We start from the raw sequence: 144,179 nt of genomic DNA on the forward strand, positions 1-144,179 counted from the left end.
TTAACGAATTGTCCTTCGAAAGAGGCCTGCTGAGAATCATCAAGCCTGTTGTTGCATTTGAGAAGTAGTTTGTTGCAAATGTCTATACTTATCGTCGCGTACGAGTAATTAAATTAAATTAATTAGGAAGAGGAAAGGATATTGCAACAAGAGGAGACAGATCACCACCGAGATACCGGCGGCGCCATATTAGGCGCTTTTAATAAATCGGTCCCTCTCGGAGCGGTGCGATCCCTCGGCAATCCGCACATTGAAATTGCAGTGCCATGTACGGCGCGGCGCGGTAATCAAGGCACACCGTGTATGTAAGGAAAACAGCGCGCACCGCGCGTGGAAGACCGCGGCATTAAGGTAAAACCCCACGCGAGCCGCCTCGGTCATGGTTGGTTAAGGTCCTTCGAAAATGGGTGAACAGGACACGAGCCGTAGCGCCTCGTTGTTATGTGAGAAAAAATAGGAGGATGGATAAATCGCGCACCGCCTCTCGTTACGTGTCTTTGCGCGAGCGAGCGAGGATAATTTCGTTCTGGCAAATACGCGCGCAATTAAAAATGGATATTTCAGAAATAAATGGAAATTTATTTCTTAAATGACTTAAATATATATATATATATATATATATATATATATATATATATATATACGTTACACGTAGGAACACAATATGATAGAAATGTACAGGCATGAAAGATAATTTTTCACGATAATTTTCCACGCTTCGAGAAACCTTTGTCGACAAACAGCACCAAGCTCTTCTTTCTTCAGCTCGTCTCTCAATTAGCGACACTACACGAAACAATGCGGGCCCGGCATCTTGGCGCGCCACTCCCAAGGCGTGTCGAGCTAATCCCATTAGTCGTACTTCAAATTTCAGTGATTTCATTTCGAAGGTTTCCATTCTTCGGGGAAACGGGGAAACGCCACTTTCGCTCGAACATTTATTTTCCCGCGCAGCCGGAAGCGCGGAAGGACGGCGTTCATTGACTGCGACACGATACGAGGGATACCGAGAGCCTATTCGTAGGCTTGCTTGTCATTTACGGTGAGCTTTTCGCCGTGGCAGCGCTTAGCGGTCGCCGTCGCGCCGCGCCACGCCGATGCATAAAGACGCAACGGTGCGCCGCGGTAAACGCTCGTAAATGCATGCGCCGACATTTTTGTTCTCGTTCATCGTTACATGCCTGCATAAACGCGAGCGAGGCATCTCGACGGGTTTTAATGAGTTTCGCGGCGCGGCGAGGAACGGGAACGACGGCGGGGCGTTACGAGGCAACGCATGAGGTCTCCGTGATCTTTTTTCTTTTCTTCTAAGTCCGCGGCTTTATTGTTGCGCTCCATTGTGCCGATCGAAGGCGTGGCCGGGGTCGGGGAAGACGTCGCTCCTGCCTTGCACTTTCGTTCCCCGATGCATCGGCCCCGGTGTATCTCATCCCCGTAACCACGTCGCCCCATGACGATCCCCGCCACGCATCACGGCGTGTTAAAAAGACCGACCGATTTGCGATAATTCACCGCCACGATCGTGAACGCTATTGTTCGATGCGCGTGCATTGCTGTGCGTCCAATTAAACGTTTGACCGATGATGATAACTTCGGGATTCTTCCATCCGAGCGTCCAGACGATCTCTTCGGCGTCACCCCTTTCGTTTTCTTTTAGCAGTTCTGCCGTTCCTTCACGGATGTCTGTTCGTTAACAAATTCGTTTATTACGTATTTATCGATTATAAATAATTTGGAACAGTTTCATAAATTGTGAACGTTGCAATTTTGTAGTCTGCCCAAAAAGATCATTAAAAATAGAGAAACGATTGGAAAACAATCAGCAGACAGTTGAATAACAGAAAGATAGGAAAAGATAAATAAAAGAAATTAATGCATTTCAAAAGACACGCTTATTTGTATTAGAAAAGAAAAGCGAAAAATATTTCAATATCCACAATGATTATCGTGGTGAAATAGTTATTTAAACAATTCGTATTCTGCCATGCAAAACTCTATTGACATTTTTTGAAAGTTTCCGAGAATTGGAGATGAGAAAACATGAAGCTGTTGTTCCCAAAATTTTGTAGTCTGCTCAAAAGGATAAAAGAAACGGTAAAGAAAAGAAATTCAAAGAACAAATACATAAATCATGACAGAAGCTTTTGTCATATATCACCGACAAATAATTTAAAATAACATTTTAAAATAACATAAAATAATTTGTAATATTACAGCACAGAAAAGCATCCCAAAAGTAAAAACATACATTTCCAAAGATGTCATATCGATTTAATTCAGTTACCATTAACGCATCAGTATATTATATTGTATATACACTCGCTTATAATGCCACTTAATTAATTTTAATATATGTATATAAGAGAAACCGAAAAAATATATTTTATTATAAATGAATTCTCCGAGTGCTGTTGCAAACAATTCGGGATTCTTGGAAGTCCCTGCCAGTGGCTCTCAACTGGCGTCTTAACCGTGCGTCTTGGATCTCGGTGTCACGTAAACGGTAGCGGACTCTACGAAAACAGGACGATACGTTGAAATCGGCCAAACCGATTCACACGAAGCGTACCGTATTAAGTTTCAGTAACTGACGTGCGCGTAAGGGGAGCCGGATACGATAAGGAGTTATCGTTCGGGGGCACGGACGGAGGGCCCACACACGCGAGGCCTCGGCGTACACAGACCCCCTTTATCGCTCGCACACCCGATATATCTCGCTCGCCGCGGATATACTTTCGAAACTCGGCGCGGTGCGAGTCTCTTAGACTTCGACGCTTGCTGTTCTTGCGAGCACCACTCCGGGAGACCTTCAGAGTGCTCTAATTGCACCACGTGCGATATGAATTGCAGAGTAACGTTCAGTTAATTCAGGGATTTGCGGTTTTGCAAGGTAGAACCGGAAAAATGAAACAGACATGATTCTGCGAAGTTTGCGCGCGCGTATTACAGAATCGAGAGAAAGACAATTCTTCGGCAAAATGTAACTTATGTAGATCTGTGTGCGATATTTATCGGAAGAAGAAATTTTGAAAATTTAAGTGATGACATCTTGAAGACAAGTAAATATAATTTAAAAAATTATTATATTCATCAATTATGTAAACATATATTATATAAATTACATCTACAGATTTCTTCTTGGTCCCGTAATAAGAAATAAAGTGTATAAAATAAAGTGTATTCAGCAAAAATGGATATTTTGTATGAGTACTTTTCATTAAGTGAAATTTTGGCGGGAACTTGCTACCGTGGAAACGTTTTCCGCGCGCTCTGCTTTGTTACTCTGAGCGTTAAAATATCTTTCCACGTTGGAAAGTGTTTGCGAACCGAAGATATTTTCGGACGTGAAAACGTTTCCACGGTACGAGGAGGTCGGCAGAATCGCGTCGTAAAAGAGAGGGGGCGATAGGCAGTGAGAGAGATTCGTGAAAATGCAAATCTCCTGTCGCAATAACCAAATGTTTTCTTTTTGTTTGCATCACGTCACGTATACCAAGAATAATCTATGACTGCCATGTATCTTGCAGTGTATTTTATTTAAACGAAACTTACGATTAAAAGATAATAAACGAGGAAGAAACTTTCGCGAAAATTCTTAACACAAATCTTAAATCAATTAAAATATATTTTAGAATTTTTTCAATATAATAAACTCAAAAAATGTTAATTAAAGCAAATCTATTTATTAATTATTTCAGTTTTCGATATAATATCAACATAAAAGATAACTTTATAAGGCATTAAAAATATAATTTTACGTTAAAATATCATCTTAAAATATACACAATATTGGTAAGATAAAATAATTTAGTTTAGCATGACGTTCATATGACATTCTTGACAAGTTTGTTCAGATGTATCATACCAGATCCTATAGACACGTATATCCGATTTGTCTTCTTTTCTACAAATATAAAATTTCGGCGTAAGAGAGAGATATGCGCTATCTGTTGCCGCAAATGGAATTTCAGAAGGTGAAAAGCATTATCAAAAAAGTCCTTTTATCTTCGCTTAAGTGTTTACCGTGAAAGATAGAAAATGTCTCGTAAAAAGTACTTGTCTGATTATAAATAATTTTTATAAGTCCTCAATTCGTTATTAATAATTTGCGTGCTTCGTTTTAATCGACAGAAATATCTTGATCTATTTTTAATTAATTCAACAATTGCCTGAATGAGAAGCATCGGAAATATAATGATTAGTAAATCGTTTGTGAAGCGTGTGATGAATAAGACTTGATTGATCGCGTATTGGAGGCACGTGTATCAATGTCAGAGAGCTCACCCGGTAGATCCACATGAGATACGCCTACGAACGATAAGATTTACAAATCCGGTGTTCAATTTTCACAAACGATCGCCGATTACTTGAGCATCGCGAGACACGGATTAATTCGGGTGCACGCGTCATTAAGAAGTTAATTAATGGAAGATCTTCGGCATGGAACTGGCAACAGGTCTGTAGGCTTGGCAACGTCGCCATCGGTTAAAATGTAAACAACTGAGTATGGTACAGTTTCTGCTAAAAGTTTCGGAATTACTGGCCGTACAACTCGCTACAAAAGTGTCGTTTTCCTTCTTGCTATATGCTGGGAATTTTCCATGAGTAAATTAAGATAAAATATGTAGATTTAATTTTTTGATTGCTTAAAACTATTCATGTATATTAAGCATCATAAATGCATTAACAATCTTATCTTTAGATCTTATCTTTTAGATATTTTTCATTGTAATACATCGCTATGAAATAATTATGATATTAATTTTATTAAGCAATATTGCATTCTTGCATTTAGGATCACGGTAATTAATTCCATATAGCAGAAACGAAACCGGAATATTTTTATATTCGTTTAATAATTACTAGAATATTATTATTAAGAGCAATTTTTATTTAAATGTATTATATGAGGCAAGCACGTGTTTTCCACCTATCAATTATTGGATGGCTATAATGGATAAAGGAAAAATACGTTTCGGACATTTTTCCCTGAGGGGAAAAGAGAGGAGAGACCCATAATACTAGAAAGACGAGAAGAAAGATGGGGCGAGATTGTTGGAAAGGAAAGATGGAGGAAGGACGAGGGTGGTAGTGGTGGAAAGGGAGAGAGTGGACGAGCAGGTCCTTAAGATCCCTTGAAAAATGAATCCCCCCAGAGGTTCAGGGCCGTCGGGGCCTGGTTTTTGGTCCATCAAAAAGAAAGAGAGGGAGAGACAAGGACCGAAAAGCGCATCCCTAACCTGCGTCAAAACTCCACAGGACCGAATTTTTGTCCCGGTATATGGATACTCCAGCTCGATACCAATCTCGAGATTTACGGAAATATGATGTTTTCTCTGTCGGAGCACTTTCTCGTTACGTAGATTGTTCACAATCCTGAAACCCCCGTCGAGAATAGATTAGAAACCTAAGTAGAAGCTCTCCTCCGTTAAGACTCAGCAAGAATTTGTCGAAATCGGAATCTTATTATGTTCCAAATTAACTCCGAATCTTTATGTAGTTGATGTAATCGAGCAAAAGAATTTTTACGTTGAAAAAAGAAACACGATCTCGTAGAAAGTTTACGATTGAGATTACACGCTTTAGAGACATACTTGTATCTCTGCTATTTGTATAGAACATTTAATGCGAAAAACGATTAAGACGATTATGATTCTTCAATTTATCATCAGTTATAAATGGTTAATTTTAAAATCCCTCTATATTTTTCTAACGAGAAAATTATTTTTGAAATAATTATGAATTTCTAGTATAATCTTACTTGACACCAAAGTTTGAAATAATTTTTGATGCAATTTCGATTCTGTGATACAGAGCACACAAAAAAGTAAACAATTATTTTTAATATTTATTTTAGATTTATTATTTATATCTTAGATTGTTATCTTCTCGTAATGTATGCAGTCCATAAATCATGAAAAAATCTCTAACCGCATTTTATAAAGTCGGTTATTTAAACAACGAAATTTTAAATTCTCTTTATATTTACATCGTGCAGCACAAACAGGTTTGTTTTTCAAGCAAAAGTTGTACTTTTCGGATGTGACGGTGCGCGATGTGATGTTAAAGATAGCATAAAGATGGCGTCAATTATCGTCGAAACGTGATATTTAAATCAAGCGTAAATCGAACAATATGCAACTTTGCGAGTGATTCCAAGTTCAGTCTGAAGTGCAATTTTAATCTGTGAATATCTAAAAGCGAATATCTAGTTTTACGACAAAACTGAATCTAAATCAAGGTTATATGTATCAAACATGCATAATATATGCATGTCACAACCAATTAAAGCTCAACCAATTAAAGAAATTTAAATATCAAATTGTAAAATTGTATTTATTAAATATTTGTATATTTCTCAGTTATATTAATAATATCATGAAACTGAACATTTTAAACATATGTTAAATATGAGTAAATATTTTATAAGGAATTACAATTTGTTTTCTAAAATTCCATTAATTTATTTCGGTACTCTTGACTATTTATTCATGCAACCTTTTTAAACAACTACATAATACATATCTACACCTTGATTAATATTAACGACAAACAATTTGCGACGCTCAGAAATAAACCGTTGCGTCAAGTCAGATTAATTTGCAACGCGTTTAATAATAAAATGGAATTCTCTGGTGATATATAATTTATCTGGTGATATGTTACGTAACGATTAACATTTCTCGCAACATCGCTGCCAAGCACAAGCCAAGGATTTGCGAGTACGTGATTTTCTTAACTTACAAAGTGACTTGCACGATGGATAACATTCGTGCAGGTAGTGCTATTATTGTAACACAAAGGAATCCGACACGAGAGAAGGGACAAACTTATTCATATCCTTCTCTCTCCGTGCACCACTACGGCTGTGTATACCCTGTGGAGGTGTACAAAACGTACACGATAATGGATTTCTCTGGTCAGAGCCGCCACTTGCGTTTTACAAGTCCCATCGAACACGACGACCCGAGGAAACTGGACATTAGTTCGTTCATATCGCAAAAATGTCGGCATGTCGCCGAGAGGAGCAAATACTGACCTAGTTATTAAATTGTTACAACATTTCTTGAACATAAAATATGCGGATATGTAAAATCGAGCTCACAACAATAATTTTCAAAATGTGCAAAATAGTTTTCTTTGCTTGTAATTACGCACAGCTGAAAGCTTATTCGATATTTAACATTTAACACTTTCTTCAAAAATTAATATTCATGTAATGTTACATCGAACTTCCGTGTTTCTTCTCCAGAATAGCATAATTATGCAAATGCTTTATCAATATATGTATATCATGGACAAACACTACGATATCTGTGTGATCGATCACGTTCTATGAGCTCGTAGAAACTTCACCGTGTGAATCTGTCGAAAACGAGATATGAATGGAACATCTTGTGATGGAATTCGAAAACTCGCTCAGAGCTTTGCGAAATTGCCTTAACGTTGCAACCTCGTCCTTACGTCACTACGTGGTACGTGTGTCACGAAAGCCATCGTTCGCAAATCTACATTCTTGAAATCTTTAGAATCCTAGAACACGCTCGATTATTCGAAGTCGAAATATTGTCACTGAGAACATTGCGTCCTATATAGAGTATACTTTTGTATTTTTAAAATATCGAAATAAATGCTGAAGTTCTCTTAAAACAAAAATATTAATACTGACATCACATAAAACTGTAACGTGTAAAATAAATTTTAATTGAAAATAGCAAACGCGTAGTTCAATGTTGGATACAAGTGATTTGTCTTCGATTGTCATGAAGCATTTTAATTAAACTCTCTTTTTCCCGCAAAGGTATTTAACGTTTGCAACATGCTCGGGCTAATTGTCACACGTGCGACGTCGAGTGCTATTGTGAAGCACAAAGAAACAGGAGAGAAAGAGAGAGAGGCAAAGGCACGTACCGACCTTCCACTCATGGCGCGGTAGAATAGTAGGACATTTCGTTGTCTAAGTGCTGTAACAAGTCCCTAGATTACTAACCTGGGTTAACAAAAGGGGAAGACGTACGGTAGGTGACTCGCCAGCGCGTTTATGTGGTTTACGTGACGGTGGTCATGGTATCTACCATGGAATCACGAGCAACGTACTGCAGCGACGTACTCTTTCTCCACCAGATCTTATCAGCGGCGTACATGTCTACAAAATTATGAAAAAAAATATGTGGCAGTGAGCTGACGCTCTTGCATCTTCGGTATCCCGAAGATCCTCGACACAACGTCGAGACGTCGTGGCCGAGATCGCTTTTCCCTAAAACAGGAAGTGCTTCTCTTCGATCGCGAAGGGATGATGGATTTAGCTGAAATTCTCGGACTTTTGCGTTGTCCGCTCCAAAGTAATCGCGTTCACGAGCTGGATTAACTTACTGTTGTTTTTGTTCAAATTTAGTTTTATCTACAGCATGAGCAAAGAAGATTAATTAATTTTACTTAGCATCGCTGCAACGATGCATTTCGACTCAATATCACAAAGATATATAATAGTTCCATTATAATATTTGTTGATTCGTCTTCCGTGGGATGTACACATCATGCAATAAGCCAAGCCTCAAGAAGACCCACATCCACGAAATCGAACGTGCGGCGTAATTTTGGATGCAGCTGTACCGCTGCTATCGTTCTGTTATTGCGGGGAGAAATTGATACAACCCTACCCATACCCATACCCGAGCCCTTCGCATACGTGTAACGAAGTCCCGCCTGTGTCTGGCCCGATATCGCGGGCGCGAGAGGAAGAGAGAGAAAGAAAGAAAGAGAAAGAAAGAAAAAGATAGAGAAAGAGAGAGAGAGAGAGACAAGTGGGATGGGGAGTGAGCAGGGAGGGGCAGAGACAGAGACTAACTGCCCATAATGCCAGAACGAACAGGATGGAAACCTTCCACAAGATCCAAGCCGGGGAGATAGACCTGCGCGAGAGGGACACGAGACGAGAGTCGAAGAGAGACACGGAGAGACGCCCATAAGATGAGATTACGAAAGACACGAATGATCCATAGGATCGAGGGAGACGCATCGCTGCTGAGATCGAGGAGCGAAGAGCGAGAGAAATGGAAGCGTACACTTCGACGAAGATCCTGCGGAGCGATGGAGAGGATCGGGGAAGAGAAACAGAGATGGAGGCACTCAGAGAGACAGACAGACAGACAGAGAAAGAGAGAGAAGGGGGAGGGAGAAAGGTGATAAGGAAGGGAGAGGAGGAAGTGACTGATTGAAGGAGTGGAGGAAAGTCTGGTTCGAGCGAGAGGGACTGAACGCTCGGGACGAAGACGGAAAAATGCCTCGAGCCTTGAGGCATCTCAGGGGAGATTTTTTATCCCTTCAAGGTCAGACCTTCAATATGGCCGCCGTTGGACCGCGGCGGTCCGGAGTAGAAGAGACGAAGAGAAAGAAGAGGGAACGAGAGAGAGGGAGGAGGAGATGCAGAGGGAGAAAAGTTAGGAGTGTTGGGCAGCTTAAGAGGACCGTAAACACCTCGGCCGCCCGGTACCGGCGGTGATACCGAGACCACGAAATGCATGAAAGGCCGGTTCTCCTCGCGATCGTTTCTCGTCGCCGAGGATACGTCTGGTGTGTCGAGAGCGATGCTAATTAAGCGGAATCGCGAGCGGCCGGGTCGTTTCGCGGTCGCAGACGCGCGAGCGCGACAAGTGCGCTGCGTGAGTCGTCGAGATTCTCGTGTAATAATAGAACTCAAGATCCCACCGCGTGGAAGGGAGAACCTGCGACTTCATTAACCGCCGAGAGGCTGAAGATGAAATCGTTCCCTAGGTTTAACGGCGAAACACTGCTAAAAGCGCAACTTTGCGGATGCGTGCGCGCAGTTTTTGCACTTGGAAAAACCGTGCTTTCCTCCGAGCCGAATAAAGTCGGACGAGCTTTCTTACGTGGTGCGTAATACACGGCGGATCATTAAAAAAAACTACAATCACGATAATGATGAGTTACAGTAACGATCATTTTTCTCCGACGCCGGGCGTCGAAAGTCGCCGGGCTATAAATCACGGCGTCTGGCGCGTTAATGCTGCGCCTTCTTTCCATCTACGTCAGCGCGCGATCCAACAGCCGGAAGCGGGACGGTCCGGCTGGAGATTGCGTCTTGTTATGATTTAACCCACTTCTCGAAGGTCAAGTCGAAATTAGAAACTCCTACGATTCGCTTCCGACTTTCATTCGCGCTCGCGACGCGATCACGAGCAGGAATTCGAGGCGGAGAAAGTACTCTTCGACCGTTTCGAGAGGCGCGACGATGACGGCGAGGAGGAAGAGGAAGGCGTCAAGAAAAAGAAAGACGATTCCGTTTCTTTGGCCATACAAGAGAAAGAAAGGAGAAATTTATAATGCCCTGACAGTTCGTATCCCTTGATGAGAGGGCACATCAAAAAGATACACGCACACATACGCGTACCAAATAAAAAATATTCAACGACAATTAATTAATTTCCCGAGAAAGTGAGATAATAAGTCACACGTCTGAAGAAAATACACGCAGAGATGTTCGAAAAAGATACGCAGAAATATATGTCTAACGTACGTATTCTGCACTTTGTATTTATAAATATGTAAAGATGATCATATTTTTCTCGAAATTTAAATCGCGTTGAAATGAGTCGTACAACAGGATTAAATAAACGTAGGGAGGAAGAAGGAAAAGATAGACGTGCATAACTCTTTCTTTCTCTCTCTCCCTCTGTGTAGGACTGGAACACGGATAAGCGACGCGCGGTGACATCGACGCCTGAGAAGCGGACCGGTTCCTTGTCTGATCTTCGTTCTTGTAATCTCCCGTGGGAGGAACGCAATTTGGAAATCGTAGAATAAATCCCGGCAGCTCCCGAGTTCAAGCCGTTATCCTGCGCGATGTGCAGCCGTGTGCCTGTGGAAAAAGGTCGCCTAACAAAAAAGTATTGCTTTACGGCGCTACGATGGCATTCCTCGATCTTGAGCCTCTCCTTCGTCGTACTTTTTTTTATACGAGAAACGATATCTTTTCAAAGCTTTTATAACAGGATTGCGTCTGGCGACTTTGTGTAAATCTGAATGATCCAAATGGCCTGTAGAAGTTTCAGCGTGCTCAGAGCAGCGATACTTCCGTCACATACACAAAATTTTTCATCCAAACACTAGAGATAAGGCAACAGCTATGAGGTGATACAAATATTTGTGATGGTAAATGTCAAAAATATTTTTGTTTTACGGAAAGAAAGAGACTCTCTCTCTCCCTCTCTCTCTCTCTCTCTCTCTCTTGTAGCGTATGTTTGGACTTTGCGATTACGTGTTATTCTATCAAGTACATGTCGCGATGGAAAGGAAGCGAGTAATAAACGCGATGTTCGACCAGTTTGATAAGTCAATAAAGCCGATCGGAAGTATTTTGGATCCTGCTGCATTGTTATTTTATATAATCATATTTCCGTATCCGACTATCTTCCTCGCCCGTGTAATTCTTATTGTGGTACATACCATTTGGCCCGGAAGGTTCGACAGAGCGTAAATAATCAAGTTAACGAGACGAGGGCGAGTTCGCCAATGAAAGTTACACGAATTACAATCGACTGTTACGAAAGAGTGAACATAAAGCGTGCGTCATGTGATTGTTGACTTGACGATTAGGAAAATTATTCGCCAATTTTCCTACTACCTACGTCCGAGTGGATCAAAAACATTCGAGGACGCATCTTCCGAACAGGTGCAGCGAGCGTAGTACTTCTACGACAAAAAATGTTCTCATGAAGTATCTTGACGACATGTGTTCCATGATGGAAACGGTAAGTTTCAAAAAACATTTTAAATGTAATGATCTGTTCCGTAATTGATCAAGTCGAGTCTCATCCGAATCATCTCGTGCCTAATTAATCCGACCGTTCCATTAGTACCGGCAAAAGTGCCGGACAAACTTTCTCACGGAATTATTTTAACATTTGTACGGTAATTCGTTGTATGGTATATATTATATATACGATATCTCTAATTCATAAGATAAAGTAAGGAATACATGTACTTAGAATCATTGTATTTCGATTCAACTAGAATTATTTCGAATTATTTCAAATTATTAAAATTTACTTTACAAGAGTATCGCGATCGAGTGATCATAATTGCACGCCGCGTTAATCGTGGATATGAAATCAAGTTTGACAGTCTGCATCTACGCCGAATATCGTGACACACGATGCATACGCGTGCATCATCGAGGGGTTTTCACCCCCGGGGTTGCCACGCTTATCCGGCGGTACCCACCGGCTCGGTCGGGGCATTCATAAATTTCCTAATGCAGGTCGCGTCGATTCTACCGGCTGGATAAATAAATATATAGACGAGACGGTCGCGCACACAGGTGTCTCATAGAAAACAGACAAGGAAACGGGAGAATGCTACGCGCGTCACCGACAACGTATGAGCGTCTTCGAATGGAATCACGAGAGGGTCGGATCGTTCGGTCACGTGACTCTCCCTTTTTGACATCGGTCTAAAAACCATGAAGGTTCCCCTATACGCGCGTTTAGTTGCATCTCTTTTCTCGTTTCCCCTTAACGTTTTTCTCTTTTTTTTCGTTGCACACCCCCGTATACATATCCCGCTAAGGGACGAGAGTTCTCAACACTCTTAATAGCGCGCAGAATATGAGTGGTGGGAAATTTTTCAGGTAACGAATTTATCGCTTAAGATGCATTTAATTATTATTTAAATTTATGTTACGTTAAATTATATGTTACGTAACTATATCCGTCATTCTATTTTATATTGAAGGACCATTGATTGATTCGACCGAGAGAGAAATCCGATCGACCGTAGAACGTATCGCATTCGACATTCGAGGCGATTTCTCCGCCTCGATCGAAATCATTCGTTTTTGTTACGATCCTCACCCCATCCACCTACGGTACATCCAGGGATGAAAGCCGCAGGTGCTGCGGCCTCTTGGCTAACCCCTCGCATCCAGCCAATGGCGTGACCATTACTGAAAAGGGTCCAGGCATTTCTATGGCAACGCGATTGATGGCGGTCTGCGCACGTAAAATCTAATGGACGAAGAGTCCATCTCCCTTTTCCCCATATAATTGATTAAATCTCACAAGCGACAAAGTAGTGGTTAAAATGGCGTTTCAATCATTATATATCTTTTAGAATTACACGTTGGGACAGCATACGAATAATACATGTGCACAATAATCGTGTGAAGAATAATATAATGCTAAATAATGAAGCATTTTATATGAACAATATCCCCCTACCACAACAGCAACATTAATGATTTAATATTGTTAATGTAATTAATGACTAAGAAATTATTTATACGTTAATAGTAATATGCACTACTAATAAATTTTATTATTAAAATAATAATAAATTTTTTTAGTTATTTCTTAAATTGCCCAAAACTTGCCAAATTTTGTAACCATCATGTTTTTATAAAACGCTTTTGAATGATTTACATAGTATGAGAGTTAATTATAATATAGCTTCTATCTAGTAGATCGTACACGAGTATTGTATCCAGAATCATACTTCAACCCACTGCAGGAGAGGCAAGTTTATTTTCGTGCAAACATTTATTTCGGTCGCGGACTTTATCGCAAAGGGATCCGTTTCAAAGAGCATGTCTACGCCCTTGTGAACGTCTTAAGCATCTTAGGGATGCGACGCACATGTATGCTCCCCGAACGAGTAACTATTGACCGGCTAATCCCTCGCATGTCTCCCACGTCTACCCCCGTGATTTCGCCACGTCGGCTTTTAATCGGACCGACACTTAATCGCGTAACTCACGCGCATTTATCCGCAATTCAACTTTCCGATGAAGCAGGCTTCACGATCACGAACCGCCTACGTCACGAAGCGGACCGGACTAAAGTATTCCGTGTTGCGGACGTCTTTCCCACGACCGCAACGTACCCTGGACGACCGTTGGAGGGCCCGCGACGTCTATGGGGGTGCGCAGGCCTGTTTTCACATGTGGCTCGCGAAAAAAAAGTTCCTCGGAAGGCCGTTATGAGGTCACGGGTCGATGTGCCAGTTGACTTATGGGGTACCTACAACGAAATTTCGTTTCTCTAATTAAACACTAGATCTGTCCCCGCACAGACCATGTACTACTTGAGAACGCATTATCTTATCTCCTCTTTTGGAAGAGAGAGGCTGGCGTTACGAGAAAGAGAGACATTGCTCGACTACGCGTGTGACAAGGAAATTATGACCCTTAAGGGTATTAGTTTCTTTGTTATATCTTCATATCTCACATGCTATCCTTGTCCCTAAACTCGGCAGCAGCCCTTCACTTCTGACGGACAGTCCAGTAGTATATGATCTATGCGCAATTACCTCTTTTTCTCTCGAAAGTCGATCCGCATTGCCGCGATGTAAATACCACGTAACGATTTTGAGACGTAATGAAACGTAAGCAGATTGTTCTTTTGAAGTTGCAGATTAAGATTAATTTCCAAGTTTGGAAAATTTCGAGTATTATTATTAGTTAGGAATACGTATAATTAAATTCTCACAATTGCAATATTCTTCGCGCCATCACATGCACCACAATAGGATCAAATAAAGAACTGTGAAATTTAGGTAATACCAGTACAAGTAGCTCTTGCATCGCAGGCCATCGTCACTGTTAAGTTCCGATCCAAGTACCGGTCCAGCGACGCAGTAGATAAACAGTAGATAACCAGATAAGCAAACAGTTTCCTTCCGATAATTTTCCGAAGGCTGCGCATGTCGGAGGGCACCGCGGAATAAGAACCGTTCTCGGCAAAATTGAATTACCGTGCGCGCGGAGGTGGTTATCGGCACACCGGCAAATTATCGCTTCATCCTCCTCTAATAATGATGTTAATTCCCCGGTTCTCTCCCCTCGATAATTACGTCCTTGACGACGCAAAGCTAACCGGCGATTTATCCAGGCCGAAAATTGCTACTAGACGCTACGGCGTGGAGGGATCGTTATCTCTCGTTTTTGAGCCCGCGATCAAGACGCAGTGCAGGGTGCGGCGTGTCCGCGATCACCCCGTGATAAGGATCTCATTACAGGAGCGCGAAATTGTGAGGAGACGATAAACGGGATGGATGAAGGGCACGAAGATAATCGGCTCAAAGGTTAAGCCTTTCCGCACGGCGAATTAATGACGTTGCATGCGGCACGTTAACCGAATATTCATTATCTACGCGTTTTTCTTGTCGTCTTTTTATAATTTCAATATTGGAAACTGCAGGTTGAGAGATTGTGTATTACACGAGTGGTCACGCTACTCATTCAAGTTGTCATAACGTCGGGTCTTTATTGCCACGGAGAAATTTAAAGCGGCATTGCGGCGTTAATCGGATATTGTTAAATTACAGTACTATCTGCTTGAGCGATTGTCTGTGATACTTTTATGGTAGGAATCATTTTTCACGAAAAATCGAGACAAGTCTCCTGTGGTGTGAGAAACCAGGAGCGAAACTCGCGTTTTCTTTTTTAGAGAAACGTCAGTTTCACAGTGCGCGTATCGCGCGTACACCAAGTAACCGATGCGAATACGGTTTACGTAACGGCGTAATTTATGAGCGGCGGACACTAATTAGCCGGGCGATTTCCAGCGATCATCCGGTTTTTCCCGTGGCGGCTTCGCGATTTCTCTCCGCGGAAGCGCACCCGCAATGCACGCGCACGGGGATTATGATGACGGGGACTTTTTGCCGGGAACGAGCTCATCATAAGTGGCCGCTTATTATTGTGATCGAGCCGCGCGCTACGGATGCGACCGATGACTTACGGAGGATATTACCTGACGGAATCGATTTTGTGAAGATAGCGAATTTAGTCGTGTCTGTGGATCATCAGCACGAGACACTTTTGCACAAGGACTGAAAAATCGTAAGAGGAAACGGATCTTAATTACAGTCATTGATCAGAGCGCGAATTGCTTTTAATAGCGACGCCTCGAAACAAAGATTTAGAGAGCATCCTGCTCTTGTTCTTTTCAAAAACATTATTTCACAAAATTCAAAATGAGTTATAATTAAGAATACATTTCTTAATTATAACTCATAATAATTATAATAGTTTGGACTAACAACAACGCGGCTTAATAATGGAATTAACAATGTCTTTGACATGCCTCTTCTCTCTCTCTCTCTCTCTCTCTCTCTCTCTCTCTCTTGATGCAACGTAATGTAACAAAAAATTATCAAGCATTACGTCGCCGAGTGAACACGATGAACCGTCGCGCTGTTGTAACAATTAACGAATCCATTATTTCTGCCCTAGATTTGCGTGCGCGCGTGTTATCGATAGGTTTATCGCATGGGCATAGTTTACGCGGTGTGTCAGGCGATATTCCGTATTCTGTCATACATATGTAATGTCGGTTTAACCCATATTCCGGCGCATAGTTTTGTATAAACCTGCTGATTCTTTTCTTCTTTTTTCGCCACTCTGGATTCAACGCGCGTTATTTGACTTTTTAAACGGCGAAAGTGTGCATCGACGATTCTCCTCGTGATTCGTTAAAAAAACGATCTATTGATCTGTGACGCGAAGCATCAGGCTGCGTGATGCTGATCGATAAGAAAAATAATCTCAATACTTTGAAAGTCATTCAACAACACCTCGTATCGAAAGAGTATTCTTATTTATCATTAAAATCAATGAAGGAAAGTGCTTTGGCGCGCGAAATATCGTAAGGCGTATTACAACGAAAAACATAAATGTTTTTTTTTTTCAGTTTTACCTACTTATTTTCCATCAAAAACTCACATATACTATATATAACATGACATAAATATGTAACATGGCTGAATCCGTACCGCGAAATAAACGACAATAAACCACGCTAAAGAGAAATTCGGATTCATCGTGGACGGTGGACGGAGTGCAAGAATTGCTGGAGCGATGCAGGATTTCCGGAAGGAGAGGAGAGAGGAAAGACGGAGGGGGAGACGCGGTAAGGAAAAAAAAAAGAGGTCGAGAGAAGAGAACGATCGGTGCGATAGGCGGCCGGCTCTCTCGACTTGCATGTCGCGTAGGAACAAGGTCTCTCCCAGCTCGTCTGGCTCCGCGGGCCTCTTTTCCTCGTGTGCACGCGCGAGAAACGCGCGAGTGGGTATCAGCAAGGCCACGGGGGTGTATTCTCGGCCATGCATCGCAGACCATAACATTCCCCAGCCGCCACCATAACGGAGCCTTACCCTCCTCGTGCCTCGCGCATAAAACGCCCGCCGCCCGAAGCGCATATTCTGCCCAACGTCGGAAATCGCGCGGCACGCTGTTGTCCGCCGCGCCGATAAAAGAGCAACTTGCACGAGATCGTGTGTTAACTCGGCTTGGCTGGCTGTTGTGGACAAAGGATCGAGTTTGGGAACGCAAAAGTTATTTGGCGAACAAATATACGACGTCGATTATGCCATAATCATTATCATAATCATTATGGTATTGTTTTGTAATATTATTGCGACGAGGATTCATATCTTATAATTCCTTTAATTACGAAAAAGTTTACTTATTAATTATTCCGATAATTTAATAGTTAATAATAAGATTATATTCTGATACATATAAAGAGATGTGTGTCATTTATAAAAAGATTTCATCTCATGTAATTTTTCATAAAAAATTCTTGCAATACAAGAAAAACGTTTAGTCATTAAAAAAATAGCAAATCTATACGACACGTGTCAACAAGAACAATGCGTGAAAGAAGGCATCCGTAATAACGTTTCGGCAAAAACCGGCAGTGAATCGGTGTTGCTTCAATAAGCAACATCTCGCGTAATAGTACTTAACATCAAACTCGTCATGCGCAACTAGGCCACGTAATAGTACCGCGAAGCGGCGACTTTTCAGCAAGGAGCCGCGCACGCGATTTGACGCTGTTACAGCCATGAACATTGGAAATGCATAATCGAAATGCCCCCCTCGTTCGTCTTTCACGCGCGACGAAACGACAGCTTAAAATGTCGTACACAATGTGACTGGGATAAATCGCTGTCCGCAAAATCTTTAATCGGCCGCGGAGCGTAGCGGGATCTCCAATACAGCTCGCGCTGCGCCATTATAATGGCGCGATACAGCGATGCTGGAAGATGACGAGCTAACGCAGGTACGAACGTGGGTAAATACGCCTTCTGATCGTGAGCGTGTGCATGCACCGCTCCGTGCCACCGATTGCGCTCGTCCCGTTGTTCCAGCGCGCAGGCAGCGCGCGATAAAATCGTAAAGGTCTGAGAAACGATTTATGTTAATGGAGGCCTCCTTTTCACCATGCGTCATTAGGCAGAACGGCGTAATTAGCATCGCCAGTTTAGGTCAATGTTACAGCGACGGGGGAGCGCGCGCTCCTTTCCGCAAAGCTGATGCTGCTCCGCACGCTCGCTCGCTCCGTGATCTGCTCTTCCACGCGATCTTCATCCCCTCAAAACTGATAAAACGTTACGAGAGTTACATCGTGCCACATCGCTATGCGACACGAGGCACGCCTCGTAAAAATAGCCGCCGAATGTCCGAGCGATCGCGGCCGAAGCGCTCGAGTGACGCGCAATGAATACGCATTATGCATGCTGATACTATCGCTCGAGAATTGACGAAAGTCGGTTTTTTATTATGCTAACGCACGAGCGTACCGAGAGAGAAGCTGAGCGCGCGACGGTTCACGCCCCAGGAGAAATTCGGTATTACGTTGAATAGACGGTCAATCAATCAAATCAGTCAATCAAAAGTAACTGTTCAAGTTTCTAAGAGCTACAAGGAGAAAACTGTGTGCAGAGCGTCCGCGTAGCTTTTGAATTGCTGCGAGACGTGCTTCGGTAAAGCCGACAAGACATACGCCTAAACGCGACGTTGAGGAACGGGCAGAAAAAGTGGCGGGTCGTGTAATAAGCCTTTAAGGCCGTGCACTCTCGCTGCGTAAGCTCGCGCCGGATGAACGGAGGCAAAACTATCTTGGCAAGTGACTTTCACCTGATTGACTTTCCCTTTCTCTCCACGGCGCGAGCGGAGGTAATTGGACGCGTGGCTGGATAGCTGGCTCTTTTTGGCATCGGAAGACTCTGCTGGCCCACTTCCGGATCGCGCGCCGCCATCTCTGATCGGCCGGCTGTTTACGGATTCACCAGTTCTGATCCGGCACTTTGGAGTTTGTTAATTAGCGCCGGACAGCCTCGTCCAAACTTGCGCCTAAGCACCGAAAAAATATTCAACAAACTTGTGTCTGCAGCGAGTCTTTTCTCACTCGGTTATTTATAGGAATCGCTTTGCGAGTGCTCTAATTATCGACTCATTCGCTTCGACGGATGTAATAGTCTTATGCGCCATGATAATTAGATGTTATAAGAGAGAAAATTGCATAAACTTGAGTGTTTTGACATGTTTCATGTAAAGATTTTTACATGCAATAAAATATTATATCAAATGTACATTTATATTTAGTGGTGTTATATACTCGTATTATAACGTTTGCGCGTGATATATTTAATTTGTTCCACCCTAAAAGATCAAGTTCTGTGTTCAAATAGTATCAGAAATTTCTACAACTTAACAATATTTTCTAATATAAAACATAATATATTTTTTATACATTCCTAATATAACATTCTAATATACTTTCCGCTAAATGAATCTTTTTTCTTTTTTTATTCACTTTATCATCTTTCGTTTTCAGTCTTTATTTCAGAATCGATATATCTGAGACGTTTCGTCCTCAACTGACCTAGTTGATTAATGTTCAAATTCTCAAGTGCTGAGAAATCAGATAAGACGTTTGTTATTAGACAGATAAGACAATATTAGATAAAACACAGTCATGATTATGATGTTGTGGAGATATCACTTTCTTTCCTCGACTGCGTTATTAATATCTATCCAGGTGTTTTTCACTTTTACAACAATGAATGATTTCTTGCGCAAGCATGATGTGCATTTTTCTTTGTCTCAATGTATTTACTTTCAAAGACTCAGCAAAGTGTTTATAGATAACCCAGATAGGGTGTAGATAGAACCAGCTAACGAGCGATATAGAAGAATGACTCGAGTCATAACGACAGTATCATGATTTATCAGGGAGAACCGTGTCGCGTTACGAGTAAAAATATGATGATATATTTATCGGAAAGCCGGAGAGCTTGACGAATTGTTATTACCGAGAAATATAATTCATGTTGCGTGATAATCACAAGAAAATACTCACACATTTAGGCCATTACTGTGGAATAAAAAAAAATAAAATGCAAAATAAAATGTAGAATCTCTTTCTTCTAGAAGAAAGGAGAAAAGATTTTTCTTCTCTCTCTCTCTCTCTCTTTCTCTACAAGTACAAGTAAATATATAACACCAATGCATATGAATGTAAATACATTAGATATAATTTTTAATTATACGTGAAAAGATTTTTTAAAGGAAGTTGAGGAGGATAAAATCCTACAAAAATGGAAGGTCAAAGGGTTTCTCCTTTCGTAGATACGTCGTGTCATCGCTGGAAATCCGTGTGGAGAGATAGCACACACCAGCCAGATATTGTAACGTACTAAAAACCGGTTTAATGTATATTCATTAATGCTAGAGTTAATAATACGAATCTTAATTAATAGTCACGTCACGTCACATAATATGTCGTAGTTTGTGATGAGAGATGTGTTAAAATAATGTAAACAGGATAAAAATTAAGCAGACAATAAAATCCCCGAATTTCTGCTGATTTCCATGCGGCAAGCATTTATATATTTCTCGCCTGTTTTTCCCCCGGGATAATTTCGTAATCGCGCAATGCGATACAAATGGCACAAATAATGCAGTCAAAATAAAATAATAAAACTACATTAGTAATGCATCGTTTCGACTCGAACATATCGCAAATCGCAGAAAAATTCACACTCATTCAACAATTGTCCCCAACTGTAAAGTGCTGTCATTGCACTTTTCACACGTGGATGCAAAAAGCCTGCGCGACCTGCAGTACTGCAATAAAATATGCAAACAGATTTGCTAATAAAACTGTAATAAATAATTAAGCGCGATCGCAGTGACGTAAAAGAAGCACATGAAAATACACTCCTACGAATTCTCATAACTAAATCAAATTTTTGAAATATTAGTGTGCATTGCAAAATCTAGTTTTATCACGACCACATCTCAAATACTTTTTACTTTGGCAGCAGAAAGCAATAGAATCTAAAAGATAGTTCGAAGTTCTCCAACCGTTCACGTGCATGCTCAGCCATATGTCTACCTGGATTAGGCAAAAAAGGCAACTTACAATTTTCCTGCGGTGAAAACATTTCCGGAGGAAGGCGACGAGAGGTAAATTGCAGACCGTCGTGCCCGGAGATACCGACCACATCTTGTTAATTATCAATACAAAGCGCTTAAGGCGGCCGCTCTAACGGCTGACTATTTTAATCCGTGAGGTCTGTTTTCGCCGTTACCTTTCGACCACTTCCGCCCCCGAATTAGAAGCGCCAATAAACGCGCAGCCCCATAGAGGCTCCGTTGTTTGACCAAGTGCACGCCAGATTCCTCCTCTCGCCCTCCAACCTTCCGTGCCGGTCTTTCTTCCTTTCTCTTTCCCTCGTATGACGACGTATGGGCAGCTACGAGACTCGAGAGCCTCGGGGTACCGGGATCACAAGCATGAAAAAGCCGGCAATTCGAAATGGTTAAACATGAGCTGTCCTGCAAGCGTTGCAAGTGCTAATGAATGGTAGACACGATGCGAAGCACGACACGGCGGGATCTTTCGAAGCGAGGGTGCCGAGAACCGCTTCAAATTTGTATGCACGTAGGGGGAAACGCACGATGAGAAAAGCTACTAAGTCAGGAAAGAAGGATGTAACAGGGTTTTATGTTAATTGGTGCTCAAAACCGTTTGATTAAGGATAGCCTTATGTCGTGAGTGTGCGCCAAGTATACACCCATCTCCGTTTCCCGCCTGCAGTTTATTACATTGGTAGTGCATACATACGTCTGACAATCAGACATCCGCCAAATTCTGGATCTCGAAATCTAAAATTCAAGTTTCAAATATTTGAAATTATGTTATTACAAAACAGCGGAAGTCACAGGAACATTTACGCGAGAGATTTTATGATTTTCTGAAAACTAATGTCAATTTCTTGGCAACGCCAAATTACAATTTTTACTTCGCAACTTACTAATGATAGATATATTGCTATGTCAAGAGAAATATAAATATTTTTTTTTAAATAATCTTCTCGGCAACGTGAACGCGAGTCATGCACAGGAACCGATAGACGTGACGACTCGCGCGATGCTTTCTGAATGAGAGGAAAAGTTACGACTACCTATAACTCGCACTGCGTTTGTGTGCTGCAACTATCTAAGCAGCGGCTTGAAGTATGAAACTATTGTCGCCCATATAGAAAAACACGCCAAGAGTCACGCGTGCGTACGTGCGTACGTGTACGCCGCGGCGATACGAGCATTACTCGTCAGTTGCCACGGCTCAAGGTGCAATGACTTCGCAGCCTCGCGCAACGCTATCACTGATCGTTCATTGCGACAATATAGCGATAGTACCCTTCCGAACATCGTCGAAGACCTGACAATTATCGCTAATTTTCGTACTTTAGCTCGTTAGAGAGTTTTTCAAGCTCAAGCATTAGATCAGTCAAAAAGTTCGATTTTCAAATCAATTTGCATGTAGGCAACAATGTTGATAATGTCTATATCATAGAGAATAATATCTAATCACAGGCAACGATGATGATTACTTGGATGATGAATAATTTATTTCTATTGCATATAATAAAGTAAAATTTGACGCAAAAATCAAATCAAACTTATTGACCTAATATTGTATTAGGGGTGTGATTTAGGTTTGAGGGTTTTTTTTGCTCAAAAACGCATGTATTTAAATATGATAATGAATGAATACCTTAATCAAAATATTTTCCTTCGTTTTCTATAACTTTTTCCCATCTTTCTGGCAAGAGATCGATTCCACCACGATAAAATCACTCTTCTTTTCAGTTGATCCATTCGTCGACGAATTTTCGCACTTCTTCCAAATTATGAAAGTGTGTATCCTCTAAAGCGTGTTGCATCCACCGGAACAAATAATAATCGCATGGAGCAATGTCCGGAGAATACGCGGGGTGCGGTAAGACTTCCAATTCAAGCTCTAATAGTGTTTCTTTCACTGATAACGCAACGTGAGGTCGAGCGTTGTCACGAAGAAGAATCACTTTCCGTCGTTTACTCGCAATTGGTGGTCGTTTTTGGTCCAATGCTTGCTTCAACTTGTACAATTGGTGTCGATAACGATCAGCCGTGACAGTCTCATGCGGATTTAACAGCTCATAGTACACTATTCCACCAAATACAGAGCATTACTTTTGAACCGTGAATATTGCGTCTCGGAGTGGATGTTGATGGTTGGCCTGGATCCACCCATGATTTTCTGCGTTTGAGATTATCAAAATAGATGCACTTTTCATCCCCAGTAACAATCCGAGACAAAAGACTCTTCTTTTTTTGCCTGGCGATCAACGAAATGCAAATGTTCAACCGGTTCGCAATGGCACTTTCCGATAATTCATGTCGAACCCATTTCCCTTCTTTCTGAATTTTTCCCATTTCATGTAAATGTTTCGTAACTGTTGTACGATCAACATTTAATGCTCTGGCAAGTTCTGAAGTGGATTGTGTTGAATTTTCGTGCAATAATGCTTGCAAATCTGCATTTTCAAGCTTTCTTGGTTGTCCCGAGCGTTCTTTGTCCTTCACATCAGTATCACCACTTTTAAAGCGTCTAAACCAGTATTCACACGTCTTAATTGATGGGGCAGAATCACCATAAGTTTCCACAAGAATTCTATAACCCTCAGCCGCAGTTTTCTTTTGATTAAAAAACAAAAGCAACGCATGTCGAAAATGCTAAAGAGCTTTCGGAAGTTGCATTTTTACGATGATATAAACACGACTGTTATTGCATCTATTGCTATAATGCTACTAAATGTCATGGATAATGTCAACACTGTAAGAAACAACAGTTATCGGAAACAGCTATTGGAACAAACTGACACTACAGCCATCTGTTGCAAAACCCTCAAAACTAAATCACACTCCTAATAAAACAATATTCCGCAGAAGGATTCGTCGAGAATTTTGTCGATAAATGTCTGATAAAATTGCGAGGGAATTTTTTCTGTAGGAGTTTAATTATTCATACCTGGAATTGATTAATGATAGTAATAACCCAACTAGAATTGATAGCATCCTATTGTAGCTAATGAGAAAATTGATTCAAATGATAAAATATATCTCATTAAATATTTAATATGATCTACGTAAGAATAAGAAACGCGAGATATATTTTTCATTTTAAGTGTTCTTACGTGTTAAGACTGTGAACGCCATATATTCTGAAGCGAGCAAAGTTTCGTGGAATAATATCACATGCACGAAAGGGCACTGCTGACCGCCACGTGAAAATCACAAGCGACTGTAGTAATGGAAAACCGGCTACGTTGGATCGGTGGGGGGAATAGAATAATGGCATCTAGTCCTGGCCGACATTATTCTCGTTACTTTACTGTTGCACGCGGTCATTAACCCATTGGCATCAATGAGCGGAATAATCCGCGCTCGCGAGTTGGTCTGCATCATCGAAACGCATTATTCTGAACGAAATTATTTCGATCGTTGCAAATTACGATTGGCCGTAATACATATTCGTTTCGGAAATTTTATTTACAAATGCTTTGACCAAAGCGATATTGTACAGAGCTTTCTTTCATATCTGACAGAACTGTACATACATTTTCAACAATTACTGCATCGTGTACGTGCGATACGGAAAAATATTTAAAAAATGTGATTGAGAAGCTGCGAGTCGCATCATTGTAGATTGTATTCCGTACGTGCAATTATAAGAAAAATTATTGACGATTTACGTAACACTGTTGCTTGTCATTAACTCAAGATTAATGCGAAATGTGAAAGTTTTCGATCGAAGTGGCGCCTGGCCGCGGAAACGCCGTGGAATAAGAAAGTAAGAGCGCAAACTACAAATACGTAAGGACTTACGCACAACACGCGCCATTACTGACCATGGACTGCGCGCTACGTGCCACGTAAACTAAACAAATGATGTAAAGAATACTCGAACAAAGGCGGCTAACGACAAATGTCGCGAAAAAGTGTGTCAAGTGGCGCCATTCAATTTTAATGGCGCTTACGCGCACGATGTGGATAAATGTTATAATCTTGCTCGGCGTTCGCGCGTTCAGTTTCTCCAGAATATACTTTCTAACAGTGCCAGTGCTATTCTACGCACCAGCAACTATTATCGATCTATTCAGTTCCGTCAAACTTCCTACTTCTTACTAAATCTTGCTGTTACGTTTTTACAACGATGCAAGTGAACATAATTTTCACAGTTACATAATTGTTTTCATATTACATAATTTTTAGTGGATATCATCATTACTCACGTACATCCTAATATTGCTACTACAAATACGAGAGATACATGATTAAAATTGCACCATCGGCTGCACGCCGAGCTGTCTTTGCTTCGCGCTCTCAGCTTTCGACTCTGCAAGAATCAAGTAATATAACGTAATATCTTATTTATTACATTTTACGCGTTTCGTATTCTCTCGCACCACTAGTTTGATCGATCGCCGATTAAACGCATCGAGGCTCATCGAGGAATCCGGAGAGGATTGCCGCAATATCGTCCTCGCGAGCGTAGTTCTCCGCGAGAGGCACCGCGTTCGCACGCCATGAGTAGAAGAAGCTACCAGCGCGCGTCGATAACGACAACTTTTTTCGCGAAGCAGACTCCAGGCTAAGGACCGGTGCCTGCCTAGAACTGAGAACTGTCTTAAGCCGGAGTTACACGAGCCACCTTTCCGCTCTGTCCGGTTTAACCACGTGCATTTACCCGTGTCGGGTATATGCTTGCCAGGCTTGCCTGCCTGCTTGCCTGTCTGTTGCCGTTGCCTTGGCCTTTGCAATTCTCGGAACGATCTATCCGTTCGGATCTATCGATTTGCGATCTACGCAGGTACCTGTGCCCGGAGATGGCGACGCTAGCGAAAGTCCGTCTGGAGCAATAATCGAAAATGGTGCTTAGGTCAGCTGGACAGCTTAGTAGTTTTTCCGAGAAGCGATACTGCGCTTTGGGGGATGAAAATCTCTTTGTCACCGAAAGTCCGTCTGGAGCAATAATCGAAAATGATGCTTAGGTCAGCTGGACAGCTTAGTTTTTCCGAGAAGCGATACTGCACTTTGGAGGATGAAATCTCTGTCACCGATTTGCAAGTTTTGCATTGGTCCTAGTAATTGAGGAATACATAGAAAAGTGTTGCCAGAAGTTTTATTATCATTGTAATTTGAATATAAAATAAAGTTAAAATTTTTACAATAATGTACTTTTATAAAAATAAAACTTGCATTATTTATAATTACTAGCAACACAGGCGCGCGCTATAAATAAAATAAGAAATAAAAAAAAATAAAATAAAAATAATATAATAAATAAAATTGTCAATATAACCGCACTGACAGCCACTATGACATTCTGACATTCGCAACACGAAGTTCAAGTCACACGAAGTTCGAGCCAAGCGAGAGAACCAATCAGCGTCGCGGAAAAGAGGCCTCAATATTCGATAAAAAAGAACTTCACGAAGTTAACACGCCTTTTTTAAGAGTGGATTAGCTATATAAATTCTGGTCCAAAATTACACCAACATATACCTGATTTTTTTAAATGTTTGTAGCATGCACAACACACAATATATATTTTACAAATGTTTTGTCTATTTTCCTCATTTCTTATTTATTTTATATATTTCTTATTAAATCTCACTCAAGTTTGATAATAAAAAAATCGATGAGGTATGATTTAAATAAATAACCGATACAAATTTAACAACTCACGGCTATTCCTAAATTCTGCCGTACATAGAAACGAATGGCGACAGTAATGTGATTCACATGCTGAATTAAACTTTGATTACTTCTTTGTTAAGTCTCGCATCTGTGCACGTAGATATATCGATAATGTAATACGATGTAATAATGATGCAGAATCCACATTGGTTAATGCCTAGAAGCATAACACAGCGCTTCTTCTGCATCTCGTTCGCCCTGTGACATTTTCATCGTGACATTTTACCTCGCGATTCTCTAATTACATAACTTGAGCGTACAGATTTTTATGGCGGCCAGACGGCTTTCCTGTGTATCCCACACGTATTCTTCGTGCTCCTTCGATGGGGAATACATAAAAATCCATTTGCCGAGTCATTACGCCATCCTGTTCAGCATGTGACATTTCTAGCACATCGCTTTTTCTCTTGTTATAACGCTATAGTTATATATGTTACATAATACCGATCTACAAATGTTTATATTGCGTGATTTTTATTAACCTAATTCTTTGCATTGGAGAAACTACATTAAAAAAAATAAATAAAAAGAAAAGTAAATTTTTCATCTGCAAATATATTTTTCTTTTCTTTCAAAACTTACAGTTCTTTCAATTCAATTGTTTCAATATCTTATTTCTATCATGTTTTTTAAAACTAAAATTTATATTTGTATATGATTTTATATTTATTATCCTGCCATTTCAACTTCCCGTTTGACCTTCTTTTTATTGACCAATAAATTTTTTTCTAATGGATTTAACAGTCTGCAAAAGATTTTCTTTCCTTCTACAGATTGCAATGTCTGTCCTACATTTTGCCTGCCGCTAAAATATTTTTCTGACACCAGTCTGTCCTTTCGTTATTCCAAGAAAATTCAAAGAAAAGAGTACATCTTTTCCTTAACCAAAAATCACAAAGGAGACAAAGAAAAGAAGAAACTGCGCAGGCAAAAGTGTCTAGTGTAAACTTACAGAATGAGAATCAAAAGCCTGTTACACTGGTTATCGCAAGCATCTATTTACCTGCTTAGACACGTTGTACATGACGACAATTACTCATCGTGACGCATAACTGGAATGTGCATGCTGGATCACCTAATGACGTCCGATTGAAAAATTGCAATGACGCGAAATTTCGAACGACGTCACTAGTGACGCGTCAGACGTTGCATTTACACAAAAACGTGCAATTGACGTCAACAAAGTGAGAAGAGCGCTGTTTGCTCACGCGGGTAGGTTCGACGGAAGATTCATTGCCGAAAGAAACGTGGCATGACGTCATGATGCTTAGCTTAGCTCAGTTAGTAACTTCCAGAGCACGAGATATTCTTAATCACCCGATGAGAGTTTCGGTCACTGTTCGATCTTCTCTTTGTTGCAAAGAAATCTACAAGAGACGCGATAGCAGCTTGAAGATGACGCGAGCGACGCTTCCGCCTTGGGCGCCCCGCTCACGTATTATTATGCCATTATTGTTGCTACTTGTGCCGGCGGACGCTGTCAAATTATAATCGAATCAAATTGTTAAGTGAAAGAGCCTTTCGAGTTACTACGGGCGATTCGCGATCGCCTCGGATTACACGACGCCGGGACGGAAAGAGCCAGGCGAAATTGAATACAACTGTTTCTCGCTGCCTCGTTTCTCCTCTGCCCACTTCTTTCGTGTCTGAGACAACGGCACGACCGTGCAAGACCCAGGAGAAAAACGTGATGTTGCAAGAAAACCGCCAGGCTGAGCGCGACGAGTTGCCCTGCGCGCCACGTGGTACGCCCATGCACTTTCCATGCACTCCCATAATAATGGATACATACGCCACGCATGTGTGCCGAACACTGGGCTAGCCTTTCTCTTCGTCGTCCTGTAGAGCCCTTTGTCGTGCGCACTGCTTGCGAAAGTTCCTACACCATTTCATCGCGTAGCGACGTCATGGCTCCCTCCTGATTCCATTGTTGCGTTTCAAAAACATTTTACAACTTCAATTTGTCTTGACACTTCATGTTTTTAGTTTCATATTTGTATTACAGCTATTATGAGTTAATAAACGTCATTTCTTCTGACGTGATTGATAAGACGTTAAATAGACCGTCAGAGTATTGAGATTGAAACGTGAAAAAGATATAGCTCTTATTAGATTTAAGTATAACGCTGTCTTATCTACAGACTCTTATCTATTACACAAATAGTACTTATTTCGTAAAAATGTGCTTTTTTAGCAAATAGAAAAAGCAATCATGGGGAAACGTGAACGGTGAAAACACCATTTAATTTTATGATTGATCTGGACAGCACGTTAATTTCACGCTCGATCATACACGGTTTAAAAACCAATTGTGGAGAAACGGGGATGCAGTCTTTCTCGTTTCTACGCAAACGCCCTTCACAAAGAACCCGCATGTCCCAGTCTGATATCTCTGCACATAGCCCGGCCACCATGGCGGAAACTGACTCCCATTAGCCGTTATATTTAGCGTCATGAGAATCTGTTCGGGGTGAAAAGCACCATCCCCCGTGAGATTCGTCGGTTCACCCTCATACGCCCGTATGTTACGGAGCATGCCACGACACCCCCTAATTGAACAGGAGTCGGGCTTTGCGGGTGCCACACGGCGCGGCTCGGATGGGATCCACGATAAGCAGCCAAATCGTGCCACGTGATTGATAAATTAGTATCTTCAACCCGTTATCTGCTTCGTAAGTTCCCGTATTTTCGAGCATGGTGCCCAACACGTCGGTTAAAAACTCCATGAAGCGCTACAAATTACCTTTCTTGAAATTCGTCATTTTACGACAAAAAAAACACGCTAAAAAATAATTAAGTTTAAATAGGAATGGTTGAGGGTCAAAAATTCTAAAAATATTTATTATCACTTGTTTATTAGTGTCATAGAATTTTTTTATTTTTAATTTTATTGCGATAGGATTATGACGAACATAAGGGGTAACATTGTGTAGATAGGCAAAATTCATTTATTTATTCTTGAAATGGTAATCGATGACGTGTATGTAGACGGTTATGAATTGTAATTGCTTGATCCATAAATCATCTGTTTCTTCACGAGCAGATGATTGATTCCACGTAAAAACGGCTCTCTGCTCGTCACATGCTCGACCTTTCGGTCGGCATTTGACATTGCGCGCCTCCGCGAAATCAGCGGGAGTCTCGCTTCCTATTTGCGCGACCTCGCACGACCGAGCTTCCGGCTTTCCCCTCGCGAAATGTCACTTCCTCCTTCGATCAACACAACGGTGCACGCTGCCGCATGCGATTCCGTAAAAATCTTGTTCCTGTTCGCGCGGTTAGAGGAACGACTGATCATAATTATTGACCGAACACACGTAACGCTTTCTCTAAGTCGATAAGCGTTCCTTTTTCGCACACTTCTTTTTTTGCGCATGTACACTTATAAAACTTTGAAGAAAATCATTCAAGCCATATAAGAGGTATTTCCTTATCCATAAGCAAAGCAATAACTACACTTTTTAAAAGACTCCGGTTGATGTTGAGAAAAGAAAGTACGATTATCACAAAATCGATTATCATAATTAATTCTGATTATCATAAATACTGTCTTATGAAAGTAATTTATCTCTAATAGTAATGTCCGCCCATTTCATTCGGTAATGAGCCGGTGTTGTAAAATTATGAATGATTGCTATTAGCAGCGCACATCTGTGGGTCGTAAAAGTCGTAACGGTGATTGGTAATAAAAAATCACAGAGAATGTAGACAGTTCAGAATTTGTGGTTTACGTCGCCGGTGAATAGAAGCTGAACTTCATTCATGGCGTTGTTTGACCGCTGGAATGCGTTTGAGTGTCAAGCGGGGAGGCGGGGTGGAGAACAGTATCTAGAGTAGTTGCATGCAATAATAGAAACAATTTCATGGCTACTCAGGTTGAAGCTATAGTCCCGGTGCATTTCTGGAGTGCCCTTGCGAGCGGATAGAATATAATAGCGACGCTCCGCATTTCGCAATAAAAGTTTTGACAAATGTTCCTACTTCTAATAACATATATTTGACACATTTGACAATCACATAATACAATGATACATTGTTCATGGACGTTCCTGGAATATCAGGCAATCCTTATGCAATCTAATGTCACCTATACGATTGACGCAAGTTATTAATAAAACAATCGACAATATTTGATATATATTTATCCGTGAAAACATTTTCCAAAATCGCAACGTTGCCATCGTGTGACGGCCATTCAACCACCTAGTGTACCCCACAATTTATCCGAGCCTTCAACGCTAGCCAATGCGAGGGGGATGATGCGCAGCACGCGGAATCTCGTCCAATAAGGGAAGCCCGCACTCCGCACTTCATCGGAAAGCCCAAAATCATGAGTCGGGGGGGATCCCCCAGGAGGAGTCGCGTGAGCTCGAGGAGGCGCAGTTGCACGATCGACTGGACGTGCGCGGTTGCCACATTGTGGGCCGGCTACCCCCACCACGCGGCGCGCGGGGCGCCGTGTGATTGGCCGGCGCGCCGATGCCGGAGAGGCGCACCCCCTCCCGCGGTCGCCTGCGTGTCCTCCGCCGGCGCGGCCCGCGAGCGGCGCGGCGCTCTCGGTTAGTTAAATTCGAGGGCTCGCGCTCTGAACGACTCTCGCCGGTTGCACGCCGGACAAACACGAACGCACGCACGCACGAATCCCGTACAAGCTCCCTCTCCGAGAGACGGATGCTCGCCGTGAACGAGTGAGTGCCAGATCGAATTCGACTTCGCACGTGAGCGACACGCAGCCGCGAGAGAGGCTCGACACGGTTCGCCGTAAATCCGCCGCGACGCATTTCGAGGAGAAGACGAGTGTCGGAGGGAGCTCGACTGACGGAGAGAAGGAGGGAAAGGGAGAAAGAGACGAGGAGTCGTGTCGCAGGTCTGCACGAACCCGTTCGTTCGCACTCGATTGCTTGCGTGCTCTCGCGCGCGCGCGCGCACTCGCTCCTCTCTCTCGCCCCCGCTCGCGTTCGGACGTTCCTCGGACGTTCCCGGTCCCGTCCGCCTAACGACGTACTCACGGTACACGCGTGGCCGCGGTAATCGCAGCGAATACGCGACACAGTAACGACTGTCGCGCGCGTAGGTGCTCTCGATGCGAGCCACGACGGCGCCCAACGACGCGCACGTCCGGAGTGACAGTTCTTTTGTGTTCCCCTGTTGAGGAAAGTCCCCCTTCCCCCCCTCGGCGGCACGAGGAGACCCGCGAAGCGTCTTCGACGACGACCGCCGCGAGGAACGAGAACGAGGGAGGAGACGCGAGGAGGATCCAAGTAACGTCGGAGCAACGGCTCCACGTACGCAGTGTGTTTTTTGTGCGAAACCGAGGAACATGTCGACCGCCGTCATGAGTACCCCGATGTTCGAGTGCAGCGAACATATTTTCAAGGTAAGGCTCGAGACTCGACGAGATCGGCTTCGTCTACCTGGCGCGTTGTTGCCGCGTCTGAACTCGATCCCGATCCAGGACCGATCACGTGGTCACCGCGATCACGTGGAGATCGTCGATCGGCGAAAATCTTCACGGGTGCCGGTATCGCTCGGCCGGACTCCGGGTTCTCGAGAGCGAAGAACGTACTCGATGCCCGCGCGTTATTCACGGTCGCTGCTTAATGACCGCGGAAAACGCGCGGTACGTACCCGGGACGGAGGCGACACTGCCGCGTTTGATCTTTATGTCGAGTACGGCAAAGTAAACACAACGCATCATGGATCTTCAGACCAAGGCGCCTGTGGGACCTTGGAGTCTGTAGTAACTAATTGTTCGCTGAAATTTCTCTTTAAGGGGGGAGCCTGCTTTAGAACGCTGAAAATAAGGTATAATTTTACGAATTGTTTTTGGAGAAACTATACAGCGGATCATTATAAAACTTTGATGCATTTATTAGTACATGTTTAAAGATAAAAAAAATTATTTTTTTATTTGAATGTATCGCTTGTAGAGGTCGTCCTGGAGAAATCTTAGTGCAGCCGCGTCGCCGGCATTGCAAATTGGTGAGCATTCTCCTGCCTCCAAATTTCGTCTAAACTGAAAAATTGAAATATCTTCTCGTTATTTATGAATTCCCATCGTCGATGAACCAAAGAGAGAAGAAAAAAGTTGAAAAGTGCCAAAATGGTGGAGCTTAGAACACAAAAGTACGATTTTTAGGCAAAGTTTTTGAACTTTTTCATGCAAAAATAATTGTTTAACTTAATGTTTTTATGAATATTAAAGGTTCATCGACGATGGGAATTCATAAATAACGAGAAAATATTTCAATTTTTCAGTTTGGATGAAATTTGGAGGCGGGAGAATGCTCACGAATTTACAATGCCGGCTGCACTAAGATGCCTCCAGGACGACCTCTACAGGCGATATATTCAAATCAAAAAATAATTTTTGTTATCTTTAAACATGTACTAATAAATGCATCAAAGTTTTATAATGATCCGCTGTATAGTTTTTCCAAAAACAATTCGTAAAATTATACCTTATTTTCAACGTTCTAAAGCAGGCTCCCCCCTTAAGGTCCTTTCGACCCTCGTCCCTTCTCGCTTTATAGCTCTGATACCTGCCCTTGTCCCAGCACCGGCAGGTATACGGGCATTCTTACACGGAGCAAATAAGTACGGTTTTTCTCTGCAAAAATCCGCAGTTCCTTTCGCACTCGGAAGCAGCACGCACGTGAAGAAAAGTTGGAAGTTGTGCGACTCGGCTATTCCCTCGTGCGATCAGTGATCTTTTTGGAAAAGTGCTTTAAATAAAATTGTTCTCGTTTTTTGTGAATCTGCAACAGATTTTGTGGTGATTATTCTTTTATTTCGTTACAATTATATTTTTTCCTTGTTGCAACCCGTGCTGCCTGATAATTACTGTAACTTATTTCTCTTAGAAATTCTATATTTAAAATTTGTTAGAACATTTTTACTTTACCTGATATTGAGACAGTAATTCAGTCCGTCTTATGCGTGCGTGTTATATGTATGAATCGTCATTGTTTTTCTTTTATTGTTTCTTTATCGAACACGCGACGATCATGCAGTGCTATGCTGCGAGTTACATTTACGAGATGTGATCGAAAATAATGCTGTCGCGCGCGTCATCGGGAGAACATTGAAATTCTTGATCGGATTGTCATTCAGAACGAATTCCTGGCAGATTATATCTTGTCCGCGCGTTTGTGATTTCGCCTTTTCGATGTACACGATAATATACGAGGCATGCTCGCAAATGTTGTCGCGTTCCTCAATCGATAGCTAAGTTTGAGACATCAAGAAAATTACGATAATTGAAAAGCCTCGAAAGTGTTTACAAAACTAAATAAATATATTACAATCGTAATAACTACATTATTAGTAATCACGGAAAATTAGTACTTGGATAGACTCGACGGAGATAACGAATTTTAATTAGCAGGCACTTTTGTTTGATTCAATACATTTCTCGTTTATCACCTTTCGTTGTTATTATCTTGTCAGATAATAAATATATACATATATAATCTCGAAATATCAATATTTCTCGATTGATATGCATCAGCTGTTGCGATCTTTCGACATAGATATGAAATGTCTCAAACTTTTGTCGCTATAAAGTCGAATAAAGTATTTTCGATCATCGAAGGAATGATTAAAGCACACATGCGTGAGTTTTAATGTTTGGTCGCTGTGACATGTACATGCAAAGAGGAAATGCTGAATATTTTGACACGCTCGACTTTCAAACCGTTATTCGGGCATCGCGAGCATCGATAGATCCTGCTTTGAGCAGCGCTGAGAAGAAGTAGATTTGCGTTAATGGTTAATGTCCACGCGAGATCCGCGAGGGACGCGGACTGTGTCTTCCAATCAGATGTATTAATAGATATTAATTGCTGCCAGTCACGGTGCCGTGTTCCCCGTTTCGCGTCGATAGGTCGAAAGGCCTTCGTCGCGCGTTCTCGCGCGACGTAAATAAAAGGCTCTGTCGCGGCGGATCGAGCCACGGAGACTCTCACCTCAGAGAGAACTAGGCACAACACTCTCTTTGGTTTCTCCACCGAGACACGAGTTTCTCTGGTGACGTGATCGAGTCTCTCTCGCGACGCGCTTTTAGGACGAAACGTTGCGGCGCGATCGAGCGAGATCAATTTTTGCTGGCGATGCTCCGATGTTGACTGTATTATTAGAGTTCGCCGATGGCCGAATGTGACGACCGATTCGTTTGTGGAAATAGCAGCGGAGTGATGTTTAACAAAGACCGAAAAGACACCGTGCCTCAAATAATTATGCTACTTAGTTTTTAATATTATTAGACATTGTTATATTTTTGTTGTATTTTGAATAGATGTTTTAATGATTTGCTCGAGCTCTTTTCCGGAATATGTCACTCTTCATGAATGTTAGCGACGACAGCAAGTATCAACGTCACATGGATTTGTCAACGTCATGCGTCTTTTATCAATGTGATCGTCAAGTGTCTAGATTAACACCGTTGAACCGCTAGAAAGTTTTTTTCTAGGCGAATTCGCCACGTGGAATCGATTTGATTGAATCGTTCTCGAGTCGAGTACTAAACTCGAAAAAGAAGCATGGAATTAGTAACGAGCGGTTAATTCCGTAATGGATTAGCTTCGCCGTAGAAGGGGAGTCTGATTCGACGGAAACCATCGCACAAGTCTCCATATTGACACGTATTTCTCGATCCCGTCGTATTTCTCGAATCGATAGAACGTTAGAATAGGTTCTTTCGAGAGACGGATAATATTCCATCTAATCGTATCTAATAACACATTAGAAGAATTCAATTGTCCGAAGCAGAAAAGTCAATCTGATTGATCACCATCGATCACTTCAGCTGATTATTCCCTCCCCTTTCGGTTCACTGCAATCTCCGGGAAGACAATTCTCTCTCTCTCTCTCTCTCTCTCTCTCTCTTGACAGTCGTAGCTGCTCTACGCCGAAGATGTTATCGTCTTCTTTATTCTTTTTTGCATCTCGAGTGTCCCGCCACATCTCGCGAGGGTGACGCGACCGACACGTGTCGCGGAATTCGCGCGCTGGTACTCCGTGGTACCGCTCGCGCGAGTGATCGAGCGAGTAATATTACATTAACAAATGCGCTTCCTCGCTCTCCGCGTCCGTTCTGTGCAAATAAACGCGCGCACGACAGAGACGGCGAAACGTGTTTGTTATTCGGTTTCCGATGCACGGTGCAGTCCCGGCGGTCGCGTACCTACGCACACACGAGGAACGGCCACTCGGAAAGGCTCGGAGTGCACATTAACGTATACGAGAGAGTACAATTGAGACTGAACGAGACTTGGACCCGCGACGGGACAAGTAAATACGTCGTTAACGAATCGCGCGGCGCGAGTCGCGCTCATTAACTGCGAGTTCGCGAATGGAGGGCAGCCGAGTGACGCGATACGACACGTAATTTCTTTCGGTGTAATTGGTACTTTGCTTTCACGCGATTAGGCAATGCCTAGTTCAAACGAGTCTCGGTGACTCGCGTGTGAGTGTGCGCAGGATTTCCGAAAGCTTGAAAATTTCTTTCCGTCCCAGACGTGTACCTACGTGTGTAAATGTGCTCCGTGTGGACTTTGACACTTCGTTCAATTTACGTAATAAGCAATAAAATAAGAATTGTCGAAGATCGAGTATTTTTTTTATTGGCTACACGAACAGCACACATGCACCGCTTTTTACATTGCAAATGCTTCTTCTGAAAACGTCATAGATGGCCTATCGAAATTGTATTCTAATCTTTTATTTATTTATTCGCGAGTTCTCTCTCTCTCTCTCTCACACACACATACTCACTCTCTCACTCTTTCCTTTGCCCCTTCTTTCTCTCGTGCTACGAGTTAAACGTAAGGTGACTGGTTTTTATGTGTTTGTATGGTTTGCGTATTTATGTAGGCCTTTTGTCGTGACCTCAAAGCAATGGATCGGCAGAACTGTCAGGATGTATTGTGCGAAACTTGTATGTTAGATTCACGTTACGTTCCAGTGGTTATTAAGACACACTTTATGTAACGTTATTACGCTTACACAACATTATTACGATTAGAAATATTCGTGAAATAGAAAATTATTATACATCAGTAAAAATTAATATTAAATCGCATCTATTTTGTATTGAAGCACGTCATCACGTTAATTAAATTAATATGGAGGTTCGGCTCATATATAGTATATATAAAATACCTCAGTTTATTTACAGTGAGAATAATCATACAACCTGCCTGTAAATATTAAAGCGAGAGCTACAAGAGAGCTGATTTCAATCTGTTGTAACATGTTGCGCGAACAAGAACACGATAATTAAATGAAAGACCAAAATGAATTCAATCGGACGTGCAATAAATAATGCGAATAAATAAGAGCACGATGAACGGAATAAGCCGGATATAATGATAGCTTTTAGACGTGTCTCGCATATGCATGCCGTTTAATTAATATTCAATTATAGGGGATACATACAACGTGCGTATTGCGAAAGAAACGATTGCGATCTCTCCGTAAACATCATTTTCATCCGTTGTTTATCCTTCGCTCGTCCATTACAGCGAATAATACAAGGATACGCGGTTGCCTCACACGGTGATATTGTGAAACCACAATTTTTCCTGCGTGTGACGATGTCGGTTATGCGTTAACGTCGGCGTCGATCACCGGCACCGATCGAATACAAATCGAGAGCTTGAGAGTGCAAAATAATGACAGATCGACGCTTTGGTCAATTTTCTTTTTTATTCCGTGATACAAGATGCAACGTATAACACAGAAAATCGAATATTTACGCTCGATATAAAATTCTCGATTTCTCGGCGAATTATCCATGACTGTTCATTATCGCTGTATTTTTATTATTCTTATATTTTTATTTTGCTATATTTATGCTATATGCTATAGTTATATATCCTCATATTTCTATATATCGTTGTTATAGATTTTATTCGTGGAGAACGTTTAGCAATCCTTTCAGACACCTTGTATGGGTATAGGACGAGGAGGCAGGAACGATTTTCGGATTTGCATTTTACAGTCAATTATCGATAGGCGAGCATTATCTTTGAAAACATGCCCACGTGTTATCAAGTCTTCGTCGCATAACGATCACGGCATGCAAACATGGTGCATCATATGATTTCCGGTATGAGTCTATCACGACGGTAGCCGGCTCACACACTTGTCACTTTCCGCTTTATTATCATGCGGACGCGGTTAAACGTACGCAAATGTAAAAAAGAAAACAAAGCAACAGAGAAATGATCGCTTCGGGAATAATTATCGTGCGCGAAGCGCAACATCGTCGTCGACCTTTGCCTGCAGCGATAGCCTGCATAATTTCCACGGAATTAAATCGCAAATTGATGTTACAGATACGTGAGAGCGGTCTTCGTGTTTATTCGTGACGACACGATATGATACGTCAGTTAAGATCTTTTTTCCATCACGTGGAAAATTTATCTCTTTGAAATCGTACCAATTTCGCAGAAATTGTGCAATTCCAATAATTTTTGAGAAATAAATTTACCCATGGAAAAGTACATCTTATTCGACATAGTATAGCTTAAACGACATAATAAAATAAGATTGTGAAACGTAATTGCAGAATATAATTCTATCTCGTGTTCGTAGCACGTGCTGCACGTCTCTAGAATATCATTTTCGCGATCATCGTCTCTCGCCGCTCGCTCTTTCCTTCCAATCACGCGATTCGTACCTCGCTCTGTGGACGCACCTCTCTTTTTTCTCCCTTTTGGATGATATCCGCGCGAGGATAACTTTCCTCGACAATTTCTCCACGGCTCGATTTCGAAACTCGTTCGATTGGACTTTCGACTTTCAATATTTAACTTCCCGCGAGCACCGTCAAAATCCATCGTGAATCGTTGCTGCTCGTGAAAATTCAGTTGGGAAACGTTTCAGTGTAACGCTTGCGAGTTTATCGAGTTTTTATCGAGGAATCCATTATCGTAAAATTCCAATAGCTTGACCTCATATTCACATTGATTAGCGCATAGTAATTTGGATTTGGTCAGGACATTATCGCCAAAATACGCCGTAGCACGGTGAGTCATCATATTCTAATCGACTATTATTATACAAAACATTTAGAATAATGTAGAGCCGCAAATAGAGAACAATATAGAGAAAATAATGGATGGTTTTCGTAATTTAACCAAATAACTTGCATTGCGATGCTTTAAACAAGCGCCACATTAAGATAATGATTCGAATTCGACAGAAAACGCAGTAGGATTGTATTCCAACTCGTGAAGTACTTGGTTCCATTACATATTCCATCACAAAGTTTATTTTAGAATATTCTTGAATCGCTTTATACAAGGACGATTCATAACTCTATTCGCCGACCGAGAGAGAGAGAAGCGGATAAAGACGAAAACGGATTTAAGATTATTAAAGCTGCGATTTCTATATTTAATGTACCCGCGGATACGGCGCGCGGGGAACCGGTTCTCACAATGCAACTCGTTTGTCTCAACTCTTTCGACACCCTTCTGCGAGACTGCCTCACTGAGGCAGAAATACGCGTGCGTGCTCTCGCGCGCGCGCAACAAAATCCCCTGAATTTTTCTAAAAGCGGAAACCTCGCCCCGAGCGTGCAGCGTGCCCGGTACACCGGCAGCGGCAATAAAAAGCCGCTCGGTGAACGTGAGCCACGAAGAAGGGGCGTAGGAACCTGTTGCTTCGGGTTTGCCGGTGCTGAAGAAGGAGTGAGCGCGAGAGAACGAGAGAGAGAGAGAGAGAGAGAGAGAGAGAATGAGAGGGTGGGAGAAGGAAGGAAGGATGCCGGAGGAGAGAGACCCCTCTTTGTGCCTGGCCCCTGCCTCCCTGTGCCGCCCGACTCTCGGCACCATTGGCGTAGCACGTTCCGGGTTCCCTCTTCTCGCTCTTTTGTGCCCCGACTTTCGTGTCGGGACTCCGACAAATTTTCCCATATTTTTGAAAAGACCTGCTGCACGCCACCACAAAAGGATAAGGCGAGGACTCGCCCCTGCAACTCGTTGCATCGGTTTGTGGAACTTCCCTCTCCCTTTCTCTCTTTCTCTCTCTTCCTCGTGGGTCTTTGTGTGAGGCAGGTTCTCCTCTCATTGTCAGATCCGGCCGGTTCTTGCGGAGATTTTTGTGCGATCCCGATCCTTTAGATGGTTGACGGAATGGCCCGTTTTCGTTCGCAACGAACGCTTCTCACGATGCGAAAGAACATTGCGTGCAAAAGTGTAGACGGCGTGCGATAGAAATCTGATAGCTGTAATTGTGATATCGTACAACTATGAATTCAGTGGAATTTGGCAGAGAAACAATTTTAAATTTTGAAATAATGAGAACGAAAAAGTAGTTTCAATTATACTTCTTTGTAACAGTTTGTCAAGCGCAAATGTATCTATTTTAATATATGATATATCACATAATTCAGGGATATCTTTTGCCAAGCGTTTTATGAATTTACTTCGTTTGCATTCAACCGCACATTTAATTTTTCAAATAAAAATGTGTCATCAAAAGGATGACAGAGCTTGGAATTAATTTAGATATTTATTAGCACCTTAAAAATTCCTGGTCAAGAGAGAGTGTGTAATTTCTATATTTAATAACAAAATTTTTTATAAATTTATTTAATTATCGTCATTTTTATCTTATTTTTATTTATTTAAATCTGTAAACGGCTAGTTGATGTAACGGGTTCTGATGTCAAAAGTCGGCCAGTACCTTTCCCATATTCATGAAAGAGACCGAGGGACACAAAAGACATACGAAGGGAAGCACACGAGCCACTTCCGCGCACCTTGTGCTTTCCGTTGCTACTTTCGTCGATGTTTCTTAAACGCTAGCTTAACTCCCTCGGTTCCCAATAATCTCTCAAGAAATTACATCGCATCAAACATTCCATGTTTACGTCAACATTATTGTTGTTGCACAACGCAGCAATCAATTTTCGCGTTACGATTACGTGCAATAACATATTACATAATCGGACGTTATTGAAACCTCGGAGCTAAATCGCGTAAAATGCAAATCCGCAAAAATAAAGTCAATTATCTTCCCGCGACGTAAAGTTCCGATAAATAATTTCGATGGACTTACCGTCCTCTTTCGTAAGGAAAGTACAGCTTATATAAGTTTTTCGTTTCATGATTTGTACTTTACAGATTATAATTATTGGTTATTTAAATAATTCATCATATCCGATTAGCATAATCTGCACGAGAGAAAGCGAGAGTGCCGTCTACGTCGCGTCTCTCGACGGCTCTCGATTTCACTTTCACGCTTGATTTACGCGATGATTCTTGAAGTTTCGAATCGGGGCTGTTTCGGCAGCACGAGACGCCGCCACGCTCTGGAAAAAATCTGGGACCGGTTTTTTCCGGTCGGTTTTATTTCCGCTCGCAGCCGAACGGCGAGGTGTGTCGATTACGCTCGTTCTCATAATTGACGTCGTAAAAGTGCGAACGAAAGTAGACGAGGAGGGAATGATCCGTCTTTAACGAACTGTGGCTAATTGCTATCTCGGATATAATGTCACATTTAACAGACAAGTAAATAGAAATCAAATGATGGACTGAAATTTATAATATGTAGACCACGCACGTTCCTATCTCGGATCACGTCAGCATCCGTTCGAAATCTCTCAACGAAACTGTCGCTACGAGCATTCGTTTCTTTCGATTTTGTTCGCGATAAATCAGCGACGAGGCTAAACGCACGCGAGAGCGATGCGCGGCTCAATTAAGGCTGCGTAGAAGGAATTTCCATCTCAGAGAAATTTCCTTGGCTCACTGCCGTCATACTTTCTTCTTGATTACAGTTGCTAATTGCTAATCTCCGCTTCGCACGCTCGTTTCGCGCGCGCTATTATTTCCCGCGAGAGCGTCGCATTTTATCAGCGCGATTTATCTTCCGGCCACACCAAGACATCACGATCAATCGTACGAGGTCATTCGCGCGAATATTTCTTCGGCCTTCGGCAGTGTCGGGATTCTATCGTGCTCGCTGTTCACCTGAATCGCTCATTTTGCGAGCAGAAAAAATCGCTGAGCAATTTCGGTCATTCGATGAGACCGCTCGTGTTTCCTGCTGTAGTTTCCTGTTGTCTCTGATTTCGATCGAAACTGAAACGCGGTGCATTTTCTCGTATTTTAACGAGGCGTGAAGCTGCCTCAGCGTTATTTCGAGTGTCAAGTACGATTTCAGCAACCAACAATTGCACAGTTTACGACTTACGTGCGAATTACGGAACATTAAACAAACACGATGTTCCTGCGATTCGACGATTGTTTTCGGTCTCGTGGCTTGCATAACGACGGATAAGGCAGTAATCCAAAAGCGTGATCGTTTATTAGCCAATTATTACGACGACGCTATCGCACACTTATGACGCAACGAGTTGACGTTTAACATGAAATTGAAACGCCGGAAATTAAACGGATCTGTGGGAGATCGCAAACTTGTTAGCGAGAGATCGGTAAGATATCGTGTGCACGCGAGACATGCTTGGCGAAACAGCGCAAAAACAACTTCGCCCATCATCAATCAATTCCATTAATTAAAGTTTATCTCGGACATCTTGTAGACACAAGCAGTTTAGCATTAGTTTCTACAACAAAAGTTTATTACTACTTGATCGTTATAATAAATTCTGACTAATAAAAGTTGTAAGTTGCAGAGTGGAATAAATTCTGCATGGAATTCTTTTTGGTTTCTGTTTGATAAATCAGTTAATAAATAAACGCACGCTTTTAGTTGTTCGAAATTTTTGACAACTGCATACGAGAGATAAATAACGTGACCAATAATGCCGTTATTAATTCATGTTTATAATTCGGTGTGTGTGTGTGTGTGTATGCTCGGTACATTCAAGTCCATCATGTAAAGTTGCGACTGCGTGCGACTTGATTTATGCGCGAATAAAAAGACACGTTTCCTTTCACGAGCGTAAGGCAAAGATTAAATCCCGATTATTGCGCTCTCAGTGCGTCATTAATTCAACGGGCAGTAAAGAACGAAATAATACACGCGCTTTAACGTGAAACGGAAATGCATCGATGTATCGCCCTCCAGCGAAATGATTGTCTACGTTCGCCGTTTACTTTCGAGATGATCGCACGTAGAGGCTCGGCAGCACGCTGGATCGCACGTGACTGCAATCACGTATTTTTCGCGGTTCGCTCCGATGCCGGAAACGCTATATTACCGTTAATTCGTTCCGTGATACCGGCACATCGTCGACTTGGTCATTTTTCTGTCGCGAAAGACCTTCGGAAATAATTGAGGCTGCCTTATGTGAGACTTAGACTCGGTCGTTATGTGGCATTAAGATTTCTTTATAACAAACGACCTTTTTTTCGATAAGTTGTGCTGTAATCTTTTCGAAGAAGTTTTAAAAAACTGACAAGCTCTCACGAGTAATTTTACAAGAGAAAAAAAGAGATTTTACGCAATTGTTTGCACGTTTCGTTTTACAAATCCAGCATTGTTGAAGATATTTTCAGTGACACGGTACCGTTATAAATTTTCTGTGAGATATCAATGGTTCTTATCTTATCGTGTGTTTGATTGTGGAAGATCTGATCGCAGAAGATTAGATCTGGATTTAAAACTTTTATGACGCAAATTGCAGTGATCTAAGAATAGCTATAAAACATTGAATTTTATTTGTACGACGTACGTGCGAAAAAAGAAATTTCGTTATAACTATGCTCGAGCGGTTCTCGAGCGAGCCAAGTCAATCACGTAAGAGTCGTAGGTCGTTTCCGATCATTCGATCCGCTCGTTGTTTGTCGCATAATGATGCGGCGCAACCTCGAGGTTGAAGTCTCCCACGTTCTCTCATCCTGACGTTTTCTGCGAAAAAGAGCAAAAGTTGGAACGAGCATGGACGTGAAGGGCGAGCGGGGGGAAATAAGGGGTCACGAGAGGAGAAGAAAAAAGGAGCAGCGAACGAGAACGAGAGAGGAACGCGAGAGACAAAGAAACCCGGCCAGAACCGGCAGCAGCATGAAAACAACGTAGTCTTCCCGCGAGAACGTGAACGCACGCACACGCACGCACCCAGCCGCGTTGCGTATGCACGGCCGCTCGTAAACGCACGTGCGTCGTGCCGGACGGGGGTCTCTGCGCACAGGAAAGTCTTCGCGGTCACGCGGCCAACCGACGCCTGAATCACAGCGTCTTATTTTACGAGCGGAGTGCCCGCGCGCGCCCGCATTCGCGTATTTTAGTATATCCATATATCACTCGCGCGTGTCCTTTTTTTCTTCTCTGCGCGTGCAACGCGTTCGCCCCCGTTCCTGGACCGCACGCGCAGCTTCATGCGCGTGCGTCTCGCTCGTCAATCGTCGGCTTCCAAATCCGTTGTTGCTGCCGTGACTTTTCGATGTATCTGGAAGCAGCGTTGAATAGAGCCGTTAAGGAAGCAAACAAGCAAGCGAATGCGGAATCTACGTGAATTATTTTTTAATCTGGTGTGTGCCTTGAAAGCGACTTATCTCAGATAGATGCGGAGGTTTCTCAAGTTATCTGTCGTATTTTAATTTTTAGACTTTATCCGTGAACACACCTTTGTACTTTATGATAAAGCGCGTTAGAATATATTAGAGTGTAATCGCGTTTAACGCCAGATACCGCTATCTCGAAGAAGCAAAGGCCGATCTCACGAACGTCAGTTAGAAACGAACAAAGTTTATTGAATTCTGATTCACACATGTGTGAATCCTCTCTTCTAACCACCGCTTTGATTTAGAAAAAAACAAGTATCTAAACTGTTCTCCCAGAATTTCCAGTGTTTAAGAATTGCAAAATGCATTCCGATTTACAGTCAGGCGTGACATTCAGGGATGCACAAGTATCGGATTCGACAAAGCAGACGACAATAATAATCGCGAGATTTTCAGCCACGGTGGTTAAGCTCGCATTAAACGTGAGTCACACCACTTCGCTTCTCGACGACTCGAATGAACGTATGAATGCGGACCTAGAAGTCGCGTCATGTGCTTTCATCGCTCATTCGCTCATCAGAACTGATTGCGATAACGACGACTCGCGTATTCGGCCACGCGTATTCGGCAGTTCGCCCAGCTCGTGCAGCTCGCAGGGATAAATTTAGCGTTGCAACATTGACGCGTCGATCAAGCTCGACAAGCTGCGCGCGAATTTGCTACTGTCTCTTCGGGCAACTTTGCTTTCCCACGTCTTCACGGCCACGTGTCCAGGTTTTCGAGATCGATGCGGAAAGAGGAAAACGGCAGCTATTTTCCTCACGTGTCTCGAGGTGCGGCGCGTATTATGCGGCACACGATCGCGAATCGCACGCGGAATCGTCGCGTCGCGATGCTCGACGCACCGCGAATATCTCGCGCAGCCTGAGAATGTCGGCGCTTAATTCCCGATTAATTTGCATATGATACGATCTCCTGCAGACTAATTGAATTCACTGGACGACGGGCACGGCCGCGACTTATGTATTATGTATACCGATTCCGTGTTTCACTGCATTTTGTTCGTTCATACCGTGCACATTGTCGGCTGCTCGATTACCGTTTCGTTTGCATTTTAGCTATTAAGTTTGAGACGTGCACCGAAGTAAATTGAGTTTCTTCTGTCTGTGTAAATGTTTGAATTGAAAATCGATGAGAGATATTCTTCTACTTGAACTACGTGTATTGCTAATTTATAATTATTATTCTCTCTCGGCGCTTTTTATTTTATCATGCCGACGCAATTACATGTCTGATAACCACATATGTATGCAAAAATTTTTAATTAAGGGGACGCTGGAGCTGCTAGTGAACTTCTTCGCGATGGTGCTGCCATCGCAAATTATTTGCACAATAAAATGCTTTTTACAAAAATTTGACACTTTGTACGCACAAAATTGCACCCATGCCCTCTCGGAATAAAATAAAGGAATATAATGAAGCTTTTAAAAGTGCCTTTAGAAGCGTAATAAAACAGAAATTTATAATCTTCTTTACAGAATCAAGAAAATTATAAATTTCTTTTTTAACGCTTCTAAAGGCACTTTTAAAAGCTTCATTATATTCCTTTATTTTATTCCGAGAGGGCATGGGTGCAATTTTGTGCGTACAAATTGCCAAATTTTTGTAAAAAGCATTTTATTGTGCAAATATTGTGCGATGGCAGCACCATCGCGAAGAAGTTCACTAGCAGCTCCAGCATCCCCTTAATGTTACCATTAAAATGATACTTTTCACGTACGGATGGACGTATCTATTTTTTATTATGCCCGTTTATAATAACATAATTGTGGAGAAAAGCATCAGAGAACATACGTAACCATGCGTGCGCTGTTCTTCACTTTTTTAATCACAAGAAGACACGAGCGACGACGGATTGCACGATCCTCCAATTCAGTTTAGCTAAAAATATCTAAAAGCCTAATGTCCCCCCTGTGCGGCACATCGATTTAATGCAGCTTGAAGTCGTTAGCGCGATACGCTGACTGGTCTGTATCACGCGACGTCTGCATTTCGCGAGCAATTAAACCTTATCCACACGCCCGGCAACGCGACGAGGAGGAAAAATGTCGCCGGTTCCGTCATTATTCAACCATGACTGGACGATGCCGCGGCTGGCCGCACATGTGTACATTGACGGCGTACGATATGCTCGTATAAAACGTACGACGGTCGCAAACATGGATTTATGATGATACTCGAACCCACACGACGAAATGCGCATAATCAACCGACGCAAAATTATTAATTGCGTTAGGAAGCTGCTGACTCTTTCGCGGAAGCGTTTATCACCTCACCGAAATATTCGTAGTCAGATGAATTCTACTTTTTGTACCTTGGAATAATTGCACGATTGCGTGAATCGATCGCTTCGAGGGGGAGGGCGGGGGGGGGGAAAGGCGTGCAACTATTAACATCGAATAGCGGTTTTATCGGGGACCGAATGAAAAACAACGAATCCTTGAAACGTTACGAGGTGTCGTTACGACTGAATGTATTAAATGGCGCGTTCAGGTGTGTACTGTCGTTGCGAACATTAACGTGGAGACGTGAATTCCACCGTGCAGCCTTAACAGCACCCGTTTATGGCGGGAGCCGCGAGCGCATTGTTCCCTTGGCTGAATTACGATCTTTCGGCGATTGTATATCGCGTGCTGCTCGCCGGTAACTGCGACGTATTTCATGAACTCTAACCGAGTGCGCCCGACACATGCAAATCCGAATGCACGCAGTCGTGACCGACTGAACCGTGACTGACCCGCGACTCCAGTGTCAACAACCGGCGCAGCCCATGCATCGCCTCGCTGCGATGGTTCACGTTGTACCTCTCTCGGTTTGTAATAATTATCTGCTCCCCGAGAGAGCTATCAGCATGGCAAATGTACTTTTACTCGGAATTGCTGACAGACATTTGACAGACGTTAGCGTCAACACTGTGATGCGAAATAGAGTACGCTCGGAAAGTGCTTTTCGGAAGAAGAGACTGAAAATCGATTTGCCTTCGCTAGAGGCACGCACGATTTCCTGGCGCGAGATATCTGTTTATTATATTTATTATTCGCCGTGCGCTGCGCGTACGCCGTAACGTACGTATATAATACACGGCAACGTCGAACGCTGCATTAGATGCGCTGCGGATAAAGTGGAAGTTGCCAAGAATGCCGAGAGAGCACTCTAAATCACCGATATAATCTTGGAAACGCACGATATCCGTACCGTAACTTTATCACAAATTGCCGCGACTACCGCCGCAACGGTCGCCGTCTGGCCGTGCCCGTTTTACCTTTTGCCTCTCCGATGCGGCAACGTCCGTTTCGCTTTCGGGAGCGTCCGAGAGAGAGAGAGATTTCCCGATTTTCTGCTCTTCCGATCTCTCGCGCGATAACGGTAACTCGCATGCACCGCCAATGAACGTACGGTGCAACGTACTCGCGATTTCCTTACGAGATCGTGGGCGGACGAGTCACTGACACCGTCAGCCGCGTGATAATTCCGCGCGCGACCAGTTTCGGGAGTGTGCACGCGGGTTACGCTTGCAGTTTTTTTTTCCGCGCTCGCCAGCGAGGAAAACGCGAGCCGAGTGAACCGAAACGCGAAAACCACCGTGCGAAAAGCCGGTAGTTCTTTTTTATTTTTCTGTTCAAACCGCGATATGGTGAAAACGCTTCCTGCGTGAAACGCGCGAGCCCGTATGCAACCGTTGCCGGGACGCGCAAGTGGAAAGTTCACGGAAAGCTGCTAGATCGCCGGGTGTTCCGCCGGTGAGAGCACTCGTGCGTTTCCACATCGAAAAGGAAAGTTCCGAGGGGTTGATGCAATTGTTATCGTCGTTGTTTAGCCGCGGGATCTATCAGATTTCCGAAAGTTTTATCTTTTATCATCAGAGTACGTACACAAATCACGGAAATCGTACGAAATCGTATTAATTAAACCGCTACACTCGATCTAATTTTATTTCCCGGTGATTACGTAATTTAATGTTGCCATCTTAGCTGATCTCAGCGTCAAGCTCGATGGAAAATAAAACCGAGTCGGCTATAGAAGCAAAGCTTTCTCGTTGAAAGAAGCATCATCGTCGAACGATCGATCGAACATGCTTTTTAGCGCAATTCCGCTCGCGGTGACTCACGCTCGCTCGCTCACTTCTGGCGAAAAGATCCGAAGCGGATTCATCACGCGCTTTCGCCGTTTCATTATTGTAATGCGCGCGAGAGAGAGAAAGATAATTGTGACTGTATGATCCTCGCTGTTGCTGCGCGGTAATTCGCGTCTCCTTCTTCATGCGGCGCGTGTAACATGGTTACGCGTTCCAGCACGCCGTAACGTGTTATTACGTGCCGATTGTCCGCGCATAAATTATCACGCTCGATCCCCGAGTTTCCCAATCGTTTTCCCAATCGCGTTTCCACGCGCCTTCGATCCCAAAGACGCGTTTTTCCCCTGCCCGCGACCGCGCGCGCGGCAGAAAGAAGAAATTAAAGTTCGCACACCGCGGCACTCTCGTACTTTCACTTTTCGCCATTGTATTGTACATGCGACACGCTCGCGCGCGGAATAATTACGCGCGTGCGAGTTGCATTGTTGCAGCGCCTTGCTGCGCTACGCGCACTTTGCTCTCGCGCGGCCTTACGCAGCGCAGCGGTTTCCGCGTGTGGTTTTGTGGCGATTCCCGCTATCGGGTCTGATTCATGTTGCCTTTGCACTGCCGTATCTCGATCGGGTGGTCGGTCGATCAGTCCCCATGCTCGCACCGTGCAAGGTTCACGGAGGAAGTAGAGTGGAAAGTCGCGCTTCTCGTATCGGCGAATGCAAATCTCGGAAAGTTACTCAGAAAGTGTGCACGTCGCGAAATAAACGTCGGAAAATAGACAAGCACGATTATAACTATAATAGAATTTAAAAAACCTTGCTCGATCGCCAGAATTCTTCTCCAGAATTTATTCTTTATGATGTATGTGATTGAAAGTGACTTCTGACCACTCTCACAAGTATAGAAGGGCTGCGGGTCTAAAATTTGCATGCACTCTCTCAAGCTGCAACGCGGATCGTTCTCACTCCTTATGCTTTATGCGCGAGGAGCTCATAAAAAAAACAACGCGGGAGAATTTCAAGGGGCGACACGCTCTTCTGGGCCGGAAAGCGAAATGCTCGTCGGGACTCTCGCGTGTTTCTTTTGTCCGTTCGTCGATGAGCAAGAGACGAGCAGGAAGCAAACGGCATGTAGAGCACGTCCACTGAGCGAAAGGGAGCGAGCAGGAAAAAGCAATCTATTTATTGTTCGAATGAAAGAAAGAAAGAGTACAATGGAATCACGTCATACTTGAGCACACAAACACCACGATTATACGTGTATAAAATAAAATGTCTGAAGAAAACATTACTATTGGGAATAATTACGGAAAATAAAATATAAAAATTATTAATGTAAAAAACATAAAATGCAAAAAATATCCCAAATACAGATAAATCTAGATAAAACAGAGCAATGCAAGACTGATGGGTGAAATAAATGTCCCTGAAAAATATATCGAATACTTTTTCGGCCGGTTATGAAAGCGCGAGGCCCTTCGTGCGAAGGACAGGCAGCTGGCGATCGGTTCTAAGCTGGACAAACGGGTAATTAGGATAATTAGGAGTCCCGACGACGCGCTACACCGAGCCAAGCCGCGATTACGTAAGAATCAGTGCGCGAAGCGCCGCTGTTCCATTCAGTTGGTCGACCGGCCGGCGCCATGCTCGTTCTTCAGCTGGTCTCTCTCTTTCTCCCTCCCTCGCGGTTCTTCGTGCACCGTCGTTCTCTCGTTACTTTCACCTTTGACCTTCAGGAACGACGTTCTTAACCCGTGAATACGCATGCGGTTCCCTCTAACACGAGGCAACCGAATGCGGTCGCGTTTTCTTTTTCCAGTTGGGAGAAACAATTAAAATACAATAATCTTAATTAAGCACTGTGCGTTTCCGGCTTTTAACCTCGCTATTACTTTCCAACTCACGATTTACTGTAGTCATGCAGCCGAGTAGCGTAAACCCATGAGAAAAGCGAGCAGTTCTCGTTAACGATCGATATTATTGGGTCGTCCGGAAAGTTCGTGCCGATTTTTAATAGATGGCGTTGGAACATGTCTGAATATATCAATGTTATTGAAAACATACGATTTATATACATATGCTTAAAGGTGACATTTCAACGCATCTTTAGGAAAAAAGTTGTTTCAGATAAATTGATTCGTGTCAGTTTTGTACTCTTTTGAAGATGGAAGAAAACAAAGAACATTTTAGACACTTGATACTTTTCTATTACCGGAAAGGCAAAAATGCCTCACAAGCAACAAATTCGATATGTTCTGTTTACGGAGAAGGCGCTTTAGCTGAAAGAACCGTACGTAAGTGGTTCGCTAAATTTAGAGCTGGTGATTTTAACCTTAAGGACCAAGAACGCTCGGGCAGACCCTCTACTACTGATGATGACCAAATCAAGACACTGATCGAGAATAACCCGCGCTACACGACACGTGAATTGGCAGAGATACTGAAAATATCGAAAACCACTGTCCACGATCATGTAGTGAAGCTTGGTTACGTAAGTCGCTATGGTGTATGGGTTCCGCATAATTTGGCCGAAAAAATTTAATGGATCGCATTTCCATCTGCGACTCGCTGTACAAGCGTAACGAAAACGTACCATTTTTGAAGCAATTAGTGACGGGTGACGAAAAATGGATCATTTACAACAATGTAGAACGAAAAAGATCCTGGGGTAAGCGAAATGAACCAGCATTAACCACTCCGAAAGCCGGCCTTCATCCAAAAAAAGTCATGCTCTGTGTCTGGTGGGATTGGAAAGGAATCCTATATTATGAGCTCCTACCACACAACCAAACGATAAATGCAGATAAGTACTGCTCGCGACTGGACGAATTAAAGACAGCGATTCAGGAAAAACGTCCAGAATTAGCCAATAGGAAGGGCGTCGTGTTCCATCAGGACAATGCCAGACCTCATGTTTCTTTGACTACCCGACAAAAATTGTTGGAGTTTGGCTGGGATGTGCCACCTCACCCACCGTATTCACCAGACATTGCACCTTCAGACTTTCACTTATTTAGGTCTTTGCAAAATTCTCTTAGCGGCAAGAACTTCAACTCTTTGATCGACATAAAAAACCACCTTGAGGAGTTTTTCGCCGAGAAACCTAAGAAGTTCTGGGAGAATGGAATCTTCCAGTTGCGTGAAAGATGGACAAAGGTTGTGAAACAAAACGGTGCATACATAAGTCAATAAATATTTATCGACATAAAAAAATGTTGCCTTTGAATTTTCCTTCAAAATCGGCACGAACTTTCCGGACGACCCAATATAAACGAAATAATGTTTGCAGTATCCTCAACGTTCGCGAGATATGAAATTGTTACATCTCTTTATTATCGCGGTGCTGCCTTATCATGAAAAATACTCAAGTTGGGTTACTTGGGTTCCTCGCTTCGAGGTGTACCACAGCCAGAAAGATTGGTTTGTGCTGTTTGTGCCGGTGCTAACCGCGATGTGGTTTAAACAAATAATCAGTATTACTTCCAGCAGTTTAACACACGAACGCACTTTCACCGTCGGCCGACCTTGGGTGTCGACATTACGAACCCTTCGGGTTGGCGACGCGCGTTTTTCTCTTCGTTAGAGAAAAGTGAAAGCGCGCAACCGCATCTTCGCTTTTCATCCAAAGACGCCGCGATCGATGTCCCGTGCATCTCTCTGGATCGCAAGTCGGCGATCTGTTCTACTGTATTGTTCTTAATTTATGCACGACGCTAACTGCCAAGTGCCTCCACGCTGACGGCTCACCTTCGACCTATCAGACGTGCCTGATCTCTCCAAGTGGCACGTGTCACTCTCGCGCGAAGGAGCCGCGCAACCACGTCGACGCGTGCCGTTATTAACTTCTCTCTCGAAATGCAGTTTCGACATACCCGCGGTTATGACATTTCTATAGTTATTGACCCGCACACGTGTACATGCGAAGTAATCAGACTCCGCGGCGTAATGGAGGAACTTGCAGCCACGTCAATCTGTAATTGCGTTGACGAGTAGAATGAAGAATTTTTTTTATTTGGTCGCCTTGCAGATGATGAAGCTTGTTTAATGAAGAAGAAGTATCATTATCGATCGGAGCGAATAAAGTTTTATCTTCTTTGACGTTATGACGAGAGCTCTTTATTTCTGATGGAAGCTTGCATCGGTCCAAGTTCGAGGTGCAACGTTCACAATTGATCATAAATGAGATACAAATCCGTATCAAGTGCGGCCTATCGTAACTGTTGGGCTTTCCAGAAATCACTTACGTCACTTTTGGAGTAAGAGGGTCATAATGTTAACGTGTATAATGCACGAATCCTTCGCGGTAATTATTCTTTATTGTCCGTCGTAATAGCGTAAACATCACCGTAAGAATGACGACACGGTACGCGTTATCGCTTTCTATTTACCGTGCTATCGAGGCGCACGAGTCGTCTTACCTCCGTCGAAAACCTCCGCGGCCACTGTTGTAAAGATAAAGGCACGTTTATTGCATTAAATGCGCATGAATCACACGCGCGTCCAGCGTATCGCGAGCCTCGCGCATCACGCCATTTTTGCAAAGCTGATGTGCCCCGCAATTTCCTCCAACTAGTCGGATCGATATCTGTCAGCGGACACTGTTAAGTAATCCTCATTGTCCGATGTTTGATACGCAGAATGTAGAGCGCGCGACATGAATAGTCAACTCGAAATGTAATAGGGTAAATGAGACGGAATTGACAGCGTCTGAAGTCGAGCGCACCGCTGCCTGATTGGATATGCATCCATTAACGTTTGCAGATAAGAAGAATGTGTACGGTGATAAGAATGGGACTAAACATATATTAAGACCACGAATATACAAACATACGTGAAGGATATTTTTATAGTTCTAAATGGACTGCGAGAGATTTCTAAAAAAAATAGTTTTCTAGGTCTAGAGAAGTATGATAGTGTAAGATCTGGAAAGATAGTCGAGACTGACAGGTCGTATAGAGGATCGGAATGCAAACAAGTTGATCACAACAATAGGAGTATTGGCCGTACAGCCTAAGACCTAGGCGTGTGAACCAGGGATCCCGGAGAGTTCGAGTTCAAATCTAAGGCAGTCTCCTAGTTATTTTTCGCCTCTTACAATTCAGAAGTGGGATAAAATCCGCTACCCCTCGAAGACAGTTGAGATTCATCCGCTACCCCTCGGAGAGGAGGGAGTTGAGAAGCAGCTGGTCGGTAGTGAAGCCTGAACATGGAGATTGGGAAGGACTCAGAGGAGTGAACCAACATGGAGATTGGGAAGGACTCAGAGGAGTGAACCAACATGGAGATTGGGAAGGACTCAGAAGAGTGAACCAAAAATGGAGGTTGGGAGGGACTCAGAAGAGTGAACCAAAAATAGAGTTTGGGAGGGACTTAGAAGAGTGAACCAAAAATGGAGGTTGGGAGGGACTCAAGTGGAGTGAACCGACGATTTGGAGACATTCGGGGACGAATGTAATGTCAGGCTGGCCGAGCTGTAAGATCTGGAAAGATAGTCGAGACTTGACAGGTCGTATAGAGGATCGGAATGAAAACAAGTTGATCACAACAGTAGGAGTATTGGCCGTACAGCCTAAGACCTAGGCGTGTGAACCAGGGATCCCGGAGAGTTCGAGTTCAAATCTAAGGCAGTCTCCTAGTTATTTTTCGCCTCTTACAATTCAGAAGTGGGATAAAATCCGCTACCCCTCGAAGACAGTTGAGATTCATCCGCTACCCCTCGGAGAGGAGGGAGTTGAGAAGCAGCTGGTCGGTAGTGAAGCCTGAACATGGAGATTGGGAAGGACTCAGAGGAGTGAACCAACATGGAGATTGGGAAGGACTCAGAGGAGTGAACCAACATGGAGATTGGGAAGGACTCAGAGGAGTGAACCAACATGGAGATTGGGAAGGACTCAGAGGAGTGAACCAACATGGAGATTGGGAAGGACTCAGAGGAGTGAACCAACATGGAGGTTGGGAAGGACTCAGAAGAGTGAACCAAAAATAGAGTTTGGGAGGGACTTAGAAGAGTGAACCAAAAATGGAGGTTGGGAGGGACTCAAGTGGAGTGAACCGACGATTTGGAGACATTCGGGGACGAATGTAATGTCAGGCTGGCCGAGCTGTAAGATCTGGAAAGATAGTCGAGACTTGACAGGTCGTATAGAGGATCAGAATGAAAACAAGTTGATCACAACAGTAGGAGTATTGGCCGTACAGCCTAAGACCTAGGCGTATGAACCAGGGATCCCGGAGAGTTCGAGTTCAAATCTAAGGCAGTCTCCTAGTTATTTTTCGCCTCTTACAATAGGAAATTATTTCGCAAAACTGTCTTCGAAAGAAAAGTTAAGAAAGAAACGAGAGCGACTAATATTAAGCTGCAGTTTACATAATCTCAAGGAACAGTATCAATGACATTTCGTGAGAAGAAGAGAGGTGAATGTGCACTCTTATCTCGCGTTTTACTCTTCTACTCATGGGAATATCTGGTCCAGTTAAGTAACGTTGCTTTGTGTTCTCGCGTCTTCCTAGTATCTTAATCCGGATTTAAAAATAGACGCCGTTTTCATCGGCGCATCACGTTTTGCCAACGAAATGGGTGAATGAAACGCCACGTGTCTGTTGTGACGTGCGTAGAAATTAGCTTCGCACGTGGATCGCCGAATAAATGGAAACGTAGCTCACTCCAGGCTTTTTCGGGACGAAGCTAACTCGCGGCTCACGCTGATTCATCGACGACGTAAAGGAAACGCCGTTCGTAATTGTACGTCGTTGCCAACTTCGTAGGACTGCAACCACTGCAGGGAAAAACCAACCGGTTTATTTTTTCTATTACTGTTATAAGCTTTTTTTCTTTCACCGTGTGGTGTTGTGGATACACTGTCAAAAGCGTATGTTAGGGACGTTAGCAAACAGAGCTCGCATGCATTCTGGGATAATTTGTAAATCAACGTTTCTTTTTTCCTTTTGGAATAAACAAATAATTTACTGATATCGCATGTATTTTCATGAATTTAATTTATACATGGGTTTTTTAAGAAATTTTACTTTGTTATTTATTATTCACTCTCTAAACATTTAAGCTACAGATATTTTTGTATTAATGAATAAAATACGGATTTAATAACATACTACTTGAAATTTAAATCGGAATTTTTGCACGAAAAAACGTCACTGTGTGCGCTTGTGATAATGTACGCTTGCTTTGATACACTTGTTACAATATCTTATCCTTCGAGTGCGCAAGAATTCGCTCATTCAGAAATTCGTAGAAGACTGATTAATTATTCCATGTAGAACAGAGCGATGATTCGACATGACTCGTACTGTGACTCGCGCTAAAAATACTCGTTTGATGACTTAATGATTGTCATAACTAACATTTCTTTTGTATAATTGCGCACTGCGTTATGACCGATAATTTGTATTCGCGGTACAACGACTTTGTATCATTTTTTTATCACGCTACATTAACTTTGCGCGACTGTTTGCTCTTAACAAGAAGCACAGAGACAACAGATCTTTGTTTAATGCGGCTGAGGTGCAGGTCGACTAATGCGAATTGACTAATACGAATTATCTGATATCGCGATCGATCAATCGCCCGCGGCGAGTTCCTTGATCTGCGACGCGAATCTGACATCTGACCGATACGCAGCGATGGGCGCCACGTCCCGGAGACAAATAACATCCTTTCGGGGAAGGCGAATCGGCGCGATTAGATACGCGATATATTCTTGTCAGCGCGAGTGCGGCGCGAAGATTTATGCATACGTAATCATGCGTACGCGACACGCATGAGCGATAAGGCACGCGTATGTGTGTGTGGGCGCGCGCGCGCGCGTGTGTGTGTGTATTTGCACGTATGTGCATACGTACGCGCGAGTGATTATTCCGACGATCGTGCGTTATGATAAACGCACACTTTAACGTGCGGAGGCTACGGGAATAATTATGAGAAAGAGTGTGCGGATGTACGTATACGCGCTCGCACATGCAACAGCCGAACAAACAAGCTCGCTCTCTGGTAACACGTATGCGCACGTGCTCGTGGAAATTTCCAGCCTCTCGCGAATCCTCCCGCGCGCTCGCGCGGAGTCTCACGCTCGAGAACGGAGAACGCACGACTTTTTCCGTAAGCGTAAAAAAAGTACGCGATCGACGGTCGACCGCGATGAGGTTTTGTGGTTTCCAATGAGGCGGGATGAGAAACTGTTCAGAGATAGCGGCTCCTCCTTCTCTGCGTCTCTTTCCCGTTTGACGTCTCGATCGAATATATAATATTTGTCGTGCAGTTTGTGGCAGTCTTGTCTCGTTTATTGGAGCGGCAATAAACCGTTCGGTTGTCGACTGTAAACAGCGAAGGCAGAGCGAGACGATAAGGAGGGACTTGTGAACTGATGATATCGATACACGCTAATAGCGTTTGTTACCAAGATAATTACTGTACTGCACTTTTTCAAACCGTTTTTGAACTAACAATAATTAAATTTATCTGTTACATACTGTATCTATTGTCTTTGAGAAAACTAGATGAGTTACTAGGTCTTATTTTATAGTTAACTCAGGAGAGACAGAGTGTACACAACGTAAGATTTATCAGTAAACAGAGTTAGTTACATTTCTTTCATTGTGGAATCAAAATCAAATAACAAGGAAAAAGATAAGGAAAAGGAGGTTTTAATTTTACGGTTTTAGTAGCATTTATTACAAAATCTGATAATCATAAAATCATACTGTACGAGTAGATAGGCATTCTTGTGCTGCTCGTTTTATTTTTCCACGGTATCTTACCATCGATGTTTCATTTTAATTGCATCGCAGCACTGAAGGGACTATTTTTCAAGTTGACCATTCCCCGATCCTGTAACGAAATTGTGATAATCAATCGCAGCTATCGATCGTCACAACGCGATACACAAAGATTAAGAGCTCGGCCAGTTCTCGCACCGTTATCTCCGCGATAACATCTAAGCATCGTCTACGTCCCGAGGGCGTTTATTATTACGCACGGTGATAATTATTGCGTTGCTCGTAGGCGTAGGAGACATCGTACGTAAGGCTCTTCTGTAAATTAATGACATCGATTGAACAACAAAAATGCATCCTAATGGATTCCTTCGCCCCGTTCGAGAACGTAAAAGATTTAGGAAACCTGATGCCAACCTCGACGACTCGTTGACTTGTTTGATCGGTTATTTATCGCTACGTGAATTTCGCGCGCGTCACGTCTCGCTCAAATTATTTCTCAGTCAAGTTACACGCGTAATTATTGTACTCGTCTGTTATACGTGACTTATCGCATCATTACCTCACAGTATTGTGTAAATGTTGAGAAAAAAATTATTAACATACGAACACTCATGTTGTTGATAGGCGATGTAACCGATATTCGTGCTTCCTGAAATTTTCCATACATTGTAATTACACGATTGTCGTTTTTCAACGTTTCCTGCTGTTTGCTTAATTACAACCCAAGTCAAAGATTTAATTTCGCGTTTCTTTAATTCCATCATGTGCGCTAATTTTATCCTTTGAAACGCGCGTTACATCATGCGATAAATTTAAAGCACCTTAGAGAGCCGCATAAAGCCGGCGCCACATGCGATAATTTATGCTAATGCTTCTTTTTCCGAGGAGATATGTCTCGTGCGATGAATCAGAACGACCCACTCGGACACGACTCTTGGAAGCATACTATTGCTCGATGATATCTTGGTGATTCGGATCATCGAGAGGAAGCTATTCACAATTTCGGGAAACGGGACGCGCGAGACTTTCCATCGACGCTTCGCGCATCTTCTGAATAATCGCCGAATTACTCGATAAAATGAATTCGGATATCCCGATATTTATATTTCTTGGATGCGTATTTTTCGATGTCATTCGATTCGTCATCAATAGCGGAACACGTCTGTCAAGATCACGCTCAAAAGTACAGTAGAGACGTTTCAAGCGCTGCTTCACGACTTGAGGGATCAGGATCAAATGAGATGGAAATAAAACTCTGGGCATTTACGGTCGCCCGTTCAGCAGGGCAATGCATCTTCGAAATTCACCGAATCTGATCACGCGCCAACGTAACGACAGAAAGAAACCGTTAGATTAGAAAGTTCATGAGATCTTTTGTGGAACAAATTGTTGCAATCGCGGTTGAAGTGGTGTCACTCGAGATACACTGGTGATTATATGCGTGACTCTACTTATTCTCTATTTTTTTGTTCCACTATCTCAGCGAAGAGAGATAAAGTCTTGATTATAGATTTATAAATGAGATCTTATATTGATTCTTTGATATCGACGTTGTTTGTGTGCTGCGAGCTCATTTCAGTGCATGAAACTATGTTGCTGCTCTTAGATAAAGACTTCAATTGCGATAATAAACTCGCGACACGCTATTGTGATATTATGTAATATATAAAATCATATTGACTATTAGACCTATTTCTACAAAGTAATATCTAACTTTTTCTTCCATGAACGGCAACTAAATATTTGAGTCTTCCATCATCGATTCGTTCGATACGCTATCTCGGTAAACGATGACATTGCGAAATTGCTAAGCTATCATCCGCGTCACTGTCTCTAGGATCGGAGTGGACTCGGCGACACGGAGTCCACTCCATCCGATAATGCGTCCATCGTCGCGACGCGCGAACAAATAATCGCAATTTTAGTTAGAACAATTTGATTGAACCGAACGCTCTTTTTCTGATTACAGAACACAGCCTCGAAGGCGAAAGAACTACCATCAAACTCGACGACATCGAACACCGTGAACGGCACTGGTTCCGGCAGCAATATCGGCAACGGACATATACCCCTAAAGCGCAGCTATACCTCCCTAATGACTACGCTTATCGAGCACCATCGTAAATTGGATCGCAGCGTCAGCGAGCCTACGTCACGCTATAAGACGGAGCTTTGCCGACCGTATGAGGAGAACGGCTCATGCAAGTATGGCGACAAATGCCAGTTCGCGCACGGTTACAGCGAGCTGCGCAACCTCGCCCGCCACCCCAAGTACAAGACCGAATTATGCCGCACCTTCCACACGATTGGCTTCTGCCCGTATGGCCCGCGCTGCCACTTCATCCACAACTTTGAGGAGGCGCGCATACACAATCAAAAAGTGAGCGCTCAGCTGGGCTCAACACAGCCGAACCTGGTCAGCCTGAACCCGCTGATGAGCGCGGCGGCTGCCGTGGCTGCCACGTCCGGCAATGCCGCCGCTAATGTCACGAACAATGGCGCAGCCATCAATCCCGTTAACTTGTTCGAGCATCTCACAGCGTCGTCGCACGTGGCCGTAGCCGCCGCCGCTGCAGCAACTACTACTTCCGGTCTCATGAGGACAAACTCGCTGAGCCTCGGCAGCAGCGGCGCGAACGGCTACAGCCAGCCGCCGTTGCTGCGAACAAACTCGTTGAGTCTGGCCACGAGCCATCATCATGCGATGCATCATCATCAACACCAGCAGCACCATCACCACCATCATCAGATGAATGCCGTGAATTCAGTGATCGGCGCGACGAAGCCGAAACCGCTCAACCTCAGTCCAACCTTCTCCCTCGGTAGCGCTGCTGACTCGGTCTCGCCGTCCTCTAGCTTGAGCCAGTCGCCGACGAACTCGATGGCGAGCTTCTTCAGCGACGACTGCAGCCAGCAGACGGCATCCTGCACGAATCTACCAACCACGCCGTTCAGTTTCTCACGCCAGGACTTTGGGCTGCTCGCTACGAGACAGAGTCCGAGTCCGCGCAACAACAGTGTGTGCAGTCCGCTTGGCTCTGACGAGGTGACGCCCAGGACACCCTCGCCGTTGTCGCCTAACGCAGAGACCAGACTGCCGGTGTTCAACAGGATCAGCAGCACCCTGAGCGATCTTGAGAACCTCAAGATCTAGAGCAGAGTCCTCGGGTGAACAGCGTGGAAGGGGCCGGGCAATCGATGACGACTGATCCCGTTGCTCCTGGGATTGGCAGAGAGGCGGGATAGAAAGAAAGAGTGTAGCGGAATTGTGGTAGAAGAGCAACATGAATCGAGGTGACGAAGATAGTTTCCGCGCGGCATTGGAGGTATAAAATGCGTCTTCTTTCTCTTTCGCACACGAAGAGTTCGCGTGACTTGGTGTCCCTTTGTCCATCGGTTTTCTGAAAAAGTGCTGCTTCCGAAGCACACGTCAGGTTTCTCCGCACTCTTTTTGAACGATTATCTTTTTTCCCTTTTTTATATACTATTACTATTATAATCATCATATGTATCATTTCATTATATATTATTATCATATTATTATTATTATTATCTTATAATATTTTACTATTACTGATATACTTGTGTCATCGTTTATTTTTTTCTTTTCTTGCTCTTCTTTCTCATAATCTATCATTAGGCGCGAGTTTAGCGATAAAGTAAGATCAGCCCGGAAGTCTCAGCTTACTCGTTTGGGACGTTGACAGAAACGAGAGACAAAGTAGCAGGGATAGGGTTTTCAGGAGGCGACCGAGGATACCGATTGCAAGTTTGTTCCAAAACATTTCTATCGCGCAAGTCGTTCATTGATCTCACTTGGCGGGTCCTCGTTACGTCTCTTCCCTCTGATTCTCGACTTCCGTCGTCTCTCGTTATCAGGTCTTCGTGCCGCGAGTTACTTGATCCGGGGCAGGTGAAATGTTGCAATATCCAAATAGCACGTACGGTTACGTTTCGTCGAGTTTCTTCTCCGAAGGAGAAAAAGGGTGGGGAAAGTTGTCTCGAGAGTGAAAGGAGATGCGAGAGTGAACACTTGAAGAGAGTGAGTGAGAGTGATGAAGAACAAGAGAGAGAGAGAGAGAGAGAAGGATAAAGCAGAGGGAGTATGTATGAGAGACTATGGCCGGGTGAGACCGATTAATGGCACTGCAAGAATGGCGCCGATCCGTCCCGAAGAGCGATTGTCGCGAAATGATATTTTTAATTCAAGCACGCTTTACCCTTCGAACGACGTAAGTCTCCTCGCTTTCAGTTCAGGGGTACGTGCGGCGAATGAGTTCGGTGAAGCTTCGTTGACGCGAATTTACGTTTCTATTTTTCTGCTTCTCCATGTTTGCGCGGATGTTTCGTTACATTGGAGAGGATTGTGTGATGAAGAACATGTGTGACTATGTTCTGAAATGAAGATGCCGTACCGTCTTTCTGGGCAAACATCGTTCTCTGATAATTTTCATGTATGGACCGTAGAGTAGAGACTAGTAGAATAGTTTTAGGATTTTTCTTTTTTTTATTTTATTCTTCGTGCAAAGAATCGGGTAATGTAGATGGTAGATGACGTTCGCGGTGGTGTCCGGGAAATTCGGCGCGTCTTGCAGTGCGTTGACGGTTTGCCCGAATTTTGCGCGAGTAACAACGATAAGTGCCTTTTCGTAAAATTCGATTGTCTTCCAGTATAGATTACACGATGCGAATGGCGGGAGAGAATGGTAGTGTAATTGGGGAAGACAGAAAGAGGGAAAGAAACACAGTGGAAGATAGAACCGGCTAGAGAGCAGGGAGGGAAAGTGGTGTGATTGAGCGTGTGCTTCTCTATGCTGTTTTCACTGCAAGTCTAAGCGTGTAACTTTTACGCACTTACGTATGTAGAATCATGTAGTCACATTTTACATACTAATATGTGTTATTCTGCTATACGTTTTATTTGTGTTATTGTAAATGTTAAGACTTGAAAGGGTCAAGTGCGTACTTTTAAGACACACTTACATACTAAATTACACATTTAAGAATTGCATTTTTCTTTAATTTCGTACCATTTGTACACGAAACGTGTTATTCAATTAAACTTTAGTTTAAATGGGTAAATTTATTTTTTATGCGGCGAAGTGTGTAAGTTTTACGCGGAAAGTCAAATTGTACATGAATGTATACTTGAATGTATGAATGTAAGTTTACACATAGAAATGTATAGTTATTGCACATTTGGATTTGCAGTGTTGCGTCCGACAGCAATAAGTACGTGAAATAATTGAGTAAAGATATATTTTATGTTAAAGAATACGCGCACACATACATACACATACACATATATACATATACCGAGATAGGGAAGGTACAGATTTTCGTGCGATCGAACTGTTGGGAATCGTGTCCCGACGAGCGCTCGTCTTACCAAACGAAGAGGAGCGCTTCTCTCTCGTCGCAAGACTCTCATCGATTGCCTTTCATATTTCTTTTTTTACATACACATGTACATGTTATATATTTAACGATCGTGTTTATTGCACCCGTGGTCGTGACGAGGAGAGAGAGAGACTCACTTCGGCGCGAACGATAATAAATGGTGATGCCGGTCTATTTCGTGGTACGTATCGTCCTTTCCCAATAAAAAAATGTGATAACTATACTACTAAAAATATGGGATCTATTGCATATAGAAATATTTACTATTAATAAAAATATATACTATTGCAATTGCGCAAATATGGAAGAGAGAGAGAGAAAGAAAGAACGAGAGAATATGCGTGTATGAAAGGGAACTAGAGAGAGAAAGAGATAGTCGGAAACTCGCGTGGGTCGAACGATTCTTCGAAGAGACATTTGTAACGTTCGTGACGCAAGCCTGTTTGAAAAACGAGCTTGGAATCGTAGAAATTACGCTCGTCACTCGCGATCTTCGATGGGAGAGCGTCGACCCTCGCGCTAAACAGTGAATGTGAACTGCGAATGAAGAGCGAATAAACTATTACAAAAAACATTGCAAGCATGCCTGTAAGCTGACGTGGTTTTCGAAAATCGATATCATTTTGTATATAAACGCTAAACTCTTATGCTTATGCAAGAAATGTTTAATTTATACATGAAAGTAAATTTTGTTATTGTAGATTTAGTCTATTATTATTAATATTATTATATTAATATAATTATCTTCCATAGCATCATTAATTATTAACTATATTATTATATTACTATTATTATATTATTATTATTATAATTATATTATTTTTCAAGTAATATTACATTCTCATAATCAGCGCTGCCCACTCATAAACGTTTCGAAAGACACTTCGACCGATTGCTCCTTGGTTTTCTCTATAACTACTCTTCTTTTCCCGTACGTATAAACGCGAGTGCTTCCTATTTCGCCACAAGTTGCACCCCACGTAATCGGCGATGCTCCGATTGCTATCACGTTAACATTATATATTATTATTATTAATATTATTATTTTTATTATTATTATTATTATCGTCGCTACCTGCGTTGAATCCCGCCGTATCAATCAATCTGATCCTCATCGCCGTCGTCGTAGAATCGAAAAAGAAGTCCCCCTGCCGCGTGCAGACTATTTATAATCAATTGTAAATACGTACTTCACACGTTATACATAGAACCTCAAAATTTATTAAATATATGCTTTACGCACGTTTTACATCGCACGGCACGTGTTATCAACACAAAGAGGAATTTTAAGTGGGAAGTATCGGGACTTCTCTCTGATCGAAAGTTATCTTAGCAGTTTTGTCTTATTTTTAAAATATAGATAGGATAAAATCACGGCAAGAAACGAATCGCGATGCGTGATGAGAGAATGATAGATGGCTAAGATAGGGGATAGACAGATAGATGGATAAGATGGGGGGCAAAATTCGTCGTTACTCACCCTTAGAGGAAAAAGAAAAAAATAATAATTGTGCGACAGTCCAACGCCGCGTCCGTCGCGAAATCGAGATGTGTGAGGAAACGTGCGCGTCGCCATTAAATGTACGGGGACACGTGGAAGCGACGACGGCATCCCGATGCTTCTCTTTCCGAAACAGCACAGCGGCTGGACGCGCCGGTTGGGGTCCCAAAAATGCGCCTTATCGAACTAAACGAGAATCATCCGTTCAAACTTCCCCATCGTGGACTTATACGCGTCTTTTGACGTGAGAGTTTTTTTATATATATAAATAAAATTAGATACACGAGTCCTTATTTTTGTCTGATTTTTTTTCTTTTTTAGTCACCGAATAAAATGGAAATGTTTACTTTGTGAGACCGGCATTTGTCTTTGTCAGCGAGATGCTGGAAAAATATAGTCACTTGAGAGATAGTTTTGTTTAATTTATTTTTTCCGAATTTTAAAAAATTCTTTATTTACTTCGTAATATGACGAGAATATATACGTCGCTATTATTTTTAAATTAAAGTTATTCCTTGAGTTTGAGTATTTTCTGTTTTATTCTTGCACACATTCTTCAATTATTAGAATGACTAACGGAATGCAATTAATTCAATCGTGTCAGTCCACCCCTCCCGATAAGTAGGATTAATCTCAGTTTATTTTCATGATTCTGATGACCATTAGCTCTTTGCGGATTAGATTTCCCTTTTATGTTTCCAATAATTTCACAAAGTGTCTCGACATTCAATGTCAATTCTTTGAAATTGGTTCAAGTACTATACATACTATAACGCGGCAGCATGTTCACTCGAATTTCGTCGAGCTGATGTTTTTTCTAAAAAAGTTGATTTATTCATATAGTTTGCTCAAGCTCTGACGCATCGAGGGACTCTATATACCGCAAGCCAGCCTCGCGTTTATCCTCCTGTTATAGACTTGACCTGCATATGCTTGCATATCAAATATCTACATTTTCTGCGTATAAATATCTAATAACAAAATAATATACCTTATGTGTATGTCTCTTTTTTAATTTAATATATTTATTTTTTCAATCAAGTATTTATATATTTATACAATATTTTATACTGCGTTCTCTTCACAGATTAGATACACGCTATATATAATAACGCGCGTTACGATGTAATGTGAAACAGGTCGATCTCTTGGCTCTCAGAGGAAACCGATATCCCGCCTGCACACATGTACACGTGCGTATACGCAAATCTAGTACACACACACGTACACACACGCGCACCCATGCAAATACACACACTTGTACATCCTTTACACACGAAAACGTCTGCGTTCGTTTGTTTCGCGGCCCGTTTCTTCCTTTGTAACGCTTCCGAGTCCCTTTTCCGATTTCCTTTCGTCGGCCAGCACGCAATCCGTTTCCCCTGGCCAGGCGGAAGACGGTCGTCTCTCGCCGCGACTCGATGAGAGATCGCAGCGAGAGAGTGAGAAATGAGAGAAGCGAAAGCTCGTTTTGCGTATACTTAAACGCCTTAAATGTGATACTCGGCCGATTGTCCCCGTTCGCGAAGAGACGGAAGTGCTCTGTCGCGCGCGCAGGTGGTCGGCTGTGAAAGAAAAAAAGTGTCTTCGGTGATACACGTTAAATGTATATTATATATTTGCGCGACAATCGAAATGAGAGAGGAACGATGGGAGCCAATTGATAGGCTGGCGGGAGTCGTTCGAGTTTTGCCCACAACAGGCCGGAGCGCGTCCACCTTCTCCGCGCCCGAACGCGTCACGATCGCCTTTTTCTTCCTTTTAAATTTGACTTTTCACTCAATCAGTCGAATCGTGCGGGATACAGATGATTTTACACTGTCATGTTTAATTGAGTACAAATTGTCAATTATTAACTATCCACGCTCTCCGCTACCTCCATCCTTCGTATCATTTTGTGATACGGGAGAGTGATTTTAGATTGACGCGTTTTGAATTTTGACCGGATCAAGGGCGATTGGCGATCGTCGACAGTTCGGTGAGATGCAAGGGTAAATTTATCTCTTTGCATGGGCATGCTCGAACGGCTTCGGTCTAATCCACAGTGGGACCATAACCAATGATAACCGTCAGATGCGTATAGGTTTCCGTTGTCAGAGGACTCGCGGGCTTGGAAAAAGAATTGTAACGGGGAGAGGAGTCGGATGTATGACCGTTCGGTCTCGAGGGGAGTTCCCGAAAGGGAGAGAGAGGACGACCGACGTCCTCGCAGGGACGAATTCTTTGGTTTGGATTTTTCTTTTTTTTATTTCTGTTCTCTCTCTTGGTTCTGCCAGCTCGAGACCAGGCACGACCGACCGTTTCCTCTCCCCGATGATCTTTTTTTTCTTTCATTTTGTTACGTAAAGTAACGCACTCGGTATACGCTGTGTATACGGAGTCGAAGTCTCATGTAACACACGAAAACGTAAAACGTAGTTTGATAAGTATTGCCAACACTATCTATTTAATACATTTTATTATTACAAAATAAATAATCGATGTTATTATTTCGAGCGCCTGACCTGCCTCATCCTGATCCCATGATTCGATAAAAATGTCAATAAAATTGTTTTGTCGTACATAAATGATTCTTTTTCTGTTAATATAATTCAGATATCTTGCAGATAATCAATTGAAATTATTTAAAAGTCGTGCTCGCAATATTATCACTGATAATTATACGCTCTGCAAGCAACTTTGCTGTTATTTATTTATAGACCTGTAATTACTAGTGAAACTTTCCTACATATTCCTAGATAAACGATCTACGGAAATGCTGAGCGATGTTTCTCCGCACAGCTTTTCCGTAAGCTATCGCATGGGATTACGCGGGCTCATGACCAGCCGGTTGGAAGACGAGGTAAGTTCTATCATAATTCCGCTACATAAAGTATGCAACACGTTTCATATTCTCCATAACTCATATTTCCGTTTTCCTTTCGCGAGAGATTAATTGAATGTTATGCAATTTTGCAACTTGTTATTCGATTTTCGAGAAAGTCCGCATCTTAAATTAGATCAACGATAGAATCTTGCTACTTGCATTCTTTTATCTCGTTATGCAATGTGAATCTTTTGATTGTGTTATGATGATTATTGGCCCTCAAAATCACGAAACGTATAAAGGGATTATTAATTAATTATTAAAGGATTAATTAATTTATTTTAATACTTGAACCTCGACTTTAGTAGACAAAATTAAAGCATAGATTTACTTTCGATAAATTGGCGACAACTAATTTTCAAGCAAATTTGTCTTGTACTGAAACTTTCGAATTTACTCATAATTAAGTTCCGAAAGTTTTAATATCAAATTATTTCTATGTATAAAAGAAAGTACAATGAAACTGGTACACCTTTTATGTACGTGAGACAGGTTGGCATCGCGCATGGTTCTCAAGTATTAAATGCCGCAACGTGAATTCAGTTCTCGTTAGCTTATCACCTGCGATCGAGAGAAATGTGCGACTTCCCCGGTTTTTACCTGCTTTCTTCTCGATCCCGTAACTACTATGATACAAATGATCTACCGCTCCAAATATACGCCACGAGTTACGTTAGACAGAATATATGAATTAGTCCTGACGAGGCGAAACGGCGTTTCGATTAGCGGGCTTATTACCGCGCGATTGCGCTCACGCGAAGTGATCATTTGTGATCGTATCGATACTGCACGGATAATTTTTGATTTCAGTTCCTGTTAACTGTCGACATGTCGATACGTGCATTTATCAAAGAACTCATTTGCGAGATCAACGATGTCTATCTATAGCCTACATATCTGATCGTAAAAATAATGACGACCCGTGTGCCATTTTTATGGCAGGCAGACAGTGTTGCGTGCGGCAATGAGAGTCAACAACGGAATATTGGCCGGATCGTTCTATCAGATCGGAGGGAAAAGCGAGTCGCCAATTTACTACTCCGTAACTGGTCACTCCGACATTGCTGATCGACGTCGGGGAGATCGATTTATCTATAAATCTCGTAGTGGCAGCCGCAACGTCACTGCCGAGCAGGAAACGCCGTGCGCTACGTCAGCTCATTTTCTCATTCCCGAGCAGCGTGACGTCACAAGGTCAATCGGTGTAGCTTCCTAGTTCGCGACTTGTTGAACAGAGAGTCGTCTGACGTAAGTCCACCGACTGCGAAACGTCTGGCGATATTTTGCGCGCCGACAATAAGCCGGCGATGGAGCATCCGAGCGATCAGCCGCACGATCGTACTCCGTTATACATGGTGGATCATCGTTAAAATTGATCGGTAAATCGGCCGCTGGAGGGATCGCCTTTACGTTCGCCCCGTTCCGTCGACCATTCATTAAGATTTTTATTGAACGAGCGATGTATACTAACCGTGTGCGGACAGTAATGAAATTAATGTGATGAGAGATCATTGAACTGCGGCGAGAATAAGTTAATCGCGAATCGGAGCCGAGCAATCTCCTTTTGTCCCTACTTATTTTTCTCGTTATTGTATCACAAAAATTAGAAAAATATAAACATATCTTATCTAAAATTGATTTAGTGTTTTCCCTATCTGGCATCACATTTAAATTGCATTTAGTGATTAGTTTTTTTCTAATGCTCATGTATATAAAACATTAATTAAAAAAGAAAAACGTCAGTTTAGAGAAAATTCATTATATTGTTTCTCTCATAATTAAATTCTAAATTTAATTAAATAAAACGTGTGACAATTTTAATCATCATTTGATATAAAACTTCGGTTCGTTCGTTCAAAAGATCAAACGCTCCACGATATGCTTTTTGATTAATTCAAATCGTTTCATCCAGTTAGCCAAAGCAGCTTCGTGCGAATCTCGCGATAAGAGCGCAAGCGAAATGGAAGTCCAAGAAAAGCGACGTGCAGTGAGCCGCGTTCGCCATCGTGCTCGGACTTTTGTAATGGACAGCATTCCTGGGTGCGTGTGCGTTTTCTCGTCCACGGCGTGAACGGTGAGGCCGTCGCTGATCTAAAGCCTGAGAAACGTCACGCGCCTTACGTCAAGGTACTTTTACGAATCTTTATGCACCACGTAGTAACATTTAATCGCATTCGATCAATGGCATAACGAGGCAAGATTGCATTCGCTGCAGTCAGCGTTTATGTGCATTCCTTCTTCATCTCCTGTATAACTCTCCTTCTCTCTTTCTAAAGCACAAACAACTCAGGCATACCGCGAACTGAGCAAAATTAAAATTCCTATGTATTAATAAATACTACTAGGTACTAAAATTATTTATTTATTTATTTATTAATAATTAATTAATAGATAGAGGAAAGTCCCCGATTATGAGATACCATATCGATTTTGCCGAATGTAAGGAAATCTATAGGCAGAATTTTTAAATGTAATACGTTATCTTGAAGAGAATTTAATAAGCTTTAGGTTGGTGAAATGGACAATCTAACTTAAATATTATTTTTTCTGAAAATTAAAAAAATTTGAAAAAAGAGCTTTACGCAGGATCGAGAAAGTGTGCTCCTAATATAAGATACCTCGAGAAATCGGTGTTAAAAGTGCAAAATACATCAGTATTGCAATTAAAAAACTTTATTAGATAGTTTTATAAAAATACTGCTGCCACAGCCTTCGCCAAATCTTCACGATTCCACTGTCGACGCTTCCTCGTATCTCTAACCTCCATAGTCAGATTCTATAAAAATTAAATACACAAAAATACGTAATATAAATTCGTATTAACTTTTCTTTAACCTTAAGTAGTATTTTCTTTCTTTTTATTACACTACATAATCTTCATATTCGAACAATAATTATCTCATATTAAGAGTACGCTGAATATCTCATTATACGAGCCACACGCCTAGCGGTTCCGCGATCATGAAATCTAACCTCTACAATTAAGCAATTCAACAAACTGCGTATTTTCCTGTTACTACGATTCTACTCTATCATTGCATACTGAATTTATTGCCAACCATTTCTTTATTATATAATAAACAAGGTTTAAAGACTTACCTCAAGTTCCTTTGACATGTTCACAATTTCACAAATCTTTTCTTGCAAAGGCTAAACGCAATAACGAACAATGAATTTTTCACTAAATACATTTTACACCAAGAGTAATAAGTTCATGGTGGAACTAACAGATGGTGCTCACTAGTTTAGCAGAAACCCCATTATCTCATATTAGGAGCATATCTCATAATAGGGGATTCTCCTCTACTACATCATACATGTGGTGTTATTACATATTTGAAGAAAGGTATACAAAATTGTAACTGATGAAAGTTTATCAATAACTTTAACAACGTTCTCGCAAATGTGGAACTGCAAAGGCGCAGCTTTGCTCACAAAGGCACGATATCGCACGCATTACGCATCCGTGAACGAAAGTTATTACCGTGTGCAACTGAACTGAACTAAATGCAATCCCTGCGCCACGGGTTATCACGTATCAGTGATCATAAGCAACGACGTGTTATCCGCGATCGTATCAGGTCCTTGCTCGCCGGCCCTGACCGTTCCGGTCTCGTTGCTACTGCCGCGTCGACGATTATGCAGAAAAAGAGACCTAATTTGCGGTCTTATCACCCAGTGGTACTTAAGGGGGGAGCCTGCTTTAGAACGCTGAAAATAAGGTATATTTTACGAATTGTTTTTGGAGAAACTATACAGCGGATCATTATAAAACTTTGATGCATTTATTAGTACATGTTTAAAGATAAAAAAAATTATTTTTTGATTTGAATGTATCGCTTGTAGAGGTCGTCCTGGAGAAATCTTAGTGCAGCCGCGTCGCCGGCATTGCAAATTGGTGAGCATTCTCCTGCCTTCAAATTTCGTCTAAACTGAAAAATTGAAATATCTTCTCGTTATTTATGAGTTCCCATCGTCGATGAACCAAAGAGAGAAGAAAAAAGTTGAAAAGTGCCAAAATGGTGGAGCTTAGAACACAAAAGTACGATTTTTAGGCAAAGTTTTTGAACTTTTTCATGCAAAAATAATTGTTTAACTTAATGTTTTTATGAATATTAAAGGTTCATCGACGATGGGAATTCATAAATAACGAGAAAATATTTCAATTTTTCAGTTTGGATGAAATTTGGAGGCAGGAGAATGCTCACCAATTTACAATGCCAGCTGCACTAAGATGCCTCCAGGACGACCTCTACAGGTGATATATTCAAATCAAAAAATAATTTTTTTTATCTTTAAACATGTACTAATAAATGCATCAAAGTTTTATAATGATTCGCTTTATAGTTTCTCCAAAAAAAATTCGTAAAATTATACCTTATTTTCAACGTTCTAAAGCAGGCTCCCCCCTTAACTAATTTAAGGCTGTCTCAGCCAAGCGCGCGCTATGTACACTTGCTCCAAGCGCGAATATAATTAAATGCGGCGAACAAAAAGGACAACTCGAATTAAGCGTCTATAATCCAGCAAAGGCGAGGCAAAACTCCCCCCGAGGAAAATTGCACCGAGTGCAGATCGCACCTTTGTCGTATATTTAGGCGCCAATGCCGACTGGAAAAATCCTTCGGAACGGTACTCGAGAAGTTTCTGACATGTCGCGCGCAGGAGAGTCACGTTCCAAGGCTTGCTGGTACGGCTTGCACATCCGGTTGCGCTTAAACGTGGGCGCAGCGCTCGACCGCGGCTGCCGCGCGTTGCATTAGCGCGAAGCGAATGTGCTGACTGTGTCTCTGACTGATTTCTGTTTACGCGAATCTCTGGACGTTCTCCAATTGCACCGACACAACGGTCTCTTGATCGATTCGCCGGATTCGAGGCACATTAAAAAAGTCCCTTGAGAGTCTAATTCAAACATTCCTTCCGCAACACACATTTTTGAATGAAGGTGACATTTTTAAAAAATGTAAAAAAATCCTTGGGCTACTTTTAGATATTTAAATGTCTCTTTTAAGTTTATTATAAATAAATACCTGGCGCTTTATTCTGTCTCGATAGAATATGACGCATCGGTGGTACGGTTATTACGTTGATTCGGCTTGAATTCCCTGCGGTTTCCGCGGGGCTATCCCGCCTCTTTATCGCGGCTCTGTGTTCCGGAGGCCATTAACCTCCTCAGTCACTCTTTTTCCCCGTGCTCCTCTCTCGGGCTTCTGCTCGGCCGTCGCTGTTTCTTCTTCTTCTTCTTCTTCGTCTTCTTCTGCATGTATCTCTTCTTATACCCGTGGCCCTTCCTCTAAAGGCCGACGCCGTTTTCTTCCACGGCCCTCTCTATGTGCTCAGCCGTCTCTTCTCTTATCTCGCTCTCCCCCATGTCCATCTCGAGAGTCCATGGTGCGTGGCTACTTGGTCGCTTGGTTACTTGGTTACTCGGTTACCAACGACGGCAGTGCCGTCCAGAAAAAGAAGAATCACTCAAATCGCTAAAGTGTACCTGCGTGAAGGGTGTCAGGCTGTATTCTAAGATTCAATTTTAATTGAACGTTAATATAAATATCTAGACGAAAAAACTGGTAATAAAGAGAAAAATAAATCGATAGAGAGAGGGGAGGGGACTGGAAAATAAATTGGCACTATAACACAATCTTCCATCTTCGCAATAGCGTCCAATATTAAGCAATAACCATCGTTATCGCGTGAAGTACGTAATCTCGTATAATACCCGTTGCAGAGGTCCATTACGTAAACCTGCGCCTCGTTGGATGTAAAAAGTACGACGTGTATTAATTTTTTAGGCGAATGACGACGAATGATTTACGAGACTATCTTCATTTTTTCGCGCTTACGCGCGTAGCGTTTTTCTTATAAATGACCTCGTTAAAGGCTCTGACGGGATCGGCGCTGTTCTTTTTCCTTTCCGCGTCGTGGTCGGATTCGACTGCCCAAAGTTAATGGGGGGCGCACACGTACGCGCGTTTTTGCAACATGAGTTTAATAAGAATTTATAATTACGTTGTCCGGGACCACGGCGAGGTGTCGGCGCAAGAAACCGATTGCCATCGCAGTGGGAGTTATCCGCGGAGTAATAGTCCCCCATTTTTACTGTCCGCAAAAAGTCGGGAACAGGTAATAAATTCGCTCGCGATACTCTCGATGCGGCCAGCATCCCAACTGGACCAGCCCGCAGGATGGCTCCTGGTCGACCAGATCGCATAATCCTCGAGCTCGCGTCGATAAGATTGCAAACCTCTCTCCCAGCAAAAATGCGTAATTAGAAAGACAATTACGCCACAGATATAACTATGTTGTTCTCGGAAAATTAATATTTCAGAATATGTAATTAAAATTCACATGAATAATTTACTATCAAAAATTGTTTCATACGCGTGCTTCACGCGTGTCCCCATTTTACGGTTACGACTTCGTAATGTCCCGGCTTATAAAATGCGAGTCTTGCAAATCTCGCTAGCGAGCCTCGTTGTTAAATTAGGATTTCCCATATACGGCGCGCAAATTGCGCTCTCTCGAGAATTGCGCGCCGGCATTACGCGGCACGGCGCGCGGTGCGCGGCCGACGACGGTTACGTGTCGTAAACCACCGTTAATTTAAAGGGACTGGCGAGTTCGAATTCGAGTAATTTCCACGAAAGGATAATTTCATACGGCGAACGCGAAACATCCGCGTAACAGCCCGCGATGTAAAACGAATTTTGCTCCGCTTGTGCGCGCTTTTAACGTCCGGGTGTACGCGCTCGCTCGCTCGCGCCTCACCTTAACGACGGAATTATATAAACCGCGTATCTTGATTGTTTGGGCACGATTCGAATTATCCGGGATAATGATAACAGCCGTATCGGTACCAGAAATTGCAGCAGTGTTTTTTAGAATCACGCCGGTGTTTCTGCAGTCTTACTTGCGGCTTATGCTGCGCGACTTAATCGAACGTCGCTCGATAGCGGGCTGTTATTTTTTACAATGACGGATTATCGTCGGTCTATTATCGCACAAGATTTCCCTCATTCGCTCGTTCGACGAGAGAATTCGAAATGCGCTTTCGTAACGTAACGGTGATAGACAAAAGAGAAACTATCCGGCATTCCGGCTAGCTTATCCAACATAACAAAACCAACCAGTATTTTGTTGCAACATGGAATTATCGTATCGACATATCGCATAATTTATAACGCTCGAAATAATTAGGCTCCTGATTAATATTCAAACAATGAACAGGGATTTCATAAGTCCATGGCTGCATGTAATAAAAATAGCAAATAGCGCTATTTCACGCTTCAGCGAATTAAAGTATTCGTCGCGTACTTTTGATAGGGTCTTATCATCTTTTTTACCTCGTGTGTTTAATCCGTTCTCATAAGAAAAATTGATAACCGCACGCTATGTTTCATGTTATAAGTACATAATACTATCCATTTCTAATGGTATTTACAGCAAAACACGATCGTTCGGTTCTTGTGCGCGCGGTAAACTAATTACAATGTAATCTCGATCATTCCGAAGCCATCTACGCAGGTTTCTTACTTATGTGGAAGACCGCAGACACCGATGTATGATTAACGCTACTGGATACGGAAGCAAAATAAGAGCGTACGCGGAACATGGCGTTTAAATCATTTTGTTGCGTACTTAACGCACATGCCTGTCGTAATTCTAATTTACGTCCAAATCTAATTTACGATAAGAGAAACCGGTTTTCGTAAAGAAAGCTTCGCATGTATCTTATGAGAATTATAATGAATCCGTTTCCTTTTACTACATCTTTTTATGTCCTCTGCATGAAAAATTAAATAAGCATGTACATTTCAAATAATATCCAATGAATATTCTATTGAATATGAACACTCTAATGAATGTTCAAATATATACGCAGTATATACATATGCAAAATCTTGCGATAAAGAGAGACAATAAGAAAATATATTCTTAGTTTCAAATAATCTCCCAAGAGCGTCTAAAGGAATACAAATTCTATTCCAGCGTATTGTAGATGCGTGATCAATGTAATCGATAAAATTATCCGGCTAACGATGTTGGATATCGCGTTTCCGCTCGGAAAACGAGAAAATTGAGAATCGATATCGCTTTACATCGGTTATGCTTTTCCCTCACGACAGACACGACGGAGACGCGTGGTGAGGCGCACATGTGGGCAAACAGGCAGAGCAAACGATCGGACGTATGGCACATATGTACATCAGGACACAGACGCCAATGTGGGAGAGCGGGCGATCGGTTATCCCAATATTACGTCACGAAATGAGCGAGTGATTTGTATTTGTACGAAAATTACATGCGGGACACTCGATACTTCCAGATGCACATGCAAATGAGATCGGACATCTGTGGTGCGCAAACAGTGGCGTTTGACGTTGCTTATCACGGCTTACAGCGGATATGAAACTTTATCGAGACATAGTCTGTGCTAATGCATTATTGTTTGCCATTATGTTGAGGAAATCGAAACAAAAATTCGTTAATCTCGTTCGTAATCAACAAAGACTTACAGCTGCAAGACAAACCAAGCCTCTTCGTCAAGAGACTTCGTTTCAGTCGCAGCGTTCGAACTTCGCGACAGCCACGTTAATGCAAAAATTAAATTTGAGAATCAATTATTATCCCAATCCACGGAAGATGGGAATTAAAATATAATACAACGAAAACAAGAAATCTGCCGTACGTGTTGCATCGCATGCATATTAATTAATGTCTCTTCGAGCAATGAAAACGTGGGAAGATAGAAGATAACAGAAGGCGGAACCGATAAATCTTCGATATTAATATCGCTGATGGATCGCGGCCTTGCATTTTGACTCGATCAGCGCGTTCGCGGAATATTCGCACCCTCGGTTGACAATGAGAGCGCGCACCCGTGCATGGGAATGAAAAATCTCGCCGGCGTTCACGGCGGACGGGCCCATGTGCGCCGTCGACCGAACTGGTTGCACGGAGTTTTTTGGCCTGCTCGAAAAATAGATAAAAATGCGCAAATAAACGCCGGTCGCGGCTCAGGGACAACCGGTTGGCATCTTGCTTTCTTATATAAGTCCCTCCTTGGTCTTAAAGACGTTCCATCGCCGTGCACTCGCTAACATTTGACTCGCCTTCGCCTCTCTCGCTCTTTCTCTTCTTATTCCTCCTCCTTCCCACATCCCGGTTGCTCCGTCCCGCTCTCTCTTTCTCTCCTTCGCCCTCACAACCTCTGCCTTTCTCTCTTCCTCTCGCTTCGCCGCCTCTGTAATCGCCTCTTTCTCCCTCCCATCTGCCCCATGCTCATCCCTTTCTCCTTCAACCTGCACCTTTCTTCTCGTCTCTCCGTTCGCGTCTCTGTCTTATCCCTTGACGCAGTTATCTCCTCCCTTTCTGCCCATCTCCTCGTCTCCGGATCACTCGACTCGGTCACATTTTCAAACATGCTCATCTCATCGGGGGCCTCCTCCACCAGGGTCGGACGGTGCCGCGGCCAGATCGGATCTGCCGCCGATGAACGCGAGAACGAGCTTCTTGCGCGCTCCATGCATCTGGAGCGCATTAGCAACCGGTTGCTTCCGCAGTTTGTCTATGATAACTATCATAACTGAAGCTATTAGACTGTATAACGCGCGAATGAGACGGTTATTTCACGTAAGTGCTCCTCTCCGATCGTCCCGTGATAGTTTCGAGTTACGGAACTTCGACACATGTATTATAGAATCGCAAACACATTTGCGTCTGATGAGAGTCCTTTGAATTATAATAAATTGATATATTATTCAATGTCCTCTTATTGGATTCTTTAAAGGAACGATAATCATCGTCTTCATGGTTTCTGAATTTCTGAAAGCCGACAAATGAATCTTGTCGAGGACAGAGAAAAAAAGGAAGATTTGTATCATAAATTCTTGTAATAGAATTTGGAATGCGCAGTTATGTCACAATCAGTAATTTCTAGAAAATAGATATCAGAGGATGAGGAAAGACATTGAGCAACTTGTCGGCAGATTATCTGCCGCAAGTACTTATAGAGATGTCAGATAATGAGGACAACGATACCCGAGGGAAACGATGAATTAGAATTATTAATAGTGTTGTTAAGAGAGCGAGAGAGAGAGGTCGAGCGATAGGGCGTGCGAGATAAGGAGATTGGGAAGGGTGAATGAACGCGTGATACAATAAAGCGTCTTAAACGTTTACATTACTCGTTGATCATATTTGCATCGCGTGCACAGAGATGTTTTAGTTTCAGCTGATAATAAATAGCATGATAGAAATATTGTCTGTTTTTCTAATGATGGACATAGCGAAAAAAGGATGTATTCTAAGTGTATCTGAAATGCTCGTTTAAAGAAAGAATATTGAGATATTAACGAGTTTTGAAATGATGCAAATAGAATAGAATTTTGATGCGTTAAGCCTCAGAGATACAGACAGATAACAAAATAATAATCTTAAGCTAAGAAGAAATATTTGATTTCTCGAGGTACATTAAGCAAGTTTTCTGATTAATTTCTTCTTGAGCAACACTCAGAAGTAATTTTCCACGGCGTCAAGACTCTCTATTGTTGTTTGCGCCAAGAGCGATAACGCGAAAGCGTATAAATTAGCGGGGCTGCTACACATCTCTGTAGAAAATGAAGAATGAGATTTAAATAATCTTTAAGAAAGGAATTTGAATTTAAAATTTAATTATCACTATAATTTATATTACAAATTCTTATTATTCATATGCATTTAAATAAAAATAACAATTTTAAATTAAGACTCTTTTCACAGTTTTACTTTTAGTATTCAATATTTCCACAAGAACCGGGTCCTATGAATCTTCTGAAATGATTTAGAGAGGAAATCGCGAGGAAGCGCGCAAACAGCTAATAACTAATCGCTAAGTGCCGTTCTGCATGCATTTATCGTTTCCGACTCGCGTGTACGCGTACACATCGTATTTCTTACTGTAAATAATAGTGGTTATCGTAGATGTTTATATAATTTCATTCGTACAGAGGAACGTATCAGTCGTTCCTGAGTTTTGCTCCAAACGTACGTGTCATAAACAACTACTGAGTAATTATGAAATGATACGTTGTCTCCAACTGTGGAGATTAATGATTGTTGTCGCAGACACACTACGAGACACAGGGCCGCATTGCTATTTTCTCCGACTGACTGCCGGAACGTAATTATTGGGATGCAATTGGGCCAACACTAGAATAAGCATGAAATAATCGCAATCCAGTGATATCGTTTGGAAATAACTGGATTGTATATTACAACTAATCAGTTATAATAAGTTGAATACGTACTTACAACTAAAGATAAAAATAAAGCTTTGTACTAGTAATTGTTTTCCTTTAATATATTGTAAAATATCATTGTCTTAACTATTTGATTTCCAATATTGTTTGAAATTAAACCGAAGGAAGACATTCGCATTAAAAAGAAATTCAAAATTGATTATTCTCGTAATTATAATAACCATTTTTATGAGATACTATGCATTCAAGAAATAATAATAATGCTTGTTATTAATTTTTATAATTATATAATTATATAAATATATAAATTAATTATTAATAATTATATTATTATTGATAACAGTCTTCTTCATAAGAATAATCATATGCACGCAGATTTGACATTAAAAAATCTTCCATCATTATAATTATTCTAAACACTTCCTCTACGTTCAGTTCGATAATCGATTGGTTACACGTTATGCAACCGGCGTCCATGAATTCTGAATATTGCCGAGACTCTCCCAAGCACCAAATCACAGATCTTAGCGCGATTAAGACGCGTCACGGTAAATACAGTGTGTTTAACGTACACGTTGCTCGTCGACGGTATTTTTCAACGTTCTAGGTTACGAGGTAAGTTACCGCGGTTAGCAACACTTGACTCCACAGTGCAAGGTTACGGTAGACGGACTCCATCTCCTGTCTGAAGACGCGGCCATATACACAGTGAGAGCTTTCGAATTGCTACCGCGGCACGTCATAGCGATACTAGCGGTCTCGCTTGTTTAAAAATTTCGAAATTGCATGTAATAAATGAGCTTTTAGTTCACAACTTTTGTCACGTACTTCAAAGTTAGTTTCAACATCTACACTATAATGCTCATCAATTACATCGTTGTTGCTATTCCATAAAAAGAAAATTTCAAAACTGTATTATTAATAAGTAATGTTTAATACTAGGTATAATATTATTGAGTTATAATTTATTGAGAGACTCTCATATATAATAATTACTAAAGTATAGCAATAACGATTTTTGCAGGCTCTGCTAACTGTCAGCTGCGCCTCGGGAACAAGTTTGCGCAACATTACGCTACGTTCGTTAACGATAACACGAGTATCGGTTATCGCAGGTTAAAATGTTATACAGAATCGACGCGGTCAACACATCCTAGGGTGTTATCATCGGCCACGAACACAAGTTTGTTGCTATCGAAGTGTATCTCAGACATGCGTATCTTAAATAGCACCTAAAGAAACAAGCTTGGCTTTACTTCGCCGTGTACTTTTGACGTTTCCGCTGGCGCGAGGGATAAGAGGGATATCGAAACGCTCCGGCCTCACCGTAACATATGGGACACCGCGTATACCATGGTTCTTCGCCAGCGTGTGTGTGCTCGTATAAGAAGGCTCACGACGACGACGAAGAGGATGGACGCTCCGCGCGGAGGAAGAGGATGCGGTGCGCAATGGCGGTGGCAGAGGAGGAAGAAAAGGGAGGACAGGAGGCAGGAGAAGAAAAAGAAAGGGAAAAGAGATCGGGGGTGAGCGACGCGGCACAAAGACGGACTCTCTGCGTTGCACGCGAGTGCGCCGCCGCGAGTGCTTACTTTTCCACAGGCGCTGGAAAAACGGTGGCCTTATCATTAAGCGCCGTAAAGCGACGAGAAAACGCATGCGACTGAATAAAATAATGCGAGCGTGCGGACGTGCGCTTGAGCGCGTCTCGCTAACTCGCTTCTTCGTTTTTTTTATTCTGCAAGATAAATTGTATCGAAGCAATTTGCGTCATGCGTGATACTTAATCGTTTAGCTGCTTATCGAGACATGATGAATATGCCTGTCTGACGGTGCCGGTTTGTATGATACAATTCACAAGTCCCCTTGAACGTATTTTTAGCTTTCCGCTTCATGATACTCCAGCAAAAGCCATTGCGCGGATGCTTTCGAGAATTAAGTCGGAAAGTGGTGAGACGTACGGTAAAATCGAGCGAACCGTCTGGCCAGGCCAATCTGACGCGTACAGAATATCAAAACCGTCGCTGTTCGAGGTGGATTGTCAATCAACAATGATTATTGATTCTCCAATTAAAAAGATGGCAGCCGCGTTAATAAGCAGCGTCATCCTAAATTGCAGTTTAAGTGCCGCGATTGTAGAGCGAGCGTGCGTTTCGTAAGATCCCGAATGCGTTCCCATGTAAAATAATTATAACGCTAGTTAGAGGCGCGGGAAATTTGTGCACGCTAATGCGGTTTACCGCGACTCACAAGGAAAGGTTTTTAGGTGTTACACTCGGATTTCAAAAATTTTTTGCATGCAGGTAGGGAGGTCCCCAAATAGAAGAAAAATTATAAAAGTAGCGGCCCAAATGCATATTTGCGCGCTATGTGCGCAATTTTCGATGTCAGGTTAATTACTCAAAAATGCTATTTCCAATCGAATTCTTTACATTTTTTATTTCACCTAATGCACAACGCTTTAAAAAGAAATCAAAACCAAAATTAAAACTGAAAGAATTAAAAACCTCCCTTAACCAGATCTTTTATGTCCTCGTTATGGATTCTGATCAAATCTATTTAAAGTCGCATACAATAAATCACGCAGAAAGAGCAAACTACGATTTGCGCAATGTACAATTATTCCAAATTGTGTGCATTGGCAGTTGCAGTAAAAAATTTAAAAAGTTACGATGCAAATACCATTTTTGAGCAATGGGCCTTTTATACGCACCGTGCTCGCGCGGCACGAGATTACATTAGACGCTCGTATTTTCTAAACACACACAAGTACACACACGCACACAGAAGCACATACGCGCGCGCACACACATACACACACACACACAATTATTCAAAGCAATATAAATGTGCATTAGGTGAAATAAAAAATGTAAAGAATTCGATTGGAAATAGCATTTTTGAGTAATCAACCTGACATCGAAAATTGCGCACGTAGCGCGCAAATATGCATTTGGGCCGCTACTTTTATTTTTTTCTTCTATTTGGGGACCTCCCTACCTGCATGCAAAAAGTTTTTGAAATCCGAGTGTAACACCTAAAAACCTTCCCTTGTCAGTAGAAATTTCGTGGCTAATGACGGCGCAGTTTTCCTTCGTGTGAGTCAAACGCGAGTCACCGATATAATTATAAGCGGTGATCTGGTAGTCGTTACATTTTCACGATACGAAATTGCGGCGCGTATTGGGACACCATTTGAACCAGTAATTACGCAATACGCAATAAAATAATTTATCCATGCGACGCGCACAAGCGGACGTGCTTGTAACGTAATTTTTCTGATTGCACTAATTATTGTTGAGTCTTCACGCTCATGCATTACGGACACCGCGCGCTAATTGCGCCCGTTTTTCGGCAACATCGAAGGTACGAAAACTGTTATGCGACTGCAGACCAGCATCGCGCCATTAATCGCAGTTGCTCTTGTCGTGTTACACCTCCACCAGGTTAATTGCCCTCGCACGCGATCAAAGGAATGTAATAGTTCAGTTTACAGACGTTACTCAGCGTCAGGAAATACGTGCGATGCGCCGACGCGCGCGTAATTAACGCATTAGGCCTGCTTAGTTATTCGACTCTGTAAAACAGCCCCTTGTTATAATTTAATTTATAATCGCCGGGTGGGGAGGAGAGCTTTCCGACTAACTAATTTAATTAGAATGTCTCGCGGTCGTAAACGCGCGCGATCCGTAATGCACCTCGCATAACTGCGGGACACGGGACTAGTGCAATTAACGTAACGGATCTTCCTTAAACTGATCGATAAATCTAACAAGAAGCCATTAAGATTCCAATAGGAACGATCACGAGCGGGGGGACGCGGATTCACGGAAAAATGTGTGAAAGTACATGCCGCGGCAACAACGGCGGTTAAATGTCCGGTACACGCCGCCGTGTACGCGTATAAAACGCAGACAAGATTCCAACATTAACATTCGGTACAAATTGGACGTGGTTATGCAACGTGTAACCAACTACCATCCCGAGATTCCTGGTCCCCTGGTTGCAAAATGCGCCGGCAAGTGGCCGGCGTCACCACAAAGCCGGCACGTTTACTCCCGAGTACGAGTACTTAAAATAAATCAATAACGTAGTCGCTGCATCCTATTGACATAATTAACATTCTTTTTATGTCGGAAGCTTATTCGATTACAACTATGCATTTTTATGCGCCGAAACTGCGTCCGTAGTGCAGCGATGACACGTAGCTCTTGCGGGCAAACTGGCATTGATAATGGCGTGCGTCAGCTGTCACGAAGAATTTTCCAAACAAAATCCAGTTTCTTTAAAATAAATAATAAATATTGTTTCGTTGTTGAATGTTACACGAATTATTCCGCGCTTTGGAACACCAGATAATAATTACGAAGACACGTCCATGTTCATTTTTAGAAGCTGAAGTTACGTTTGCGTGGCGGCATCGTGCGGCATGCTGGTTTCGGTCTGGAGAGACTCGCCGGCGGTACCAAACGCTCCTCAAGAACAAGGCTGCCGCCATTTAACGCGAGCGAGGGAGCGATGCACTCGACAAGGACGGCCTCATGTTTTCGTAAACTCTATTAATGAAACGCACGCGAGTGAAATATTCCCTCCCTTTCTACACGCGGTTCGTCAGCGCGGTTATTGAGGGAACAAGGGACACGTTCGTTGAATTCGCGCACTATTTCCAGCGAACGGCCGGGGCGCAATGCACGCGTTCTCTTATGCCGTTTGCCGACTACGTAAACGCACTATTTCATTTACAGCTGGAGCAATTTAAATTAAAATTGATTCATATCCGTGTGTCATTTGTAAAAAGATATTTTAATTCCATTCAACCTCTTCTTCAGTACAGTGATACTCCGCCATTTTGATTAAGCAAAACTGAACGCCTTATTAACTCGATAGATGAAAACTGGCGTAACTCAGGAACGCCCGCTAAGTAAAAGGCTTTTTATTGCTACTAATTACTATAACAGCGCGTTAAGGATATAATGACCCGATTTTATAATGACTCCGCTAATGAGAAAGCAACGTTCGCGGAATGCTCGCTCCACGCTCTTTCCCTCCAGCTTGCTGCTGCTGCCTCCCGCTCTTTATTACAGGCGAAGTGCGTTGCGAACACGTCGCTAAAATCGCCAGCTATTTCGAGCGGGTGCAACGGGAACAATGTAGGCGTGCATACGATCGCCGGTTGTTTCGGTGTGAATACGTTGAGGCTAGCTCGACGGATCGCGAACGTACGCGAGCGTACTACTGATTCGTTAATAGCGCCTTAACCTTTGCCTCGGCGCATTTTAATGCAACTCTAGCCGATATATCGGCGAGCAACTCGATAAACAACTCGCGCAACTAGAGCTTGATCCCACGCGCAGAGCCGACACGAGATATTTTACTTGCGTAAATTATCCGCGAAGAATTGCGCATGAGTTCGATAAATCGATCAACTTCGAGAGATTTCAACAAGAGATTTTGATTATTACAGATTGCGAGAATTATTGCAGGTACTATGAGTTTTGCAAATCTAAAAATTTCAATAAACATAAAATTAATAATGCATACTCAGCAATTACTAATCTATTTATTTTAATAATTATTTACGCGCAATCTGTTGTGCCGGTTTCAAGTTAATAAGTTGTTTGCAATTAATGATACGTCAAAAGGAACATCTCCCATCGCGTATGGCTCGAGTTTGCGTACCGTTTAATTATAATAACAATAGCGCCGGTATGACTAAAATAAGAATGACAATAAGACTCGTGTCGACTTCATCGGCTCACCTCGTTGGCGGCATAATAACGAGATAATGAAGCTTACCATATTAAACAACACGCGATAAGGTACATGGGCGATAAGACAACCGATAAGAGTGAATCTCCCAGACGAGCATGTTGGAAGAGGCATGACCGTAAACGCACCCAGAACGAAGATGTGAAAATAATGTCTTTTATTTACGCTGCATCCTATTAACATAATCAATTTTTTTCAGAATATAACGGATATACAGGGTGTCCCGGGTTTTAACCGACAAACTGCGGGAGCATATTCTACTAGTGGAAATAAGAAAAAGTTCTTATATCGAGTTTGCTTAGAAATGCTTTATTACAAAGTTATAAACCAATATTGAAAAGAAATATGAGATAAGTAACAACGGATTTTTTCACAAAAATAAAAATTATCTACGCAATGATTTAGTGACGCATTTCAAAATGTTGTCCTCGCACATCGATACAAGCTAGACATCGACGTAGTACAGAATTTGTTACAGTACGACATTCCTGAAAATTTTGTTGCATCTCAGTAACTGAATTAGTAATTCGTTGCTTTAAATCTATCTGGTACTCTCCTGTTAGGAAATCTACGTTGATACTCTCGTACGGCAGCTCGTGCATTTCCGTCACAGAATCCGTACACGAAATGAATATCAGTGTATTCCTCATTTGAAAACACTTTTGGCATTCTGATAGTAATTGCTAGTGAACATGAATACACATAATATAAACATCTTCGACCTTCCAAATTCTACACTATGTTCCGTTGTTACTTATCTCATATTTCTTTTCAATATTGGTTTATAACTTTGTAATAAAGCATTTCTAAGCAAACTCGATATAAGAATTTTTTCTTATTTCCACTAGTAGAATATGCTCCCGCAGTTTGTCGGTTAAAACCCGGGACACCCTGTATATTCGTTCCATTGTTTAGTGCTTTTAATAACGAATATTTTCGTGGCGATAGCTACCCGAAAGACAAACAAATGTTTAAATGAAAAAAACTAAAATGATGTGAAAGCGATTATGAATCAGCAAATACATGCTTGTTTCACTCGAGATAGTTGTTTGTCTCGCAAACGAGAAAATTATGCAAGCGTGACAAGATCTATGACAATTATACGTGTCATGTTACCTTTCGCTTTCGAAAAACGCCGTAAGTTTTATTGCTCATCGAACAATCTTTCTTCTAGAAGCAGGCGTTGAATGCGATGCCGTAAATGCCGGGTACAACGCACGACGAGTGTCATGCAAACGTCGAGGGGAAAATCCACCGGAAACATCAGATATACACAGTGGCTGCACGTATATCGTAGACGAAGAAAGTAACGCCCGCGGCGCATAATTCCGTATGTTTTATTTTTAAACGAGCACAGTAAGTGCACTAATGAATGACCAGTTACTCGTAAATTGCCGTTATTACTACTGTGACCGTATACAATGATACAATCATGTTCTTTTTCATAATGAAAGCATGACTTCGATTTTCATTACTATTTGTTACATCATTTTATATAAACAATAAGAACTTTATCTCATTTACGTAAAACACATTAGTTATGGAGCGCTAACTGAAACAACAATCATTTGTTGGAGTTTGTTCATTTATCAGAAGAACAAATTATTTGAACAAGTTCGTCGCAGTGATTTACTCGCACATCATTCTTCGTCATCAAAACAAAATCATTCGGATTCGAGATCCGCGAGATGCACGCTGAGAAATCCAAATGTTCACGTACAAATAAAAATATCGTTAAAAAAATGGTGATAAATTACGATAAAGCGCAATCTGTCAAACGGAATAGGTCCTTGATAGGCCACATGTTTACGCCGTGCACGCACATATGCGAAGTAGGATGCGCGATGCTAAGAAAGGAAAACGATTTTCCGGCAAAACGAGATTTCCTCGCACCGTTATCTACATACATACTTCTCCTTTATCTGGGAACGTAGTCGCCACGTATATCGACATTGATATTCGTTGTTTGTTAACGCAGGATTGGATGCGTATCGCGAGCTATCTGCTGAAAACGCACTCGCGGCGATCGAGGGTGCATTAGCCGCGTTTCCTCCCCAGTGCGTAATCAGCGCGCGATAAATGTCTACAATTAGAGTTGTCGACGTGATTAAGAAGCTCGTCGCGTGCGGTCTAACATAATAATGCCGGTGCTAGATATTTCCATTTAGTTGCGTGTGCGCGCGACTGCATTTCGCACCGTCTCTGCTACATTGTTGCATGATGAATGGTAATCATCTAACGGGCTCTCGCGAATGATGGTCATCCGTAGAAACGGACAGTCCTGCGAAACCGTTATGCGCAATGTCTACCAAAAAGTTATAACCAATTTTACGTTGGCAGAGATATATTGTACGATAGCACACTCTCTGAGAAGTCTGCGATTTAATTACCTTCCTGCAAGAATTTCATTTGAGCATGTTGAATTAAATAAAACGGATAATATTCAATCAAATTACTTTAGATTAAAGAAGTTAGATTAGGTTTGATAAGCTTAAGCGGTTTAAAATGTACGCGTAACATAACGACGTGTTTCGCGTTTGATGAAGATAAGAGATTTAAAGAAATACGAGTAGTTACACGCGTCCCTCATGTTCGCGCAGCGCTATCGATATTAATAGGAACACGATGATTGCCCACGAGCGCAGTGGCTCGTAATCCGCGCAGGCGGATAAGCAACTTGCGGAGCGTGCAAATCGCGTCCTGAAATGCAGATGCGTATCGCTTCGATCTCCTCGATGCCTACGCGATGCACCCGCGGATGTTGCGCGGTTCTGAAGGACTTTTTACGGCCGTATTTAAAGTTCCCCGACGCGGAGCGTATCGTCCGTCACTATGTGCGTCTACCGGGGCATCAAAGCACTCGTAAAAAATTCAAAGTGTCGTAACGCGGGATCGCGATTTTTAACGCGGCGCGGCAGCTGCAATATATGCACTTCTCGCACGACGCTCGCTTTACCGGAACACGCAGTTTGTCGCGGTGCCAATGTGGGGATGTGGAGATGCATTCGCGCGGCGTTTTACGCGACGATCTTTATTTATTTTCTCCCTTTCGTCTCTCCTCCCTCGCTCTTTCTTTCTCTCTTTTCGTAGCCAGTCGTAAAATAGTCGAGTGGTCGTAATACGAATCGTAGTATTTCTTTAAAACGACACAACGTTCTCTGAGATATGCCGAGCTTCGAAGAGGCTCTGCTTTATGCACACCGCTGGAAATACCTAATTACCGCGCGCGCGCAACTCCTCGAGTTTAGAATTTTTGTAAATTTTATGCGCCCCTAAGGCTGTAAGGATTGTCGTAGAATTTTAAGAGGCCTCCTTCTCGATAGTTCTTCTCGGCATGTAATTTATAAGATACACACACGCGTAATCTTCCCAACGTAATCGAATGCACTCTTTGTATATGCAAATTATATATAATGTCGGCTATTTCAATTTACGTTTTTTTTATCATGCTTGTCGTTAAGTAGAGTTGGATACGTTAAAATTTGCAATCAGGTTTATCATCATCATTTTATTAACCTGCGGCAGTATTTGCAGCAATCTCCTTCAGAAATAATGATTTTTTTGTTTATCGCCGTGTTTTTCCATCTTGGCCGGTATTCTTCTCTCATGTCATTTTCATATGTGCAAAACACAGAAATTGTTTGCGTCTGAATCAATATAGCACGTACCAAGGTAAAGGCAGCCTAGGTAATTTTTTGAGTATATTGATTCGGCACGTTTTACAAGGACGTTTCTTAAGGAGACTCGTTCGACAATTGACAAATAATTGCCAAAAATTGACAAATTGACAAAACTCTCACGCCATTACCTATGCCTAGGTTACATAAAATTAAATCATTCACCCGTAATCCGTAATTCATCCGACTACAATTATGAAACCGTGACGCGAAAGTTTATCGTGATAACACAGTAGGCATAAATGAAATGGAGCATGAACGTTAGTGTATCCGATAAATAATTAAACGATTGACGTTACACGTAACGCAAATTGCTTTAATGCAATTTATCTTCAAGCATGGGATAAAACGAATTAAACGCATGGATGAGTTTTTAATATTCATGTCTATACTCATTTGATATTCATACCAAATAACTCTGCAAGGAATTAATTCACTTGAATATCTTAATGAGAATAACCATTACCTGTATTGTGATGGAAAGTATCACCATATCAATGATTCGACAATCGACGGTATAAATTGACGCTAAAAATTTCTTCTTTTGTGCATCATATCTACTTCTTTTACGAGGAGGCAAACGTTCACGCGCGATGCGTTTTCCAGAGCAAACAATGTTAGGCTCAAAATACAACCCGGTTCGCAGATTCACGTTGATTCACCAAGGCCTTCTGTTCGTACCTTGCTCTCTGTGTTGTATGTAAATTAACAGCCAACAACCGAGAATATGATATCGCGACACAAAGACGTCTCGGCGCTCCTCGGACGCGCGTTACGCTTGAAGCGGGGAATTTCTCTTAGCGTTAACCCTATGCAAATTTATTCCGTAAACACGCGATTGTAAAAATACCGCGCCGCGACGCTGAAAATTTTGCCGGCAAAACTGGACACGTCACGGTTTGCGAGCTCGACACCGATATTGCATTTTGATCGCGTTCTTACTCAAGTTCCTACGGTGTGAAACATTTCCATCCCCTTTACCGCGATCAACGATAAACCCACGTTCCCCTTCTTCTGAGTTCTCCGAAAGCGAGAAGAGTGATTATATACATCTTAATACTTTTTAGGATTTTTCACGTAATTTGTTTGCCCGTTAAAAATGAAATTCTTTTGAAGTTTTTAATTGTCTAAAAAAGGAAATCGAGTTAAATGCAAATTCTTGAATATAACGACGTCTTGATTATATCCGATACATCTCGGAACACTTTTAAATTTTGTTCTCTTCCTTTCGCTCGGTCAATTAGGGATAATTAGTACCTCGAGTGCTTGGATACGTCAACTCGCTTCCTTTCAATGTTAGAAATGTATTTTCTGTGGACACAATGAATAATAGCTTGTTTATCGCACAGTTAACATGGTTACTTTTCTCATTGCTTTTTCGCATTAACATTAAGTTGTTAATAGCATTAAACGAGAATGATTCGATGTTACATAAATTTTTCACAAGGTTTCGAGAATTATATATTAAAAAGATGCATACGACTGTCCTTGTTTGTTTGATCCATCCGTTGGCTGACATATGTTTGCAATAAAAAAGCTACTGATGTAATCATTGCGAGTAATTAAGATTACTTGCGTTTAATTAAGGAAATATCTCTGAGAAGATATGATGCTTTTTATATTTGCGTATAATCGCGCAAGCGGATTAGCAGAAAATTAATCTAGTAAAATTAAAGAAGGGAAAAATTACCAAGCATACTATTGTACATGCAAAATATAGTGTGTTTGTATTTCCACATATGCAAATGGTCGAAAATAACTTTAGAAATCAGTAATACATACAGTTTTATAAAGATTTATCATTAGATAACTATTAGCGCCTAAATAAAGTTTTGTATGGTCGTAATCGTATATCTTAGCTCATCATGAATCAGATTAACATCGCATAATTACATTTAATATTCGCCATATACAGGGTGTCCCGGGTTTTAACCGACAAACTTCGGGAGCATATTCTACTAGTGGAAATAAGAAAAAATTCTTATATCGAGTTTGCTTAGAAATGCTTTATTACAAAGTTATAAACCAATATTGAAAAGAAATATGAGATAAGTAACAACGGAACATAGTGTAGAATTTGGAAGGTCGAAGATGTTTATGTTACGTGTATTCACATGTATTCATGTTCACTATGTTGAAACGATTCAGTATGATTGTTACTTTCACAACAGTAGCTGTTAGATTTCAATCGTCGTGTGAACTAGCAATTACTATCAGAATGCCAAAAGTGTTTTCAAATGAGGAATACACTGATATTCATTTCGTGTACGGATTCTGTGACGGAAATGCACGAGCTGCCGTACGAGAGTATCAACGTAGATTTCCTAACAGGAGAGTACCAGATAGATTTAAAGCAACGAATTACTAATTCAGTTACTGAGATGCAACAAAATTTTCAGGAATGTCGTACCGTAACAAATTCTGTACTACGTCGATGTCTAGCTTGTATCGATGTGCGAGGACAACATTTTGAAATGCGTCACTAAATCATTGCGTAGATAATTTTTATTTTTGTGAAAAAATCCGTTGTTACTTATCTCATATTTCTTTTCAATATTGGTTTATAACTTTGTAATAAAGCATTTCTAAGCAAACTCGATATAAGAACTTTTTCTTATTTCCACTAGTAGAATATGCTCCCGCAGTTTGTCGGTTAAAACCCGGGACACCCTGTATATCACAACCCAATAGTTATATATTATTTATTGAGGTAGACACATTTGGCGTATTTGAAAATATTATTAGTACAGCTTGATTACTTACGAGTTACAAGTTCAGATATGTATGGTCCACTCCATTTTGCCCAGTCAGCAAGAAAATAACATTCACGACGCACTGCCTAGATAGTACGCACGCAATTGAAACGCAAATCAAACGCTGCGTAATAATGTTAAGAGGAAAGGCATTGCGTTAGCAACACGCGGCGAGTGTAATTGCAATTTCTGCAAAAGGCTTTCTCCTCACCGAAGGCAACCCGGAAGAATCGCGATGCGGCTCAGAAGTAACGCAACATTCTGCGAGCGGATCGGTAGTCTCTTCGTCATGGACGCATTAGAATGCACGAGTACAACCGTAGACGAGTGGACCAGCGGCTTAGTAACATGTAAAAGCTACTTTATCTCCAATCCTTAGATACAGGTATGCTCACTCGCGATAAGATGTACTTTGATATAAGTACGAGCGTTCGTTGCGAAAAGTAAGTGTAGCTGCAGCTACTTTAAGTGCGATCTAAAGTGCCTGCGTATTCTGCTTTATTCATATGATTTGCGTAGGCACATACGCGGTAGCTGCACGATTCGTATTATTAAATATCAAGCCACAATATCTTTTTAGCTACGTAGCTGGAGGCAGGATTTCGAATATCTAATATCACTTGCCACGTGAAAAATACGTTGAAACGACATTTGAAAGTTGCTACAGATTCCCCGAGAATTTATTATTTAATTTATTCCAGTACTCCGATACGAGTTCGCATTGCGGAAAAGTAGTTAAATGCACAAGCAGTTGAAAATGCGATGCAAAAAAGGCGCTTTAGAGTTCCTCGTTCGGGGACTTCCTCGGAAATCGAGCACGACGTGATCCGAGGCGCGTCTTAATCGAAGAAGAGGAGAAGAAAGTTCTTGCCGACAAGTGGCGCGCAGCTTTCGAAAGCGAAAGTCTTGCGCTTTCTCGCGCGCGTCCGCGCGACAAAAACATTGGGCAACCGGATGCCGTAGCCGTGGCCACGAAAATTCACCGAGTTCTCGGCTCTTTCTCTCTCGTTCTCTCAGCCTGCCGGCCTTGACGAGCCTCCCGCGGCTCTCCGATGCTATTTTCAAGTGTACCCATTGCCGTGAGCCGGAGCGGGGGTCCAGCGAGGAAGAGCGTTCGCCATTTTCGCGTGCTCCGCTCGTCTCCGAGCGGAATTGCTCCGGCGGCTAGTTAACGCGAGTAATAATATCAAGTATAATAAACCCTCAGCAGAGACGAAACTTTGTCCGTGAAAACTCTCTCCTCGGAGAGTTGGAATCCGGTTAAGATATTTCCGATAGTACGTTATTAATCCCAGAATTCTTGCATGTGAAAAGCGACAAAATTAATTGGCACGTTGTTATTGCGCTTTAATACCAAATATTATGGGAGAGGACAGTGTTCATCCTCGGTCTCCGTTTACTTATCAGTTTCTCGCGGAAAGCTGAAGCGATTTATCTGATCTATAAAATTATTTATTCGAAATGAGAAGGAGAGCTGCCGTAAGCGCTGTTGAGTAAATGTACTTCCGTTGTTAAGCGCATTTGATTTGCCTTAATCGCTGAAAGTGATATGGTAGCGTAATTTCTAATACTGCGTTTTTGCAGAGGCGCGCGTCCGCGCGGAAACGCGAGCGGCTGGTCTCCATGGAATGGCGCTTACGATTAATTACGTAAAGAACAGAAATCTCTCTTTCTCTCTCTCTCTCACACGCACATAAATATCAGTGATTATCCAAACGCTACACTCGATTCAACGTTTTGCGCGCTAAATGCTATTGTCACCGACGTTTACGAGCTCGGCGGCGCGCCGACGCTTTTTCAGCCAGCGCGTTTACACGCTCCCGCACACGAGGATCGGAGAATCGGGACGATTAAAGTTCGGGTTCATGGAGTTTAATTGGACGGCCGAACAGCGAGTAGAAACGCAGTAACGAGGAGCTAATTAAGCAATTATCGTAGCAACGCTCCGCTCCTCGTGAGTAGCCGACGCGGACGCTCGATGCGTTAATGTTGAAATTGTGTCCTGTGAACATAGAAGGAAATCGGACAAATTTGACGGCTGTATTATGTGATGGAAATTCGTTTTGAATATTAATTATCTTTGATGGTATTGAGAGTATCCTCTGCGTATTGCTATAGAAAATAAATAAAATATTATTAATATTATTAAAATAAATAAAATATTATATAAAGCGTGTTGTATCATTAAACATAGCAATACTAAGAATATAAAATTAAACCTTCCAATTATTTTATAATTATGAATATAAGTTTTTTAATTAGATATATAATTGCTAAAAAATTAAATATTATATAAATTAACTTAATTAAAATAGTTTTTATATTTTTAATGATTTATTCAGTACGCACTAAACACCGTCAGTGTGTAACGAGACACGATGAGAAGAGCGGTAAATTAGATGCGTTTTCGTGAAGGAATCCCCTTCGGACAGCTGCCTACTGCATCATCAACATGGCATCACGCGAAGTAAAATGTAAAAACAAGCTTGTGAGCGTCTCGAGCCGCCTATGTATAACGTACGAGCGTGAAAGTACGAAAAGATCGGTAAGTCGAGACGAGAGGCAACAAACGCCAGTGGGAAACTTGGAGTATCGAGGCGTGTACTTCTTCCTCTTTCTCTGCCTCGCAGCCGCGTAGTCTGAAAAGGAAACCGCGCGGAGCAGCGGGCTCGGCCGAGTGCGGATTCTCCGAGTGCCTCCTCGATGTGTGCACCAGAACGAGAGTTACATCGTGCGCCACGGCTTCACGTCACGGCGCGAAAAAGTCGTAACACGCGTGGGCAAACAACAGCAACGGCAGCACGCCGTCCATGCGGTTTTACCTACGCGATGGGGAATTTCATGACGCGAGTTCTCCTCCGAGCGATGCGGGAGCATATGAGATCGTGTTTCGCGCAAGAAGAGCGCGAAGAAGCCGCCTCGAGTTTAGCCGCAAGCTTGCGAAAACGGTTAACACTTTGCGGTCGCAAATGTCTTGCTTGCGAGTTGATGTACCATTCTTGTAGCATAAAAAAAAGAAGAATATGGAGATTTATGATCGCGGCAAGTTGAGATTTTCAGGCGCTGCCTGGTTCGTACTCTTAAATTAAAAGAATAAATTCTTAAATAACTTTGATATGCGATTCTTGAACATTCAAAAAATAGAAATTTATAATTACGGCAAGTTCAGACTCGAGTTGACAATTTTGAAGAATAAATTTTTAAAATAAAGAGATCAGCACGTGCAGCTGTGATAATTAAAATATGGAAGAAGCAGCATGTTCCGCTGCACGTGCAGTTTCATAGATTTTTCTTGGAGAGTAGATTTTTCGCCCTTGAGCGCGCCAGATAAAGTGCGTATCACATGTGCGCGCGTGAAGCACATTTGTCGAGATAAAATGTTATTTACAATGCGTATTTACGTTGGAGATAATGACACGAAACATCCCGGCGTTTGCGGAGGCCTAGGCGGGTGCGTGCTTTACCTGATCGGACTAGGAGCATTGTAAGGAACGTTCAAGAACGAGTTCGCGATGGAGCGTGTTCGTGCGAATTTGTAAGCTGCCAGGAAGACTGTAATTGCGCTTCCTACCGCGTGCAATGCGAATCGCGTGTAAATAAAGAATCAGGAATGAGTCACTTAGCTCGCAGAAGTTGAGGCAATTTTGTTTAGTGGCTTTCGCTCGGAACTCTCGGCGCAACTCGTTATCGTTCATTACATATGACCGATTTGAAATTCTCGCAATCCGTTAATAGCACAGTGTACGAGTGCCGCGCGTTTAAACGAGGCAGCGTAACGTTGCAAGGATTTTTTGTATCCGCGATCGCTTCAAGGCTCCAATTCGACGTACTTTTTCCAAAAACGGATTTCTCCGAGGGAGGCACACGCGCACGCGGTTGTTGCTCGAGCGAGAAACCACGCGCGCGTGGGTGAAACGATCGTTGGAAAAATAGATCCGCGTACGCACCCGTAGGGAGCTAAAAATACAATGAGGCTGCCGGCTTCAACATGAAACTGCGAAAACGTCGGCCTCGCCCGTATGTATAAAATAATGCATGCGCCATCGAACTGTAATCTCTTCCGCGTCCATATACGGCGGGCGCAAAGTGGCTTAAGGGGGGAGCCTGCTTTAGAACGTTGAAAATAAGGTATAATTTTACGAATTTTTTTGGAGAAACTGTACAGCGGATCATTATAAAACTTTGATGCATTTATTAGTACATGTTTAAAGATAAAAAAAATTATTTTTTTATTTGAATATATCGCCTGTAGAGGTCGTCCTGGAGGCATCTTAGTGCAGCCGGCATTGTAAATTGGTGAGCATTCTCCTGCCTCCAAATTTCATCCAAACTGAAAAATTGAAATATTTTCTCGTTATTTATGAATTCCCATCGTCGATGAACCTTTAATATTCATAAAAACATTAAGTTAAACAATTACTTTTGCATGAAAAAGTTCAAAAACTTTGCCTAAAAATCGTACTTTTGTGTTCTAAGCTCCACCATTTTGGCACTTTTCAACTTTTTTCTTCTCTCTTTGGTTCACCGACGATGGGAATTCATAAATAACGAGAACATATTTCAATTTTTCAGTTTAGACGAAATTTGGAGGCAGGAGAATGCTCACCAATTTGCAATGCCGGCGACGCGGCTGCACTAAGATTTCTCCAGGACGACCTCTACAAGCGATATATTCAAATCAAAAAATAATTTTTTTATCTTTAAACATGTACTAATAAATGCATCAAAGTTTTATAATGATCCGCTGTATAGTTTCTCCAAAAACAATTCGTAAAATATACCTTATTTTCAGCGTTTAAAGCAGGCTCCCCCCTTAATCTCCCGCAGAAGGCTGGCCATTGAGACTGATTTTTATCGTTCACCGTGCAAATTGACTCCGATTCGCTCGAAAATGTCAAAACACCGCGATCGATCAGGCCGCTATTGCAACTGCATTCTTAGCACTCTGCAGTCTCTTAACAGGTATTGATGTTAATGATCCTATTCTCGAGGCGCGCTTGCAACGCCACGCTGCCACGTGTTCCACATTCGTTCGTTAAGCGCACACCTGTAAACGTGGTCGCTGATCGATTATCGTCGCTATTAAAAAGCCAGGTTTTCGTTTCACGCAAGTACCGGGCTGCATTAACGGCACAACGTGCACGATATATCAATCCGCACGCTTCAATTAGTTTGAAATGCTCGGTAATTGCGGCGACTGGTAAATCGGCTTTGTGCGGCACGCTCGGTACCGGAAGACTATCTATGCGTTCATTGTTACCTCGCGATTTACAGCTAACAAGCACTCGCCATCGATATTTATTGCATTGTACCGCGGAATAATGCGCGGCGATAAATATGCGGGCGATATGAGTCGCGAATTTTTATGATGCTTTCTATGGTATTCAAAGGATACTCCGATTAATTTGGTCATGCAAGAAGTCGTGTATGTAATCATCGGTCGGATGGATCCGATCGAAATTAATTCGATGATTGTATAAGAGCTTTCTCGACGTCGTTGCCTTGGAATTGACATTTCTGGATATATCTCAGAGCGCGTACGTTCACGACACCGCCATAATTTCAGGAGAAACTGGCTTGAGCAGATCGCAGACTACCGGTAGGTAAGAGCCGATGTTTTCGAGTAATTAAATGGAAGATAAGATACACGGAGAGATAAGATCGCGAATTTGTCCGTGTAGCTTGCATCCCCGAGGCTGCGTCTCTCTCTCTCTCTCTCTTTCTCTTGCCCGAGACAAAAAGAATCACGCGAAAGTGTAAAAGTGCCGGTACGAGCCGCTAGGAGCTTGATTGCGACTGCTATAAATCGGCTTTGCACGCGGGGTCAACCGGACCCCGGAAGAACGAGAGGAGGCTCCGGTCAGGTGGGGATTAAGGCGAGGCCGCGGTGTAAGCGAACATAGCGGATGTAATAAAAGTCAACGATGGCGTTCACCAACAGCGCGGGGATAGCAGTCGGGGACGTTCCTCGATCGTTCTCCAAAAGGTGCCAGTCGCGCGTCACGGAGGTCGCGTTCCTCGTGCCGGTCGCCGGTCGTCGTGATGACCTTGAGGCCAGTTTCCCTGTTCCGCATTCTAAAAATATTTAGCCACGCGAATAGCTCTCGTCGGGATAAGCGAGCGAGCTGCGTGTGTGTTCCAGGATCGAGGAAATAATTAAGTTTCAGCCTGCGTTACTTTCAACGATCGCATCTCCACGAGAGATAATCTGGTCGCCTCTCCTTGAGACGAGAACAGAGCCGTTTTAATGAAACGATTGAACGCCACGTGTGCTAAAAGAAATGGCAAAACTCAATGTCTACGCGCGCGCGAACATAATTTCTTGTAATAAAGTAATGCATTTTAAATGTAATTAACAAAAGTCCGAAGTTTTCGAAAGACGAAGCTGGAAATTTGAGAAAGTTTATGTTAGTGCCGTAATTAGTACTGAATTAATGAATGATTAAAATGTTCTTTGAAATTAAAATTACAATCCATCAATGTACACGATCATTAAAGCACGAGGAAGAGGAACTGTCGGTAATTTCTCCGTACGAGTCTCATAATGACGATTCATATCGAGCAACCGAGAAAGATTCGAAGCAAAGGCGAAATGTATATTATACAACAAACATGCAGCTCTGTATAACTTTCATTAAAGTCATTTTCCACTGTGTAATTGTAGGTTTTATCTATGCGGGATTACACGGCGTGCTAACAGCTTGCAATTACTTTCGTAATGACCTGAGGTAACCGAAGGCTCAGGTCAACGACGGCGGGAAGGGACGGCGAATTGAACTTGCAAATTTCTCGCCGCCAGCAGCCCGCTCGCGAGAGAAAGAGCGACTTTTACCTCTCATTGTGCTTGGACGACCGCCAAGAATCCGGAGAATCTTCTGCGGACCGTGTAAACGTCGCGGACACGTTTCGTACGTCACGAAGAACGAAGCTCGTCGTTTTTTTGCGTCACTAACTTACGAGATCGTTAGACCGGTCTTCTACGTTCATATTAAGAAGCCGAGAGATTGAGAATCAAAACCTCTTTCAACTTATTATATTCCAGCATAAGAACGATCGCCGAGCACATCTAAAGTGACAAGCCGCGTTGTCAGCACGAAACTGGAATTATATATTTTTCTTGAATTAATTAACTAATTTTTTAATTTTAATTTTATTTTAGTTTTAATTTAAAAATTATTTTTAATTATACAGACTTGCAATCGAAAAACTTTTTAATATATTATTATTGAGTGGAAATATTGAGTTGTAACATATATTCGTCCAGTTTTTTAAATGTTTTTAATTACGAATATATGTTCAACAATATTACATGCAATACAATTTATCGCGTGTAACAGATTGTTGCGCAAACCTAAATAGTCCACCGAGTTTAAATAAATCCGTAAGAGTCGTTAGAAAAATTTTTGTAAACCTTTATCACCTGTTGATTTCTTAATGTGCGTATTTTCACGTCGCACAAACTTTAAAGTACAAACATACGCGCAATCCTGTCGCTCGTCGTTCCGTGCTTCTCGCATCTGTAGCGATACGCCACGGCAGATAGCAGCCTTCGAAATTACAACCTGCCGATCAAGCTGCGAACTGCTGCGAGGTGGCTCGCAGGTTTCGACGGCTGGAGTAAAGTTTCATTGCGACACCGCAATGAAACTTTCTCGAGCGAGAGAGATGAACGACGTTGATTTCGTCGGATCAGACGCAACGCAGTGCGCGTGTACATCGGAAACGCACCTGCGACGAGGGGTCCCGGCTTCTGTGCAGCCTCTCGTCCCCCGAAATTTCGAAACCGCTTGTCGTGTTCGACCGGTGTCGTCTTATGGCGCGTGTTGCGCGTCTTACCCACGTATACATGCATTATTATCGAATTACCAGGTGCTCCCGCAACGCGGTTTCGTAATCGGGCCAACGTTTCGTCGCCCGCTGAATATTAAAGCCGCGCGGCGTTACGCGAGAACCATTTTCGCGTCCGACACGTTCGCGGACACGCGACGCAAGAAACGGCGAGAGTCGTACTTGCGGATGCACGTGCTTGATGCGCGTATAATTAATACGCGCGCGGTTTTGTTATTGAGGCCCGATATTCCCACGTGTCAAGCTCGCTTTCGCCACCGCGGGAACAGTTACACTCTGGGATGTCTGAAATTGCCGAGGGCGTAACAAGCGTTAAGACGCTGCAATCGCGAAACAAAGGGGGTGCGTCATAGGCAAAGAGGCACTTTTGGGGCACAAGTCGACGCAGGTTGCGTAAAGCGGATTGAGAATTTTTAATAGTCGTGGCTGGATCTGTTCATCAGCAAGGTAATTTTCATCGAAGGGGAGGAATCCACTAGTTGTTGGAAAAATGTTTGAAACATTGAAAAATCTTCAATGTTTATTACGATTCTGGATTGATGTAATTCTTTATTTTTTATATCGGCGGAACAAATATAAATGGAAGAAAAAAACTGTATTCTTGCAACACTTGGCTGCATTATTACTTGAGAATCCGGAGAAGTCTTCGTGAGTGAATTCTGAGTATAAAATTGGGACGTACATTTTACAAGAATCTCTACAAGTAGCAATATCTTTGAAACTTTTATACGGAACAATTATATATGATTTTATTTTCCATTTATTTAATCTCTCTATGTAAGATTCCGTTATCCTATTTATTTGGAAAAAAGCCAACTATGCGGGTACCCGAACACCAGAGTAGCGATAGCACTTCACTTTGTATTTTTCTTCACAATACAACATGATTAGTTTAGAAAATAAAGAAGTTAAAGGAAAATAAAGAAGTCTGTATAATTGATAAGGCATTTGTTTTCGCCGAAAGGTATGCAACTGAAATGCAATAAGCAATCGCAGGGATAAGAAACGCGATGCAAATAATCCGCGACTACTGTTCGGAGCGTTCCTTCACGATCGGCATTTGACTTGTCGGTTAACAATAAAATTGCACACGTACATGTACGTGTTTTTGATCGCATACGCACGCACGTCCGTGATTTCTAATCGCACGACGATATGAATTGTGGACACACTCGTATACGAGCGACTCCTGAGTACGTATATACACGCGCGTAACGTACGTGTAGTGGCTCGGAAAAAGGAAGTAAAAAAAACTTTCTTTTCTGTCTACGATAAATGACGAACTTTCACATATACCTCCTTATGGGACCCGGAACCAAAATCCTCTTGGGCTCGAAACCTTTATTTCGTTCGTGAGATGCTTCCAGCGGACATCAGTACCTTAGACGAAATTAAAAATGCGATTAAAAATCATCTAATCAAGCGAACGAAATGCTGATAATCATTAATAATTATGAATAAAAATGTGCACCTATCCGCTTAATTATTCAGTTTTTTTTATTCTTGACTATAGTGTGTTTATATGAAACACAAGTTACAATTACAATCTGGACCACTTTCGTTTTTCTTGTGCAGTTTCTGCGTGTCATATGCACTGCCATAATTTCATCGCGAATACATTTGCAATATTAATTCATACTTTGCCATTGATCAGCACACGTGCATGCTCGAGAGAAAACTTAATAAGATGTTTATTGCAAGAGTATGAATATAAATGATATTTATTAATTCGACGGAAATTAGAAGCATGGACATTCATTTAAAAATTTTATTTCGTCCATCGATCTTGGTACTTTCACTCAAATCCGACATGTGATTCCGTTTCACAAGTCGATGTAGGCGTATGTAAAGTAACGGATATACGAGAACCGAGGAGAAAATGTGATTTAGATGGTAATAGCAGTAAATGTCACTATTTTGATCTCTGGCTCGGTTTACATTAATTATTACGCAAACGTAATACTTAAATATGCATTTTTACTGTGAATGTCATTCGTAAAAATATTATATCTGTTTTAACACCGATTTTCTCTATTATGCCTGTGTGTATGTGTGTGCATATGTGCGCATTTTTCAAATATTATATTTTTCTATAGATATATACATTTCTCTGAATTATTTAATCTTTATGTTCAAGCAAACAGCATATTACGAAACACGTCTTAATCTTTCATGAGCTTGCACTACTTTTTATCAATTTCGCTTTTTATCAATTAATTCCAGTTTTATGTAATTTTCATATAAAGAAACTTTTAAACAAATATTTTATAAAAAAATTCATACTTTACATTGCATTTATATTGGAAATGTCATTATCGTTCACAGGTTCAAATCAAGAATTAAGATTTGTTCCAATTTTTGTATTCATGTAGATGAGCGGCGATTCTCCCATAGCATTACATTAGTCGATATTTTTAAAATTTGCAAAGCAGTTATGTGTTAATGGCAATTCGAAGGCTGCTTAATTTGCAAAGTGGTCTGCGTTGAACAGTTTAATATTCAGCGTCAAACAGCACGTTACAAAACACGTTACGATATCCCTGCCAAGGCGATAACATAATCTTTACACAACTCAGTTCAGGAAATTCTCATTGCGAGAACGTAGAAGTAAATTTGCTGGCAATCGTCGTACAATTTCGATGTGAATACAAATGTTCGTTAAAAACACGCTCTATCTACAGGTATGTCATTCTGCGATTAAAAATTGAAAGATGCTTTACCAATCGTCGTATATTCTCGCCGTTCTATTACCTAACTCTCGCATCGCAGACTTGTACAAATGAAGTCTCTATCTACAACATGCAATCAGTCCAACTTACATGTATCTCATTATATCTGAAAAATATTATATGTGTTGTTGTGTGTGTATTTTGTACATGCCTCTTATAATCTGACAAATAAGTCATGTTTCAAGTAGTGCAAAATTGCCAGACTGACTCTGGGAACCGCTACAAAATAATACAATGCGTTAGACAAATCGCTCGCCGCCGACAGTAAACTCGACGCGTAAAGCGGTCTGATTAGGCTCCGACAAGTTTGATATCGTTCCCGGCAAAGCGAAACGCAATAATGACGCGTGGAAAACAACTTTGCTGCTTTAACCGCGTGTGTCATTTCGCTCGCGGCGACTAACGTCCAGGAGATTATCGTCGTCATTATGTCACACGCGACCTGACAGACCGACTCCCGTTTACGAGAAACATATTTCGCCTGCTTTTCACTTTTTATCATTCCACCGACAGCCGCGGTTGCGGAGCACGGGTCATTCAAAATCGTCGTAGCAGGAAGTACGGTAATCCAAGTAGCCGAGCGCGATTATCTCGTATTTTTCATCCGCGATGTGTGTCGGGCGTGTATCAGCGGCACGATGTGTAATTCATTATGTCACAGTGGTCGTTCACGTATAAAACAAAAACAATGTGCACCATAAAAATGCAGGTCGATGTTCCGAAAAAGATCTAGAAAGGAAATCTAGAAAGCTCTAACGACGCTGAATTCGATTTGTGTCGTAACCAGCAACGTCCGATTCAGTTCCTAATGCCGTTTCCTCTATCAAATTATGACTATCAAGTTATAATTACTACTAATGAGAAGCACACGGTTCGCTTGTGTTTTTCGAGTAGGAGTTCCAGCGCGTTTCACTTTCCTTGCCGCACACCAACGCGCGGACGTCACCGACGGATCTGGTAGTCGAGCGCGCGAGAGTGCGCGCGTAGCAGTCAAGCGGACTTGTAACATGCTTATAACGGGCAGGACTTCATTGATTCCGATGATTGTCCGCCAATCAAGTCCCATATAATCACGTGACGTGCACGACCGACGATCATTAGCTCAGCTTTTGCCTTCGATATTCCTTGCAGGCACACTTGATCATGGAACTTGAGTTCCGCGAACAAAAGAGTGTTGCTTATGAAATGTTCATCTTTGTCTCTGGCTCAATCAATCATACTGGTACATGAGTGTCGAAAAAAATTCTGCTAAAAACTCATTTCTGATAAGTCGCGATGCGTGCATGTATAAAATGGTAATTTTCTTACCGCTTTACAAAAAAATTATTTTAAATTCGTTATTTTGTTATAAATTGTTTTTGTGTGTTAATCGCGACATGTTTTGCATCTGAAAGCTGACCACTATTAATACTTCATATTGCATTTTAAATAGCTTTTGCAGTATAGTGTGCATATTTCTGATAATATTTTATCAGCATTTATGTTTTATCAATATAGAAATATATTGATACGTAAACAAGGTAATAATAGAGGTGAACTAATCTAACGAATAACGTAGATTTAATAAGCCACATTGTTTCAAGTTTTGCAGTAGCTCAAGCACATGCAAATGAACGAGCTTTTCTGTGATGCAATAATAAATTGTTATTTGTAATTAATACTTAGAATCAAAACGTTTATAATATCAATATCATTCGTTTATACGTACGTTTTTATATACACTTGTATACATATTAATCTAACACACACTTACACACACGTATCTACAAATTTCTAATAAATTAGTGAGGCGTGTTCGCAGTTGTAAATTATTTCTACAATATATGTCTATATGTAAGTAAAGCACGCAAGCAGCATTGTAGCGACATCTGAGGCATCGTCCCACACATCTGCTCTATCGCTACCAAGTTGCCAACAGCTGATTCATATGTAACAATCACATTATTTTACCAGTTGTAGCGGCTTAATTTAATTATATCCAATATTCAATGAGGCTAATTAAAATATATATTTATATTTTGCACTGTAATTATGCATATTGCATTCTCTGTAACATTTTTAATAAAATCACATCCCATCTGTACAACATGCAATAAAATATAATAAAATATATACTTTTAGACACATAAATGTATCGTGCCAGTGAGTATTTGCAGAATAAAATTGCGTAACGCAAAACTGCGAACAAATTGCAGAATAATCATTCAATTCGTCTTCGAGACGTTTCTTTTCTGTTCAGCTTTCGGCCATTTTTTTCTCTTTGTACGATTCGAGTAGTCAAACTTCGACCTATCGTCGTACATTTCGATAGGGAGAGACATTTCGATGATCGATTGCGATGTTCCAAACATTTTTGTACTACCTTTTTGAAAAATATCGTGCACAGTGGTGTGATGCCGATTAAATGCAAGGTCATTTTTTTCACATGAATCGCTCAGTTCTACACTAGCCGTTCTGTCGAACGTATTAGCCGGAAGTATGGCGCATCTCGCGAGAATCGCCAAGCACGTGGTACGAAAATAAACATTTTCGTCTCATTCATCGCGTCACGCGTCATCTCACATACACACTGTAAAAATTCATGCGTTGCAACTGCAGCTTCACGTTGCAGTTTGAACGTATTAGTGTAGGAAATCGGACCATCTAGTGGACAAGCGACGAAACTTCGCCCAGTGATAGCGCGAAAATCGATTTACAATTATTTGCATATACTTTGCTCCAATAATTTTTCAGTGCGCGTGTAAATTTAGATGATATGCCTCTGCATACACAAAAGTGTTGACGTGGTTCCAATGAATTGATAGTGAGAGTTCAGAGAAATCGTACGCAGATATTCGTCGTTATTTATTGCTCTTTGTACTGCCTATCTTCTTAAAAACTTAAATTATTTACATTTCACATTACGTTATCTTTTTGAAAGATCAAGATTTTTTATTCTCTTTTTAATTAGTTAATAAATGCGATAAGAAGCCAATTGATAATTAATATATTACATTATCAAAGATTCATCCGTCCTACACTTTTGTAGCTTTAAAATAAATGTTTAGTTATCTAATGCTTATTTGTTGCAATTTTGTTGCATTTGCTTCTAACAATATTGCGTGTCTATGTAATATATATTTTCACAATCATGAGATTCGAAATAATAAAAATTATGATAACATTTTCACGTGTGAAGCGATAAGCGTTTCGTAATGGTTTTTGAGTAACTGATATGTACTTTGTTAGATTTTCCATTTTGCAATATATCTTGGTGCATGATGTAGTTAAATTTAGCTTTCGCAGATGTTATTTGAACGAGCTAATACGCTTATCAGACATAACATGTTCATCATGCGTAATTCATACGTAATATGATAACCCAGAAAAACATGTTTAAATGACTTGCTCTATTACATTAATACATTTTATTATAGTTTTAAAAAATCGTCACGTAAAATATTATTAGTATACGTAAATTACAATAATTAAATTATGTCATTAATCTTAATTAAAACTGAAAAAATATATTTAAATATAAAGATTGTATTAGAAATTGTTATAATGGAACTAGAGAACAAAACAGATTGATGATATCTTCTTGTTCTAATCTGTTTGTATCTAATCTATTTACTCACGATGACTTTTTAACACTTACCAAGTGGCGATCGTTTGACCAATTGACGTTCGCGCAACAATGACGTTAGTAGATGATGAATTATCAATCTTTGCCGATAAAAGCTTTGCAATTTTGTGTAACGTAACATAAAAAATTATGATTAACAAATGTCAGCTGTCGCCAATAAAATAATTGCTACATCCTTTGCTAGATTTTTCATTTTGCAGAATTTCTGCAACCTTTGTGTATCTGCCAATAAAATTTAATTCGTGACGATTTTATTTAAACAAGCTAATGAGCTTATGAGATATAGCAATTAATTTATACTAATGTATTATTATACATATACATCTGTGTGTCTGTGTGTGTTTATGTTGTAATCTAAAGCTCGTTTAAACAAAATTGCTGAATACAAAATTTGTACAGATTAATATTAAAATATTCCAGCCACGAATTACCACCAGATCCTACAGCAATGCTGCCCCGACAGTTAAAATGTACATTGATGGACAATTTGTAGGTAATTGTAGCATCAAACTTTGTAGTAGTATTTCTATATTACTATTCTCAATTTATGTCATAAGTTTTTTATTCTCTCGCTTTTGACATTTCATGATATGCCTACATATTAAAATCTCATTTTTATAAAGTTTAATAATGATAATTTAATACCAATTTTATACTGTGTAGTATATATTGATATACTGTACAAACATGTTCCGCAAAGGGCAGTATTTTCAAATATTCATAATAAATTGCATTACGAGATACTCTCAGGTGTTTTCACGAGGATATTTATCTTTCTAAAACGAAATGTAGAAGGATTACATAAAGATGACATTTACATATGTCTTCAAGAAAAATGTACTCTATGTTATTACACTCTTTTGTGTGTTATTCGTAGAAATGCAAATATACAAAATTTTACTAATTAATCATTTCTATTTTCCTTTCTCTCTTTCTCTCTATTCCATAGTTTTTACTATAACATTAATGACAAAAAATTGATAAAATTTGGATTAATGGAATAATTATGAATGCGCTGTTATGAACTTGCGAGTTGTCTCAATGCTATAACAAATTATACATGAGTCTGTCGAAATTCTTCTTGCAGACTCTAAGACCACGGAATTCACAGACGTGCACGATCCAGCAACGAATCAGTTACTGTGCCGCACTCCGAAATGTACGAAGGACGAGATGGAGAATGCCGTGCAAAGTGCACGGAATGCATATGAGAAATGGCGGCACACCAGCGTGCTTACGAGGCAAAATTTAATGCTAAAATATCAAGCTCTTATCCGTGGACACTCGGTCAGTTTATTAATGCACATTCTAAATGAAATATTATTATATGATGTGATTAATAAGATGTGAGAAAATGAAGGGTAGTATAAATTTGAACTAATTATAAATTTACACTGAATAATTCTTAAGTTCTATATAAAATAAGAAAAGATGGTGGTAAGTAATAGCAGCCAACAAAGGATATTCATCCATTGTATGGTTTTTTAGTACTTACTATCCAATGAATATTTTACGCATGCAAACTGTGCAAGAGTCTTTTTATTAAATATTTGATAGTAAAAGTTTAATTAAGTCTTATTCATTTACTTATAGAAGGAAATTGCGAAGAATCTCGTAAAGGAAAATGGAAAGACTATGGCCGACGCGGAAGGAGATGTGCTTCGAGGTCTTCGTAAGTATTCTATTGGATTACATATGTACAATTATCTATTATATTATATGTATATATTATATGTATATGCAAATTTATATTAAAAACTATTTCAGAATTTTCGTAAATTAAGCTTATATATACATAAATTTATATAAGAATTATAGTATATGTTATAGTATATTTCAATCTAGACAGTCAAGCGATTAATAAATTAATTATATAACTATTTTTTGTAGCAAATAAAGGCTAAAAATATTTTTTTAATTCTGCCACTATCATTTTACAATATTATTTGCCAGTATGCATATTTGCAATTTTAATAATCTTATTATGTTTAATGTTAATAATAAATGTTTTTCTTCTATAATTAATATTTTGTGATCGACATTTAATAAACAATACTGAATATTGCTCAATATTTAACTATGGGGCGGCAGAGGTTGTCGATGCTTGCGCGTCGATACCGATGCTCCAAATGGGCGAATCCACGGCCAATATCGCCACGGACATGGACATCATCTCATACAAAGTTCCTCTCGGTGTTACCGCATCCATTTGCCCCTTCAACTTCCCCGCCATGATACCGCTTTGGTCGTTTCCGATATCGGTTGCATGCGGAAACGCCGCAATTCTGAAACCATCGGAACGAGTACCAGGTGCGTCTATGATCCTCGCGGATCTCTTCACGAAAGCCGGTGCACCAGCTGGCCTTCTAAACGTTATACACGGCCAACACGCCGCTGTAGACTTCATCTGTGAACATCCCGATATCAAGGCTATTTCTTTTGTCGGTTCTGATCAAGCGGTAAGGAAAATTGAGATAGAAAATAATACCAACTTGTGTTTTATCATAGATCAATTTTTGCGGAACAGAAAAATAATATGCACAGATAAAAAGTCTTCCCTGTCTTTGCTCTTTAGATTATATTTATATATATATATATATATATTGTCTGCGTAAAGTTCACGACGAGAACATTTCGAGAATTAAAAGAAAATTTAACAAGACAATGTGAAGCGAATTTTTCGTGAAAAACGAACGAAATTGAATTTCTCACATTTATAGGGCAAGTACATCTACAAGCAGGGTAGCGCGCACAGCAAGAGGGTGCAGTGCAACATGGGCGCTAAGAATCATTGCGTCGTTCTGCCGGATGCGAACAAAAACAAAACACTCTCGCAGATCGCCGGTGCGGCCTTTGGTGCTGCTGGACAACGGTGCATGGCACTCTCGGTAGCTATCTTCGTCGGCCAATCCAAAGAATGGGTAGCTGATCTAGTGCAAGCGGCGAAGGGGTTGAAGGTAAACGCCGGTCACGTGCCCGGCACTGATCTCGGACCTGTTATATCACCGCAAGCCAAGCAGAGGATCTGCGAGCTGGTCGAATCCGGTATTAAGGAAGGCGCCAAATTGCCTCTCGACGGAAGGGGCATCGTTGTATCTGGTTATGAAAATGGAAACTTCGTTGGACCTACAGTGTTAACCGATGTCAAGGTACAAGATAACATCTTTTGCTATATATATGCTGATTAATAGTAGAAATTTCTCGGTGAAAATAAGACTCGAATTTTAAACTATTATTATAAAAAGATTCTGTTCGCAAATACTCTTTGAAGCTTACATAATGTAAGTACAGTTGGAATATTGTATTGAGAGAGAGTAAACTATAAAGAAATTATTAAAATATTCTGACACGCTATTTGAAAATGTCCAAGATAAAGGTTGACATTAAATAATTGCGTTAATTAATTTTCGTGACTGCTCTTTCATACAGAACAAAATTAAGAGAGTCGTATCATAATTTATTATTCGATGTAATTTGCATATATCGATCGTTTTGCTGCAGCCTACGATGAAGTGTTACACGGAAGAAATATTCGGACCCGTTTTGTCGTGCATATTCGTCGACACGACCGACGAGGCCATCGACATCATCAATAAAAATCCTTATGGCAATGGCACGGCAATTTTCACGACAAATGGCGCGACGGCTAGGGCATTCGTGAACAGAATCGAAGCCGGTCAAGTCGGCATTAATGTTCCTATACCCGTCCCCCTGCCGATGTTCAGCTTCACCGGCAACAAGGGTTCCTTCCTCGGCGATACCAACTTTTATGGAAAACACGTGAGTGCAGCTTATCTTGTGATTTCAGTGTAATAAATCAATCTACATATCCTGTCGGTGTAATCTTTTTATAACAAGTTTTAAACGATTAATTATTTTTAATTACCGCTTTATTCTTTACATTTTTTATATGCATATTAATGCTCTTATCACTGTTGTGTTAGGGGGTAAATTTCCACACGCAAACGAAGACAATAACTCAGCTGTGGAGATCTGGTGACGCTAGCAATATCACTTCGTCGACAGCGATGCCTACTATGCAATAAAGTACAATTTTATTATAATATGCCAAATAATAATATTAAATAATACAATATTCCAAAAATCAGATATTTTGAAATTCTGCAATGCCATATGATGGTGTACATACATAAACAATGTCTTCCATTGTACAACTACAAATCACATAAAAATCACATTACATCCGAGTACAAACTTGTTACTGTTCTAACTTTGACAATAGTCTAGATAGGGGTTGTGTATATTTTTTTATGAGCACAATAAATCTGCTAGAAAATATCGATTTTTTATTCACAGTTCAGAGAGATTTGTTTTCGAGACGATCTTGTATAAATGTTTGAGATAATATTTCCATTTATCCAGAGCACGTAAAGCAGAAGTAAACTCGCTTTTCTTGTGTTAAATGAACTTCAGCTATAATTTACCCTATTATAAACTTGATCCGATTCAGTATCCGTTACTGAAAACTTATAATCGCAGGTGCTCCGAACTAGTCAACTATCCGCATATATTACTCGCGCTACACAGGCTTCCCTTTCGTGCATCGCATCACTTGCACGTGGGGGCGAGACACAACCGCGGTGTCTCTTGCTGTAGCAAGTTGTGAGAGATTTCGAGCTAACTAAAAATTCCTTGTAAACGTATCGAGGCTATTTTGCATTTCCCCGATGTAACTCGCGTAACGGCAGGCAGCGAACGCGAATATTTCCGTATCGATCGATCCCCGCTCAGTAACAACCCGCGATCGTAATTCGACGCGCCGGGCGGTGCCAGGCGAAAATGTGCCTAACGCCCGACAGCATAAGCGTCGAAAGAAGTTCACGGTCGACACCTTCCGATTCGTCCTTGAACCCTCGGTGCTTCGAACCGGCGCGCAAACGTCCGTCCATCGACGATATTCGTCGACGAAGCAACGACTTCCGGCAGCCGGGAGCGGTGTATGCGCCGACGCGCGCACCCCGTCGTCGCCGTCGTCGTCGGGCCGCATCTGCGCATTTTCCAGCTGAGTTTCCCTCACAGGCGAGGTTCTCTGCCTGTCCCGGATTGTCGTGTACGCGCCGACACACCAGGCCGGCAGGGAAACGTACGGGAAATCGACACGACTACCGTTCACATATCGTGAGTACGCCGACACGCATTTCCGATCGAGCAGCGACCTCCACGTAGCTTGCTTGCACCCCCGTTCTCTTTCCCTCCGTAGAAACCTTTATTTAATTAGATTTTTCGTTCAACAGATAGACGATTGCGAGAATTATTTATATTCTTCGTGACAGACCATCGACGTCGATCGACGTCGAGATCATCCACTATCAGAAATTCGACGTGTGTTCATTCTGTCATTCATTCGAAAATGTCGAGGGCTGACTGTTGAATTTCTTCGCTCGTCGGCGCTCGATAACCATTCCGTAATTTTTTAAACAAGCTGTTAGCGTCAACACCGGTTAAGCGGAACGTAATTGGCTGTCTTGGTTCTAATTTCCGGCGTGTCGTACCAAACGTGTACTTCAACATAAAAGTCGATAGCGTTGATAACATCCACCGTATGATTACGAGTACGATTATTTTTATGATCGAAAAAAATAAAATTTAAATGCGTACACTCTGTGTTTCCGAATGGTAATATCTAATTTTAAATGTACGTCCACGTATTATAATTTCTTTATGACTAATTTCTTTTTCTGAATATTGAATAAATAGTAGATTTGCTTCACAAATATGTGCAGAAAAGAAAATCTTGTTTAAATGGAAACGAAACAATCCCCATATTTGATTGAGATTTATTTTCGTCTATGCGTGTCAAGCAGAATATTAATCGCAGATATTCCAGTTTTGTCTTCTATATCTGCTATCTTATTGACATACTTGGAACAAAACGGCTTTTAAATGTCAAGTGCGTTTTGCACAAAGCAATTCAATTACTTTATTTTTACTTTTGCTTTATATACTTTGATTAGACATTATTTCATAATTAAAATTTGTATCGAGGAGGGGGAGGAAGTGACCTGTCGAATTTATTGCTATATTTAAATCCTCCGCGAAACTTTTTTAAATAAACAGTACCGTGAAAATAAATAAAATCATTTTTAAACAAAGGCAATTTTATTTTTAACAGTATTTAATCACTCACAGTCGGAAATAATTTCAAATCATTTTTACCGAAAAGCATTATTATTCTTGCAAAGAATAATTGTAAGACTCTTCACATACAATAACTTGTAAAATTATTATAAGAAAATTTAACGGAACAGATTAGAAGATATTTTTCTAAAAATATTTTGTATAATTCATCTTTCTCTCTTTCTGTAATATTCCTTTCTTTCATAAAATGTATGTTTAATGCACTGACTTTTTTTGTGCAAGAAAATCTTTATGTAGAAAGACATCTTGACATAGCGCCTTAATTAAAGTTTTTAATATATTCATCATCAATTCTTTATTATTTCGAGAAAGTTCCGGACTCAATCCCTTTGATTAAACAGATTTTTTTAATAAACAGCTGTACTGTAAAAACAGGAAAAGTAATAATCATTAAAACATTAATAACTTCGGCGACATGCGGATCGGTCACATCATCGCCTTTCCTTCGATACAACGAAATTCTTTCTGACAACTTGAATAATTATGTATGAAATGGAAACGTGATGTTTGGCTGTACCATGATTTGACAAGAAATGGATTACTTCATATCGTATGTTCTCCTGTATATTCTAAGGAAATCTTTATTTCCTTTGCATTATATTCGTGCGCTTTATAACTGATCTTTTGCGAGATAATAAATGTCAGAAGAATATATATCTTGAAATACTCTTATGTAAGTTGATTCTTTAAGAATAAACACGGGACAATCTCAAGAAATATTCTTATAAACATGTTGATTTGTCAATTATTAGTAGCAAAATAGAAACGTACATGATAACTTTACGATACGATCGTAATCGTACAGTAAAAAACTTCTGACGAATCATTGCCGGTTGTTTCATACAAAATAAATCCCAGATAAATATTTTTTTAAATATAATAGCTTGTTCCACAAATCATACTGTGTCTAACTGTTCGTTAAATAAACTATCCGAAATCGTGATATCGAATAAAATGGTATATCTTAATTTTGCGATAGTATACAATACGCGATTTAATATCCGTTTCAATAGCGAAATACAAATCCAATTCAAGCGTCATAAATTGCCGGTTTATTCAGCCTGCTGTTCTCAATTACAATAAAACTAGACATTCCTACTACAGCATAAAAAATTAAAAAAACACATCTGCACTGAATAGCCTTGCACTATCAGAATAAAAAAGAGAATAAACAAGAATATACCACGGAGAAACGGATGACAGAACCGTGTATTTTCAGTCGGGATCGCTGTCGTTTAACAAGATCTATTTCGACAGGTCAAATAATTATGTACAAAACGGTGCGGAAAGGCGATGCCAGCTTGCAGTACACGATACTGCCGCAGACGGATCAGTTCTCGTCCGGCGGATTCCCGCAGACTTCCGGTAAACCGCGGCCGAAAATCATCAAGTACACGATGGGCACGGTGATGGTGCTGATCATCCTATCGTGCGTGGCTACGCCGTTTCTGATGAATCAAAACGATCACAATCTCTTCACCAGCACGATGCTGGCGATGAGCCGAGTCGAGCCAGTTAGGAACACGTCGAGAAGCCAAACGAAGGATGTCGGTGTGAGTAAGAACAGAAACAAGATCCCGGCCACGACAGTGTCGACGACTGAGGTCACCAAGAGAAAAGACCTCGAAGATGGCACGACTTCCATCAACAAAATTCTTCATGGGGAGGAAGAGGACAAAGAGGAGGCGGTGATTGACGATGCAACGTTAGCAGGTATTGTTTTGCTTAAATTCTGGAGGGAATGGTACGTGCGAGATAATTGCCATCGAAATGTGCTATAAATATTTTAGATATTTCTCGAGATATTTTAATTAGTAGAATTATTGTCATATTCGATATTTTTATTGGTGTTTATTGAGAGATATTTTTTTTATAAAACAAATTACTTGTATTCAGTTTTATAAAGTAAATTAATGCATTTAATATAAAGTAGCATTTTATCACAAAATAATATATTCTCTCGCCTTTTTGTTCACCTTTAGATACGCCGGAAATCAGTGCACAAGCGACACTGAGCATGGAAACATCGACGGGCGGCCACCAAACGACAACGGTTTCCGCTCTGTCACCGATAGTGAACTTATCGACATCGTCGACGACGCCGAAGGTGTCTTCGAGCAGTACGACGGAGGACACGAAGACGATGAGCACGCCGAAGAAGCCGAAGATGCCGAGGGTGACCCTAAAGCTGCGGGAGAACGAGACCATACCGCAAATGTACATGAAGGCGGGGATAGCTTCGTACAAGAAGGGCAACATCACCACCAGCGTCCTCGCGCCTCGCCTAAGTCTGGAAGGCTTGATATTCAAAACGCCGGAAGGCACGATAAAGCCCTGGCCGCAGAAGTGGTTCTTCAGCGATCCCTCGGCCGACTTCCAGTGGAAGGTAAGTGCTCCTATTTCTCCATCAAGCATTCGCACGTCCCCGGAGAATTGAGCCCGAGGGGAACTGAAGTGTCATGCATTTCGATAAAGTGCATCGATCACGCGAATCATCCACGCAAATATCGCTGACTTGACGATCTCCCTCGCGCATTTTGATTTTTCCCACTTCTGGAATCCCGAAGCGTCTTCTTGAGTAAGTTCTCTTCGAACATTCTTGGTTCTACAATGCCGATCATCCTTCTTCTGTTGATCACTCGCTTTTCGTTTGAGCAAAATTCTTTGAACATTCTTCGCTCGACCTTTTCCTTCGCTCTAATTCTTATTAATCTTTTATTTAACACAGATGTGCTTCACAAGAATTCGTTACATTTTAGACAAACGTATTGATGCTTCGAGACCGTTCAGAGCGCTGTTCCTCATTGGAGGATTCCCTTTTTCACTTTAAAACGGTTCTAGATTTATCAGCCGCTATGAAAAATTCCGGCGTTATTACACTTTACAGGATTTTATAGGGTAATTTCGCTGCCCCTGTCTGATCTTCGCAGGATATATTGCGTCACTTCCGCATTCTTCTCATACTTTCGAGTCTGGTGGTCGTCTGGCCTCTCGACTCGAAATTTTGTGTCCTGCATAAATATTGATCGCGTTGCACCAAAGACATCTAAACTGAAGCAGTCTGTCCAATCGATAGGCAGAGCATGTTCGTGAATCTAAAAGCAGACGAGGAATCGCTGGGAACCTTTATTTTTCCCGCACGTTCCCCACCGGGGACAGCGGGCGTACTTTTATTTCCTTGTTGGAGGATTGCAGAACGTGACGTTATATATAACAATTTCTCTGAAATGTCTCACGATATCTTGCGCTTTATTTTATATATATATATATTTATATATATATATTTACTCTCTTTTACTGTCTTTCTTACTGCTCCTTTTTTTCCATTTTTCATAGCGAGATTTTCCGCGCAAATGAATCTGCAGCAAAAGAAAAGGCTGCTTTCTTAAAACACCGACCTCGACTGGCCAATCAATATAAAAGCCGCGTTTTCTCTCTTGAGCCGATAGAGCCGATAACGCTTACTCGTTACTCGTCCAGAATGCTTGCGCTGCACCTCCGATTTTACGGGGACCGCACATGCGTCATTAGAAGAAAGCAATCGTAAATCGCGCCAGAAATCCTTTGGAGTTTCTCGCGTTTACGAGGAAACTCTCGAATAACATTTTCAGATAAAATTTATTCGGAGCTCATTATGACTTTATTGAAATCTACAAATTTCATTTTAGTCACCCGGACTCACTCTACAGTTAATAAAAATTCACCGACCCGGAAAGTAACTTCCCTGCTAAAAATGCGCCGACGAGGAAAATAATCTGCTGGGCAGTTTTGCCGAAATTTTCTCGCCAAATATTTCCGCCGCCTTATCGCGCTTTATCGCATTTGTCCCGGCGCTTTTTAGTGCTGTTATATATTTAAGCGGACTTATCGAGCTAACGGCCGCCCGCCGAACAGTTCTCTCGCTTTATCCAATTTTCATAAATTGTGCACAACGCAGTAATGCGCTCTACTTTACGACGTGCCATCCCCAGAACGCCTTTTACGGACGGGGTGCTTAATTCGCCGTAGAATTGAAAATACCGGCGGCGAGATGCGCGCGAAGGATTAATAGGATCTTGAGTACCTGCTAATTCATATATTTACCGCTACCGGCCGCTCGCCGGTATTATGTATTATGTGATGCCACATATTGTATATATATACATTTAGTACGACGATGTCTGTGCTATTTTGCGTTTTGCATATTAAACGGTAACTGAGGCAACAGAGAGTAGCAACAACGAATTTGCCGATGAATATTCATCCCTCAGTAGATAAGGAACAATGCGGATCATATCGCGGGTTCATGCAGGCATCATTAATGAGGATCGTTCTCGATTTGTGAACTATTGCAAAGAATAACGAATATTCGCGGGAATTATTTCGCAAATATTGTCTTTCACTTTTAAATAAAATGCTATTTTATTGATTACATGAGTAAAATTGATCGGTTTGATGTAAATGCACTATTTCTACACATAGCTACAGATATTTAAAAATGGGTCGTTTTCTTCCACATCTCTTACATCCAATCAATCGGAAATATTTATTTTTACACTGCCCTATTGTAATTTTCTGACGTTGCAATATCACGGGTCGCAACGTAAATTTATTTAATGCCCGGAAAACGTATAATAGATTGGTACACGTCTTGCGTCACGATCGAAATATTAAGTCGGATTCCGCGAACGGCAAACGCAAATAGCTGTACTAGCGGAGAGGCTCGGTGGTATTAAACGGAACACTATCGTGAATTCCGTGCATTACGCGATGCACAAATCAGAATTTCAAGCAGGTTATTGCGCCGATAGCCGACGGGAACCAGCAGCGAAAACGTATTATCGTGCACGCAAAGCTGTAGGCCGACGTTTGACCTAATAGCGAATTAAAGCAGTCGGTGCGCAATCGATCTCAAAGGATGCTTTACTTCATTCAACAATATTTGATGAACATCGTTCAAAGGATAGCAAATAATCAGGGAAATTGAGAGTCATTGTGGAGGAAATGTACTATATTTCAGATATAATACGGCGTATTTAAAAATCAAATTTTATTTCAATGAGATAAAATACAATATGTTCCATTCTACTGATTTATATCTGTTAAAAAGATTATAATGTTTCTGTACAGTTTTTATTATTATACATATATTATATAAATTTAATTCTACTTTGCGTACTTAATAGACATGTATTTACGTAAATTAGAACGTGCAAGTTCATAAAATCTCGACTGTCACATTTCAATAATACATTATATATTTATGCAATATATAAACCGCATAAATATAAAAATAAATGTAATATATACGTATAAAATATCGGATAAATTAATCTCTCGATATTAATGCACTCTATTTACTCGATTTGTCGCGAAAGTGTCGCGAAACAGGTATTAAATACAGTAACAGGCATTTAATACAGAAACATGCGGGCAAGCACAAAAAAGGCAAATCGGAACGCTCGATGTGTTTTATCCCAGCCTGATGAAAATATTCCACGCAATGGTAATTTATGGAAACATAGAAATACGAAAAAGAAAAGTGCATTATTCAATAGCTTGTGCAAATAAAATCAGTTTGCCAGGATAGCTGTCGCATAATAAGGCCGTGCAACTAACGTTGCTTTATCGAATTCACAGGGCTCGACCCAGATGCCGGTCACAATTTACATCGTCCTCGCGGGACTGGCCGCCCTGGCGAGCGTCAGCATCGTCCTCATGTTTTACGTGCAACGTAAAGCATCGAGACGTCACCGGCCGAACGTCGAGGAGCCGGAAGTCGAGGAGCACGAGGAGGACAAGTCGACTCTGCTGGGCGCGGAAAATCAGGAAGCCGAGGAGAAGGAATAAATTCCGCCGACGAGCACGACGCACCCTTGCACAGCGCGCGTAAGACTTGCCTATTTTTACAACACACATCTCTCACCGTTAGGTTTAGGGTCTTCCACGTCGAGGAGAGTTGAGGAAATCGCGGGGATTGCGGGGAGAGGAATTTTTTTACGACGCGGCCAGTTGACCGGGGAAATCGCGAAGCGAACGCACATCCGGGTGATTGACGCCTGAGTTGAGAATCTGCACGCAAAATTCGTTTATCGGGCTTATCGTCGCGCCATGACGGTTCCTCAAATACGGGATCCGCTCGCGCGAGCGAGAAACGATCACGTACAATCATAGTTAGCGTTGGGTTCTTTATTTGGAGAAATCCGATTTTGTACATGTTTTTTAATGAATTAGCGATGGACTAGTTAAGTTGATTACGATAGCGATATAGTTCGATTAGCGATGCGACATGAATCTTGCGACAGTCGAGTTTATTAAAAAATTGAGCGAGATTTCTGTTATTTATATTTTATAAACTTGCGATGAGACACGGTGGGTTTGCGAAAACCCGCCGCGTTGAACGCACAATCGTGCGTGAAGACAAACTATATATATGCAGAGGAAAAATACGTACCTCACTGGCAAGTTAAGGAGACCAAAATTTGTAAATCTATTCAAGAAAGTGAAGAAGAAGAATAACAGAAAAGTTCTTCTACTTCTTTCAGAAATTTATTCAGTTTTCACATGGAAATTACAAACGCGATTTAGCAATGTTTAAAAAAGCGTCTCGAGAATATTACAGTTATTTTTTCTCATGACTCTGATTCGTGTGAATTAATTTTGCAATATATGCGTAACAAAAGAATGCAAGAATTACGGCAAAGATCATTGTAAACGGTAATGAGAAACTAGATTTGTATACCGAGAAATAAGATAAGATTATAGTGAGGAGGAAGATTTACATGAAATTTAATCGAAAGTATACGCGATAGTAAATGTAAATGAACGGAAAAAATGTAAATTCATTACAGAGCTTTCCATTCTTGGAGCTTTTATGCGCGTCTCAGAGTTAAGACATTATCATATAAATCACATGATTCTAGGAACTGATAGGGGTCTCCTTAATTCGGCCTGTACTTGCTAAACTTTCTATAATGTACACGAGATATACGTATGTATATGATTACAAGGTATTATGTATACGTGTGTCGACTTTTCTAGCGAATCTCAAAAGAGTGCTTTCTGACTTTCTGACTTTCAGTCGGAATTCTATCTACGTATGAAAATAGCCGTACTGCCAGCTACAATGGAAGGTCAGCTTTCCAACCCCGTTTAATTAAAAGTGATATTTGACGAACGTGCTATCGGGTGTATCGTTCAATTGATATCCGCATGCCGTTCACTCGGCGATATCCATCATACGCGGAAATGTAATGCAGTATTTTGCAAAATATTTCAAATAGATTGACGATATTACAATTGGAAATATGTATACGTGTGACTTGTGTTTTGTATTATGTTGAATTAATCCAAAAGAGCGATAGGGAGATTTAATTATAGGTAGCTCCATTAACGCCTCGTCTCGCTAAAAGTACAATATGGAATTATTTATGTAAAAGTGTGGGGCAACAGAATCATTTTGTATGATTGATTAACAGTTCATAAAACTATGCAAGTTATATTTTGCCAAAACTGGGATTGCTATGAACGTGCGTTACATACACATTATTATTATACATTAACATTAGCGTTATGTATGTCGTTATATATGTATAAAAAAGTATACCGCCATTGCGGAAATGTGCACTTTAAAGATACAATGTTCGATAAGCGGACATATTAAACATTCAAAGCAAAACAATTTTGAAAATATTAATTTCAATGTATTTCACACTTTATAAATGTTTAAGTTTCGTTTAATATGCCATAATATATAAAAGTGATTTAAAGTGCTTTTACTAAATTTCATTCTTTCGGCTGAAAAAATAAGTATCTAGAGATACCGGATATTGGATAGAGTATATCGTACGGTGAAGCTGTTAATTACAGATCCTAATCTTAATTCTCTCAATTAATCTAGTTGATAACTTAATTATGTCTGACAACTTCCAGATCACTTTTATCTCTTTCTTACGAATTCAAGCGATTGTTGAGAGATCTGTTAAGCGGTATGCAAGCGAGATTTAACTATATGAGCTTCAAGTAAGGATAATATTCGTAAAATCGAATCCAAAGGTCGGTGTTGCTGTTTCATTTTATTTATGGCAAAACGCAAGATAAAGCTGTAACGATAGTTACACGATAAGAAACGCGACGCTTATGCAAGCGCACTGATGATTCGCTTCGGAATCTAGTGTTCGTTTATTACGTAATGGCGATAACTAGTTGACCTAACTTTGCAAGTTGTTTACCGTCTGTAAGATCCATTATATTGATAGATCATTTCTACCCTTTCCGATTCAATGGTATTTCATGTTCGATCATTTTTATTTTATAGACTCGCAACTCGCAGTAAGTTGTGCGACATTCTATAGTTTAATCGCGTGACATGTTGCAGGGAATCACACAGATAATGTTATGTTTCAGATTTCGAAAACATCTAAACTTACAATAATGTATGTTATCTGTAAGAGTCTTACAATTACTTGAAAAGAAGCGACTGTCACATCAATGAATAGTTAAATAGACTAGGTCACGAAAGTATTCATTGTAAATGGAAACACATTTGCAAAAATAATCAGCGAAAATTAATGCGACACATCAGAAAGCGATTATGCTCGCTTTCTGACGTTTGCGATTAAAAATTCAGATTGCCCTGTTATTCATAAATTAGATTTAAGTTAATGGAGGATCAAAACTGAAAGCTTCATGTAAACAATGCACTTTTAGCCATGTCGTTACACAAAATTTTATGCAAAATTTTTTTCGGGTCAAAGAATCATAGCTGCGTGATCATACTGCTAAGCAATTTCACAAAATTCACTTAATTTTATGTATGCTGTACATTGTAATTTGTACATTGTCGTTAAAGTTGAAATCACAGTGTCGTATCGTAAAACGATGCGAGTTACACAGCCGCAAATTTACTCTAGGGACGCTCACTGAAAATGCAAGTACAATAAACGACGTATTATCACGATTGTCACGCTCACTTACGTTGTACATGCATTTCATAATGACACTTTACTCATCCTGCTATAAGTAACGAGAAAAAAATTTCATCACAGTGCTGTAATTAACGAGAAAAACACTTCACTACGATATGTATGCGTGTGTGTGATTGTACATTTAGTTCAACGCGTGATAAAGTTCTTGATAAAATTTTCGCTTAATTAAGAAGCGATTTGGGCAATTTCGATCTTTGATCGTTTCTGCTTGTAAATATATCTCGAAGAATTTATAATAATTTCTCAGTATTCAGTAAAATTTACTTATTTATTTTGTTCATATTTTTGCATATTATATTAATAATATATTAACATATTTTTTTTAGACTAAAATCTCTGTTTTGCGCTTTGTTATTGCGCTTATAAATTTTCAATATTGCGGTTGTTCCTATATTCTTTCAGAAGGATATAATTTATTTCATTGTTTCATATAATCGTTTATATTAACTTTTATCTTTGCCTTTTGTTAACTAATTTATCAATTTTATCATTATTTTTATTATTTTATTATTGTCTGTTGTATAATAATGTACATAATTTATTACTTCTATAATTGCAAAGGACATTGAAACGGAAAGTTTCTTCTTGGTATATAAATGTTCTATTTAGTTAAATAATCTGAAGCTGTTTAAAAAAAGATATAACAGTTTGTTGAAATATGTTAATTGTAAAGTATTTTGTAAATAATGATTAAATTTTAAGCGTCTGCGAGTCGTTATTAGCACCGAATATTAAGAAATAATTTTTTATTTGATATGTTGAGCAATTCTGCAGCAAAGTCGTGCACAACTTATGATTATCGTGCTATAGGCGGATAAGAGAGGAAGCAGGGAATTTGATAGCTCTATCGGTACGAAATATATTTAAGGAATCTAAAATTAAGGATATAAAATTTAAATCGTATACTAACCATTTTTGTGACTTTTCATGTATTGAACTTAAACTCTTACGATATCTACTTGAGTGCGACTGCGAAATTCGAGGCTCATGATGTGCGAAATTATTTATAAAGCATCTAACGAATAATTGAAAAAAGAAAAAAAAACTATGATATAAGCTCACCACAGGATAAAAACGAGAACACTTTTTCCCTCTTGTACACCAATTTTCCGTCACGTTGTATTTACTTGAATGTGATAGGTCGGTTTTTGAGAAAGTCATTAGAGGACTTATGAGAGATATAACGCTCAAATGAATAATTTTTCAAGACTTTTGCCGTTTCGTGAAAATCGCACGAGATAAGCGCGTCGTAGAAGAAGCGAGAGAAAAAATCGTTCGAAAATCGGTCGCGTGATTTTCGAGAGACGGATATTCCGAGGACTCCGCGCCGATAAACAGCAGTATGCACAGGTAGAGCATATATAAAAGCGAGAAAAAATAATGATAATGTTCGATGCGTTTTCGAAAGAAATAAGAAACTCATAAGTGACACAATAGTGCTGTAGCTGAAGAGAAAGACGGTTATAGTTTCTATTTTGAAGATTATATTTTTTTAACTTTATTAATTTTTGACTTCCACGTACATGTATAAAAAATGAATACAAAAAAATATATATATACAAATTATAAATATGATGGAACTATAATAGACTATTGTATATACATATACACGTATATTTTAAACAAGACCGTGTAGCGCAATCACAAAATTGTGCGAAATATTGTAGCTTAATAATTAAAATAACGGCAAGGTGAAAAAGATAAAAGAAATTAAGCGATTCGAAACAGCGAAAATGAGGTATCTGAGTATATCTTATCGTCAGTCAAACTGCAATAAATTATAGTCATTTATTACTGCAAGCGACGAATTAACTCACAAAAGAAAGAAAATTATTTCTCATAAACGTTTCCCAAATACGTTTCTAATTTGCAGAGTAGAATTTCACCCAAACACTCTTAAGTTTGATTTGGGAATCAATGGGATGACGAGCGCTTCCTGGAATTGAATCCTATTGATTAAGTCCTATTGATTGCATCTATACATTTGCGGTTAGAAGATACACGGATGTCGGATCATCAATGATCCACGTTGGATCCACGTTACACGGTCTGCTCGCATTAGCTAGCTTAGGTAGGCCAAACAATTCTATGTACATATATTACTAACATTGTATGTGCGTAGACTCGAAGTGTCTGCGTAAGACGTGGCGGATAATCGATCATTTGCATTTGTAGATTCACGATTTGGAAAATTACTGTGATAACAGTGACAGAAAGCCCTGTCGACTAGAAGAGGTAGAAACTGATACACGTGTATCAGCACGCACTTAAATACATTTTTATTAAGAATTATCAGACAAAGCGTGACTTTTTACAATACGGTTAATCACTGATCTCATTCAAGCAGTGCACGTAATGTGCTAATCTTCCGCCATAATCCTATCGGATGCCTCGATTCTACACGTGTGTCTTGACAATCACGATGCGGCTTACCGATCGTGGTCCGTTTATTATTGAGAATTGAATTGTTAATCGAAGTTGGGAATGGACTAGCTCACGCCTGATTAGGGCCTATAAGTGTATACAAACAAATAAAACGTTAAGAAACGATTTCGCAGTGTCTGAATCTTGCATTTGGATTGAGTTGCATCGCAAAGCAACAATTACTACCATTATTATGAAATACATTATCATTCCCAATATTTTGTATTAATTATTAAGACATTAAGATATTTCTTAATATATTGCATTTATCCATTAAGTTACTTTCTATCAGTTCTACCTATTAATGACACTATCAAAATTAAGTTTAATTTTAATGTTAAATATTTCATATTCATATATTCCCATTTCAATGTCTCAAGTTCTTCCAAATCATCCGACTGTCCTCTTTATCTTCACATCATCCCCCAATTAATTTACGATGGCGGGCGCGTTCTTCAGCTGTACTTTTTACTCGTACTTTCTCTTCTTTCTTTCTTCAAAATAGGAGCGTGCATATGTCCTCATTTCAAATCTACTTTAAAGACATGAGAAAAACGTAGAAACAAAAATAAAAAGTTAATATTAATCGACAATAATGATCTCAAACGAACAGTCATGAAGCTCGGCGAGCGTTTAACCAGGAGATGGCAGCAGTACACCCAATCGTCTCTAGTAGCTAGATACTCCAACACGGCACGCAAGGCGCAGGTTCGACCACCGATCGCCACCTCTATTTCTGTAGACGTCGAGCGCGTGTGCCAGAGAGACTGCCTTCAGTGTGGCTTAGACTTCAGCCGGACGGAGTCTGGCCTACCTCGTTCCCGGCGAGCGATAGAGTAAGTAACACCGAATTGTTGACTGAACTCGACGGGATCGGCTGCACTTCGGCTTGACCGCTATGCCATTGGTGCCTGGACACCCCCCTCGACGTGTGCAGTGCTGCTTCACTAAAATCGGAGTACAATACCGTCTCGGACTGCCTTCCGAAGGCCTGTCGACCGAATATCCGAGTGAGCGGTGTGTCGCAATATGCAGACAAGTGTAACGTTCGTTTCGCAAAATGGGAAATTTTATTTTCTGTCTAGTCACGCGACGGTTCTCTTCGTTCTATGAGCACCACGCTGACTACCGCGTCAATAAAACGATGACGAGGTTTCGTGGACCTGCTTATATAATTTCATTGTTGCAGCGTTATTAATTAGTGACACCGACGAGTCTTCGATTTGAAGAATTTACTTTGATCCAGTTAAAATACGTCTAATAATTTAGACACATTATGCGCGAGGGAGGAAATCGGGTGATACTGTGCGCGTATCCGGAGAGAGTTGGGAAGTCATTTAGTCATTAGAGAAAATTGAAAGATTGCGGGAGGAAAATAATGCCTTATTGTGTTGAGGATGATTCTGTACATATTCCTGTACATTTTCCGGTATATTATTTGTATTTCTTCTTTACCAAATCGAGTTTAAGGATATATACTTGAAATTATCATCAAAAATATTACAAACACACGAAAACGAAAAATACTAGCTTCAACGACGCAAACTTAATTTCAAAGGTTGACGATCGCTAAGTATGTCGCAAATTATTCTTCGTAAGTTAACAGCTCTCATGTGCTACGTTACTGGGAGTTATGTCACTTGTATACGCCTTCGCATAAGTGTTAACAATTTGAATAAAGTCGCAGAAGTTCGTGCGCACAATAGACGGCAGCAGATCATTCTCGCGACCGCGACAGCATTGGTAGTGCTAGTGCAGGTTCAAAGGTCGTTTCTTGATATCGAACGGTACACGCCGAAGAAATTATTTTACATCCTTATCGCTCAGGCTTAAGGGCTCAGGCTTATTTACCATTGCAGAATAGAAGATAAGATTTTGAGTATTTCCTTGAGCCTGATCATCAATGTGTATCGCAGAGGACCTAAACACGATCATAAACATACTTCTACGCAATAGTTAAACCCATGCAATTTACATAACTCGTTTTCCGCGCACACGTGACATTACAGTGTTTAGAAGAAGTTCACATGGCAATGAAAGGGCAATGATAAAAATCTGTATATAAGCAACATAAACGGAAGTAAAGAAAGTTTTGAAAACGTGAAATGTTATAGACAGATGTGTCATTTTATCAAAATTTTCTACGTACATACAAAACATGTTCATCTAATGCTACGTAATACCTGTTTGACAGTGACACTGTACGCAGTCCAAGCGAAAATTGAGAAATGAAATACGACGTTTAGCGCTAAATATAGAATAGAAGATAAAAATAGATTCTAGCCAGAATTCTAAAACAAAAGCTTTCTACAAATTTTTGTGGTTAATTCATTGCACTATCTTTTAACTTTCTTTATAGAACTAGTTCGTCCTAGATAATCTACGTCTGAACTCTAATAAATCCTGCGTTTGATTGAATAGCAAAACATGTTTTTATCCGTTTAATGAGAACATATATGCGTGATAAATCAAGCTAAGGATATGTTCAGTGTCTCTCGTCTCTTTAATGATTGCATCATGAACGACTCAGGTAATCAAGGCAGACTACCTGACGCTTCTCTGACCGGGTGACCCCTATCGCAGTGATTTTCGAGGTGTACTGGCGCGCACATGCTGACGCAGCGTGGAAAGTGCAGACAGCACGTGCACGGTACCTCGCGTGTATGCGAGATAATTTCCTTCACAATTTTCTGTCCTCTCTCGCGAATTTATTGCGTGAAATTTCTCACGCAAGACGTGTCCTTCAGCAGCTTTTCCTCCTCGTGATCTCAGTGTCACGTGTCTCTACGCGGTGTTGCAGCCAATGATAGAACCGATCGACTGGACAGAGCTCACGTGACCATTTCATCTATCTTTCAATTCTTGAGCTCTTCTTGTGCTTTCTATTTCTTCTTTCTATTCTTCGCGAATCGCTTTGTGCCTGTGTATTACTTTTTGAGAAAAATATCGGAAATTCTGCCTTTGTTTATTCAAAATAAGAATAAGGATTGCTTTTAGCCAAGTAAATAATTCATGCATTTTCCAGCGGTCAAGATAAATCATCTTTAGGCAGATTCTGCGTGAAGCTTTCTCTATGAGAGATCAATGTGGCTCTATACATACGCCTATTGACCCACTCTTTTTATGATCGCTCTTGCAACAGTTGCCAAGAAATTATGCCAATAAACTCTAACAATCTATTCTGCAGCACATTCTATTTTTATTTTTATTTACTCTGTTCTTACGTCCACTGTAATTATGTAGTCACATTTTTCAACAGTGGTTTCAATTTACTTTGCGAGTAGAGATATTTCCTTTCACTTTCAATATTGTTTCATTACACGTAAGTTATCATCATTTTCTTTTATAAGGTTGTCTTTTTACAAGAAAAAAGGCAATTTTTATTCCCAATTTTAATTGGATAAAATGAATGGAACAATTATGATAAATCATCGTTATTAATTATATGTAAACTTATAATATTTCATTAGTTTCGTACTTTGCATTACATATTTGCTTATACCGTGCGAATATGTAAAAATATCAGACTTATCATGCTAAAGTCCAAGTTACATAGATAACGGATCAGCATTTTCGATGCACGATGTTTTATCAAGACTCAAAAATATTCAAGTTTTTGTATGTACTATAATTATGTATGTGCGATAGTAACAAGAAAATATCCTCGAATAGTTACACGTAAATACACTCGAAATTCATTATAATTATGTTAACAATCCATTTCATAAATTTAATTAATTGCATTTAGTTAATTACTTTAATGATAAATAGGTTGATGATAAAGAGAATATCTAAAAAGTTAGTCGAAAAGAAAACAAATGTGATATGTAACCATGAACTTCGTTCGCAAGTAATCAAAGTAAAAAGCGAGATCAATAATTTCAATGCATCACATTGATAAACTTTCGCTGTGCTTTTTCGCACAATATTTCTTAAACATTCAAACAGTGCAACAACTGTCATAACTTTCCATCTTATGTCATACGTTTATTTACGTCACTAGGAAGCCTTAAACTTCTTTACTAATTAAAAGTTTATTTTTTTATACTCCAAAAAGACTATAAAAAGATTATAAAAAAATATTCGAGAATATTTTTTCACTCTAGTCTCCTTCTTTTACTTTCTTCCCGATCGTCCATGAGGATCGCCGCTCGCAGAACGCACACTTAGGATTCAGATCTGATTATATTGAGTGAGATTTCTTATCAACATCACAAGCAGCAGGAGTTTCCTTTATCTTTTTCGTTTTCTTCATTATAAGGAAGAGAATCTTATAATTCTATTATTTATACATGATACATATTGAAATGTACAATTGTTATGCCGACTTGTTACTCGTTTTCGTAATTCGTCTATAAAAGGCCATTATTATTCGACTATTCATCGTCGATCCATTGACGATGACGATGATAGTGATATTTTCTACTTTTTCGCGAATCCGTTAAAACTTTTCAGATATTTAAAAAAGGTACAAAATATATATTTCTTTGAAAAGTTTAATCGTTTACATTATTTTAATCAGCAAAATTATTAATAAATATAAATGCACGTTAATATTTTGATCATGTATCTTACTTTCTAAATTAAATGTGATAATTAAACAATAAGGTCAATTTCATGATTACAAAGTTGTTATGCCAAGTGACGAAATTTGATTTGTGTCAATTGTAGCCTATCCTACGAGAGGCTTCATTTGTAAATCACTACACGAATGGTGACGACATCCGCTAAGCCAAACACTCTCAATATATATTTATCTTGAAATATTACAGATAATTAACGATATACAGGTAATTAACGATAACTAAGAAAACGATGGATAAAAAAATACACTATAATAATAGACTTTGTTTTATATACTCAATACTAAAGCTTTAAAAGCATTTTATAATAGAGAAGTTATTTCAATTTTTGTTATATTTTCGAATATAACGTTTGTTTACCAGATATGTTTATCATCAAACACTTTCAATGTGTACTAAACTTTTTACCTCTCTTATCACACATGTTATGCTTACATTTTATCTCATTTCATCGTCGGATCAGTAACTATAGCTCTAATTTCTTATCGACGTAATGTAACGTACGCAGAGCCTGCATGCTGATATCATTTGCACTCGCTTTAAACTCTATTTGCATCCGCATGTATTAAAACAAGACAAGCGAAAATCGGGGACAGCGAGGCGTCTTGCGCGAACGAAAGGTGAACAGTTCACGCGATTAACGCCATGGACGTCTCAATGATTTCGTAATCAACGCCAGACAAGGCAATTCATTTACGCTGATCGAAGGTTTCGAGGTCGCCCAAGATTGTAGTCGGAGTAAAGGTCTTACGAAAATCCGTGGGCGTGACCATCCGGTCTAAAATCTCATTTTTCTGACGGGATTTCGAAAATTCAGTCGCGCGATATTCCTCGATAATGACGAAAGCACATTCTAGATACGAAATCTGATTCAGATAAAAACATTTTTGCACATCCTATGATTAATTCGTGTTCAATTTGTAAGAATACTATTGCAGGCAAAAGTCTTTTATATAAATTTAAATATTACCATTGGTTACAACATATTTATATAATTATTAACGTGTATTTAATATAATATAAAGACATTGATATCTAATATTTTTTATTAATATTTCTTATTTTTTATTAAAATTTTGCAAATCTATGGTTTAACTCAATATAATCCGTTACTAATGTAAAATCTGCTCTTTCTAATTGCATTGTTAAATATATATACGTGTATCACATTAGTCCATAGCCATTATATAATATGTGCTGTCTTGGATCGGAATTCCCCGACAGTAAGTCATTATCGCGATGACAAATCCATATTTGTAATCAGTTCAGAAGCTGTTTCCGCTTTGAATTTAGTTCGTAGCGAAACAATTTTTATTAACTATGAGATGTGACTAATATCTGCTTTTATGCCGATATTTTATGTATAATTATAGATACCAATGATTATACATTTCATTGATCGATAAACAAAAGTAAATTTCATCGATGTAATATATGATTTCCTGCTAATCCTACTATAAAGCACGCCATTTTCTTTTGTTATCGCACGTGCTACGTTATACGTATCAGGCAACAGATTCAATCGATATGAATCACCGAAGTGCCTGGAGAATCAATATTAAATTGATTCTCTTGCACTACCGCAACATTATCATATAACATCGATGTTGCGTCAATATCACAAGAAATTTGATAACTTAAAAACTAATTTTACAACAAAAAAATTTGGCAATGTGTGTTTTTATAAGTTACTATTAATTCCGTATTTACAATTGCTAAATCTATATAGAAATATTTTTTATGAACGAAAATAAAACTTAATTAAATATAATATTAAATTAAATTGAACAAAGTTTTCAAGTAAATATGCTTTCAGCCATGCAAAAGAAGACTTTTAACTAATTACAAATTTATACATACATATATGTACATTTGACTAAAAATATAATAAAATTATTTTATTATTGATAATTATTCTCATACAAATTGATAACTATATTTTAATAATTCTTTGTTATGTATTAAAATAGCATTAAACAATGCTGTCACTTTGTTTTCTCATTCCGCCATTATCGTAGCATTTAATAAACGACGCAGCTTGCAGACATGAAAAGAGTTTTCCTCACTTCTAATTACGTTGCAATTTATATCGCTTTGCATTGCATGTATGAACAATCTCCTGGTATGTTATATTCATTTAATATCAATTTTTCGGAAATATATTAAATATACTTATATATTTTGCAAATATATTTTTGCAAATTTATATTAGAAATTTATATTAGATTTGATACTACATCTCCATACTTTGCATGAAACCATAAAACATTGCGTCATAGCAATGCGATTGAGTAGTATTAAATTGATGTCTTATTGAATGGTCGTTGACCATTGATCATTCTGCTATAAAACGAATGCAATCAGCACCATCATGACGCGTTACATGCTAAAGTTACTCTGAATATTCATGTAACGTTTATCAATTTTTCCTAAATAATTTCTCATGTACTTTCTTCCTATATATGTAAAATATATATTTATATGAAATTAAATAATTCTTTTTCAAACATATAAATAATAAACGAACGTAATAAATAATGTTGTAAAAGACATCTACTTGTTAATTTCGTTCGTAATGCGCACAAGTGTAATTTATTCTCCAGACACAATGATGTCCGATAACAACATGCGTTTATTTATCACGAAGTATTCTTGCAATAGTATTTCTCTCTCTCTCTCTTTCCGCGAGGGATTTACGCTGTGCTTTTCCTCCACGTTCAAGCTGTAACATCGTGCTTTTCCACGTGACTGCATCATGTTACCACAGAGTTGTCTGACGCCAAAAGTAGAAGTCAATAATGGACATATATACTACTACGTATCGTGCGATATCGCATGATACTCGCGTGAATTACTGTGACGGCAGTTAATTCAGATGCGCTTACAACCGACCGGTGCAGCATTTACGCTCAATGTCAGTCACGCGACGCGTCAATGAGCCAATTTGAAGAGATCTGCTATAGCAACTATTAGGATACATTTCAATCTTTTCCAGGCTTGATAATTTATTAATTGCTTTTTAATAATTAAGAATATTAATTAATTTATTATGCTATTCTTTTATTATAGACAATTTGCTTTAATAATATTATCTACTGATAGGGAAAAAGAGTTTATTTAAAAACAATAGGTTGCATCAAATATTTTAGAAAATTTGATATTTTCGCATATGATATTCGAATAATAAATGACCAACTGCTTTTACAATAGGTATATTATAATTCGTTTAAAAAGTAAAATTTTTTATACGAATATAATCTGTGCAAGATCACAGAACACAATCTGTCCATATATTAATAATCAAATGGTGATTAGAAAAAAATTGAAGTCTTAAGAAAATATTACAGTATCTACTATATACAATCGTTTGTCTGTTTCAGAGATATCAGTAACAGTACCGGAAAATAATAAAAAAGTGATATCGTATACCGTGGAGTGCAAAAAGTTGCATAATAAAACTATCGCTCGCTAATAAAGCTGGGAAGAGGATCAAGTGTTTCCTGATAATATCCGGAAAATTACGTCTAGCGATAACTACCAGAGAGACATCGTTATCACAACCAAATGAAAATTACTTTCCGACATCGGAACTTAAATGAAAAAAAACGAGATAATCGTTTGTACAAGAGGATAACTTTAAAACGCCAATATTAGTCATAAGATATTTGAGCGACCTACTCTTAAAAAGGAAACATATTTTACAAGAATAAAAATTTCAGATGTAGATAGCATAGCCTTACCACTTTGTACACGACACGAAAAATCAGAAGCATTCAAATAAAGTAATAATATTTTAAACATAACGAAGACTCACAACGATCGGCAAAATGCATTCCATACGTGCTTATCAGGCATTGAACAAGCACAGAACTGCGTTGCAAATATGGAAAATCGCCGCGAGATCCTTCGGCACAGATGTGGAATACAAGCCAATCAGGAGTGTCCTTGTGGCCAATCGAGGTATGCACCTAAATAAATTATGATTAAGTTTTAGCGTATAAGATATATTGCATACAAGGCTTTTTGAAAAATAGCGTTTGAAATGCTTTTTATAAAAATTGTTAACTTAACACGCAGATCTATAAACTTTTTAACTTAACATGCAGATTTATTAACACATTTATTAACAAAGGAAACTTATGGTTATTGATGTATTTTTATTATTCAAAATTTTCGAGCACAAACAATATGACTTAATTGTATATTAATTGTACTATTTTTTCGTTTTATGGTATTCTCACAACACATATTGCATACACAACATAATTGTTGCAGTAATTATTAGACTTGTTAGCAATACCGTAATAGCGGAGAAGATTGGCATGCTTTCCAGATAATTACTGCTTTCGTCGAATACGAGTATGATTGATAGATTACTGAACGTTATCAGCGGCTAACTGGTTTTTATAGGACAAGGTTACACGATTAATCAAGACGAGAGACAACGATATCCCTTATTTAGAATTGAGAATCGACCACATGCTCTCATCCCATTTAATTAAACCATGTTTCATAACATATGTCAATATATTACACACATTATTTCAGTGAATTTCAGAATTCTAACACATTTTATTATTTACCATTAATTTAACACTATACAAAATCAATAAAAAATACTATATATTTCAAAGTATATTAATAACCAAATAAAAACTTTTCGTTACAGTTTAACTAATTTCTTTTGTGTTTGCCTTTGACAAAAATTTAACTAAACATTTTTAGTATTAAATCTCTTAGCACTCAATTAAGATACAGTTTTAAATTTAGTTAAATTATATTAAAACATAATTCTCTTTATTAGATATTAATATATACGATTATATAATAATGTTACAGGAGAAATCGCCATTCGCGTGTTTCGTGCTTGCACGGAGCTTGGCATACGCTCCGTAGCGATTTACTCGGAGCAGGATAAGATGCAGATGCACAGGCAGAAAGCAGATGAGGGTTACTTAGTAGGCAGAGGGTTACCTCCCGTTCAGGCTTATCTGAACATCTCCGAGATTATCCAGGTTGCCAAGGAGAACAACGTCGACGCTATACATCCTGGATATGGATTCCTGTCAGAGAGAGCGGACTTTGCACAAGCCGTGACTGATGCGGGTATTAGATTCATCGGGCCCAATCCAAAAGTCGTTCAGCAAATGGGGGACAAGGTTTTAGTTTTTCATTTAGCGGCATATCACTTACAGTATTGACAGAATCATCTATATATTAAAATTCTACTGGTAACGCATTTGTTCTTTCCTTTTTCTCTTGGCAAATGTCTAAAACTACAATATTTTTAAGAAGACACAGATTTACTTGCCTTTTTCTTTAAAGTAATATTAATAATAAAACACACACATAAGACACGTAAAGTGTCTAAAAATCGCGAGTGATTAATTTCATTTGTCCACTATTCTGAATCGCAGCACAAAAAATGATAAATATGCATTTAAAAGGTGGCTGCTAGACAAGCTGCAATTGAAGCTGGGGTACCCATTGTACCGGGAACGGATGGACCGGTGACGACTTCTGACGAAGCGATGGAGTTCTGCATGAAGCATGGGCTTCCGGTTATCTTTAAGGCAGCGTATGGAGGTGGAGGACGAGGTAAGCTTGAAATATTAAATACTGTTTATGTGATTTGCATATGATTTTATTTTACTTAAATATAAAAAGAAATTGCTTGCGATTCATAAAGCGATTTCTCAAATTTTTTTTATAATAATAATCGTTTTACTATAAACATAATACGATGTCTCGGAATTATTTTTCAAAATTGATTTAATGTCATCGCACAATAGAAAAAATATTTATATATATACACTACTATTTACATAAAAGTTAAAAAGACTAAATCATGAAATAATATTAATTAGAATGACTGCCATCACAAATCATATGTATAAAAAATACATAAATAAAAAATATCTTTTTTATCATTGAGCAGTGTTCCACGCATGTGGAAAACGCATATTGGTTATCGAGCGATAAGAATATTTGCGTACAACGTACGCTAAAAGTACGGTTACGGAACATTGCTTGGCATCGATATGATAGATTTGCATACTCTATTCGGAGAAAAACAGAATACCTGTTGAAATAATAATGAATATTTAAACGCATTATGTAAAACGCGTGAAGAAAACTTTTCAAAAATAATGTTACTATACAACAAATTGCAGGAATTATCATCGAAAATACTAACTAAAGAGAACATTGTTGGCATGAAATTCTTTTAACGCTGATCTATGAATTAAAGATGTAAACAAGCGTATTTAATCAAGGATAATATAAAATCGATCTTATTATATAAAATTTAAAAAATTTGTTTACTTTAATTAGATCTTATATTAAATCTATTAAATATATTAAAATACATCTATTTCAAAAATACATCTAATTAAAATATTTCGCACATTACTTATCTTTTACTTACACGTACAAGTATTGCAAAATAACATTCGTTTATTAAACAGTTTCATTGTTCCACAGGTATGAGAGTCGTGAAACGCATGGAAGAGGTTCGCGAGATGTTCGATCGTGCGTCCTCTGAAGCGGCAGCTGCTTTTGGAAATGGTGCAATGTTCATCGAAAAGTTCATCGAGAGGCCACGTCACGTCGAGGTCCAATTACTCGGAGATCACGCCGGCAATGTCGTGCATTTGTACGAGCGCGACTGCTCCGTGCAGCGTCGTCACCAGAAGGTACTCTGGTTAATTTTGATTTAGAACGTTTACATAATCAATCAATTAAACATTAAAAGCATCTGTCGAAACATCTTCGATATTGCGGTATTTTTCCGTGCGACTCTTTTTCCTTCGGTTTTCGAGAACGGCATTACTTGATTTTAAACATTTATTAGTTGTTACAGATGTTACAGACACAAGCGCTTGTCAATGGTTTTCGAGCTTCAAAACAAAAACGAGAGATATTTTAATATTATTTATTTTTACAATAGAATTTTAATACAATTCTGTAATTACAGAAGCCAATATCTCTTGAACAAAGCACTTGCGAGCATACTTCCAAAGAAAAATTAGTTTTTGTTTTGAGCTCCTAAATTTCAATTCATATTTGGTCATTTAACCCGGGAACATCTTGTATCAATCAATTCGAATGAACATAGATAACTCTAATGATGTCTTTAACAAGATATTATTCATTGACAATATCTCATTAACACTAATAAATGTTTTGTTAACTCGCATCTTGTAAAAAAATTGTTCCATTATTCAGAAGTATTTTAAAAACATTATTACTCAAGTTCCTAAGAATAGTGTATAGCGCTTCGAACTGGCAATTTTCTTCAACTCTATGAGCAAATTAGGTATTGATAGATGTTTTGCGGCATTTTCTCAAGGATGCTTAAATACGAAAGGCAAACAGACACGTTCACTACGCTTGCGTTCAGTCATCTTCCGAAACAAGGACGATGACGCAATTGCATAAGATGGATATAGTATTTATGGATATAGCAGTGTGTAATACTTCGTAACTTACGAAATTAATGATAACTTAGTTTCAAAATAAGAAAAATAAGACAGTGTCATGGTTTACATTTCTACATGAATTCTATTATTTTAAAACGATTTCTTCATTAAACGTTTTGCAGGTCGTCGAAATTGCGCCAGCTCCATCATTATCGGCCAGAGTTCGCGAGAAGATGACCGATTACGCCGTCAAGTTGGCGAGGCACGTCGGTTACTCGAATGCCGGTACCGTGGAATTCCTGGTTGACGAATCTGGGAATTTCTACTTCATTGAGGTCAATGCTCGATTGCAGGTCGAACACACAGTAACCGAGGAAATCACTGGGTAATGAAATGAATTTTATTAAAACAATTCGATACCTATGTTTCTTTATTTTTCCTTCTCTTTTAAATAACTGCTCAGTATTTACTTTGTCTTTATTCTTTCAGAATCGACCTTGTACAATCTCAAATCAGAATTGCTGAAGGTATGACGTTGCCGGAACTCGGCATGACTCAAGAAAAAATCATACCTCAAGGATTCGCGATCCAGTGTCGAGTGACCACAGAAGACCCGGCTAAGAACTTCCAACCGGATACCGGAAGAATAGAAGTCTTCCGTTCTGGCGAGGGTATGGGTATCCGATTGGACGGTGCATCCGCATTCGCCGGAGCTATAATTTCACCGTATTACGATTCCCTTCTTGTTAAGGTATCAAACCGCTAATAAAAAATAAAAAAGCATTACAAAATACATCTTACTTTCGAGAAAAGCAGTAAAAGATTAGTAACTGCTGCTGACCATTTTTAAATACAATACATATAAAGCTATCAATATAAGAAATATTTTATATAAAGATCTCTCTCATAAGATTTTTTATTGTTACACATTATTAAAGTAAACATGCGAATTTATAATTAAAATTTATTAACATATTCTCATTAAAATAATATGTATTATATTCCCTGCTTCTTCGCAGGTGATCGCACACGCCGGAGACCTTCAGTCATCCTGCGCAAAGATGAACCGGGCACTCCGCGAGTTCCGTGTACGTGGCGTAAAGACGAACATACCATTCCTGCTGAATGTTTTAGAAGACCAAAAGTTCCTCAACGGTATCGTCGATACGTACTTCATCGACGAGAACCCACAACTCTTCCAACTGCAACCGAGCCAAAATCGAGCACAAAAATTGCTTAATTACATCGGTACGGTCCTAGTGAATGGACCCAGTACTCCACTGGCCACCCAGCTGAAGCCAGCAGACATCAAGCCGCACATTCCGCAAATTGCACTAGGTACATGATCGATTACAAGCAGATATGATAGCAATAATTAAAGGCAATGCCACATACATGGGTTCACGTACTTAAACATCACTATTGGACTTCTTTGTCTAAGTGACGCATTGCACCTTCGGCTAGAAAATTCGTGGAGAATTTAATAGCCCAATCTTGTTGAATTATGGCGTTAGATACTCCATTCACATTACGGTAATCGCTCTAACGCTGTAATTAGAGCAGAGGCGTACAGAGGATGTGCTTTCACGCGTGGGTCAGCAAACCAGGGATCGTAATTTTCTTTTCTTTTTTTTATGAATGTGGATAGGATGTCTACTAATTCTCTAGCTAATTAAATGTTTACATGACTGTTGTTGGAGATTAATCCCAAATAAACGTGAGGATCACTAGCTACGTAATAGTATTACAAATTCTTGTGGTTCTAATAATTTCTCGAAATTATTAACTAAAATTCCAAAATTGTTAACCAAAATCTTAAAATTCTTGTAATAAGGGAAAAATTAATATGCATCTATTTATCTTCGTTATTATTATTTTATGTAATTTCTTACTTTTTTGTAGCGTCTATAGTATATATATATATATATATACTAACTACATATATACTAACAGTTTAAAAAAATAAACCATAAAATTTTAAATGGTATGATTTTTACAGAAAAAGCAATAAGCATCCTGTGCTCTGCTTGACAATAACAAACGATTTCCGCTTTTCCGCTGGGTTTTTAAGGTTTTAATTATAATTTTACCAAAACTTTTTATGTGTTTTTTTTTAATTTTTGGTGTTGTCAAGTTTCGAACATAATTATTGCACCGTGTGGCATTAAGCTCACTTGCACATTATGCGATCCATAAATAGACTCACACAACATCTTTATATGTCTCTACTTATCTTCATATTATAGTTTAATAACAAATAATAATACAGCATGCTATTCTTCATTATCAATTGGTATCATTAGTAATTAAATTTTATTCTATTTATAATTAAAAGGAAAGTATATAAATGTCTAACTAAAATGTAATCGATATTGTCAGTATTATCATCATTAGTACTATCACAGATTTATGGGATAAATCCAACAAATCGAAATAAATCCCGAAAATCTTCGATTCTTGAAGATTTAGCGTCATTTTTATACATAGTGACTTATACATTTCTCTTTAATGTTAATATTTATGGGATAAATCCAACAAATCAGGATAAATCCCGAAAATCTTCGATTCTTGAAGATTTAGCGTCATTTTTATGGTCTATATTTAGTAGTAACTTACATGTTTCTCTTTTATGTTAATTTCCCTTTCTTATACACACACCCTGTTTCATTGTTTATCGCATGCTTTTATTTTTTTGTTTGGCAATTTTTTAGACTTTGCTAAGCTTGCAGCTGCAGAAGACACCAATGATCCGGACGCACCAGGTATGGTTTTACACACAGTATCTTTCAGTATTATTTCTTTATTCATTTTATTATGTTAAGATTATTGTGCGAATTGTGCAAAGACTGAACATGGGTACGTAGTATAACAAAGCTTCGTATTTTATTATTTGTTGCTTCTTGGCAGATTAGTTCACATTTTAAAATTTTATTTATTGTTTTGTCAATGTTACTATATCGATTTTGACAGCATGAAGACAATGGTTAATGGACATTTATTTTATAGTAAATGTTAATATAAATACATTACACTGTAACAATATATTTTACAATATTAATATTATAATACTATGCGATATATAATCTTGTTCATAACAATACTAGATAAATGCTTGCCTTAAAAGGCAATAGTTATTAAGTATTTCCTTGTTGAATTCTTTTCAGGTACCGGATATGTTTAACAATATTGCATAAATTAATATTTTTATTATTAATTTTATTATTAATTATTATTTTTATCATTAATTAATATTTAATAACAGCTTTTATATATATATTTAATCCTGTCATGTCGCATATCATTGCAGAAAATATATATATATTTTCATGCATAATGATATTTTTAAGATTTCATTTAACTCAGTAACAATAAATAAATTTTCTCGATATAATGTAACGTAATGACTAATATAAAAAAGACACTTTTAACTGAATTAATATTTACAAATACATAATGTATTAACTGAATTAACATTTATAAATACATATATGTATTTTATAATCCATCACTTTTCATAATTTTTATGAATCTACTAATAACAGCACGTATCAAATAACAATGCATCCCTCTTAGAAAAACATTAAACTAATCTTTCGCTGCGTTCGTTTTCAGGAATTTTGGATCCGCCGAAGGGATTCCGTCACATTTACAAAGAACAAGGACCGGAAGCTTTCGCCAAGGCTATTAGAGAGCACAAAGGATTACTCTTAATGGACACTACGTTCCGCGATGCTCATCAGTCTCTGCTAGCGACTCGTGTGCGATCGCATGATCTGCTGACGATCTCCCCCTTCGTCGCTCACAAATTCAGCAATCTTTACTCGCTGGAGAACTGGGGTGGCGCGACCTTCGATGTCGCTTTAAGATTTCTTCATGAATGTCCCTGGGAACGATTGGAGGACATGCGGAAAGCCATTCCTAACATACCATTCCAGATGCTCCTGAGAGGCGCTAATGCTGTCGGATACACAAATTATCCCGACAACGTCGTCTTCAAGTTCTGCGAGCTAGCTGTGAAGACAGGCATGGACATCTTCAGGGTATTCGATTCATTGAATTATCTACCAAATCTCATCGTCGGTGAGTTTGAAATGACTAATATTCTCGAAATGAATGCTTCCCTGTGTTTTAATTCAACGTGTATTTGTAAAGTATTCACAAAGTATCTACAGGGAATACTTTCTTGTAAAAAATTTCTTTGCCGATTAATATCTAACACGAATCTTTCTCTTCACGTTCAGGTATGGAGGCTGCTGGAAAAGCCGGGGGTATCGTTGAAGCGGCGATTTCCTACACGGGTGATGTGAGCGATCCAACTCGCACCAAATACAATTTGAAGTACTACATCGATCTGGCGGACGAGCTGGTCAAAGCGGGCACTCATGTTCTGGCGATCAAGGACATGGCTGGATTGCTCAAACCGAGAGCGGCTGAGATACTGGTCGATGCAATCAGACAGAAGCATCCGGACGTACCACTTCACATACATACGCACGATACTGCTGGAGCTGGAGTGGCATCAATGTTAGCTTGCGCGAGGAGCGGTGCTGATGTTGTAGATGTTGCTGTCGACAGCATGTCCGGCATGACCAGTCAACCCTCCATGGGCGCTGTCGTTGCTTCTCTTCAAGGTACAGTTTCTATAATTTTTACTCTGATTGTATCATAAATCAACATTTCTTATTCTTCATTTAAATTTAACATTAATTCTTTTGCTGCATAACGCTGATCTCAATTTACTGAAAATAAAGATCACAATTTTGTTAAAATCGAATCAACATTGAGATTTGAAAAATTAATTAATTAATGTCACGATAGGAACGGACCTAGATACCAAATTGGAACTTCCTGACATCTCCGAATACTCCGCGTATTGGGAACAGACGAGAACGCTTTATGCGCCGTTCGAGTGCACAACGACGATGAAGTCCGGGAACGCAGATGTCTATCTCAACGAGATTCCCGGTGGCCAGTACACGAATCTGCAATTCCAAGCTTACTCGCTCGGTCTGGGCGAATTCTTCGAAGACGTGAAGAAGGCGTACAGACACGCGAATCTTTTGCTCGGCGACATCATCAAAGTCACGCCGAGCTCAAAGGTAGTCGGTGATCTGGCGCAGTTTATGGTCCAGAACAAACTGACTGCCGACGACGTCTTGAAAAGAGCCGAGGAATTGTCATTTCCCAAATCGGTGGTCGAGTTTCTTCAGGGCGCCATTGGTGAACCCCACGGTGGATTCCCCGAACCCTTGAGGTGAGACTTCACGCACAACACGGATATAACGTGATTATTTCCTGATAACTTGAATTTAACTCGTAATTCGTTCAGGTCGAAGGTTCTCAAGGACATGCCGCGCGTACAGGGCAGACCAGGCGCGAGTCTGCCACCACTCGACTTCTCTGCCTTGAAAAGGGAGTTGTACGAATCTTACCCGCACGTCACCGAAAGGGATGTCATGTCAGCCGCGCTTTATCCTAAAGTAACGAAAGACTATCTGAGCTTCAAGGAACAGTTTGGCCCGGTGGACAAACTGGAAACCAGGATTTTCCTCACAGGGCCCAAAGTGGGAGAAGTATTCGACGTCACGATCGAGAAGGGCAAGACTCTGGGTATCAAGACCCTGGCAGTTGCCGAGGATCTCACGAAGAATGGCGAACGCGAGGTGTTCTTCGAGATGAACGGTCAACTGAGATCTGTGTTCATCAAGGATAAAGAAGCCGTCAAGGTAAACGCGAACTTGTGATATTACTTTGTACGATGTTACCATCAGATCGGTGCTTCAATTAAGTGAGATCAATCAAAATGAAATTAGAGTTAAATGAGACAATCAGGCTAAAGAGATTGAAACAAAATTGCCGTGAAATGGAAGTTAGATTAAAGTAGGATTGCGATTAAATTGAGTGGAAATCAATTTCAGTCAAGGCGTAATACGAATCTCCTTTTTCGTTATGCAGGAACTTCACGTGCACCCGAAAGCGGTGAAGGGTAACAGCGACCAATTGGGAGCGCCGATGCCCGGCGAAGTGATCGACATCAGGGTAAAAGTGGGTGATACCGTGGAAAAGGGTGCAGCGTTGGTCGTGCTGTCCGCCATGAAGATGGAGATGGTCGTGCAGGCGCCCAGAGCAGGAAAGATTAAGACTCTTGACATCAATCACGGCATGAGGCTGGAGGGAGATGATCTTGTTCTAACATTTGAGTAGATTATCGAGTGCGACCTTCAGAAGTCAATTCGAAAAAGGAAATTATTTTCCTAGCACAAAGACACATGGGAATATGCATATACACGTAAATATATCTACATGTAAGCAGACGCTGTTGTTTGCTTCGGTATGTGTGGAAGGGAAGATCTTCAGAAATCCTTGCTGTAAGTATCTTGGATCAAGACTTTCTGTTAGACATTAACACCCTCATCGATGATAACCAGGATTTTGTCCAGGATCATCGATTGTACGATTAAGTGATCGAGAAAGGACTTATATATCCCTAATTATTCACGAGGTTTTGCTATATGCTGATAAACTGTTTTAATGGTTATTGTTATATTTATTAGATTGTGTATATAGCGCAAGGCCATGTGCTATAGAGGATGCTCGAAAGCCCGTGACGTAAATACAAATATAAGTCCGTCTGTACATTAGACAATAATAAATGTGCCGTATTTAATAATTAAAGATGAAATTTCATGTGAAATGTATTATTTTCTCGTTTTAGTCAGAATGTCACGGTTTTATTTTAAAGTATCAATATTTTGAACATCCTGTATAAGTCATGAATGGTCAATGTGATCAATGTGATACAATTGAACGAAGCTGCCTAAATATATCGATTAATACCAAGGATATAGAGCGTTCATTTAAGTAAAGAATTTGATAATACAATCACGAAAAGCTTCCTGGAGCAACATATTCTACGAAATTTTACATAAATCGACTGCTGAATGCACTTATAAAAAGTTACATTTGAGTATACGGAAAACAGATATGTTACTTTTTCTTGTTATATTATGGTATACACCTTATTATAGCATAAGTAACATATAGATATCTAAGGGAACAAAAAGGAAACTATAAAACAATTAATCTGAAAAAGAAAATCTATATGCTTGGAATATTCGCAAGAGTGATTGTAAAAATTTCAAAATATTCTGGAGTTTACTAATTTTTGACAAATCTGTTATCAATGTTCAAATGTGCACGTTTTGTAACTGTTTACATCATGATTCGTTTTATCTATTCTTAATGAGCAATGTACAAAAGAATGAAAGAAAGATGAAGTACCTTTTCAAGATCGAAACTGTGTTAATTATAGCGTGTTAATTATAGCGTGTATGCATAAGCGATTACCCTGATAATTCAATTATGATCGAGCCTTCACGAATGATTTACCAAGCATATGAAAAAAATCATTCTGAAAAGGGTGTAGACAAGACGACTTTTCTTGAAAAGCTTTATCTTTACCTTCAACATCAAGTGTTATACTTTTGAATCAAAAACAAGACCATCGACTAGACAAAAGAGAGATTATATTGAAGTAAGATTGTGAGTAATTATAAAGATAGTGTGTGTTCTATAATTTTATAATTATTTTAATATTAGCCAAATTTATTGGGGAAAAAATATATATATATACAAAAATGAATATAATAAATCTATATAAATATGTACATAGTTGTGCCATGAACGCGGGTGTAATATTTTGATTGTATGTATGCATGTTTCCTCTCGTTAACATACCCGCGTATGTAATGTTGATAATATATTTATGAAGAGGCGATTATGGGAAATATATTGTAATGTTATACATTGTTGCATTTGTACGATACAAATATAACAAATGCAATATTATTATATATATTATTATTATATCTTATAACTATTGCATCCTTTCTTGCATTTCTGCATTCATTTACAGAATCCATAATATTTGTTCTTCTACTTCAAAATAGATATTATTAAGTTCAGTGGATATTACGTACATTACAAACAATTTATAGGTCTGCGTAAGTTATGTTCAATTTTTGTTTGATATCTTACTTGAAATTATATATTTTTTCAATAAAAACATATCTTTTTTGCAACAATTATTTCTAGTCTAAAAAACTCTGAAACTTTAAATATCGCATTTTAATACTTACCGTTTGCATTCATCACTTTAGAAACAGTTTACGTACCTATAATAGGCGTACTTCTTTTTTTGTGAAAGCAAAACAATCGATTAAGAAAGCAAGGACAGGACATTGGACACATGGTCAATCAGAAAACTCTCAAAATATTTCGTAAAATTTAAAGCTGAGACGAACAGAGTGCATCCATTTATTGTAATAATTCATCATATATTCGAAGGGAGAAGGTCGTAAAGAAGTTTCGTAATAAATAATGAATTTGGTAATAAACCGGCAGCAATTCTCTACACACATATTTCTTCAATATATATATTATACGTATACATTGAGGAAACATTCAAAATTATTCGCTAAGAAGATCGGTCCCATGCGTTGTGCGCCCATTAGAAAGGAACCTGGTTCCCGTCGTGTGGAGAACCGTTGTCGTGCAATTTATTACCAAAGCGGTCTTCGGTAACTAGATTTCAAAATCGTAGACTTCTCCGCTTACAAGTATGCACGCTCGTAGTAACATGATACATGCGAGTTGAAGGTAAACATGTGTCAATGAGAAAGGTAGGGTGAACTAGTGAGGAACTTTTGGAAGGCAGAGAGTGGACGAACTTTCGGAACTATTGCGATTGAGTCGACCTCGATGGGGTCTTCCACGAATGATTGACGTATTATATTCACAGCGAGTCGATGGTTCGATAGTAATTGATGGATAGGAACTTCCGCTTACGTTCCTTCGAATGGAGCAACTAATAACCGAATTGAGACAGACATCGTAAGGAATAGATTTGCGTTCCATACCGTCACCATTATTGAACGACACAGGCGAATACGCGGCATCATTATGCGACCAATTGTTAGCAGCATACATAACAGTGTATGTGTATGAAGCACGCTATGTGATCGCGAATCTCTGAATGCATATGCACCAGCCAATCGGAATAGTCGATCGGCTTGGATATCAGCGCGAAATAAACGTAAAACGCTCGTAACTTGTGGCCAGCATCGCCAGCAAATGTAACCTTGGAACGCAAAGAGCTAAGTCGCACGTTATACCGTTTTATCAGAAATCGCAGGAGCCTTGAAAGTTCAACCTTTGTGCGCTGCAGGCTCACCTTAGATAGAACACAGTTTACTGCAAAACAGATAGAAAATATAAAGTTTCCGTTGTAAAATCGAAAGAGCTCGATCAATGGTTGTGATTATACAAATGATATCAATCTTATTAAGAGAACAAACTTTCACCCAATTTTTAGTTCCATTTGAACAAATGTAATGAGTTTATCAACAGACTATTAGTACGAAATAATCGACTTGTCACGAATAATATCATTCGCAAAAGCCAATCATTCACAGAGGAATTCGCCGAGATCGAATTGTGATCGTGATTCTTGAGAGTTCGTCCATTCTTTGCCTTCAACAGCCGCTCAACAAGCGTGTACCTCTTAAGAATCAGCATTTAGTACAAACAGTAGATAAGTATAGCGTAGGTATTCAAAGTAGAAAGTACAAAGTATATATCACAAGAATTACAATAATCGTAACAATCACGTGTTACGTCGCGAAGATTAAGTTCTTGACTACATCGATCGCACAATAATTATAAGCGCTTTAATCACGTCTCGCGCTCTGAACACGCGCCGATAGACAAAGAGATCTCTATCAAGTCAGATAATTCTCTGTAAATACATCAGTCTTTGATACAAGAATTATAATAACACCATTGACAGAGTAAAGCCGTGAAAAAGATCGCTTTATGTGGCATGGAGAGACGAGAGTATTTATTTCTATGAAACACGATTCGAGAATATGGTCGAATGTAAACGTGCTACACTGCCGGAGAGGTGAGTGCCTCTCTGGATAAGTTCTGCGAACGAGGCTTTAGAAAAAGGGAGAATATGAATATTTCGATGGAGTTTATTAATAC

The 144,179-nt window shown here is 40.3% G+C and overlaps 5 protein-coding genes and 3 long non-coding RNA genes across 14 annotated transcripts in view; 4 read left to right on the forward strand and 4 right to left on the reverse strand.

Annotated features, from left to right (window-relative positions):
- Positions 1-13,394: 13,394 nt before the first annotated feature.
- Positions 13,395-20,895, reverse strand: LOC105277890. The gene is made up of 2 exons (XR_893693.3): positions 18,941-20,895; positions 13,395-14,036 (listed from the first exon to the last, which is right to left on the reverse strand). It is a non-coding gene; the product is annotated as an uncharacterized LOC105277890 (long non-coding RNA).
- A 10,567-nt stretch (positions 20,896-31,462) lies between these two features.
- LOC105277887 (protein TIS11) lies at positions 31,463-66,549 on the forward strand. Its single transcript, XM_011336574.2, has 2 exons — positions 31,463-32,273; positions 59,144-66,549. The coding sequence occupies exons 1-2, from the start codon at positions 32,217-32,219 to the stop codon at positions 60,326-60,328; spliced, it is 1,242 nt and encodes a 413-aa protein (XP_011334876.1). The 5' UTR covers positions 31,463-32,216; the 3' UTR covers positions 60,329-66,549.
- A 31,090-nt stretch (positions 66,550-97,639) lies between these two features.
- On the reverse strand, positions 97,640-103,187 carry LOC105277881. Its single transcript, XR_002193168.2, has 2 exons — positions 101,810-103,187; positions 97,640-99,608 (listed from the first exon to the last, which is right to left on the reverse strand). It is a non-coding gene; the product is annotated as an uncharacterized LOC105277881 (long non-coding RNA).
- Positions 103,188-103,331: 144 nt separating this feature from the next.
- Positions 103,332-108,881, forward strand: LOC105277882 (probable methylmalonate-semialdehyde dehydrogenase [acylating], mitochondrial). Of its 3 annotated transcripts, none has more exons than XM_026972204.1 (8): positions 103,332-103,468; positions 105,003-105,075; positions 105,670-105,869; positions 106,176-106,254; positions 106,674-107,041; positions 107,303-107,731; positions 108,084-108,362; positions 108,527-108,881. In XM_026972204.1, exons 1-8 carry the CDS (start codon positions 103,436-103,438, stop codon positions 108,626-108,628), a joined length of 1,563 nt encoding a protein of 520 aa, XP_026828005.1. In that variant the 5' UTR covers positions 103,332-103,435; the 3' UTR covers positions 108,629-108,881. The 3 variants fall into 3 exon arrangements, with proteins under 3 accessions (XP_026828005.1, XP_026828015.1, XP_026828009.1); XM_026972208.1 differs by lacking the exon at positions 103,332-103,468 and adding an exon at positions 103,502-103,779; XM_026972214.1 differs by lacking the exon at positions 105,003-105,075 and having other exon boundaries at positions 103,343-103,468.
- Positions 108,882-109,571: 690 nt separating this feature from the next.
- Positions 109,572-122,257, forward strand: LOC105277883. Its single transcript, XM_011336569.3, has 4 exons — positions 109,572-109,721; positions 111,999-112,454; positions 112,724-113,127; positions 116,361-122,257. Exons 2-4 carry the CDS (start codon positions 112,010-112,012, stop codon positions 116,568-116,570), a joined length of 1,059 nt encoding a protein of 352 aa, XP_011334871.1. The 5' UTR covers positions 109,572-109,721; positions 111,999-112,009; the 3' UTR covers positions 116,571-122,257.
- A 562-nt stretch (positions 122,258-122,819) lies between these two features.
- Positions 122,820-142,222, forward strand: LOC105277885 (pyruvate carboxylase, mitochondrial). Of its 4 annotated transcripts, none has more exons than XM_011336570.3 (14): positions 122,820-122,967; positions 130,095-130,674; positions 131,554-131,873; positions 132,162-132,312; positions 133,198-133,409; positions 134,318-134,520; positions 134,625-134,886; positions 135,155-135,473; positions 136,847-136,897; positions 137,748-138,215; positions 138,377-138,766; positions 138,954-139,389; positions 139,465-139,861; positions 140,091-142,222. In XM_011336570.3, the coding sequence occupies exons 2-14, from the start codon at positions 130,542-130,544 to the stop codon at positions 140,337-140,339; spliced, it is 3,591 nt and encodes a 1,196-aa protein (XP_011334872.1). In that variant the 5' UTR covers positions 122,820-122,967; positions 130,095-130,541; the 3' UTR covers positions 140,340-142,222. The 4 variants fall into 4 exon arrangements, with proteins under 4 accessions (XP_011334872.1, XP_011334874.1, XP_011334873.1 ...); XM_011336571.2 differs by lacking the exon at positions 122,820-122,967 and adding an exon at positions 122,975-123,141; XM_011336572.3 differs by lacking the exon at positions 136,847-136,897.
- Positions 138,794-139,053, reverse strand: LOC105277884. The gene is made up of 2 exons (XR_893690.1): positions 138,962-139,053; positions 138,794-138,874 (listed from the first exon to the last, which is right to left on the reverse strand). It is a non-coding gene; the product is annotated as an uncharacterized LOC105277884 (long non-coding RNA).
- Positions 142,223-142,410: 188 nt separating the features above from the next.
- The window catches only part of LOC105277877 (protein N-terminal glutamine amidohydrolase), a 14,834-nt gene continuing 13,065 nt past the window's right edge, over positions 142,411-144,179 (reverse strand). For both annotated transcript variants that reach the window (XM_026972247.1, XM_011336565.3), the window contains one exon: positions 142,411-144,179. This exon is cut by the window's right edge and continues 1,099 nt beyond it. The gene's annotated coding sequence lies outside the window, so the exon portion shown is untranslated.

Source organism: Ooceraea biroi, chromosome 1 (genome assembly GCF_003672135.1).
Source record: "Ooceraea biroi isolate clonal line C1 chromosome 1, Obir_v5.4, whole genome shotgun sequence".
NCBI classification, from domain to species: Eukaryota; Metazoa; Arthropoda; class Insecta; order Hymenoptera; family Formicidae; genus Ooceraea; species Ooceraea biroi.

Bases quoted from the DNA above. Each gene is read 5' to 3' on its own strand.
- LOC105277885 (XM_011336570.3), top strand. From the start codon at position 130,542: ATGCATTCCATACGTGCTTATCAGGCATTGAACAAGCACAGAACTGCG. The intron at 130,675-131,553 runs GTATGCACCTAA...ATAATGTTACAG, and splicing joins TGTCCTTGTGGCCAATCGAG to GAGAAATCGCCATTCGCGTG. The intron at 131,874-132,161 runs GTTTTAGTTTTT...TGCATTTAAAAG, and splicing joins TTCAGCAAATGGGGGACAAG to GTGGCTGCTAGACAAGCTGC.
- LOC105277882 (XM_026972204.1), top strand. From the start codon at position 103,436: ATGGCGCATCTCGCGAGAATCGCCAAGCACGTG. The intron at 103,469-105,002 runs GTACGAAAATAA...AAAATATTCCAG, and splicing joins CGAGAATCGCCAAGCACGTG to CCACGAATTACCACCAGATC. The intron at 107,732-108,083 runs GTACAAGATAAC...GTTTTGCTGCAG, and splicing joins CAGTGTTAACCGATGTCAAG to CCTACGATGAAGTGTTACAC.
- LOC105277883 (XM_011336569.3), top strand. From the start codon at position 112,010: ATGTACAAAACGGTGCGGAAAGGCGATGCCAGCTTGCAGTACACGATA. The intron at 112,455-112,723 runs GTATTGTTTTGC...GTTCACCTTTAG, and splicing joins TGACGATGCAACGTTAGCAG to ATACGCCGGAAATCAGTGCA. The intron at 113,128-116,360 runs GTAAGTGCTCCT...TCGAATTCACAG, and splicing joins CGGCCGACTTCCAGTGGAAG to GGCTCGACCCAGATGCCGGT.
- LOC105277887 (XM_011336574.2), top strand. From the start codon at position 32,217: ATGTCGACCGCCGTCATGAGTACCCCGATGTTCGAGTGCAGCGAACAT. The intron at 32,274-59,143 runs GTAAGGCTCGAG...TTCTGATTACAG, and splicing joins GCAGCGAACATATTTTCAAG to AACACAGCCTCGAAGGCGAA.